Consider the following 144,179-nt stretch of genomic DNA (forward strand, 5'->3'; position numbering starts at 1 on the left):
CCAATAGGAAAGTAAGGAATTGACATGAATATGAAAACAAACCAGTAGCTCATAAAATGGGCAATCTTCCACCCAAGGCCTACGCGTGGCCCATCTGGGTTGTGAGTGTGGCCCCCACCAGACATTTTGTTGACTGTTTCCCTTGCCACATTCTGCTGATTCCAGTCCATAAAGTTTATTTCCAACTGAAGTACGTTACGCGAGGGCGAGGGAAATGAGATGTGCGCAGATCGCTCACAACACTGACTGTGAGAGAGCTGTGCACTCCCTCTGTGTCCAAAGCATCAATATTTCTGTAGTTTTTAACCAATTGACGTTGATGACAGTTCTACCAATATTTAAATGATAAAGCGTTTCCTATAACTTATTACAAAATATTCGGCATGTATTAAACGTATTTAATCATATTTGCGGGGTCACGGTTAGTGAACGAGCCCCATTTCAATCTTGCACCCTACTGAGATGGAGGAGGATCACTCATGGAGCCCAGCCTAGGTTGCAATTGTCGTCATAAGATGTTGGACCAGAGGTGGGCCATTTGGCCCATCGAGTCTGCTCCGCCATTCGATGAGATCGTGACTGATCTGATGTGATACTCGCCAACTCCACTTTCCCGTCTTATCCCCATAACCCTCGATTCCCTCACCAATTAAAAATCTCAGCCTTGGACATACTTAGTGACCCAGTGTCTACAGCCCTCTGCGGGAAAGATTCCCTTTAGCTATCCTGCTGGCTATCATCTCAAAGGTAGATGGAGCGGGCACGGTGGTTAGCACTGCTGCCTCACAATGCCAGGGACCCGGGTTCGATTCCCGGCCTTGGGTCACTGCCTGTGCGGAGCCTGCACATTCTCCTCGTGTCTGCATGGGTTTCCTCCGGGCGCTCCAGTTTCCTTCCGCTGATCGAGAGTCAGCTGAATGGGCAGTAATTGGTTGGGTTTGCCCAGCTTTTTGTGTAGAGGACAATTTTCCACATTGTTGGGTAGATGCCAACTGTGCTGGAAGAGCTTGGCTAGGGGGAGCTGCGAGTTCTGGTGCACAAGTCTTCCATACTAAAAGTAGGGAGGTCTTGCTGCAACTGTGCAGGGTACTGGTGAGGCCGCAGCTGGAGTACTGTGTGCAGTTTTGGTCACTGCATTTGCGAAAGGATATATTGGCCTCGGAGGGAGTGCAGAGGAGGTTCACTAGGCTGATATCGGAGATGAAGGGGTTGGCCTATGAGGAGAGATTGAATAGACTGGGTCTGTACTCACTGGAGTTTAGAAGGATGAGGGGGGATCTTATAGAGACGTATAAGATAATGAAGGGGATGGATAGGGTAGAGGTAGAGAGATTCTTCCCGCTTAGGATCTAGATAGGCTGGGCGAATGGACCAGGAAATGGCAAATGGAATTTAATGTTGGCAAGTGCGAGGTGGTCCACTTTGGTAGGAATAATGGTAGGAAGGACTATTACTTACGTGGAGAAAAACTGCAGCAGGCGACGGTGCAGAGGGACCTTGGGGTCCTTGTGCATGAGTCGCAAAAACCCAGCTTGCAGGTGCAGCAGGTGGTCAGGAAGGCGAATGGGATGCTGGCCTTCATAGCGAGGGGGATTGAATATAAAAGTAGGGAGGTCTTGCTGCGGCTGTATAGGGCATTGGTGAGGCCGCAGCTGGAGTACTGTGTGCAGTTTTGGGCGCCGTACTTACGCAAGGATATTTTGGCCTTGGAGGGAGTGCAGAGGAGGTTTACTAGGCTGATACCGGAGTTGAGGGGGTTGAGCTATGAGGAGAGGCTGAATAAATTAGGCTTGTACTCGTTAGAGTTTAGAAGAATGAGGGGAGATCTCATTGAGACGTATAAGATGATGAATGGGATGGATAGGATAGAGGTGGAGAGACTCTTCCCGTTCAGAAAGGATAGTAGGACTAGGGGGCACAGCCTCAAGATAAAGGGGGGACGGTTTAGAACGGAGTTGAGGAGGAACTTCTTCACTCAAAGGGTGGTGAATCTCTGGAATTCTCTGCCCGTTGAAGTGGTGGAGGCTGCCTCGCTAAATATTTTTAAGACGCGGGTTGATGGGTTTTTGATAAGAGAGGGGATTAAGGGTTATGGGGAGAGGGCGGGAATGTGGAACTGAGCCACAACAGATCAGCCATGATCTTATTGAATGGCGGGGCAGGCTCGAAGGGCTAGATGGCCTACTCCTGCTCCTATTTCTTATGTTCTTATGTTCTTATGTTAGAAAGGACAGTAGGACTAGAGGGCACAGCCTCAGGATAAAGGGGGGGTGGTTTAGAACGGAGTTGAGGAGGAACTTCTTCACTCAAAGGGTGGTGAATCTCTGGAATTCTCTGCCTGTTGAAGTGGTGGAGGCTGCCTCGCTAGATATATTTAAGTCACGGGTAGATAGGTTTCTGATAGACAGGGGAATTAAGGGTTATGGGGAGAGGGCGGGAAAGTGGAACTGATCCACTTCAGATCAGCCATGATCTTATTGAATGGCAGGGCAGGCTCGAGGGGCTAGATGGCCGACTCCTGCTCCTATTTCTTATGTAGTATTGCCGGAATATCATCAGGGCCCACTGCCTTTGCGGTATCCAGTGCTCCCAACCATTCCTTGATATTACATGGAGTGGAATCGAATTGGCTGGAGACTGGCTGGAGATGCTGGGGGATACCGGAGGAGGCTGAGGTGGACCATCCACTGGGTGGCTAAAGATCGCTGCGAAGATTTCAGCCTTGTCTTTTGCACTGTGGTGCTGGAGTCCTCCAGCATTGAAGAGGGGGATACTGGTGGAGCTTCCCCCAGATATTTAATTACCTGTCTCCCTACATGGTATGGAACAATGCATGATGACAGCTGGGATCTGTAAAAAGAGTTAAAGATAACAGGGTACATGTTTAAATATAAGATGTCATTACTGAGACATCTACAGAGCTCATACTACCAGAAGCAAGTTTCAAACAGGGTCAGGTCTTGAAGAAGCTTTACTAACATTTTTCCTTTGTCAACAGGACATTAATCTGTATCTTCCACTACTGAACTGCACAATGAACAGTGGAACCACTAACATTTGCCTTGCCATCTCCTCTCATGATCCTTCCCCTAATGCAGGTGAGAAAGTGGAACTGGCTACCACACGGAGTGGTTGCGAGGAATGATCGAAATTGCATTTAACAAGCGGGGGCCTCACCAATGCCAGGGACCCCAGGTTCGATTCCCGGCTCAGGTCACAGTCTGTGCGGCTTCCGCGCGTTCGCCCAGTGTCTGCGTGGGTTTCCTCCAGGCGCCCCGGTTTCCTCCCACAGTCCAAAGATGTGCGGGTTAGGGCGGATTGGCCGTTCTAAATTGCCCCTTAGTGCCCGAAGATGAGTAGATCGTTGGGTGGCGCGTTGGCACAGTGATTAGCACTGCTGCCTCACAGCGTCAGGGGCCCCGGGTTCGATTCCCGGCTCGGGTCGCTGTCTGTGCGGCTTCCGCGCGTTCTCCCAGTGCCTGCGTGGGTTTCCTCCGGTTTCCTCCCACAGGTGCTGGTTCGGGTGCATTGGCCGTGCTAAATTCTCCCTCAGTGTTACCCGAACAGGCGCCGGGATGCGGCGGCTAGGGGATTTTCACTGTGACTTCATTGCGGTGTTAATGTAAGCTGACACGAATAAATAAAATTTTACTTTAGCTGAAGTCGTGTGAGGCAAAAAGATGGATCTGCTGATGGAGCCAGAGAACAAAGAACAGTACAGTCCTCCAAGCTGCTCACGATCCCCTAAGTAAACTAAAAATAAAACCTTCTGCCCTTACTCGATCCGTATCCCTCTATTCCCCCCCTATACACGCACCCATCCGGATTCCTCTTAAGCGTTGCTAATGAGCCTCCTTCCACCACCTCCTTTGGCGACGCGCTCCAGGCACCCACCACTCTCTGCGTGAAACCACCCCCCCCACTCTCATCTCAACCCTACGCCCCCTTGGGATTGACACTTCCACCCTGAGGTCAAAAAAAAAAGCCTCTAACTATCCACCCTGTCTGTTGCCTCTCATCATTTTGTAGACCTCCATCAGGTCTCTCCCTCAGCCTTCCAGTGAGAAGAATCCTAGTTTATCCAACACCCTCCGGACCAGGCGACATCCTGGTGAACCTTCTCCGCCCTCTCTCTCCGAAACTTCCGCGTCCTTCTGGTAGCGCGGTGACCAGAACTGCACGCAATACTCCAAATGCGGCCCGACCAAGGTTTTGTATAGCTGCAGCATCGTCTCCCAACTCTTGGGGCAAAAGTTTACCAGCACGATCCCACCCGAAGCCACAGAGAGTGTAGTTCTCCGAGCCACGTCCTCTCCCGGGATCAGGGTGGGTGCGCCGGTAAAATTCCAGCCTTGCACTCAATGCCCTGGCCGGCGATGGCAAGCACGCCATAGGCCTTCCGAATCATTTTGGCCATCCGTGTTGCCACCTTTAGAGAACAGTGAATCTGCACGCCCAGATCCCTCTGCGTGTGAATGTTCTGAAGGGTTCTGCCATTTACAGTATAATTCATACGTGGTGTTAATTTATTTGGCGGGGGGGGGGGAGGGGGGATAGTTTCAAGGGAAGGATTTTCTATTCAAGACAGTGGCCGGAATTCTCCAGCCTCACCCGCAGCTGGGATTCTCCAGTCCCGCCGCTGTGAATGGAGATTTCGCTGAGCGCCAAATTTTCTATCATCGCTGGCAATGTTGCACGGGTCCGCAGCGATAGCAGGACATGGCGTATTTTCGTTCTACTTTTCACAGCCACAACTAGGAGGCCATTCGGCCTGCAGTGACAACTATCCTACCCAGGCCCCATCCCCATAGCCTCACATTTTTACCCTGCTAATCCCCCCGACACTAATTTTGCATGGTCAATCCGTCTAACCTGCACATCTTTGGAGTGTGGGAGGAACCTGGCTTCGAATCCCACCAGGGCAGATATTTAGGGTCTGAATTCGAGTTGTTTAAGAGATGCTTAGATGGGCACATGAGCGGGATGGAGATGGAGGGACATAGGAGACTGTTTTAAATAATGTTCAGGAGCCTTGGGACGTCCCTGGGAATCAATTGATTCCTATGGGCCTTCCAACATATTTTCTGGCTCACTTGTTTTACTTTTGAGCTGCTGGGATTCCCTTGAATGTTTGTATAAGGATGTGCATGGTATTGATGTTTTTCTCTTTTAATCCACAGGTAGTTCGGTCTGCCTTGCTGTCCAACGAGGGGCACACCCGCGATGGGTCGTACTGGGGCTGCTCTTGGATGTTTCGAGAGTAGCCTAGTGCTTCACGTCGTTAGTGTGTGCCTAAACTGGACCAGATACTGGGCAAGACGACAGCTCAGTGACTATCACTGATTGCTGTGCAGACACATGGATTTGGGCCGGTGTCTGTGGGAGTTTGCGCATTCTCCCCGTGTCTGCGTGGGTTTTCTCCGGGCGCTCCGGTTTCCTCCCACACCCCAAAGATGTGCTATTAGGCTGATCGGTGTAACAAATTGTCCCTAAATTAGTCTCCCCTCAATGTGGTTTCCAGTGTGGAATGCCATAAACATAGACAAGGGTCATGGGTGGAAGAGGGGACTCACAGTGTTAAAATGGTGGTGTGGGTTCGTTGGGCCGAAGGGCCTGTTTCCCAGGCTGTGTTGTTCTTTGTTCTTTGAGTGAAAAACCTGGGATTAAAATTCTAATGAAACGATTGTCATTTAACAATAAATTCATCTGGTTCACTAATGTCCCTTTAGGGAAGGAAATCTGCCGTCCTTACCCGGTCTGGCCTACATGTGACTCCAGAGCCACAGATTGAGTCTTAGACCCTTGTCAGACCCCACTTGGAGTACTGTGCGCAGTTCTGGTCGCCTCATTACAGGAAGGATGTGGAAGCTATTCAGAGGGTGCAGAGGAGATTTACAAGGATGTTGCCTGGATTAGGAGGCATGCCTTATGAAGATAGGTTGAGGGAGCTCGGTCTCTTCTCCCTGGAGAGACGAAGGTTGAGAGGCGAACCTGACAGAGGTTTATAAAACGTTGAGAGGAATAGATAGGGTGGATTCTCGGAGGGTATTTCCCAGGGCTGAAACGGTCGCTATGAGAGGACACAGGTTTAAGGTGCTGGGAAGCAAGTACAGAGGAGATGTTAGGGGTAAGTTTTTCACTCAGAGGGTGGTGAGTGAATGGAATCGGCTGCCGTCGGTGGTGGTGGAGGTGAACTTGTTGGGGTCTTTTAAAAGATTTCTGGATGAGTACATGGGATCCAATGGGATTGGGAGTTACAGATAGGTCTATGGCCTGGTAGGTATGGATATGATTGGCGCAACTTGTGGGCCGAAGGGCCTGTTTGTGCTGTAGCGTTCTAACTGCCCTCTGTAATAGCTACTCAGTTCAAGGGCAAGTAGGGAAGTGTGACATGCGTTTGTCTCATGGATACGATACTGACATAGGCCGGCACCGTGGGTTAGCACTGCTGCCTCACAGTGCCTGGGACCTGGGTTCGAGTCCGGGCTTGGGGTCACAGTCTGTGTTGCTGCCTCACAGTGCTTGGGACCTGGGTTCGATTCCCGGCTCGGATCACTGTCTGTGCGGAGTCTGGACACTCTCCCCCGCGTCTGCGTGGGTTTCCTCCCACACTCCAAGGATGTTAGGTGGATTGGCCCGTGCTAACATTGACTATGGTTTCGGGAGGGTTTAGCAGGGGAGGGGTTAAAGGGACAGGAGCTGGGCGGGGTTTTGATGGTGCAGCCTCGATGGGCCGAATGGCCTTCTTCTGCACTGTCGGGATTCTGTTTTCGACTCAGTGTTACCTTTCTGTCTCATGGTTTTTATAGGCTCCATTAGCCGACCAGGTGATGTAGCCGTGAGCATTTTCACCACCAATAACAGTTTGGAAATGAATTCGACTGACATTGACGCAGAGGCAAATCTTGGTAAATGTGCTTTTTTTCAGTGACACTTTGAGAAGATAAAATGTATTTGGAGATTGCCCTGTGTGTAGACTAGGGCATGGAATTCTTCCTGCTGCGGGACGGGGAACCCAGGTTCCAACCCAGGCAGAGTTTAATACCGAGTAAAGCTCTTACCATTTCGCCCACACCACTGACGCCACGCACTTAACCTTTCCCTTGCTCCCCCAGCAACCCTGCTGCTCCCATAGCCTCCTCCTCCCACGGTGTGCCGGTCAGGGTGCTCATTTCTCCCTCGGTCTAACCCCAACGGTGACACAGTGGGTTATAGCACTGCTGCCTCGCCGCTCCAGGGACCCGCGTTCGATTCCCGGCTCGGGGCCACTGTCTGTGTGGAGTCGGCACGTTCTCCCCCCCCCACTCCCGGTGTCTGCGCGGGTTTCCTCCGGGTGCTCCGGTTTCCTCTCACAGTCCAAAGATAGAACGTTACAGCTCAGAAACAGGCCCTTTGGCCCTTCTGGTCTGTGCTGAACCATTTTTCTGTCTATTCCCACTGACCTGCACCTGAACCATATCCCTCCACACCCCTCTCACCCATCAACCCGTCCAAGTTTATCTTAAATGTTAAAAGTGACCCCGCATTTATCCGGCAGCTCATTCCACACTCCCATCACTCTCTGCGTGAAGAATCCCCCCCCAATATTTCCTTTAAACATTTCTCCTTTCACCCTTAACCCATTCCCTTTGGTTTTGCTCCCCTAGCCTCAGTGGGAAAAGTCTGCTTGCGTTCACTCTATCGATACCCATCAAAATCTTACACACCTCTATCAAATCTCCCCTCATTCTCCAGGGAATAAAGTCCTAACCTATTCAATCTCTCTCTCTGTAACTCAGCTTCTCAAGTCCCGACAACACCCTCGTGAACCTTCTCTGCACTCTTTCAACCTTATTTACATCCTCCCTGTAATTAGGCAATCAAAACTGTACACAATACTCTAAATTCAGCCTCACCAATGCCTTATATAACCTTACCGTAACACTCCAACTTTTATACTCGATACTCCGATTTATAAAGGCCAATGTACCAAAAGCACTCCTTACGACCCTCTTTACGACGATGTGTGGGTCAGGTGGACTGGCCGTGGTAAATTGCCCCTCAGTGTCCTGAGATGTGTAGGCTAGCGAGATTAGCAGGGTAAATGTACCGGGTTAGGGCCTGGGTGGGACTGTTGTCGGTGCACACTCGACGGGCCGAATGGCCTCTTTCTGCACTGCAGGGATTCTATGGGTGTGGCAGCTCGGGGGATTTTCACAGTAACTTCATTGCCGTGTTAATGTAAGCCTTAATTGTGACCAGTTAAGTAAACTTTAAAAAGGGAACTTCAAACTTTTCCTTTGAATTCCTGACAAAAGTTGTGGGCGTGCAGAAAGGGTGGCAAAGTGGCACAATTTGATGCACTGCCTGGCACGAGCTTACAGGGCTTGACGCGGGTGTGCCCAGCTGACTGGGAGATGCCACAATCACCTCCGCTAGGGGTCTGGAAGGAGCGTAAAAGTTCAGAGCGGCCGTCAATTCGACAGTCATTGAGAGTGGTGGGCACCCCACTCCTGCTTCTAGGTGCCAGGTTGTACAATGTGGGCGGCATGGTAGGTTAGGTGGATTGGCCATGCTAAATTGCCCCTTAGCGTCCAAAGAAACAACTGTCCCTCTTGACCCTTTCATATCTTTCCCCTCTGACCTTAAGATGAAGGAGGACCACTCATGGCCTAGGTTGAGAGCCCACCCACTAGCCTAGGTTGCCCCCACGCTGCCTTAGAGCTTCATACTGGATGCTTCGCTAGACCGTGTGCGAGTGTGTATTGGGAGGGGGTGGTGGAGGGTGAGGGGATGGTGTGTGGTAGTGGAGGGGTGGGTATGGATTTTGTTTTCAATATTCCAAATCAACAGTATAACAACAAGCCTTTTTTGAGGGCGGCACAGTAGCACAGGGGGTTAGCACTGCTGCTTCACAGCTCCAGGGTCCTGGGTTCGATTCCCGGCTCGGGGTCGCTGTCTGTGTGGAGTTTGCACATTCTCCTCGTGTCTGCGTGGGTTTCATCCCACAGTCTAAAGGCGTGCGGGTTAGGTTGATTGGCCATGCTAAGAAATTGCCCCTTAGTGTCTAGGGATGTGTAGGTTAGAGGGATTAGTGGGTATGATATGTAGGGATATGGGGGGTAGGGCCTGGGTGGGATTGTGTTCGGTGCAGACTCGATGGGCCGAAGGGCCTCTTTCTGCACTGTCGGTTTCTATGATTCTACGAACAGGCAAGTTTTTTTAAACACAGAGGGTGATGGAACTGGGAGTGGAAGCAGATACGATAGTAAGTTTTTAAGGATATCCCGGACAAATACATGAATAGGATGGGAATAGAGGGATATGGTTCCCCCGGAAGGGTAGGGGGTTTTAGTTGAGTCAGGGCAGCATGGTCAGTGCAGAGGGGCTGAACGGCCTGTTCCTGTGTTGTAATTTTCTTTGTTCTTAACAAAGCTGTCATCCCTTCCACAGGTGGGATCAGTATTGCCTTCATCACTTACACCGGAGTCTCAAAGATCCAGAACATAAGCTTTGCGGGGAATGATGTCCAGTCCAGTCTGCCACTGGTCAGTAATATAGCAACAGTCATTAGCAACAGATCGCAATGTCTACTTTCTCCAAACCTCAACGTGACCTTCCGCAAGAATGAGGTTTGTGGATTTGTGTTGAATTGATTCGATTTGATCTCATAGGATCTCTACATGCAAAGGAGGCCAATCTGCACAATCTCTGACACGGTACCTTACACAACACCTCCTTCACCCTACACCCATAACCCTACACATTTCCCATGGCCAATCCCCCTAATCTGCACACCTTTAGAAATTAAGGGGCAACTTAGCATGGCCAATCCACTTAACCTACACATCTTTGGACACTAAGGGGCAATTTAGCATGGCCAATCCACTTAACCTGCACATTTTTGGACATTAAGGGGCAACTTAGCATGGCCAATCCACCTAACCTGCACATCTTTGGACACTAAAGGACAATTTAGCATGGCCAATCCACCTAACCTGCACATCTTTGGACACTAAAGGACAATTTAGCATGGCCAATCCACCTAACCTACACATCGTTGGACACTAAAGGACAATTTAGCATGACCAATCCACCTAACCTACACATCTTTGGACACTAAAGGACAATTTAGCATGGCCAATCCACCTAACCTACACATCTTTGGACACTAAAGGACAATTTAGCATGGCCAATCCACCTAACCTACACATCTTTGGACACTAAAGGACAATTTAGCATGGCCAATCCACCTAACCTACACATCTTTGGACACTAAAGGACAATTTAGCACGGCCAATCCACTTAACCTACACATCGTTGGACACTAAGGGACAATTTAGCATGGCCAATCCACCTAACCTACACATCTTTGGACACTAAAGGACAATTTAGCATGGCCAATCCACCTAACCTACACATCTTTGGACACTAAAGGACAATTTAGCATGGCCAATCCACCTAACCTACACATCGTTGGACACTAAGGGGCAATTTAGCATGGCCAATCCACTTAACCTACACATCGTTGGACACTAAGGGGCAATTTAGCATGGCCAATCCACCTAACCAACATTACTTTGGACACAATAGGAAATTTAGTATGGCCAATCTACCTAATCTTCACATCTTTGTATACTAAGGGGCAATTTAGCATGGCCAATTCATCTCACATCACATCTTCAGACAGTGGGAGAAAACCGGAGCACCCGGGGAAACCCACGCAGACACGGGGCGAATGTGCCAACACCACACAGTCACCCAAGGCTGTGATCGAACCCTGGGTCCCTGGCGGTGTGAGGCAGCAGTGCTAACCACCGTGCCACCGAGCCGCCGGTGATTGCCCCCCTTCAAGGCAACTCAGCAAAGTAAGGGACAATCAGCCCCGGTCAGCTGTAGCCCACCCATCCCTTCCCCACCCCACCCTCCCTAGTTTGAGGATAAGGAGCAAGCCTGAGGTCAGGAGAAATTCCTTTACCCAGAGGCTGGGGAATGTGTGGAATTCACTCCCACAGAAAGTAGTTGAGGCCAAAACACTGTGTGATTTCAGGAAGGAATTAGATATCGCTCTTGGGGCTAAAGGAATGAAAGGGGGAAAGGCAGGATCAGGATATTGAATTTGATATCAGCCATGATCAGGATGAATGGCGGGGCAGGCTCGAGGGGCCAAATGGCCTATCCTGTTTCGAATTTCGATGCCATCTCTCCAGATCACGTTAGTTTGCTCATTCTTTTAACTGGGACAACAGGGATAGATAGGTTCCTGATTAATAAGGGGATCAGGGATTCTGGGGAAAAGACAGGAGAACGGGGACGGGAGAAATATCAGCCGTGATTGTACGGACTCGATGGGCCGAGTGGCTGGATCCTGCTCCTGTGTCTTATTTCCTAACCCTTGTGTCGTGCCATCTCAAAGCAGAATTCAAAGGCGGAAGCTGTTCTGTGCGTTCGTCTGAACAACAAGATTTACCCAGTGGTTTGGACAAACGACGGCTGCCAGCAGTCTCACGAAAACGAGACACGTGTGATCTGCAGCTGTAACCAGCTGTCCACCTTTGCAGTGTTGGAGGACGTGAAGTCCGTAAAGGTAGAGTCATCATTTCGTTTATTGAGGGGGGAGCTGGAGGGAAAAGGGAGAACCCACTTATTCCGTTCTCTGGGATCCAAGAGCGGCGATTTCGTACAATTCTGAAGCTTCTGAAGAAAACTCTGAATTTCTCTGCTGTTCGGTCTTCTATCCTCTCCATGGGCTGCCCTTAGTATCCTTTCCTCTTCTTTTTTGTGGCTATGACTCATCTTTAATGCTGCAACTTTATAAGACCCTTGTCAGACCCCACTTGGAGTACTGTGCGCAGTTCTGGTCACCTCACTACAGGAAGGATGTGGAAGCTATTGAGAGGGTGCAGAGAAGATTTACAAGGATGTTGCCTGGATTGGGAGGCATGCCTTATGAAGATAGTTTGAAGGAGCTCGGTCTCTTCTCCCTGGAGAGACGAAGGTTGAGAGGCGAACCTGATAGAGGTTTATAAAATGTTGAGAGGAATAGATAGGGTGGATTCTCGGAGGCTATTTCCCAGGGCTGAAATGGTCGCTACGAGAGGACACAGGTTTAAGGTGCTGGGAAGCAAGTACAGAGGAGATGTTAGGGGTAAGTTTTTCACTCAGAGGGTGGTGAGTGAGTGGAATCGGCTGCCGTCGGTGGTGGTAGAGGCGAGCTCGCTGGGGTCTTTTAAAGAGACTCCTGGATGAGTACATGGGATTTAATGGGATTGAGGGTTATAGATAGGCCTGGTGGGTAGGGATATGATCAGCGCAACTTGTGGGCCAAAAGGCCTGTTTGTGCTGTAGTGTTCTACATTCTATGTCCATTCCCTCCCCCTGCAGTATAAATATTTCCCACTTTCTATGCTTTTGGTTTTGATGAAGGGTCATCAAAACATCTCTCCTTCCAGACCTGCTGAGATTTTCCAGCATTTTCTCTTTGGGTTTAAAATTCTTAGTTCATCAGTTCAAAAGTTCCTGAGATATAGGAGCAGAATTAGGCCATTCGGCCCATTGAGCCCGCTCCGCCATTCCATCATGGCTGATATGCTCCCCGTCCCCATTTTCCTGCCTTCTCCCCTTAACCCTTTACCAAATCAAAAATGTCTAACTCCTCCTTAAATTTACTCACCCATTACCAGTTAAAAATGTTTAACTTCTCCTTAAATTTACTCACTTTGGAGTCGCAAATTCCACAGATTCACAGCCCTTTGGGAGAAGTAGTTTCCCTCCAATTCTGTTTTAAATTTGCCACCCCGTATCCTAACGCTGTGGCCTCTCGTCCTAGAATGTCCCAACAGTGGAAGCATCCGCTCACTTTATCCACAGTTTTTATCACCTTCAATATTTCAATTTGATCTCCCCTCACTCTTCTAAATTCCAGAGAATATTGGCCTACACTCTACAGCCTCTCTTCACACGAGCACCGAGTCATTGGCTCCTCTGATCAAGTAAGTAGATCTCTCCCCGTCCCCTCTGTCTGGGCCCCTCACAATTTCCCTCCCCTCGATCGAGTCTCCCCTCAGCCTCCTCTGTCCCAAGGAGCATAGCCCAAGCCAACCCAATCCCTGAACGCACAGACACACACTCGCACGCTCGCACTCGCACTCGCACGCTCGCACTCGCACGCTCACACTCGCACGCGCACACTCGCACGCGCACACTCGCACGCGCACACTCGCACGCGCACACTCGCACGCGCACACTCAGAAACAGGAGAAACCCACTTGACCTCCAGAACTGCTTTTGCCAGTCAATTCGATCCCACATTGCTGCAGGTTCCCAGTTCCGGGCAGCAACATCTTCTCTGTACCCTCTCGAGTGCATTACACCCTTTGCTATCCTGCCTTAGATGTAGAAACCAAAGTTATCCACGGGTGTGGTCTCATCCAAGCCTCCCCCGCCCCCACTCCATACTATTGCTAAGACCTCCTTCCTAATATAAAGACCAGTTGCCGTCTTAAAGTTTATTTATTCATGTTAACCACTGTGCCACCCTAGTGCTGAGGCTGGGTATCCCATCTTAATATTTTGTTAGTGTCATAAGGATTACATTAACGCTGCAATGAAGTTAGGCAAAAATCCCCTAGTCGCCACACTCTGGTGCCTGTTCGGGTACACCGAGGGAGAATTTGCATCTAACCGGCAAGTCTTTTGGAAACCGGAGCACCCGGAGAAAACCCACGCAGACATGGGGAGAATGTGCAGACTCCACACAGCTCAGGAATCGAACGCGGGTCCCTGGCGCTGTGAGGCGGCAGTGCTAACCCACTGTGCCACCGCGCCGTTGAAACTGTGAGTCCTACCTCTCTGTAGCAAGGACTCACAAATCCCTCTGAAATTGAGGTTTAAAAGTTTCTCACTATTTTTTTTGTTGGCTGCAGTGGGGTAGATAGAGAGAGAGAGAACCGGTAAGGAAAGTCAAACAGTTACCTGTCAGACACCGAACGTTTCACTCATCAGGTATTTCCATTGGATGCAGACTGTTACGGAAATTCTGGAGACAAGTTCGTCCAATTTAAACACTCCTGAGAATGGAAATAAAACTAAAAAGCTCAAAGCCATCACAAATTTTCTGAAGAATGTGGAAAATGCCTCCCACTTAATGGCTGCCGATGCGCTGAGGCTAGGAGAGATGAAGATAAAAACAAACATTCTAGGTAACTTTAAGAGGATGTAACAAAAAGTTATATTTGGGTAGGATTGGTGTAAAGGATGTGAGTGGAAAAAAACGCAGGGCTAATGTTTACTGATTCCCTTTCAAACCATCCCATAGACCCCACTCAAACCATCCCATAGGCCCCACTCAGACTATCCCATAGTGCCCCACTCAAACCATCCCATAGGCCCCACTCAGACTATCCCATAGTGCCCCACTCAAACCATCCCATAGGCCCCACTCAAACCATCCCACAGTGCCCCACTCAAACTATCCCATAGTGCCCCACTCAAATCATCCCATAGTGCCCCACTCAAACCATCCCATAGTGCCCCACTCAAACTATCCCATAGTGCCCCACTCAAACCATCCCACAGTGCCCCACTCAAACCATCCCACAGTGTCCCACTCAAACCATCCCATAGTGCCCCACTCAAACTATCCCAGAGTGCCCCACTCAAACCATCCCACAGTGCCCCACTCAAACCATCCCACAGTGTCCCACTCAAACCATCCCATAGTGCCCCACTCAAACTATCCCAGAGTGCCCCACTCAAACCATCCCATAGGCCCCACTCAAACCATCCCATAGTGCCCCACTCAAACCATCCCATAGGCCCCACTCAAACCACCCCATAGGCTCCACTCAAACCATCCCATAGGCCCCACTCAAACCATCCCATAGGCCCCACTCAAACCACCCCATAGGCTCCACTCAAACCATCCCATAGGCCCCACTCAAATCATCCCATAGTGCCCCACTCAGACTATCCCATAGTGCCCCACTCAAACTATCCCATAGTGCCCCACTCAAATCATCCCATAGTGCCCCACTCAAACCATCCCATAGTGCCCCACTCAAACCATCCCATAGGCCCCACTCAAATCATCCCATAGTGCCCCACTCAGACTATCCCATAGTGCCCCACTCAAACTATCCCATAGTGCCCCACTCAAATCATCCCACAGTGCCCCACTCAAACCATCCCACAGTGCCCCACTCAAACCATCCCACAGTGCCCCACTCAAACCATCCCACAGTGCCCCACTCAAACCATCCCATAGTGCCCCACTCAAACCATCCCATAGGCCCCACTCAAACCATCCCATAGTGCCCCACTCAAACCATCCCATAGGCCCCACTCAAACCATCCCATAGTGCCCCACTCAAACCATCCCACAGTGCCCCACTCAAACCATCCCATAGTGCCCCACTCAAACCATCCCACAGTGCCCCACTCAAACCATCCCATAGTGCCCCACTCAAACCATCCCATAGGCCCCACTCAAACCATCCCATAGTGCCCCACTCAAACCATCCCATAGGCCCCACTCAAACCATCCCATAGTGCCCCACTCAAACCATCCCATAGGCCCCACTCAAACCATCCCATAGTGCCCCACTCAAACCATCCCATAGGCCCCACTCAAACCATCCCATAGGCCCCACTCAAACCATCCCATAGTGCCCCACTCAAACCATCCCATAGGCCCCACTCAAACCATCCCATAGGCCCCACTCAAATCATCCCATAGTGCCCCACTCAGACTATCCCATAGTGCCCCACTCAAACTATCCCATAGTGCCCCACTCAAATCATCCCATAGTGCCCCACTCAAACCATCCCATAGTGCCCCACTCAAACCATCCCATAGTGCCCCACTCAAATCATCCCACAGTGCCCCACTCAAACCATCCCACAGTGCCCCACTCAAACCATCCCACAGTGCCCCACTCAAACCATCCCACAGTGCCCCACTCAAACCATCCCATAGTGCCCCACTCAAACCATCCCATAGGCCCCACTCAAACCATCCCATAGTGCCCCACTCAAACCATCCCATAGGCCCCACTCAAACCATCCCATAGTGCCCCACTCAAACCATCCCATAGGCCCCACTCAAACCATCCCATAGTGTCCCACTCAAACTATCCCACAGTGCCCCACTCAAACCATCCCATAGGCCCCACTCAAACCATCCCATAGGCCCCACTCAAACCATCCCATAGTGCCCCACTCAAACCATCCCATAGGCCCCACTCAAACCATCCCATAGGCCCCACTCAAATCATCCCATAGTGCCCCACTCAGACTATCCCATAGTGCCCCACTCAAACTATCCCACAGTGCCCCACTCAAACCATCCCATAGTGCCCCACTCAAACCATCCCATAGTGCCCCACTCAAACCATCCCATAGTGCCCCACTCAAATCATCCCACAGTGCCCCACTCAAACCATCCCACAGTGCCCCACTCAAACCATCCCACAGTGCCCCACTCAAACCATCCCACAGTGCCCCACTCAAACCATCCCACAGTGCCCCACTCAAACCATCCCACAGTGCCCCACTCAAACCATCCCACAGTGCCCCACTCAAACCATCCCACAGTGCCCCACTCAAACTATCCCATAGTGCCCCACTCAAACCATCCCATAGGCCCCACTCAAACCATCCCATAGGCCCCACTCAAACCATCCCATAGTGCCCCACTCAAACCATCCCATAGGCCCCACTCAAACCATCCCATAGGCCCCACTCAAACCATCCCATAGGCCCCACTCAAACCATCCCATAGTGCCCCACTCAAACCATCCCATAGGCCCCACTCAAACCATCCCATAAGCCCCACTCAAACTATCCCATAGTGCCCCACTCAAACTATCCCATAGTGCCCCACTCAAATCATCCCATAGTGCCCCACTCAAACTATCCCATAGTGCCCCACTCAAACTATCCCAGAGTGCCGCACTCAAACTATCCCATAGTGCCTCACTCAAACTATCCCATAGTGCCCCACTCAAACTATCCCAGAGTGCCCCACTCAAACTATCCCATAGGCCCCACTCAAACTATCCCATAGTGCCCCACTCAAATCATCCCATAGTGCCCCACTCAAATCATCCCATAGTGCCCCACTCAAATCATCCCATAGTGCCCCACTCAAACTATCCCATAGTGCCCCACTCAAACTATCCCATAGTGCCCCACTCAAACTATCCCATAGTGCCCCACTCAAACTATCCCAGAGTGCCCCACTCAAACTATCCCATAGTGCCCCACTCAAACTATCCCATAGTGCCCCACTCAAATCATCCCATAGTGCCCCACTCAAATCATCCCATAGTGCCGCACTCAAACAATCCCATAGTGCCCCACTCAAACCATCCCATAATGCTACTCTCAAACCATCCCACAATGCCTTTTAACCATCCCACAATGCCTCAATCAAACCATCTCACATCTCTCTGTCAAACCATCCTATTGTGCTTCACTCAAACTATTTCATAATGCCTCACTCAATCTATCCCATAATGCCTCCCTCAAGCCCACCATAATGCCTTACTCAACAACACAAAAACAGAACAGACTGCCCATCATTGCCCTTGATGGGATTTTGCGGTGTGCAAATGGTGGTGGGTGGAGGCATTCCGACATGGCATGGGATAAGGCAGGGTGGTGGGGGTGGGGGTGTGGGTGAATGCCCTTCGGAGAGTTGGTGTAGACTCGATGGGCCGAATGCCCTCCTTCTGCACTGTAGAGGGCGCAACAATTCTATGGCAACACCTCAGAAGAACGTCACTGGCCCCAAAGCCATTATGCTGGTCATTCTGAGATCGTCAACCCAAGTTCTTTCTCAGGGATTGAAAAGATCAAATTCATGAGTCTGGGAGTGGGGAAGGTGTCTGGATAGAAGGAGACAAATATCCAAAATGAAATTAATTTTAATAGAGACCAGGAGAAAGAGAGCAATGGAGGTAATAGTGATAATGTCTCTCAACTAATAATCCAAAGGCCTAACCGCGCTGGGGACGAGGATTAAAATTCCAGCAGGGCAGCGGGTTAAATGTAAATGAAGTTAATAAATCTGGAATGTGAAGCGAGTCTCGTGAACAGTCACCATGGCAACGATCATCAAGTGTCGTAAAAAGCCATCTTGTTCACAACTAGTGCCCTGGTGGAGAAGGAAATAGGGGAGATGGCGATATATTGGTATTGTCACTGGGCTAGTAATCCCGATACCCAGGGTAATTCTCTGGGGACCCGGGGTTCGAATCCCACGGCGGCATAAATTTGAACTCAATAGAAACAAGATCTGGATTAGGACGACCGTGAAACCACGGTCAACTGTGGTAAAAATCCAACTGGTTCACTGGTGTCCTTCAGGAAAGGAAATCTGGTCTGGTCTCTGGGTGCAAAGCAACTGAACTGTTTTAGTTCCCCCAGTTCAAGGGCATTTAGGGATGGGCTGATCCAGCCTGTAACTTCCAAGGAATAATTGCTCCCCCCCTTACCTGGTCTGGCCTACACCTGACTGCCTTGTCTCTTAACTGCCCCTCTGAAATAACCCAGCAAACCGCTCAGCTCAAGGGCAATTAAAGTTGGCGAACAAATATTGGGCCCAGCCAGCCATATGCCCACATCCCCGTAAGCTGGGAACAGAAACCTGGTACGAAGAGTTGTGAGAAGGGATGCACTGAGCTATCCGGGGCTACCTGAGACAGGTTAGGTCAGAGGGACGTTTCCCCTTGAGGAGGGAGACCAATAATCATGGGGCCTGATTGAGGGACCCAGCAGTGGAAAAGGAGGTGCCCATTCTCTGCCCCCCCCCCCACTCCCCTGCCTTCTCCCTCCCCCCCACATTTCCCATTTGCTTCCAATCACCCTTCCATCTAACCCCCAGATCCCTGACCCCTTCTCTGACCCAGGCCTGCATTACCGGCAGCTGCCATACCTCCCACGGTGGCGCTGCTGGGCACCGGTCAACCGGTTGGACTCTAACCTGGTGTTGCGAGACTCCTTAATTGTGTTGACCCCAGTCCAACCGCCGGCATCTCCCCGTCAATGGACAACTGCCAGACTGGTCCATAGCTCTCAGGCGGGCAGGATTTCACCCCCCTTCCCACCTCCCCCAGGTCCCTGATCCCCGGGGGAGAGGCCATGTTACCCAGTTGAGTGCCAACCAGGCCCTCAATGTGGCCTGCGTTCCCAAAAGGAGGTTGTCTCTCCAACGGTGAGTGAGAGTCCCCTCACCTCCATCACGTGGCCTTCCATTGTTCCCCGGATAAACAACATTCCAGATTAAATTACTGATGAAGGGAATGGAGTGAGTTTCTTTTTATTCATTCATGGGCGTCGTTGGCTGGGCCAACATTTATTGCCCGTCCCTAGTTGCCCCTCAGTTGAGAGCCAAACCGTATGGAGTCAGATGTAGTCTGACAACGCCAGGTTTAAGTCCACCACTTTAACCTAGTGTTGTCAGACTTCCTACTGTGTTTACCCCAGTCCCACGCCGGCATCTCCACATCATGAGTCGCAAGTAGGCCAGACCGGGTAAGGACGGCAGATTCCCTTCCCCGAAGGGACATTAGTGAACTGGACGATTTTTATCCGATATGCTCAAGTTCTTTAAAATCGAATTCAAATTCTTCCATGGCGGGGTTCGAATCCGGGTCTCCCAGTTTCCTGGATTAGTAGTGTAGCGATGATACCACTAGGCCATCGCCTCTTTTAACGTGGAGTGGGTTAACTGGAGGGTAAACGGAGAGGTGATTATCTGGTATCATCGCTGTCTGTTATGTGTCCCATGAGTGAAGTTAAAAGAAAATGTGCTATCGTGGACAGGTTGGATATTTGTCTCAGCGTTTCCATGCTGCAGTGTGTCTCGAAACAAAGCCCCACCATTTCTGCTTGATTCTGCTTTCCAGAGCTGACTGTCCAGGCATCGCCAATAGAGATCGATGAAAAGGCGATCGCGCAGTTAACAACAGCCACGACGAAAACCATGTTGCCTTGGATTGCGGTGAAAGGAAGCCAAACATCCGGTAATGTTGACTCCTCCTGTGCATGTCAATCGTCTGCGGGTAAAGCCACGTAACTGAAGCGAGGTTGCTCCCAGTTGGCCCCACTGGGGCTTTGTAGATCCGGGTTCACCTAACGTCCCTCTGGGGAAGGAAATCTGCCGTCCTTCCCCCCGGTCTGGCCTACATGTGACTCCAGAGGCACAGCCGATGTGGTTGATTCTCAACTGCCCCTCCAAAGGACGGGCAATAAATGTGTGCCAATAAGGAGTTGGTGAATTAAGAGAGCGGTAAGGGTTCGCGGCCACAGGGAATGGCGTGAGGGGAAGTAGTTATGGAGAAGCCGGTTAAGGACGTGGGGAGAAATGGATAGAAGAGCGTGTTGATGGAGAGGAAACAGGCACAAGTGAGTAGATATACTGCCGTGGACAGTTCAGGCTATTGAGTTGGATTCATTCATGGGATATGGGTGTTACTGGCTGGGCCAGCATTTATTGCCCATCCCTAGTTGCCCCTTGAGAAGGTGGTGATGAGCCGCCTTCTTGAATTGCTGTTCTGTGGGGTTGACCCACCATGCCGTTAGGGAGGGAATTCCAGGATTTTGACCCAGCCACTGCGAAGGAACGGCCGATATATTTCCAATTCAGGATGGTGAGTGGTTTGGAGGGGGACTTGTGGGTGGTGGTTTTCCCCATGTATCTGCTGCCCTTGTCCTTCTAGATGGAAACGGTTCAACTCTGGATCTGTACAGAATCAAAATGTTCTCCCTGTGCCTGCGTGGGTTTCTTCCGGGTGCTCCGGTTTCCTCCCACACGCCAAAACTGTGCGGATTGGCCGTGCTAAATTGACCCTTAGTGCCCCAAGATATAGAGGTCAGGGTGATCAGAGGGGTAAATATGTGGTAAGCCTGGGTAAGAGTTGGTGCGGACCTATTGGGCCGAATGGCCTCCTTCTGCCCTGTAGGGATTCTATGAATGATGATTAGGGTGGCACAGTGGGTTGGCACTGCTGCCTCACAGCACTAGGGCTCTGGGTTCGATTCCTGGCCTTGGCTCACTGTCTGTGGGGAGTCTGCACATTCTCCCCGTGTCTGCATGGGTTTCCTCCAGTTCCCCCCACCTCCCCGCAGCACTCCAGCGGGTTAGGTGGATTGGCTGTGATAAATTGCCCCTTAGTGTGGGACTAGGTGGGATAGGGCCTGGGTGGGATTGTGGTCAGTGCAGACTCGATGGGCCGAATGGCCTCCTTCTGCGCTGTAGGGGTTCGATGAATGATCGTCCACCTGTTAAGATTTCACCTGGGGAGAAACTGGGGTCAACTGAAGCTTGATCTGCCTTTCTGAATTAACCCTGTCGATGTGCGCCCAACTTGCAGGAATAGTTTCGATTGCTACCATCGTGTTGAATGGTACGGTGTCGGGGATGGATGTGGGGCTCGAAGGTAATAAGGAGGCAATCAAAGCAAGTTTATCAACTGACATTTTAACAGTGACAATCAGCAGTCTGAAGAGAGGTGCTCTCAAAAAACCAGTCATGTTAACCTTCATACTGCAGCAGGTAGGTCACCCTATTCCCTCCATTGAGAAAGAATAGTTATATTCTGCTGGTGTGACCGTTGGCCCATCTATTACTGTGAGGTATCAAACTCAGGACATGGATAGGAATGCATAGGGTTAGATACAGAGTAAATCTCCCTCTACACTGTCCCCCCATCAAACACTCCCAGGACAGGTACAGCATAGGGTTAGATACAGAGTAAAGCTCCCTCTACACTGTCCCCCATCAAACACTCCCAGGACAGGTACAGCATAGGGTTAGATACAGAGTAAAGCTCCCTCTACACTGTCCCCCATCAAACACTCCCAGGACAGGTACAGCATGGGGTTAGATACAGAGTAAAGCTTCCTCTACACTATCCCCCCATCAAACACTCCCAGGACAGGTACAGCACAGGGTTAGATACAGAGTAAAGCTCCCTCTACACTGTCCCCCCATCAAACACTCCCAGGACAGGTACAGCACGGGGTTAGATACAGAGTAAAGCTCCCTCTACACTGTCCCCCATCAAACACTCCCAGGACAGGTACAGCATGGGGTTAGATACAGAGTAAAGCTCCCTCTACACTGTCCCCCCATCAAACACTCCCAGGACAGGTACAGCACGGGGTTAGATACAGAGTAAATCTCCCTCTACACTGTGCCCCATCAAACACTCCCAGGACAGGTACAGCATGGGGTTAGATACAGAGTAAAGCTCCCTCTACACTGTCCCCCCATCAAACACTTCCAGGACAGGTACAGCACGGGGTTAGATACAGAGTAAATCTCCCTCTACACTGTCCCCCCATCAAACACTTCCAGGACAGGTACAGCACGGGGTTAGATACAGAGTAAATCTCCCTCTACACTGTCCCCCATCAAACACTCCCAGGACAGGTACAGCATGGGGTTAGATACAGAGTAAATCTCCCTCTACACTGTCCCCATCAAACACTCCCAGGACAGGTACAGCACGGGGTTAGATACAGAGCAAGTCTCCCTCTACACTGTTCCCCCATCAAACACTCCCAGGACAGGTACAGCACGGGGTTAGATTTAGACCATCTTTACACTGTCCCCTCCCAAGAGGTTAGATGGACTAGCCATGATAATATGTGAGGTAAACACAGTAAGAAGTGAGTGAGGCGTTCCCACTCACGTGACAAAGGGGCAGAGCCCCGAAAGCTAGCGGCTTTTGCTACCAAATAAGCCAGCTGGACTTAACCTGTTGTTGTGAGACTTCTTACTGTCTTTACCCCAGTCCAACGCCGGCATCTCCACAAACATGTGAAGTGAGAGGGATAGGACAGGGTGTGTTGGGTCTCGGTGGAGAGTTGGTGCAGACTCGATGGGCTGAATGGCCTTCGTCCTCATCGTGGGGATTCTATGGATTAGACTGGGTAGTTCTTTCTGGATGGCACAGAAGCAATGGGCCAAATGGCCTCTTTCTGTGTTCGAAAAGGCAATGATTTATCTACAGTTAACAATGCGAGGGAGGACGGGGTAGAAACTTGCTGTCTGGGGCAGACGAAGGTGGGTTTGGAAAGAAGTAAGAAAGACAGAGAGTAATGATGGGATCTGCGACTCTGATATTCTCCATCTGCAGCAGCTAATCCTCACCGCAGTGTTGCTTTCTCTTGTTTTTGTGCAGACCAGGTTCTCGGATCAGCTGCCAGTGTGTGTCTACTGGGAAAGCAATGAGAACGGGACGGGCTGGCAGACTGAGGGATGCTTTTTGAAGAGTGTGAACGGGAGTCTGGTAGTTTGCCAGTGCGAGCACCTGACCAGCTTTGCCGTGCTCCTCGCCACCACTCCGATCCCGGTACGACCTATCGCTCTCTGGTGTTACGCTAAAACAGTAAAATCTGCCTCAGCTTGGAGGGGAATAAAACCAAGGCCATTGTGCTTTCCTATTTGCCGTCCTTTGGAGTGGCACAGTGGGTTAGCACTGCTGCCTCGCAGCGCCAGGGTCCCGGGTTCGGTTCCCGGCTTGGGTCACTGAGAGTGCGGAGTCTGTACATTCTCCCCGTGTCTGCGTGGGTTTCCTCGGGGTGCTCTGGTTTCCTCCCACAAAGACTTGTTGGTTAGATGGATTGGCCGTGCTAAATTCTCCCAGGCCCCGGAGTGTGGCGACTAGGGGATTTTCACATTCACTTCATTACAGTGTTAATGTAAAGCCACTTGTGACTAATGAGTAAACTTAATTTGCAAAAAACACTGCCAAAACATTGAATGTATTCAAGAGGCGGCTGGATATAGCACTTGGGGTGAATGGGATCAAAGGTTACGGGGAGAAAGCAGGATTAGGCTATTGAGTTGGACAATTAGCCATGATCGTGGTGAATAGCAGAGCAGGCTCGAGAGGCTGAATGGCCTCCTCCTGCTCCTACCTTCTAGGTTTCTATGTTGTCTGGGGAAGGATGGCCTTGCTATAGAGGGAGAGCAGCAAAGGCTTACCAGGCTGATTCCTGCATGTTTGCAATGCTTTTTGTCAATCGTTGCTCAGTGACAGCTCACTGATATCAGATGCATCTACTGCGGTACAGAAGTATGTAAAATGGGCAGCACGGTAGCACAGTGGGTTAGCACTGCTGTTTCACAGCTCCAGGGTCCGGGGTTCGATTCCCGGCTCGGGTCACTGTCTGTGTGGAGTTTGCACATTCTCCCCATGTTTGCGTGGGTTTCCTCCGGGTGCTCCGGTTTCCTCCCACAGTCCAAAGATGTGCGGGTTAGGTTGATTGGCCATGCTAAGAAATTGCCCCTTAGTGTCCAGGGATGTGTAGGTTAGAGGGATTAGTGGGTATAGTATGGGGGTAGGGCCTGGGTGGGATTGTGTTCGGTGCAGACTCGATGGGCCGAAGGGCCTCTTTCTGCACTGTAGGGTTTATATGATTCCTGGGATAGCAGGCCAGTCAGATGGGGAGAGATTAAGTTGGGTAGGATTGTCTTCATTGGAGTTTTAAAGGAAAGTTCAAGTTTATTTATTAGTCATAAATAAGGCTTACATTAACACTGCAATGAAGTTACTGTGAAATTCCCCTAGTCACCACCACCCAGCGCCTGTCTGGATCAATGCACCCTGAGTGAGAGGGGAATCTCATAGAAATTTATAAAATTCTAACAAGGTTAGACAGGATAGATTCAGAAAGATGGTGGGGAGAGTCCAGAACTAGGGGGTCACAGTTTGAGGATAAGGGATAAACCTTTTAGAACTGAGGTGAGGAGAAATTTCTTCACCCAGAGGGTGGTAAATGTGTGGAATTCACCCCTACAGAAAGTAGCTGAGGCACAAGCCTTTGGAGCACTGCTCCTTCATCACTCATCTTATGAAGGGGCAATGCTCTGAAAGCTTGTGCTACCAAATAAACCTGTTGGACTTTAACCTGGTGTTGTGAGACTTCTTACTGTGTTTCCCCCAGTCCAACGCCGGCATCTCCACATCATGCTTTCTATGGAAGAGGATGGGAGGGTGTGGTCAGTAGGATAATTGTGGACAGTTAATTCCCACAGTTGGGAATGGGGCAGCTGAGGGAAGGAAGGCAAGAGTGAAAGATGGATCGTGTGGAGGTGGCGGAAGCAGAATACTGGAATAAGTCTAACAAAAATTGTTCCCGGTTTAGAGCAGGAAACAGTATCGGAAAGTCATCAACTTGGCGGAATTGGTGAGGGAAGAGTGGGAGGGCGCTTCCTGAGAGCTGAAGCGAAGAAAGTTCCTCAGGCCCCAGCAAATCATAGAATCCTACAGTGCAGAAGGAGGCCATTTGGCCCATCGGGTCTGCACCGCCCACCCAGGCCACATCCCCACAACTCCACACATTTATCCTGCTGGTTCATAGCATGGCCAATCCACCTAACCTGTACATCTTTGGACACTAAGGGGCAATTTAGCATGGCCAATCCACCTAACCTGTACATCTTTGGACACTAAGGGGCAATTTAGCATGGCCAATCCACCTAACCTGCACGTCTTTGGACACTAAGGGGCAATTTAGTATGGCCAATCCACCTAACCTGCACATCTTTGGACACTAAGGGGCAATTTAGCATGGCCAATCCACCTAACCTACACATCTTTGGACACTGAAGGGCAATTTAGCATGGCCAATCCACCTAACCTGCACATCTTTGGACACTGAAGGGCAATTTAGCATGGCCAATCCACCTAATCTGCACATCTTTGGACACTGAAGGGCAATTTAGCATGGCCAATCCACCTAACCTGCACATCTTTGGACACTGAAGGGCAATTTAGCATGGCCAATCCACCTAATCTGCACATCTTTGGACACTGAAGGGCAATTTAGCATGGCCAATCCACCTAACCTGCACATCTTTGGACACTGAAGGGCAATTTAGCATGGCCAATCCACCTAACCTGCACATCTTTGGACACTAAAGGGCAATTTAGCATGGCCAATCCACCTAACCTGCACATCTTTGGACACTAAAGGGCAATTTAGCATGGCCAATCCACCTAACCTGCACATCTTTGGACACTAAAGGGCAATTTAGCATGGCCAATCCACCTAACCTGCACATCTGTTGGAGGAAACTGGAGCACCCGGAGGAAACCCACGCAGGCACGGGGAGAGTGTGCAGACTCCGCTCACACAGTGACCCGAGCTGGGAATTGATCCTGGCGCTGTGAGGCAGCAGTGCTAACTGGGAAGTGGGAGCGTTGCAGACAGAGGGTGGGAAGACACTGGAAAAGGCAGGGGGAGGGGGGGTGAAATTTGCAGTTTATATTGGAAGAAACCAGTCTGGTGGGACAGAAATGGGTGGAATCGGTTAGTGGGATTTTACAGTATCTCTGCCACAATAGCTGTTCCCAGCTCCATTCTGGTTAGGGGGCCTGGAAAGAAAGGCGGGTTAAAATTCTGGAAAGAAATTCCCCTCGGTGTACCCGAACAGGCGCCAGAGTGCGGCGACTAGGGGATTTTCACAGTACCTTCATTGCAGTGTTAATGTAAGCCTACTTGTAACGCTAATAAACAAACTTCAAACTTGTGAACCATAAGTTAGGAGACCCTGAAGGGAATATCTCTGGATAGCAATTAAAATGTTCCTTTAGACAATGAAGAAAGACAGACGGGTTTGCTTGGCAGTAAGAAAGGCGATTTGCCACTTTCCAGGAAGGATGTGGAGGCTCTGGAGAGGTGCAGAAGAGGTTTAACAAGATGCTACCTAGTTTGGAGGATAGGAGTTATGAGGGGAGTCTGGACAAACTAGGATGAAGGCAAAATACTGCTGGAATCGGAATCAAAAACGGAAAATGTGGGAAAAACTCAGCAGGTCTGACAGGATCTATAGAGAGAGAACAGAACCAACGTTTTGAGTCTAGATGCCCCTGTGTCAGAGCTTTGACTTGTTGAGTTTCTCCAGCCTTTTCGGGATAAACTAGGATTGTTTTCTCTGGAACGTCGGAGGCTGATAGAGTCATAGAGGTTTACAGCATGGAAACAGGCCCTTCGGCCCAACTTGTCCATGCCTCCCTTTGTTTAAACCTCTGAGCTAGTCCCAATTGCATTTGGCCCATATCCCTCTATACCCATTGTACCCACGTAAGTGTCTAAATGTTTTTTTAAAAGACAAAATTGTACCCGCCTCTATTATTGCCTCTGGCAGCTCATTCCAGACACTCACCACCCTCTGTGTGAAAAAAATTGCCCCTCTGGGCCCTTTCGTATTTCTCCTCTCTCACCTTAAACCTGTGCCCTCTAGATTTAGACTCCCCTGCCTTTGGGAAAAGACATTGACTATCTATCTGATCTGTGCCCCTCATTATCTTATAGACCTCTATAAGATCACCCCTCAGCTTCCTACGCTCCAGGGAAAAAAGTCCCAGTCTATCCAGCCACTCCTTAACCATCAAGTCCCAGTAACATCCTAGTAAATCTTTTCTGCACTCTTTCTAGTTTAATAATGTCCTCTCTATAATAGGGTGACCAGATTGGTATACGGTATTCCAAGTGATAGAAGTCTATAAAATTATGAGTGGCATAGATAGGTTGGCAGTCAGAATCTTTATTCCCAGAGTCTAATACTGGGGGAACACACTTCAGGTGTTCAAAGGGTAAGTTTTTTGACACAGAGAGTGGTAGGATTCTGGAACTCACTGCCAGGGGTGGTGGAGGCAGACACGATAGGGGTGTTTAAGGAGCTTTTAGATAAGGTAAAAAGTCTGACAACACCAGGTTTTAGTCCAACCTATTTATTTGATAATATACTCACAAGCTTTCGAGGGACACCCTCTTCGTCAGGTGAATGGAGAGTTCGAGAGTTCTCTCCATTCACCTGACGAAGAGGGTGTCCCTCGAAAGCTTGTGAGTATATTATCAAATAAATAGGTTGGACTAAAACCTGGTGTTGTCAGACTTTTTACTGTGTTTACGCCAGTCCAACGCCAGCATACCCACATCATGACTTTTAGATAAGCACATGAATATGCAGTGTACAGAGGGATATAGATCAAGGGCAGGCAGAAGGGATTAGTGCGTCATGTTCGACGCAACATCGTGGGTCAAAGGACCTGTTCCTGTGCTGTACTGTTCCATGTTCTATTAGGGAAGGGGTGGAGGGGGGGATGAACAGAGAATGTCAGGGGACCCCTGTGTCCATGCGAGGGGGGTCCTGAGAAGCCTTGCGGTCAGTAACAGTTTTCATAATGCTGATTTTTGTGTCAGTGATGGGGAATTCAAGAGGTGGGAAGACTGGGGAGGCTCGTACTGTTCCATCTCGGCAAGGTATTTCCTACGTTTCAATTTCACTCCCACGGAAAGCAGTTGAGGCCAAAACCTTGTGTGATTTCGAGGAGGAATTAGAACATAGAACATTCCAGTGCAGTACAGGCCCTTCGGCCCTCGATGTTGCGCCAACCAGTGGAACCAATCTAATGACCCTCTAACCTAAACTATTCCAATGTTATCCATACGCCTATCCACTGACCATCTGAACGCCCTTAAAGTTGGCGAGTCCACAACTGCTGCAGGCAGGGCATTCCACGCCCTTACTACCCCCTGAGTAAAGAACCTACCTCTGACATCCGTCCTATCGCCCCTCAATTTAAAGCTACGTCCCCCCGTGTTAGCCATCACCATCCGAGGAAAAAGGCTCTCACTGTCCACCCTATCTAATCCTCTGATCATCTTGTATGCCTCAATTAGGTCACCTCTTAACCTTCTTCTCTCTAACGAAACTAATCCTTTCCTCATAAGACCTTCCCACCATACCGGGCAACATCCTGGTAAACCTCCTCTGCACCCTTTCCAATGCCTCCACATCTTTCTTATAATGCGGCGACCAGAACTGTACGCAATACTCCAAGTGCGGCCGCACCAGAGTTTTGTACAGTTGTAACATGACCTCACGGCTCCGAAATTCAATCCCTCTACCAATAAAAGCTAACACACCGTACGCCTTCTTAACAACCTTCTCAACCTGGGTGCCAACTTTCAGGGATCTATGCACACGTACCCCGAGATCTCTCTGCTCGTCAACACTACCAAGAGTGTTTCCATTAGCCCTATATTCTGTACTCCTGTTACTCTTACCAAAGTGAATCACCTCACACTTTTCCGCATTAAACTCCATTTGCCACCTCGTAGGTATGGCTGTTGGGCCTAAAGGGATGAAGAGATATGAGGGGAAGAAGGTGGGATCAGGATATTGAATTTGATGATATATATAAATTATATAGATTTATATAGATGATCTGGAGGAGGGAACCGAGTGTAGGGTGTCGAAATTTGCTGATGACACCAAAATTGGTGGAAAGGCAAATTGTGTGGAGGGTGTGGAGAGTCTGCAGAAGGATCTAGATAGGCTGGGCGAATGGGCCAGGAAATGGCAAATGGAATTTAATGTTGGCAAGTGTGAGGTGGTCCACTTTGGTAGGAATAATGGTAGGAAGGATTATTACTTACGTGGCAAAAAACTGCAGCAGGCGGCGGTGCAGAGGGACCTCGGGGTCCTTGTGCATGAGTCGCAAAAACCCAGCTTGCAGGTGCAGCAGGTGGTCAGGAAGGCGAATGGGATGCTGGCCTTCATCGCGAGGGGGATTGAATATAAAAGTAGGGAGGTCTTGCTGCGGCTGTATAGGGCATTGGTGAGGCCGCAGCTGGAGTACTGTGTGCAGTTTTGGGCGCCGTACTTACACAAGGATATTTTGGCCTTGGAGGGAGTGCAGAGGAGGTTTACTAGGCTGATACCGGAGTTGAGGGGGTTGAGCTATGAGGAGAGGCTGAATAAACTGGGCTTGTACTTGTTAGAGTTTAGAAGAATGAGGGGAGATCTCATTGAGACGTATAAGATGATGAATGGGATGGATAGGATAGAGGTGGAGAGACTCTTCCCGCTCAGAAAGGACAGTAGGACTAGAGGGCACAGCCTCAAGATAAAGGGGGGGCGGTTTAGAACGGAGTTGAGGAGGAACTTCTTCACTCAAAGGGTGGTGAATCTCTGGAATTCTCTGCCCGTTGAGGTGGTGGAGGCTACCTCGCTAAATATTTTTAAGACGCGGGTTGATGGGTTTTTGATAAGAGAGGGGATTAAGGGTTATGGGGAGAGGGCGGGAAAGTGGAACTGAGCAGCGACAGATCAGCCATGATCTTATTGAATGGCGGGGCAGGCTCGAAGGGCTAGATGGCCTACTCCTGCTCCTATTTCTTATGTTCTTATGATGATCAAAATGAATGGTGGAGCAGGCTCAAAGGGCTGGATGGCCTCCTCACGCTTCCGGGTTTCCATGTTTAAAATCTTCGGCTGTCAATCTTCCCACTGAGCTCAGACTAGGAATACAACCTGGGAGTTTCAGTTGCTTGCCGGGGGTAAGATGTGGCTCGATCTCTGGGTCACCGCCACTGTCTGTGCGGACTCTGCACCTTCTCCCCGGGGTTTCCTCCGGGTGCTCCTGTTTCCTCCCGAAAGACGTGCCGGTGAGGGTGGGTCGGCCGTGCTAATTCCTCCCTCAGTGTACCCGAACAGGAGTGCGGGCGACTCGGGGATTTTCACAGTAACTTCACTGCGGTGTTAATGTAAGCCTTACTTGTGACAAGTGCTAAATGTTAAACCCTGTCTGCCTCTCTGCCACATTAATCTCTGCTCTCTCTCTCCCTCTCCCTCCTCCAGCCTGCCGATGAAAAGAACCTGGAAAAAATCACCTACGTCGGAACGGCGCTGTCGTTGGTCTGCCTCCTGCTCTCTCTCATCGCCTTCTTCTTCTGCCGTTCGACAGACAACGTTCGAATCACCATCCACACGCACCTGAGCCTGACCCTCTTCCTGGCTGAAATCTTGTTCATCATCGACTTTGATAAACGCGCCCATTGGGTATGCCCTTTGACACTTTACCGTGAGCTGTATCTCCCCCCAGAACAGTCTGTGTTGGTGTTCTCCCAGTGCAGCGCGGGGCTGGGGTTTGGGTGGGGGGAGGGTGCTGCTTTGTCTCACTGTTAAGATCGTGGGTGAGACTCTCCAGCCTCCCGTAGAAACACAGAACCCTTCCAAGTGCAGAAGGAGGCCATTCGGCCCGTCGGGTCTGCACCGACAACAATCCCACGCAAGCTCTATCCCCGCCCGGATACCCTGCCTCTACTGCTGGGAGCCTAGACCTCTATAAGATCACCGCTCCAGAGGAAAGAAGTCCCCAGTCTCTCCAGCCTCTCCTTATTAACTCAAGTCTCAGTAACATCCTAGTAAATCTTTACGACGCTCTTTCTAGTTTAGTAATTGATCTCATTTATCCGGCTTGGATCAACGTCTGTGGGAGTTTGCGCATTCTCCCCGTGCTTGCGTGGGTTTTCTCCGGGTGCTCCGGTTCCCCCCCACAACCCAAAAACGTGCTTTTTAGGCTGATTGGTGTCAATACATTGTCCCTGAATTGGATCTCCCTTAATCTGGCGTTCATATAATTCCCTAAATTCCCACCCCCTTTATTGCAGAGTTCCACTACAGGAAGACAAAACTTGTTGACGATCGAAGAAAGGCTTGAATAAGGCACTCACTGAGTGTTAAAATGGGCGGCACGGGCTTGGAAGGCCGAGTGGCCTGTTTCCTGTGCTGTGTTGTTCTTTGTTCTATAATAGGGTAACCGGAATGATCCATTTGAGCAGGTGGTCAGGAAGGCGAATGGGATGCTGGCCTTCATAGCGAGGGGGATTGAATATAAAAGTAGGGAGGTCTTGCTGCAGCTGTATAGGGCATTGGTGAGGCCGCAGCTGGAGTACTGTGTGCAGTTTTGGGCGCCGCACCTGCGCAAGGATATTTTGGCCTTGGAGGGAGTGCAGAGGAGGTTTACTAGGCTGATACCGGAGTTGAGGGGGTTGAGCTATGAGGAGAGGCTGAATAAACTAGGCTTGTACTCGTTAGAGTTTAGAAGAATGAGGGGAGATCTCATTGAGACGTATAAGATGATGAATAGGATGGATAGGATAGAGGTGGAGAGACTCTTCCCGCTCAAAAAAGACAGGAGGACTAGGGGGCACAACCTCAAGATAAAGGGGAGGCGGTTTAGAACGGAGTTGAGGAGGAACTTCTTCACTCAAAGGGTGGTGAATCTCTGGAATTCTCTGCCCGTTGAAGTGGTGGAGGCTGCCTCGCTAAATATTTTTAAGAAGCGGGTTGATGGGTTTTTGATAAGAGAGGGGATTAAGGGTTATGGGGAGAGGGCGGGAATGTGGAACTGAGCCACGACAGATCAGCCATGATCTTATTGAATGGCGGGGCAGGCTCGAAGGGCCAGATGGCCTACTCCTGCTCCTATTTCTTATGTTCTTATGTTCTTATTTTATTCCAAGTGATAGAAGTCTATAAAATTATAGATAGCGTTGGCAGTCAGAATCTTTTTATCCCTGATCCCACCTTCCCCCCTCCCCACCATGTCCCTCGATCCCTTTAACCTCAAGAGCGATATCTAATTGCTCCCCGAAATCACACAACGTTTTGGCCTCAACTGCTTTCCGCAGGAGTGAAATCGAAACATCCGGAAATGCCTTGCCCATTCTCCCCACCTCCCAGTGCCTCATGCTCGGCACGACCTCACGGGCCACGCTCCGGCGCCTGTTCGGGTACTCTGAGGGAGAATTTAGTACGGCCTTTGACCTCACACATCCCGGACACCAGACGCCAATTTAGCGCGTCGCGTCAACCTAACCGGCAACCAAAAGAGAAAATGCTGGAAGATCTCGGCAGGTCTGGCAGGAGAGAGAAGAGCTGACGTTTCGAGTCCAGGGCGACCCTTGCTGAGTTTCGACAAAGGGTTCAAAATGTGGGCTTCTTGTTTTTGGTGCTGCCAGACCTGCTGGGATTTTCCAGCACTTCCTCTTTCGAAACTCACTGACTCAGGAGGAACTTGCTTCCTTTGTGTGAAGCGCAGGTGCTCGCTGACATGTTGTCCTAACCCCATCCTGTGGAATGTATGACTCTTTCAGGATTTGTGTAAAGCCGTTGCCATTATTCTCCATTACCTGTTCCTGGCGTGTTTCGTCTGGATGTTTCTAGAAGGAGTCCAGCTTTACCTCATGGTCGTGAAGGTCTTTCATTCCAGAAGCCTCCGGCGGAAGTATTTGTACCTGTGTGGCTATGCTGCACCTCTGGTCATCGTTGCAGTTACTGCAGCAGTCAACCTTCAAGCTTATGGAACAGAAAATCAGTAAGTACGACACTGTCCTCTTTGAGCTATGTATTTAAGACAGCCATCTCTCACAGTTGCGCTCCTTCCTGTTACTATTTGAAGATAGAACGTCACAAATGTTGAATCAAATTGGTCCTACCCTTCCTCCTGTCTGGGGGGCACTCGTCCAATCACATCGCTGGGATTTGACCATTGACTGTTGGCAACTGGTACATCAAGGTGTTATCACAGAATCCCTGTAGTTCAGGACAGGCCATTCAGCCCATCGGTCTGCACCAGTTTTCTGGCAGAGTACCTTCTCCAGGCCCTCTTCCCTCCTATCCCCATAACCCCACACATGGCCAATCCACCTAACCTGCATATCTTTGGACACTAAGGGGCAATTTAACATGGCCAATCCACCTAACCTGCATATCTTTGGACATTAAGGGACAATTTAACATGGCCAATCCACCTAACCTGCACATCTTTGGATACTAAAGGACAATTTAGCATGGCCAATCCACCTAACCTGCACATCTTTGGACACTAAGGGACAATTTAGCATGGCCAATCCACCTAACCTGCATATCTTTGGACATTAAGGGACAATTTAACATGGCCAATCCACCTAACCTGCACATCTTTGGATACTAAAGGACAATTTAGCATGGCCAATCCACCTAACCTGCACATCTTTGGACACTAAGAGACAATTTAGCATGGTCAATCCACCTAACCCGCACACCTTTGGACACTAGGGGGCAATTTAGCATGGCCAATCCACCAAACCTACACATTGTTGGACATTAAGGGGCAATTTTGCATGGCCAATCCACCTAACCTGCACATCTTTGGACACTAAGGAGAAATTTAGCGTGATCAATCCACTTAACCTGCACATTATGGGACACTAAGCGGGGATTTAGCATGGTCAAGCCACTTAACCTGCATGTCTTTGGACTGCGGGAGGAAACCGGAGCACCTGGAGGAAACCCATGCAGACACAGGGAGAATGTGCAGACTCTGCACGGACAGTGACCCGAGGCTGGAATTGAACCCAGGACCCTGGCGCTGTGAGGCAGCAATGCTAACCCACTGTGTCACCATGCTGTGCTCTTTTTGCTTACTGAAGTAAGGGAAGCAAGATGGTGAGTGAGAATATTTGGGGTTTGGCCATGGTGTCAGTACTGATTTGCTGGTTTGTATTGGGTTACTGAAAGATGGAATGGAGAGTTGGAATGCTTGCGCTATCATCTGAAAGGACCTTGGCATTTAGTAACATGGGGTATTGACATGATTGGTCGAAAAATATGGATTGATTATTAAAAGTTTCCTGATTATAGCAATAAAAAGCAAGAACTGCCCAAGTACCAATAAAGACCACATCCTATCCATATATCACACAGTCTAGACATGGTCCATATGTCACACAGTCTAGACATTGTCCATATATCATACAGTCTAGACATTGTCCATATGTCACACAGTCTAGACATTGTCCATATATCACACAGTCTAGACATTGTCCATATGTCACACAGTCTAGACATTGTCCATATATCATACAGTCTAGACATTGTCCATATGTCACACAGTCTAGTCATTGTCCCTATATCACACAGGCTAGACATTGTCCATATATCATGAATCTCAACACCATCCATATATCACACAGACGTGACACTGTACATCTATAATACACAGATTAGGTACTGTCCGTATATCTATGTATGGACACTCACATAGATCCTGTCCGTATATCACACTCACATAGATCTATCGCTTTATCACACACAGATTACATAGTTTCAGCTTTATCCCTTGGACTACACTCTTGCTAGGATTAGTTGTGTTGTCCTCATAGAATTGTAGAATCCCTACAGTGTGGAAGGAGGCCATTCGGCCCATTGAATCTGCACTGATCACAAGCCAACCCACGCACTATCCCTGTAACCCCACATATTTACTCACTAATGATCTGAGGGTCAATTTAGCAAGGCCAATCAACCTAATCCGGACACCTTTCAGACTGTGGGGAGAAATGGGGAATCCGGAGGAAACCCACGCAGACACGGGGAGAACGTGCAGGCTCCGCGCAGACAGTGACCCAAGGCCAGAATCGAACCCGGGTCCCTGGCAGCAGTGCTAACCACCCTGTGCCGCTCCGTGTCCTCATTTGCCATCTCCGTCCAAAGGTGGAAAGAGGGGATGCTGGCATGAACTATCCAGGGGTGGCTCCGAAAATCTGTCCTCGTAATCATAGCCAAAACATCATCCTGGACCTCAGGGTGGTGGTGAAATCCAGTTAAATCGTGCTGTCGGGAGCAGTGTTCAGGAATTGTGAGCGTGTGTTTGGTTGCATGGAACAGTTGAACGAGAAGTTTTATACTGTAACTAAAATTGTCAATGACTATCCAACTAGAACATGATTTGTAATGTCTCTTTCACCCCCCAGCTGCTGGTTGAGCCTGGAATCTGGATACATCTGGGCTTTCCTTGGTCCAGTCTGTGTAATCCTTGGGGTAAGATCCACGTCGTAAATCCCAAACATCTCGTACACTTGTGGTCCAGCAAATGGGAGCCTTCTGCTGGCAAGCAAAGTCCAACTGCCGCATCCGGGAGACTCTTTCTCACAGCCTTCCAGAAGGCTGGAAAAGTTGAGGGTGGTTCTCCCAGTGCCTTGGGTTAATATTTCTCCCTCGTTCAACATCTGTTGATCTTGTAACATAAGCCCCTTGAACCTGCTCCGCCACTCATTGGATTGTCAGAAGCTTTCTCCCAGGGTGGAAGAGTCAATTACTGGGGGGGGTGGGGGGGACACAGGTTTACGGTGCGTGGGCCAAAGTTTAAAGGGGATGTACGAGGCAAGTTTTTTGACGCAGAGGGTGGTGGGTGCCTGGAAGTCACCGCTGGGAGAAGCAGATACCATCATGAATCTTAAGGGGCGTCTGGACAAATACATGAATAGGAGGGGGATGGAGGGATTAAGGATAGGATAGGGGGTTTTTCATTCAGTCGGGTACCATGGTCAGTACAGGCTCGGAGGACCGAAAGGCCTGTTCCTGTGCTGTAATTTTCTTTGTCCTTTTGTTCATGGCTGATCTTCTTGTGGACTCAGCTCCACTTACCCGCCCGCTCACCATAACCCTTAATTCCTCTACTGTTCAAAAACGCATCTATCCTTGCCCTAAAAAACACTCAGTGAGTTAGCCTCATTTACTAGGCAGGGAATTCCACAGATTCACAACTCTTTGTGTGAAGAAGTTCCTCCTCAACTCAATCCTAAATCTGCTCCCCCTTATTTTGAGGCCATGCCCCCCCCCTAGTTCTAGTTTCACCCTCCACATCTCTGGAGGTTTGGCTTCACACCCCTGCACCTGAATATTTAGGGGGCAATGAAGTGGTATTATCACTGAACTAGAAATCCAGGGCAACGCTGTGGGGACCAGGGTTCAAATCCCGTTGTGGCAGATGGCAACATTTGAGTTCAATAAAAGAAAATTGCTCTTAAAAGTCTAACGGTGACCGTGAAATGTTTGTTGTAAAAACCCATCTGGTTCACTGCCGTCCTTACCCAGTCTGGCCTACACGTGACTCCAGATCCACAGCAATGTGGTTGACTCTTTAACCGCCCCTCTGAAATGGCCAATTCAAGGGGCAATTAGAGATGGGCAACAAATGCTGGCCTTGCCAGCAATGCCCACATCCCATGAAAGAATAACAGAAACAAACCCTAATGGTCTCCTCCTGTTCCCATTTCTCACGTTCTGTTTTCTTATTTACAGATGAACATGTGTTTCTTCCTGATTACTCTGTGGAAGTTGATTGGTAAATTCTCCATGCTGAGTACCGATGTCCCACACTTTCGGAAAGTGAGGTAAAATCCTGTTTCTTTATAAATTTTATTTATCTTCATCCTCCAGCTTGTCTCTTCCTTATTTCAGTTCCCCGAGTTTCCCCACTGAGTGAAAAAGGCAGCCTGAATGTCATTCATTCATCCACCAACCTGCCTTAGCTCCTGGGCCACTTTATATCCAGAGCTTTTATCATCTTGTGTACCTCAATTTGATCTCCCCTCATTCTCCTAAATTCCAGAGAGTATCGGCCTAATCTCTCTTCACACGACAAACCCCTCATAAGAACTCAAGAAATAGGAGCAGGAGTAGGCCATCGAGCCCTCCGAGCCTGCCCCGCCATTCAATAAGATCATGGCTGATCTGAAGTGGATCAGTTCCACTTTCCCGCTTTCTCCCCATAACCCTTAATTCCCCTGTCTATCAGAAACCTATCTACCCGTGGCTTAAATATATTCAGCGAGGCAGCCTCCACCACTTCAACAGGCAGAGAATTCCAGAGATTCACCACCCTTTGAGTGAAGAAGTTCCTCCTCAACTCCGATCTAAACTGTCCCCCCCTTATCTTGAGGCTGTGCCCTCTAGTCCTGCTATCCTTTCTAAGCAGGAAGAATCTCTCTACCTCTACCCTATCCAAACCCTTCATTATCTTATATGCCTCTATAAGATCCCCCCTTAGCCTTCTAAACTCCAACAAGTACAGACCCAGTCTATTCAATCTCTCTCCATATGACAAACCCCTCATCTCTGGGATCAATCTAGTGAACCTCCTGTGAACTGCCTCTAATGTCACTATATCTTTACTCAAATAAGGGGACCAAAACTGTGCACAATACTCCAGGTGCGGCCTCACCAACGCCCTGTATAGTTACAACAACACTTCCTTACCTTTATATTCTATCCCTTTAGCTATAAATGCAAAAATTCCATTCACTTTTCTTTATTATCTGCTGTATCTGCATGCTAGTTTTCTGTGGCTTATGAACAAGGACACCCAGATCCCTCTGCACCAGAGCACCCCAAAGTCTGTCTCCGTTTAGATAATAAGTCTCCTTCCCACTTTTCGGACCAAAATGTATGACCTCACGCTTATCCCCGTTAAACTCCATCTGGCCCACTCTCCTGACCTTTCGATATCCATTTGTAAGGTTCTTATATTTCACAGCTTGATGGCTCTCCAGACCTCGTCAGCCTATTTAAGTGCATTTATAACTACACTAAAAGTTGTACCTCCCACAGTGTGGATTAAACCACTTACAACTGTCAATGGGGGGGGTCTGTCTAAACTGAGTTCAAATGGCTTTGCTGCTTTTATGGCTCCCACCAAGTTTGTTCCCAATAGCCACATTGAGATCGCTCTTCCAGCTGTTGACTATTTATTTTGACCTCTGCATTCCTGCCATTGCGTCTTCCGATATTTGTAACTTTCATCCTATTTTTACGTTCATTTTCATTCTGTAGATTGTCACCACTTCATTCATTCTATCGATTGGCATCTGTGTTAGCCAATGACGTGGTTCGCTGTCAAATAGCTCCACTGTGCATTTAAAAGTATGTTAAGGGGGCCATATAAATGCAAGTTGTTGTTGGTAGGGAAGGCATCCTCCTGTTTTTATTTTGCATGGGACCCTATCCGACTCCAGTTCCACATCAATATGTCTGACTCCTATTAACGTGGCTGTTGCCACCATTATCACTCACCATTATCTCAGTAGGGGGTCCAAAGTTTATGGTTTGATTGACAGCGCAATTGGGTTTTTGAAGGATTAGCTGTTGGTTATGTAGGATTATGAATACAACTGTTTGTTTCATAAGGGATTAAGTACTCGAGGGAGTTTAAGTGTTTTGAATGAGCATTTACGAATGGAATTTTTTTATATATAGTGAAGGCTACAATGGATATTACAAATGTTATTTTTTAAATCTCAACATGGCTCCTGAGGTCTGCCCATGGGCGAGTTGGCACGGAGAGTTTAAGGGAAAAAGGTAGTGGGTGAATTTGACATGTGTTGGCATGGGGCCGAAAGAGACAATAGGGTAGGTGGTTTGGCATGAGCTGGCATTGGGTTGGGATGGGGACGGTGGGAATGTGGGGGGATGATGGGATGTGAGAGTTGCAATCACCAAATGTTAACAACAACAACTGGGACAAAGTTCCAGAGAACTGAGGGAGATCTTTCAAAAAGCCCCCGTGGCTCTGTGAACTGTTTCCTGGGCTGGCAGGTATGACCCTATCCCACACCCACCACAACTCTCCCACCCTCACCCCCAAGATGAAGACCCTGCCAATTTATTTCTATTCGTTCGAGCGATGTGGTTTATTTGGACTTTCAGAAGCCTTTCAACAAAGTTCCACATAAGAGATTTTGATTTTGATTTGATTTATTGTTGTCGCATGTATTGGAATACAGTGAAAAGTATGGTTTCTTGCGCGCTATACAGATAAAGCATACTGTTCATAGAGAAAGAAAAGATAGGGAGTTTTAGTTCAGTTGGACAGCATGGTCAGTGCAGACTCGGAGGGCCGAAGGGCCTGTTCCTGTGCTGTAATTTTCTTTGTTCTTTGAGAGGGTGCAGAATGTAGTGTTACAGTCATAGCTAGGGTGTAGAGAAAGATCAACTTAACGTGAGGTAGGTCCATTCAAAAGTCTGACAGCAGCAGGGAAGAAGCTGTTCTTGAGTCGGTTGGTATGGGACCTCAGACTTTTGTATCTTTTTACTGATGGAAGAAGGTGGAAGAGAGAATGTCCGGGATGCGTGGGGTCCTTAATTATGCCGGCTGCTTTGCCGAGGCAGCGGGAAGTGTAGACAGAGTCAGTGGGTGGTTTGCGTGATGGATTGGGCTACGTTCATGACCTTTTGTATTTCCTTGCGGTCTTGGGCAGAGCAGGAGCCCAGACCAAGCTGTGACACAACCAGAAAGAATGCTTTCTATGATGCATCTGTAAAAGTTGGTGAGAGTCGTAACTGACATGCCAAATTTCCTTAGCCTTCTGAGAAAGTGGAGGCGTTGGTGGGGCTTTCTTAACTATAGTGTCGGCATGGGGGGGGACCAGGACAGGTTGTTGGTGATCTGGACACCTAAAAACTTGAAGCTCTCGACCCTTTCTAGTTCATCCCCGTTGATGTAGACAGGGTCACTTTCTCCTTTACTGAAGTCGATGACAATCCCCTTTGCTTTGTTGACATTGAGAGAGAGATTATTGTTGCCGCACCAGATTAGAGAGTAAAATTAAAGTAATGGGATGGGGGGCAGTGTATTGAGATGGATAGAAAACTGGCTGTCACTCAGGAAACAAAGAGTAGGAATAAAGGAGTTTTTTTTCCCCCGAATGGTAAGCAGTGACTAGCGGGTTACCCACAGGGATCGGTGCTAAGACCCCAAACTATTCACAATATATAGAATAATGATTCTGATGTGGGAGGGTGGGCTGTGAGAAGGGTACAGAAATGCCTCAGTGTGATCTAGACAAGTTGAGAGAATGGTACATGCAGTATAATGTGGAGAAATGAGAGCTTATCCACTTTGGTAGCAATAATAGAAAGACAGGTTATTATCTAAATGTCTATAAACTGAGAAAGGGGAATTCGCAATGGGACCTGGGTGTCCTTGTACACCAGTCATTGAAGTTAAGTAAGCAAGTGCAACAGGCAGTGAAGAAGGCAGCCGCTATACTTAAAGTTTCAAAGTTTAAAAAGTTTAAAGTTTATTCATTAGTGTCACAAGTAGGCTGACATTAACACTGCAATGAAGTTACTGTGAAAATCCCCTAGTCACCACACTCCAGTGCCTGTTTGGGTACACTGAGGGAGAATGTAGCACGGCCAATGCACCCTAACCAGCATTGTGGGAGGAAACCGGAGGAAACCCACGCAGACACGGGGAGAATGTGCAGACACCGCACAGGCAGTGACCCGAGCCGGGAATCGAACCCGGGTCCCTGGTGCTGTGAGGCAGCAGTGTTATTGACCTTCACAGTGAGGGGATTTGAGTGCAGGGATGTGTTGCTGCAATTATACCGGGCCTTGGTGTGGTCACACTTGGAATGTTGTGTGTAGTTTTAGTCTCCTTGTCTGAGGAAGGATTCTCTTGGTCTGGAGGGAGGGCAGAGGGGGTTTACCAGGCTGGTTCCTGGCATGGCGGGACTGACGTATGAGGAGAGATTGGGTTGGTTGGGATTACATTCACTGGGGTGCGACGGGGAGAATGTGTAAACTCCACACAGACGGTGACCTGAGGCTGGAATTGAACCCGGGTCCCTGTGAGGCAGCAGTGCTAAGCCAGTAGGTGTGCAGCAATGAGGTAGGAGAGACACTGGCAATGTTGATTATTTTGAACGGTGTTCACTTTTTCCGCAGATCGTTCACTTGTACAGCGATCGCTCAGCTGGTTGTCTTGGGTGGTACCTGGGTGTTTGGCTTCTTCCACTTCACCGGCAGCACCATCTACATGTCCTACATATTTACCGTGACCAATAGCCTGCAAGGGGTTTTCATTTTTGTCCTGCACTGCCTCATGTCCAAACAGGTAGGCGGCATCGAAAGGCCAATCGGCCACGATTCAGCGAAGAGAACTGTCCCAAACACAACTACTACGGCTGGGACTGAACCATCGACCTATCCTGCCCACTGCTCATAGCAGGGCAGGGGACAGTGGGTGGGTGGTGGTGTTGTGGGGGGGTGGTGTTGATTTGATTTATTATTGTCACATGTATTGGGATGCACTGAAAAGTATTGTTTCTTGAGCGCGTACCGTTCATAGAGAAGGAAAGGAGAGAGTGCGCAGAATGCCGTGTTACAGTCATAGCGAGGGTGTAGAGAACATTACAGCGCAGTACAGGCCCTTCAGCCCTCGATGTTGTGCCAACCTGTGAAACCAATCTAAAGCCTATCTAACCTACACTATTCCAACATCATCCATATGTTCATCCAATGACCATTTAAGCGCCCTTAATGTTGGCAAGTCCACTCTTGTCGTGGGCAGGGCATTCCACACCATGAAAGATCAACTTAATGCGAGGTAGGTCCATTCAAAAGTCTGACAGCAGCAGGGAAGAAGCTGTTCTTGAGTCGGTCGGTACGTGATCTCAGACTTTTGTATCTTTTTCCTGATGGAAGAAGGTGGAAGAGAGAATGTGTGGGGTGTGTGGGGTCCTTAATTACGCTGGCTGCTTTGCCCAGGCAGTGGGAAGTGTAGACAGAGTCAATGGATGGGAGGCTGGTTTGCCTGATGGATTGGGCTATGTTCATGACCTTTTGTAGTTCCTTGTGGTCTTGGGCAGAACAGGAGCCCAGACCAAGCTGTGATACAACCAGAAAGAATGCTTTCTATGGTGCATCTGTAAAAGTTGGTGAGAGTCATAGCGGACATGCCATCACCCTTTTAGAGCTGAGATGAATAGGAATTGAAGGGGCTGTCGTATGAGGAGAGGTTGAGTGGATTGGGCTTGTCCTCGCTGGAGTACAGAAGAATGAGGAGGATTTGATTGAGGTTATAAAATACTCAACGGGATTGATGAGTAAATGCTAACCAAGTGTTCTCCCTTCTAGAACAGTCTCGGACAAGGGGTCATAGTTGTAGAGCCAGCGGTGGGGTGGTGGGAAAGTTCAATTCAGAGATAAGGACAAGCTATTTCCCACAGAGGGTTGTGAATCTATGGAACTCACTGCCTCAGAGTGCAGTGGATGCTGAATCAATCAATGGATTCAAGAAGGAGATCGATATATATCTGCTCAAAAGCGGGATAAAGGGCAACGGGGGAGAGTAGAATTAGGATGAGATGGAGATCAGCCATGATCATATAGAATGGCAGAGCAGGTTCGAAGGGCTGAATGGCCCACTCTCACCCCTAATTCAGCGGACGGTGATGGCCTAGTGGTATTACCGCTTGACTATTAATCCAGAAACTTAGTTAGTATCCTGGGGACCCAGGTTCAAAATCCCACCACGGCAGAATTTGAATTCAATTTTAAAAAATTTGGAATTAAGAATCTACAAAGAACAAAAACGAGCCTGTGCCGCCATTTTAACATTACCCGTCCCCCCCTCCACCCATGTCCCTTATCTATACTTATGACCATCCAGATTGAGGGAAACTGATTTAGGGACAATTTATTCCTGCCAATCAGCCTAACAGCACATCTTTGGGGTGTGGGAGGAAACCGGAGCACCCGGAGAAAACCCACGCAAGCACGGGGAGAATGCGCAAACTCCCACAGACACCGGCCCAAATCCATGTGTCTGCACAGCCAACAGTGATAGTCACTGAGCTGTCGTCTTGCCCAGTATCTGGTCCAGTTTAAGCACACACTAACGACATGAAGCACTAGGCCAATCTCGAACAACCAAGAGCAGCCCCAGTACGACCCATTGCGTGTTTGCCCCTCGTTGGACAACAAGGCGGACCGACTTAAAACCTGTGAATTAAAAGAGAAAAACATTAGTATCATTCCACATCCTTACACCTTACCAGGGACGTCCCAATGCTAATGAACCTTATTTAAAACAGTCTCCTATATCCTCCCATCTCCAACCCACTCATGTACCTGTCTAAGTTACTCTTAAACAACTCCAGCGTGCCTGCCTCCACCACCTTACTTGGTAGAGCATTCCATACCCCCACTACCCTCTGTGTGAAAAACCTCCCTCTAATACCCGTGTTATACCTCTCCCCCCTCACCCTAAGTCCATGGCCCCTTGTACTGAGCGTTTCTAACATAGGAAATAGCTTACCACTGTTTACTCTATCTATACCCTAATGGTTACTGATGAAACCACTGTCGGAAAAACCCATCTGGGTCACTAATGTTCCTTTGGGGAAGTAAATCCTTACCCGGTCTGGCCTACATGCAACTCCAGAGACACAGCAATGTGGTTGACTCTCAACTGCCCTCCAAGGGCAGTTAGCGATGGGCAATAAATGCTAGCCAGCCTAAGTCCCACAAATAAGGAAAATAAGAAAATAATTCCCATGTTCCTATGAACTTCTTCAGCCAGAGAGTGGGGAACCTGTGGAACTCTTTGCCACAGAAGGCTGTGGAGGCCAGGTCATTGAGTGTCTTTAAGACAAAGATAGATAGGTTCCTGATTAATAAGGGGATCAGGGGTTATGGGGAAAAGGCAGGAGAATGGGATTGAGAAACTTATCAGCCTTGATTGAATGGCAGGACAAACTCAATGGGTCAAATGGCCTAATTCTGCTTCTATCTCTTATGATCTTCTGTATTTATTAAGATGTTGGTGTTTACTCTTCCTACATTCTTTCACGGAGAGTGGGACTGCGGAACGAACCTCTCATGGTCACGGTCTCTCTTCCCACAGGTGCGCAACGAGTTTCTGAATGGAATGTCGAGGATCATCGGGAACACGAGCTCAGGATCATCCTTAACTGTAAGGACCTGTCATGCATGGGTCAAGGGTTACCAATAGCGAGTGAGTCAGCGGGTGAAGGAGGGGGCAGCGTATGTTTAAGGAGGGGCAGCGTTTTGAGGGTGGTACAATCTGTGTGGGGGAGGCAGTGTGTGCTGATGGGGGTCCATTGCCAGGAACAAGGGTGGCACGGTGAGTGGCACTGCTGCCTCACAGCCCCAGGGACCTGGGTTCGATTCCCAGCTCGGGTCACTGCCTGTGTGGAATCTGCACGTTCTCCCCGTGTCTGCGTGGGTTTCTTCCGGGTGCTCCGGTTTCCTCCCCCAGTCTGAAAGATGTGCTGGTTAGGTACATTGGCCATGTTAAATTCTCCCTCAGCGTGCTTGAACAGGCATCAGAGTGTGGCAACTAGGGTATTTTCACAGTAACTTCATTGCAGTGTTAAGGTAAGCCTTACTTGTGACTAATAAATAAACTTTACTTTAAGGTTAGATGGATTGGCCATGCTAAATTGTCCCTTAGTGTCCAGAGATGTGCACGTTGGGTGGATTGACCATGCTAAATTGCCCCTTAGTGTCCAGAGATATGCGGGTTAGATGGATTGGCCATGCTAAATTGCCCCTTAGTGTCCAGAGATGTGCACGTTGGGTGGATTGACCGTACTAAATTGTCCCTTAGTGTCCAGAGATGTGCGGGTTAGGTGGATTGGCCGTACTAAATTGTCCCTTAGTGTCCAGAGATGTGCGGGTTAGGTGGATTGACCATGCTAAATCGCCTCTTAGTGTCCAGAGATGTGCACGTTGGGTGGATTGACCATGATAAATGCGCAGGGTTACCGGGACAGGGGTGGAGGAGAGGCCCTGGGTGGGATGCTCCTTCAGAGAGCCACTGCAGACTCGATGGGCTGAATGGCCTCTTTCTGCCCCGTCAGGATTCTACGAATGCCTTACAACGCGAGAAATATAAATGGTGAAAAACTAACAGAGGATTAATCTCATTTAATGATACCTATTCCTGTCCGTTTGATTGCAGAAATCAATGGGAAACCGGAAATCCGAATCATCCACCAATATTTACAGCTGAGGGGCAGCCACAGATCCGCTACTTTGCCTCAATGTGCCCTTCACATTGATCAGGAGCTGGTACAATCTCACTGCACGTGTATCATGGTCTTTCACCTTACTCTCCCACAATGCTGCCAGTGTGTAGCACCTGACTGTTGACCCTTGACCCTTTAACATGTGTCTTTTTTTTGCTGTGTCACACCACCCCCCCCTCCCCCACCCACCACTCCCTACCACGGTCGCCTCCCCCCCCCGATTCAATGCCCGCTTCTCTACCCATCATCCAAACCTATGCATTTCCTTCATCATCGAGCGTAAGTTCAAATTCGGACAGTCACGTGAAATGTGCCATCTCACGTTGCCCATCCACTCCTCCACCCCCCCCCATAATCCTTCCTGAGTGGCTTCAACAGAGAGCACTATTTGGATGAGGTGTGTAACTGCAGGGCTTTAAGCTCATCGCCATCTTCTCAAAGACAATTAGGGATGAACAATAAACGCTGGCCGAGCCAGTGACACCCCACATCCCACGAATGTGGTGCGCTGCCTCACAGTGCCAGGGATCCAGGTTCGATTCCGGCCTTGGGTGACTGTCTCTCTGTGCGGAGTTCTCCCCGTGTCTGCGTGGTTTTCCTCCAGGTGCTCCGGTTTCCTCCCACACTCCAAAGATGTGTAGGTAGGTTGGATTGGCCATGCTAAATTGCCCCTTAGTGTCCAAAAATGTGTAGGTTGGGTAAATAAGCTATGCTAAATTTCAATTTAGCATCCAATGTGTGGGTTAGGTGCATTGGCCATGCTAAATTGCCCCTTAGTGTCCAAAGATGCGTGGATTAGATGGATTGGCCATGATAAATTGTCCTTAGTGTCCAAAGAAGTTAGGCGGATTGGCCATGTTAAATTGCCTCTTCGTGTCTAAAGATGTGCAGGTTAGGTGGGTTGCCCATGCTAAGTTACTTCTTAGTGTCCAAAGATGTGTAGGTTAGATAAATTGGCCATGTTAAATTGCCCCTTAGTGTCCAAAGATGGGCAGGTTAGGTGGATTGGCCATGCTAAATTGCCCCTTAGTGTCCAAAGATGGGCAGGTTAGGTGGATTGGCCATGCTAAATTGCCCCTTAGTGTCCAAAGATGTACAGGTTAGGTGGATTAGTGGGATAAATACGTGGGTTATGGGTGAGGGTCTGGATGAGTGTAAAAAAATGCTGGTTTGCTGTATACGAGATGGGCTGAATGGCCTCCTCTGCGCTGTCAGAATTGCATGATTGATGTAGCACTTTGTAGTGACAAAGCATTGTGACACTGGAGAGGAAGGTGTAATCACCGGACGTGTGCAATCATTAATGATATAAAATGTAAATGCATCAGTCACTTTTCAGGAATTGTTATATTTGCGGGTTTTATTTCTCAACACTTGATGGGGCTAATTAACCTCTTTGTCCGTTTAGTAATTTGGTTAATATTTTAACGTGTATCTTTGCGCTCATCTTTCCAGTTGCGATGTGGTTGTGGCTATTCAGATTATATTTTTATGACCTTCCGAATTGAGATGGTGGCCACTTCTGGTCACCGATGTGTAAATCGCCTTGTTCATGTCTCGCTTGCTGTGAGGTTCCGTGAAACTCGAAATAATAAAAAAAACGATCTTGTCTTTGCTGATTTTCGTCGCACTTTTACCTCAGGTCCTTCTTGTTTTTGGGCCCCAGTTTCTTCACCTCCCCCCCCCCCCAACCCCCCCCACAACAACCCCCCCCACCCCCCCCCCACCCCCCCCCCCCACCGATTGGCTTCTGCGTTTCGATACCAAGAAGGCTGGACGCATTTGAATGGATGGTGCAAAAGGTCGCAAAAGCCCCGGGGTGGCTAACAATTGGCATCTGGTGGGCCGGGGGGGGGTATTGGATTCAGAGGATGAGTCGCACTTTCAGTGCATGGCACGGTGGCACGGTGGTTAACACCGCTGCCTCTCAGCGCCAGGGACCCGGGTTCGATTCCCAGCTTGGGTCACCGTCTTGTATGGATTTTGCCTGCGTGGTTTTCCTCCGGAATGCTCCGGATTTCCTCCCGCAGTCCAAAGATGTGATGTGGACTTGCCGGCGTTGGACTAATGTCGACACAGTGAGTAAGTCCCACAACACCAGGTTAAAGTCCAACAGGTTTATTTCGGCAACATGAGCTTTAGGAGCATTGCCCCTTCATCAGGTCCTTTTTTTTGTTTCTACGCGCCCTCCTAGTAGGCCTGTTTCAGGGCCTAGCACTCTGTCCACGTCCTTATCAGGTGATGAAGGGGCAATGCTCCAAAAGCTCGTGCTGCCAAGTAAACCTGTTGGACTTTAACCTGGTGTTGTGAGTCCAAAGATGTGTGGGTTAGGTGGATTGGCCATGCTAAATTAACCCCAGTGTTAGCGAGGGTAAAAAACAGGTTTACGAGAATAGGACTGGTTGGTATTGTGGTCGGTGCAGACGCAATGGGCCGAATGGCCTGTTCCACACTACGGAGATTCTACGATTTCATTAAGAAGTGAAAAAGAGTCCAGGATTATCCAAACTACTGGTGTTTTAAGGAGTAGTTTTGCCTTGTAAGGACTGATTTAAATTTGGCCTCTGAATTAACACTGAGATATCATAGTTTGCCATGAATAGCCAGTTGCCTGACTCATTGCCCAGGCAACCATTGCTCCTGGAGTTAGCAGTCCCACTTGGTTTTGCAACCCTGGAAATTAAATTAACTCAAAATTTCTGCAAGCCTCTTTAATTATCTCAAGGGACTACTCTGTCCCGCAGCTTTTTTGCCTGGTTTCTGTTAGCAGGGAGGGTAACGGGGGAACGCCCTTCAAGTAGGCCTGCTTCAGGGCCTAGTGCTCTGTCCACAGCCTTATCTGTGTCTGGGTGCAGACTGATTTCCCCCCTGGGAGCAGAGTGCCGAATAGACCCATCTGCTCTAAAATGTTGGCTCTCTCCTCTCTCCACAGACACTGCCAGCACGGGTGGCACAGCGGGTTAGCACTGCTGCCTCACAGCGCCAGGGACCCGGGGTTCGATTCCGGCCTCGGGTCACTGTCTGTGTGGAGTCTGCACATTCTCCCCGTGTCTGTGTGGGTTTCCTCCCACAGTCCCAAGATGTGCGGGATAGGTTGATTGACCGTGCGAAATTGTCCCTTAGCGGCTAGGGGGAGTTAGTAGGTTGATATGCGGGGTTACAGGGTCTGGGTGGGCTGAATGGCCTCCTCTGTAGGGATTCTATGAGCTGCTGGGGAATTTTCACAGTAACTTCATTGCAGTGTTAATATAAACCTCACTTGTGACGAAGAAATAAATTAACTTTATCAGACCTGCTGAGTTTTTCCAGCATTTTCTAAGTTTGAGGGGGTTTTTTTTGGGTTGGTTCGAATTGCGTATTAGGTCATTCCTTTATTTTATTGGACGTCTTTTAGGTTGGACTCAAAATATAAAAGAACAATTTATTTTTCCTGATGTTTGTGATATTTGACCTCAGATCCTTTTTTTTGGAAGGGCCCAAAGTTACCTCACCCTCATTGGCTTCTGTCTTTTGATGCTGAGGTTTTGATGTTGACGCTGACACTTCTTGTCACTTGGTACCCGTGGCAAATTCCTTGCCCTCTCCCTGCAACCCCCCCCCCCTCCCGCAATCCCTGCCCCAAGGGTGGTCTCAGTGTTCTCGGTCAGTCAGAGATCCCAAGGGAGCGATCGTCAACTGGGTCCTCTCCCAAAATGGCTGACGGTCAGCCCCCGTGATTTTCGTACCAACGTCACCACCACTGGCTCGTCACCTCTTTCTGGAGGGCAATTAGGGATGGCAAATAGGTCTGTCCTCTTGAAGATACCCTGCGAAAATGATGACAGGGAGGGCATGATGGTTGGCACTGTTGCCTCATGGCGCCAGGGACCCGGGTTCTGCACCGACCACCGTGCCACCCAAGTCCTATTCCCGTAAATTCACATATTTGCCCTAGCTAATCCCCTAGGGTTAATTTAGCATGGCCAATCCGCCTAACCCGCACATCTTTGGACTCACAGGTTAAAGTCTAACAGGTTCATTTGGCAGCATGAGCTTTTGGAGCATTGCTCCTTCATCACCTGATAAAGCCGTGGACAGGGTGCCAGACCCTGAAACAGGCCTACTAGGAGGGCGTGTAGAAACAAAAAAGGACCCGATGAAGGGGCAGTGCTCCGGAAGCTCGTGCTACCAAAATAAACCTGTTGGACTTTAAGCTGGTGTTGTGGGACTTACTTACTGTGTCTATTCTAGCTACTTGGTGCATATCTTGGGAGTGTGGGAGGAAACCAGAGCACCCGGAGGAAACCCCACGCAGACATGGGGAGAACATGCAGGCTCCACGCAGACAGTGAGCCGGAGGCCGGAACTGAACCCGGGTCCCTGGAGCTGAGAGGCAGCAGTGCTAACCAGTGTGCCACTCAAAATTAGACAAGTCCACACAGTCTCCCAGTTATCATTTTGCATACAAAGACTTACCTTCCAGTCCTGTTCAACAGCCCTGTGCAAGACAGAAGCACGGAGGTGATGGCCTAGTGGTATTATTGCTAGACTATTAATCCAGAAACTCAACTCAAGTTCTGGGGACCCGGGGTTCGAATCCCACCACGGGAGGTAGTAGCATTTGAATTCAATAAAAAAAAATCTGAAATTAAGAACCTACTGATGACCATGAAACCAATGTCGGAAAAACCCATCTGGTTTGTTAATTTGGGGGAGGAAATCTGCCGTCCTTACCTGGTCTGGCCTACATGTGACTCCAGAGTCACAGCAACGTGGTTGACTCTCAACTGCCCTCCAAGGGGCAACTAAAGACGGGCAATAAATGCTGGCCCAGCCAGCGGCACCCATGTCCCGTGAATTAATTTTAAACAAACAAGGGCTTCCGTTAAACACGCTGAGGCCTCGCTAACACCTCTGTCACTCCAGCACGTCCCAGTGTAAAATCGCCTCTCTTGTTCAATGAGAGTGCGCGGAGTATTCAGACACGATACCGTGGCGATTGCGACCAGCACAATAAAGGAGAGAGTCTGGGAATCTTGTCTCGCTTTTATTTAAAAAGGGAACTGCTGCTAAGATGAAACCGCAAGAGTCAAGGTGGAAAAGAGTTGCGGAGGGTGCAAAACGCAGCAGTCAAAAAAATATATACATTCATGTACTTTCATCGAAAAATCAACAGTAAACGCGCCTTAATACACAGTTATCCCAACACCCGGACCGCAAATAAAGTCTCCTTTAACATTTCTCAGAAAGCAAACGTTACTCAACGTGAAAGGAAAGTGCTAAAACTCACAAGGAAGTATTTACACGGAGGAAGCGGGGAGAACAGGGTGGGGTGGGGTGGGGAGGGGGGGGTTATCGCGGGGACCAGGGGCCGTGAAGCGACGAGATCGTGTGCGCTTAATGGTGACGGATTCAGCGGCGAGCCACGCTGGAATGGTGGGGCCGAGGCAGCCTCTGCGGGACGGCTCCAGCTCGATGCCAACCGGCGCGAGCGGCAGTGGGAAGTCAGGGCGGGGGTGGGGAGGGCGGGGGGAGCAGGGGCAACCGTGAAAAGGGCGCTCGGTCGTGCCCTCGCCCTGCTGACGTGCTCCGAGGAGGCAGCCCTCAAGTGGCCAATCCACCCTCCTCCGTGGCCTCTCCTGTCTTGAGAATGGGTTGCCTCTTAAAGACTCGGGTATCAAATAGGGTGGATACAGGCCCGGTGCCCACACCTCACAGAATCCCTACAGGGCAGGAGAAGGCCATTCGGCCCATTGAGTCTTTCACTGGCCCTCCGAAAGAACAATCCGCCTCTGTCCATTCAATCAACCTATTCTTATAACTGTGCACATTTAGTATGGCCAATCCCCTTAATCTACACATCTTTGGACACTAAGGGGTAATTTAGCATGGCCAATCCACCTAACCTACACATTTTTGGACACTAAGGGACAATTTAGCATGGCCAATCCACCTAACCTGCACATCTTTGGACACTAAGGGGCAATTTAGCATGGCCAATCCACCTAACCTGCACATCTTTGGACACTAAGGGGCAATTTAGCATGGCCAATCCACCTAACCCGCACATCTTTGGATACTAAGGGACAACTTAGCATGGCCAATCCACCTAACCTGCACATCTTTGGATACTAAGGGACAACTTAGCATGGCCAATCCACCTAACCTGCACATCTTTGGACACTAAGGGGCAATTTAGCATGGCCAATCCACCTAACCTGCACATCTTTGGACACTAAGGGACAATTTAGCATGGCCAATCCACCTAACCTGCACATCTTTGGACACTAAGGGACAATTTAGCATGGCCAATCCACCTAACCTGCACATCTTGCAGGCTGTAGGAGGAAACCGGAACATCCGGAGGAAACCCACGCAGACGCAGGGAAGAATGTGCCCGTTCCACACAGTCACCCGAGGTTGGAATCGAACCCGGGTTCCCTGGCGCTGTGAGGCTGCAGCGCCAGCCACTGTGCCACCCCTGGGCAGGATGTCCAAGCGCGGGTCCAACTCAAAGCCGCTCTGACCCACCCCACCCCGGTGGGGAGTTAAGTTAAGCGGAAACAATCCCTCTCGCTTTCTAAAACAGAACTCAAAAAGTTGTGAACATTTACAACCATTTACAAACAGCAGAATATAAATATATAACCAGGAAAAAAAAAACTAAACAGCAGTTGCTAATCGATGGGATTTGGTTCCATAAATAGCATTACAGTTTTTGAAAAAAATATTTTAATATATTAGCACAGTGCAACAACATTTCCAGCAGTTCCACTGACAGACCTCCACACAGTTAACCCACTTCTTGCCAATATCATGTTGGGTTATTTTAGTTCCAATAGTTGCCCGAAAAACTGCAGTGGAGAGCGTTTTGACACTCGGGGGGGCCTGTTCGGGTACACTGAGGGAGAATTTAGCATACATCTAACCATCCCGTCTTTCAGACTGTGGGAGGAAACCGGAGGAAACCCACACAGACACGAGGAGAAGGTCCAACAGATGTACAGGTTGGGTTGATTGGCCATGATACGTTGGCCCTTAGTGGCAGTGGTTGGGTGGGCTGACGGGGATAGGGGGGATAGTTGTTGGTGCGGGTTCGATGGGACGAATGGCCTCCCTCTGCCCTGTACAATACGTGACTCGGCGCAGGCAGTGACCTGAGGCCGAGAATCGAGCCGGGGTCCCTGGTGCTGTGAGGCAGCAGTGCCAACCATTGTGCCACCGTGCCGCCCTCATCACAGGCTCAACGGTAAACCCTCTGCTGCAGAACTTGCTCATCATGGCTCTTGGCATCCCGGTCAAGCCAACTTAGACTCTTGCTCCATGCCAAGGGGGCAGGATAAGCTTCCCCTTGCTTGTTGACAGTGACAATATGGCCGCCATTATGGGGTACATTAACAATGAAAGGCCAATGGACTCTTTGCTGTCTCGACCAATTAGAATCTGTGGTTGTCAGTGGAATTTGCAAGTCTCCTTCTTATTGGCTCCCCAACAGCCCGAATGGTGATTGGCCACAACAGGGAAAGGGTGGTGGTCTTTGTATCTCCTCTTGCTCCATCTTGACCCAATGATAAGCAGAATTCCAAGCCAATCCTTCTCCTATCTGCCGCTCCAATCCAGCTTAGTCCCTCACGGAGACAGCAGCCACCAATCCCATGCTCAAATTTTAGGAAAATGTCCTAAAATATAGATCTATATTTAGATCATGAGTTTGATTGTACGTCCTCCCTCACACTCTCTTCATCAGCCACATTTCCTTCTCTACATGCCAACCCCTCCTAAAACTCTTTGGGCCTCATACCCTGCGAGACTTAGATACGGCTCATAACTCAGGTACGTGACTCCAGTGCCCTCTCCGGGTCCAATTCTGTACAGCGGCTACGTGTGAACGAAATGCACATTTGCAATTCAAAACACTACAGCGCTAAAAAAAAGCCCAGCCTTAACCTCATCGGCTTCCCAGCCAGTCTCCAAATCTCCGACTTTCAGATCCTCAGTTTTAATTCCTTCACCATCTCGATCCCTCCTCTCCTGCACTCAAGACCCTCTCAATACTCTCTGAGACCCTCGTCACCTCTCGCTCTCTCCATCCCAGGTATTGGTCACACTGCTCCGTATTCTCCAGAATTCCAAACCTCTCTGCCTGACCCTTCCCATTTGCACCCAGCCCCCTGGCCAAAAGAAAGACTTTTGTATTTCTATTGGGTCACTCACGTCCTCGGGACGTCCCGTTCACGGCAAGGGGAAGCGCTCTGATTATGAAAAAACGTTTCTCCTTCGGTTAGGCGGGCCCGTCACTGAGATCCTTGTCTTGTGTAGAATGTTACCCTCCGTTAAGCGTGGAATGAGCTACAATGTTATTGCTCGCCCCTTTCTCGGAGAATCATAGATTCCCGACAGTGCAGAAGGAGGCCATTCAGTCCACTGAGTTCTCACCAACAATTCCACCTATCCCCGTCACCCCCATGAACTTATCCTGCTAACCACCCTAACACCAAGGAGCAATTTAGCATGGCCAATCCACCTAACCTACACATCTTTGGACACTAAGGGGCAATTTAGCATGGCCAATCCACCTAACCTACACATCTTTGGACACTAAGGGGCAATTTAGCATGGCCAATCCACCTAACCTACACATCTTTGGACACTAAGGGGCAATTTAACATGGCCAATCCACCTAACCTACACATCTTTGGACACTAAGGGGCAATTTAGCATGGCCAATCCACCTAACCTACACATCTTTGGACACTAAGGGGCAATTTAGCATGGCCAATCCGCCTAACCTACACATCTTTGGACACTAAGGGACAATTTAGCATGGCCAATCCACCTAACCTACACATCTTTGGACACTAAGGGACAATTTAGCATGGCCAATCCACCTAACCTGCACATCTTTGGACTGTGGGAGGAAACCGGAGCACCCCGAGGAAACCCACGCAGACACGGGGAGAATGTGCAGACTCCACACAGACAGTGACACAGAGCCGGGAATCGAACCCGGGTTCCCTGGCACTGTGAGGTGGTAGCGCTAACAACTGTGCCACCATGCCATCCAGTCCTGTGAACACCCCCACCTCTCCACGTGCTGGGTTTGCCAATCTCCCCGTACATTAACCCGAACTGTGTGGAGGTCGTTGATCCCATTACAGAGGGGCCGAGTGCCACGGTCGGAATCGCTGTATCATTGCACACGAACAAATGATTTCTTACATGCACGGTCATGCACAAGCATGTACACTTGATATCTACCTGACATATAGACACACACACACACACACACACACACAATCTGTCAGCTTACACTGGTTTCTTTGATTCAATAAAATACTCAACACAAGCTGGTTCTGTCCTCGCGTCAACCACGACTCATCGTAACAGTGCCCGGCAAGTGAGGGGGGGCGGGCAGCAGGGTGAGGAGAGGGTGGAGGGGCAGAGAGGGTGCATGTGCCACCCATCGTGGCGAGGGGGTAACGGGCTGGTCTCAGCGGCTGACTGCCCCGTCGCGATGCCCGATGGGCAGAGCCGAGGATCGGGAGCTTGGCTCTCGGTCACCCTGTCCAGTTTGGGATGGGGGGGCAGCCCAGGTGTCGAATATTTGGGGGGGGGAGGAAGAAAACTCCAGGAAGCAAATAAAAAGCATCAAAAGCAATTTTTGCTTTGTAAATACCTTCATGAAAAATCAAACTAAATTAGCTTCCTCTGCCAGAAGGGTACGAAATAATCGCTTTTTAAAACAGGAGCAAAGCAATCCACAGAACCGCAGATGCCACCGTAACCCCCCCCCCCCCACTTTGTATCGTACCTGGCTGGTCTGGGAGTTACCAGTGGCACTGTTGGCACAGACTTGCCCACCCACCACCTTCTCCACCCTGGCTTCTCAGACCAAATTCCAAAGCGCTTTTGGAGATAGGGAATATTGGGAGACTGGAGGGATATGGGTGAACGTTGACTTGTTTTTGGGGGGGGGGGGGGGCCAGGGTCCCCTCGCTCCGGTGTGGGGAGCAGCCCCCATTTCAGAGACACATACCAGGGTCCAGGGTAAAAAGCCCCCCCTCCACCACCCCCCCACCCCCACCCCACTGCGCAACAGGTCCCCACCGCGCACTGACCCATCGCGCCAGACCTCCCCGGCGGGGGTCTTTGGCGCGTTGTTTGCCGGTGGCGGGATTCGGGGAAACCGGAGAATCCCACTGGGCGGTCAATTCCGGACGTGGGAATACCGAGCTGGTCCAATGGTTGGGAAGACCCACACTGCGCTCGGGATTGTCATTCCCTGCACCGTCCGGTATCCCCCCCACCCCCACCCCCACCCCCACCACCTCCTGCCAACGCCATCACCCACCCAACCTTAGCATCGCGTAAGCTTACGAGACGCGACAAGCGGACGCGTGCCCCAGCGGGTCAGAACATTCCTGAATTTCCGAATGGCAAAACGTTCGCCCTCTCCTCCAAAAAAGACTCGTACCGCGTTTACACAGAGAGACCGAAGCGGGAAGACTGAGCGACAGAGTGCAGGGGCGAGTAGGCCGCTACCAGTCACAAGCAGAGTGAGTCAGTGTCATTCCGTCTCTCTCACACAATTGCACATACTCCAGCAGCTTTCCGGACAGCCCCGTACGGGCTCCGTGTCTCGCTCTCACATTCCCGTCTCGTGCGTACTTTTCAGCCCCTGGGGAGGAAAAGGGGTAAAAAAAAAATAGAGGAGGGTAAATGTATCGTTTGGAAGGGCTGAGCAGTTTCTCTTCGCCAAGCTCTGGGGGACCCGGCTTCCAATCCTGCCACTGATGGAATTTGAATTCCATGTTTATTTTTTTTAAAAAAGAAAATCTGGAATTAAGAATCGGCAGATTGTCGGAAAGTCCCAGCTGGGTTCACTAACGCCTCTTCAGGGGAAGGAAATCTGCTGTCCTTACCCCGGTCTGGCCTACGTGTGAGTCCAGAGCCACCGCAACGCGGTTAACTCTCAACTGCCCTCCAAGGGCAACTGGGGATGGGCAATAAACGCCGACCCAGCCAGCGACACCCATGTCCCATGAATAAATGCTGGAAAGGTTGGTTGGATCTGATCACACACGTACCTGGGTAGAAACAGTTGAGAACTCCGAATACTTTGAGGTTTTCTTCATGTGGCAGGCAATGATGAACATCTTGGCGTATTCATCCCGGACCTGCAAGGGAACAGATGGGTGGAGTTTGTACGGATTCACTGGCACTGTGATATATGAGGGGCCAGACAAGTGCTCCACCGCGTTTACAACCCACGGTGCCCTCCAACCCGCTCACCACTGCCCACTGTGGTGGAAGGAGGGTGACCGGAACTGAGCTCTTTGCCACTGTCTCTGCCAAACCATGGGTGGCAGCGTGGCACAGCACTGCTGCCTCATAGGGAACCAGATTCCATTCTGGCCTTGGGTCACTGCACGTTCTCCCCGTGTCTGCGTGGGTTTCCTCTGGGTGCTCCAGTTTCCTCCCACAGTCCAAAGATGTGCGGGTTAGGTGGATTGACCATGGTAAATTACCCCTTAGTATCCAAAGATGTGTAGGTTAGGTGGATTGGCCATGCCAAATTGCCCCTTAGTGTCCAAAGATGTGCAGGTTAGGTGGATTGGCCATGCTAAATTGCCCCTTAGTGTCCAAAGATGTGCAGGTTAGGTGGATTGGCCATGCTAAATTGCCCCTTAGTGTCCAAAGATGTGTGGGTTAGGGGGATTGGCCATGCTAAATTGCCCCTTAATGTCCAAAGATGTGCAGGTTAGGTGGATTGGCCATGCTAAATTGCCCCTTAGTGTCCAAAGATGTGTAGGTTAGGTGGATTGGCCATGCTAAATTATTCCTTAATGTCCAAAGATGTGCAGGTTAGGTGGATTGGCCATGCTAAATTGCCCCTTAGTGTCCAAAGATGTGCAGGTTAGGTGGATTGGCCATGATAAATTGCCCCTTAGTGTCCAAAGATGTGTGGGTTAGGGGGATTGGCCATGCTAAATTGCCCCTTAGTGTCCAAAGATATGCGGGTTAGGTGGATTGGCCATGCTAAATTGCCCCTTAGTGTCCAAAGATGTGCGGGTTAGGTGGATTGGCCATGCTAAATTGCCCCTTAGTGTCCAAAGATGTGCGGGTTAGGTGGATTGGCCATGCTAAATTGCCCCTTGGTGTCCAAAGGTTTGTAGGTTTGATGGATTGGCCAATCTAAATGCAGAGGTTTACGGGGACAGGATAAAGGGGTGGGCCTGGGTCAGAGACCCCTTTGGATAGTCGATGCAGAATCAGCGTGCTCTCGGGTTTTTATGGTTCTAAAGGGTGGGGGGAGAAAAGTCACAACTTGGATCTTATGCACCTTAAAACAGAAGCCCAACTGGTGGCGGCAGTGCTGATTGTTAATGGATCTGACGGTTTGGAAGTGTTTCTGTTCCGAGTTTGGTCTCTGCGCACTCACACCGAGCTAACCTGGAGGAGTGAATTCAGACTCTCACCTGTTTGTTGAGCAGGCAGTGCAGGATGAAGATGAACGCCCCCTGCAGGCTGTTGATGATGGTGAAGATGTAGGCCATGGCGATGGTTCCCTCCTGGAAATGTAACATTCCGAATATCCACGTGCATCCCAGGAGACAGAGCTGGGCAATGGCAGTGAAGGTGAAAGTCCTGACGAAAGGCATGAGGTTACCATGACGTTACCATGTCCCACTCATGTTACATCAATAGCATTGTGAAACTTTCCCTGGTAGTTCTCAGAGATCATAGAAACCCTACAGTACAGAGAGAGAGGCCATTCGGCCCATCGAGTCTGCACCGACCACAGGCCCTACACCCATATCCCTACATGTTTTACCCACAGATCCCTCTAACCTACGCATCTCACAACACTAAGGGGCAATTTAGCATGGCCAATCAACCTAATCTTTGGACTGTGGGAGGAAACCCGAGCACCGGGAGGAAACCCAGGCAGACACGAGGAGAATGTGCAAACTCCACACAGACAGTGACCCGAGCCGGGAATCGAACCCAGGTCCCTGGAGCTGTGAAGCAGCAGTGCTAACCACTGTGCTACTGTGTCGCCCAAAGCTTACAACAGTGAATGCGGGGTGGGGGGCTTTAATTGTTCATGGTCCCGAGTTCAAAATCCTATGTTTCTCTTTATCTTTTTATAAAAAAGTATAAATATATTCACAAGATCAGGGTGTCATTGGGAAAGCCAATATTTATTGCCCATATCCCTAAATGTCCCTTGAGAAGGTTTGGCTAGTATCTTGATGGTTAATTCACTCACTTGGCCATTTCACAGGACGTTTACAGGCTATATGGGAGCAGAGGTAGGCCATGCTCCACCATTCAACTAGTCACAATAAATCAATCATAATGAATTATTAATGAGAATGAACTGGGCGGCATCGTGGCACAGTGGTTAGCACTGCTGGCTCACAGCGTCAGGGACCCGGGTTTGATTCCCAGCTTGGGTTACTGTCTGTGTGGAGTCTGCACATTCTCCCCGTGTCTGCCTGGGTTTCCTCCGGGCGCTCCGGTTTCCTCCCACACTTCGAAAGACGTGCTGGTTAGGGTGCATAGGCTGCGCTACATTCTCCCTTAGTGTACCCGAACGGGAGTGTGGCGACTAGGGGATTTTCACAGTTACTTCATTGCAGTGTTAATGTAAGCCTACTGTGGCACTAATAAATAAACTTTAATATGTTATTAATAAATTATACGTAATGTTTACATATATACTGGACAATAATAAAATACTGAAATATTATTATGTACAATTTCTCTACATGCATACAGGACAATTATAAATTCATTTTAACAGATTAATCTATTACAATATAATGCTTACATATATATATGCAAAACCTCTAATTTTTCATATGCTTTATTTGTTTAAAGATGACCTCACTAACCTTTGACCTTGGGGGGGTCACCTCTTCTCTAAGGCCTTGTTGTTAGGCTTTGAGGCCTAGTTAATTACGAAATGGAGTGGAGATGAGCTGGCCTAGGCCTCAAGGGCCTAACTACAAGGCCTTAAGTTAGAAAGGTCATCTTTAAATGAATAACAGCATATGAAAAATTAGGGATGTGAATTATATATGTAAACACGATATAAAATAACCTGTTGTAAAAATTTATTCAGTGCTCGCCCTCTTTTGAGTCTGACTCATTGGTGAAGAGATCTGAAATCATAACAGCGAGATCTGTGTGGGATTGGGTGCATCTAACAAATTATTAAGAAGAGGGAGTTGGGGAAAACCTACTTCCCTCCAACTCTCGCACCGTCGTAACTCGGAAACATATCGGTCTTTCCTTCACTGGGTCAAAATCCTGGAACTCCCTCCCTAACAGCGCTGTGGGTGTACCTACACCCTTGGGGACGGCAGTGGCTCAAGAAGGCAACTCACCTTCTCCAGGGGCAATAAATGTGGATCTCGCCACATCGCGTGAAGAAAAAGCATTGGGTTCAGTCCCTTGTGGCTGAGAATGAAGACAATAGCGCAGGAACCGCGATTTACAGGAACGTAGAACGGACAGAAGAATTCCAGCACAAGAGCAGGCCCTTTGGCCCTCCGGCCCTCCGAGCCTGCAGCCACCGGGCTGTCCAATGGAAGTAAAACGCCCTACCCTTCCAGGGACCATACCCCTCTATCCCCATCCTCTTCATGCACCAAATCTTCTCACCTGATTTTCTTCAACTCGTTCATATCAGGATTGAGGCTTGTAAATTTTTCGACTAACCGCCACACAGTAATGATAAAGAAACACGCGTTGACCTGCGATGGAAGAGAGAAAAGAAGAAAATGTATTTGAGATAGAGACTGTTTGTCAGTTAACCCTTCCACAATCTTGCATCTCCTAACTCCTGTCTGCTTTGTTTGAGGATCTGATCAAATCATTTAGTGACGGACAGGGGAGGAGATGGGCTAGCGGTATTGCCGCTAGACTGTTAATCCAGAACAACGCTCTGGGGACCTGGGTTCAAATCCCACCACGGAAGGTGGTGGAATTTGAATTCATCAAGGGGAAAAAGAAAATCTGGAATTAAAAATCTCATGATGACCATGAAACCATTGTCTGTTGTTGGAAAAACCCATCTGGTTCACCATGGGCGACACAGTGGTTAGCGCTGCTGCCTCACAGCGCCAGGGATAAGGGTTCGCTTCCCAGCTGGGGTCACTGTCTGTGGGGAGTCTGCACGGTCTCCCCGTGTCTGCGTGGGTTTCCTCCGGGTGCTCCCGGTTTCCTCCCACGTTCCAAAAATGTGTGGGTTAGGTTTACCAGGATGTTGCCTGGTATGGAGAATATTAGCTATGAGGAGAGGTTGGAGAAACTTGGCGTGTTCTCACTGGAACGACGGAGGTTGAGGGGTGACCTGATAGAAGTCTACAAGATTATGAGAGGCATGGACAGAGTGGATAGTCAGAAGCTTTATCCCAGGGTGGAAGAGTCAATTACTGGGGGGGGGGGGGGGGGGGGCACAGGTTTAAGGTGCGAGGGGCAAGGTTTAAAGGAGATGTACGAGGCAGGTTTTGTTTACACGGAGGGTGGTGGGTGCCTGGAACTCGCTGCCGGGGGAGGTAATGGAAGCAGATAGTGACTTATAAGGGGCGTCTGGACAAATATATGGATAGGATGGGAATGGAGAGATATGGTCCCCGGAAGGGTAGTTCAGTCGGGGTAGCATGGTCGGTGAAGAGGGCCGAAGGGCCTGGTTCCTGTGCTGTAATTTTCTTTGATCTTTATTGGCCATGCTAAGTTGCTCCTTAGTGTGAGTGGGGGGGCGGGTTAGCAGGGTGTATACATGGGGGTCACAGGAATGGGGCCTGGGTGGGATTGTTGTCGGTGCAAGTTCGATGGGCCGAATGGCCTCCTTCTGCACTGTAGGTATTCTAACCCTGTCTGGGAACTGGGCTCCCGCGATGGGGAGGGGGTGGGGGGGCGGTTTGACTGTGCGGGAATGGCTGTTATGTATCTAAGATGTGTGACGCAGGTGGAGAAGGTGCTGGCCTCGTCCTCCTCGCTGTTAGTTGGGGGGGGGTGGTCACAAGATTGAGAGGGGTGGGGATGGGGGACCATGAACACAGACAGATGGCTTTATACATTCACTCTGACTAAAAAACTTACCAGAATTATGATACAGACTGGAAGCAGGAAAGCCCACACAAATCCCGATTTCAGATCTAACCAACAACTGGGGGAAAACAGAGACAGGAATGAAGCAAAACCACAACATTTTTGCCCTCATTTTTTCCCCCTCCCTTCCCCGTCCATACCCACAACTGTCTCTCCCCCAGTCCCAATCCTACAGATGCTGTACACCCACCCCCCACCCCCCCAAAATCCACAGGGCGATACAAGACATTTGATTTGTGTCCCTAGGCCGGAAGGCCTGACCATTAGGCCGGAATCTGACCGCCATTCGCGCCGGCGGGATTTTGCCATCCCGGACGGAGAGTTGGCTGGCCGCCAAAATCCCTCGCTGCAGCGGGAACGCGGTGTGGACACTCGGTAAGATCCCCCTCTCCCTGGGGTTTGAAGGCCCCGATGGACCTTTGGCCTGCGTCTCCCCGGGTTCAAAGGGCAGGTGCCGAGGCCCGGCCCCCTGCGGTGGCCGACAGCATTGTCAAGGCAGACGGCGTAAAGAGGGAGGAGGATTGGAGTGGGGGAGGGAGAAGAGAACTTGAACAAGATGAAAGACCACAGCAGGAGGCCTGAGAGGATCCACTGGATGGGTAGGGCCCAGAAGGAGGCTGTTTGGTGCATCATCTCCCTGCATCAACCAATCCTTCTCTTCACTGACTTATCCAAGAAGAATAATCCCATCTCCCGCACGAGCTCAAACACAGCGTTGCAACACTTGGAATCGGAAGTTAAGAGAAAAGCCACACTTACTAATTCTGCGTGCCGTAGCCTTGAGGGTACGCCACTGCCGAGATCCCAACAACCAGCAGCGGAAAGCCGTAACCAAACAGGAGCATGTACTTCGACTGGAGGCTCTTGGCCTTGAAGACTTTCACCAGCATGAGGTAGAGCTGGACACCTTCTAGAAGCATCCAGGCGAAGCAGGCCAGGAACAGGTAATGCAGGAACCCGGCAATGATGGCGCAGCCAATCTGAAAGGGGGAAAACGAGTGGCCTTGTTAATCCCGTGAGCCAACTGTAGAGCGGAGGGCGGAGAGAGAGAGAGGTAGGAACGGCCGACATAACCCCAACACGAAACAAAACCGGGGAGGGGCAGGATTTTCCCCTCGCCTCAAGTCCTGCCCCAGGATTTTGCACGCTCTGCGCCCTGGGAGAATTTACATCCCAAACCCCCTCCCCGCTTTGTGTTTTGGGGTCACTGATCCTCAGCCAGGGAGATTTTTTTCATTCATTCCGGGGACATTTACTGCCCACCCCTAGTTGCCCTCGAACGGGGTGGCTCGCTCGGTCTCGGAGGGCAGTTAAGAGTCAATCTTTTGGAGGCCAGACCGGGTGAGGGTGGCAGAGTTCCTTCCCTAAAAGGACATCAGTGAAGTAGGTGGGGGTTTTTTTCCGACCATGGTTTCTGTAGATTCTCAATCCCAGGGGGTGAGTTCTCCCGTCCGCCACGGGAATCGGAGCGGGAGAGGCACGAACCGAGTCTGTTGACCTCGGCTGGGGGCGGGGGAGGATTTTCCGGGGCTAGCGTGACCAGAAAATCCCACCCCCCCCCCAATTTTTTTTTTATTGAATTCAAATTCCACCATCTCCCGCGACGGGATTCGAACCCAGAACATTAGCTGAGTTTCTGGGTTAATAGTCTGGCAATAACGCCACTCGGCCATTGATTTCCCCAAGAAAGGGGGCAATAAGTTTAGGGCAGTTAACCCCACCATCCAGTTCTGGAAGTTTCATTCCAAGGGGATTAAGTTGAGGCAGGAAGCATGGATGAGGTTGGATTGCCGGGTGATCATCCCCACACCCCCCACTTCTCCCCACGTCCCTTGGTCCCTTTAGCCCAAGCGCGATATCTAATTTCTTCTTGGCAATCGCACAACATTTTGGCCTCAACTCCTTCCTATGGAAGCGAGTGCCACACACACTCACCACCCCCTCTGGGTGAAGAAATCTCTCCTCCACCTCAGTCCTGAAAGATTTATTTATTGGTGACACAAGGAAGGCTCACATTAACACCGCAATGAAGTCACTGCGAAGATCGCCTCGCTCACCTAACCGGCACGTCTTTCACATCGCGGGAGGGAACCGGAGCACCCGGAGGGAACCCACGCAGTCACAGGGAGAACGTGCAGTGACAGTGACCCTGAGCCGGGAATCGAACCCGGGTCCCTGGCGCTGTGAGGCAGCGGCGCTAACCCACTGTGCCACCCTCTGGGTAACTTCATTGCGACGCGGAGGTAAGCCGAACTTTGACACTAATAAATAAACTAAACTTGAATAGAATCCCTACAGTGCAGAAAGAGGCCCTTCGGCCCATCGAGTCTGCACCGAACACAATCCCACCCAGGCCCTACCCCCCCCATATCCCACTAATCCCTCTAACCTATGCATCCCAGGACACTAAGGGGCAATTTCTTAGCATGGCCAATCAACCTAACCTGCACATCTTTGGACTGTGGGAGGAAACCTGGAGGAAACCCACGCAGACACGAGGAGAATGTGCAAACTCCACACAGACAGTGACCCCGAGCCGGGGATCGAACCCAGGACCCTGGAGCTGTGAAGCAGCAGTGCTAACCCACTGTGCCACCCACAGTAGATGGGGGGGGTCTGATCAAACGATGGCGGGGGTCTGACCAAAAGTGACCGACATTCACCATCCTTACCTTGTTTTGCACCCTTGATATTCCGGTGAGGAAAAGTAACTCTGCCAAGAACAGGCTGATGCAGAGGTAAGTGTGAATGGTGGTCCGGATGCTTTTGATGGAACGGCACAGCATGAAGGTGAGGATGGACAGGAAGAGACACACCAGCGATAGAATAACACCAATGTTGGTGATCAGGCCTAAGTTGTAAATGTGAGAAGGGTCCTGAGAACAAAGAGAAAGAGATCAGTCTTAAAGCCTATTGACAAGGCCATCTGAAGACCCTCACCCTCCACCGTAGGGTAACACTTAGGGCAGGACACTCCACCCTCCCTCCTCACCCTACCCCCTCCATTTTCTAGAGGCAGTTTGCCATTGGTTGATTTTCCAGCCTGCCCATGTCTACAGCATTTGGAGTTGGCTCACCCCACCCGTAACCATCTACAAAAGTCCTACCATCAACTCCCTCAGGAGGCTAAGGACATCATTGAATCATACAGCGTAGAAGGAGGCCATTTGGCCCATCGCGTCTGCGCCAACCGCAATCCAACCCAGACCCTATCCCCCATGCATTTACCCGAGCTAATACCACTCACACTAAGAGATAATTTAGTACGGCCAATCCACCTAACCGGCACACCTTTATGGGAGAACATGCAAACTCCACACAGACAGTGACCCAAGCTGGGAATCGAACCCGCGTCCCTAGCGCTGTGAGGCAGTAGTCTAACCACTTGGCATGTCCGCTATGACTCTCACCAACTTTTACAGATGCACCATAGAAAGCATTCTTCCTGTATCACAGCTTGGTATGGGCTCCTGCTCTGCCCAAGATCGCAAGGAACTACAAAAGGTTGTGAATGTAGCCCAATCCATCACACAAACCAGCCTCCCATCCATTGACTGTCTAAAATTCCCACTGCCTCGGCAAAGCAGCCAGCATAATTAAGGACCCCACACATCCCGGACATTCTCTCTTCCACCTTCTTCCATCGGGAAAAAGACACAAAAGTCTGAGGTCACGCACCAACCGTCTCAAGAACAGCTTCTTCCCTGCTGCTGTCAGACTTATGAATGGGCCTACCTCACATTAAGTTGATCTTTCTCTACACCCTAGCTGTGACTGTAACACCTCATTGTGCACTCTTGTTTCCTTCTCCTCTATGTACTCTACAAAAGTTATGCTTTGTCTCTATAGCGCGCAAGAAACAATACTTTCCCAATACATGTGGCAATAATGACTCAAATCAAATCCTTTGCGGCCTTGGGCAAAAATATTAGCAGGGGCAGGAGGATGGCAAACGGAGCAAGGCGACTCCATGTAACCTACCTTCTAATTCTATATTGTTCTAATTCTTTTAAAATCCCCAGCTATGACCGTAACACTACATTCTGTACTCTCTCCTTCCCTTCTCTATGAAGAGTACGTTTTGTCTCTATAGCGCACAAGAAACAATACTTTTCCCCATATATGAATACATGATGAATCAAATCAAATTAAATTGCCATCCCTAGGGTTTGGGGTCCTGAGGTAGGTTCGAGTGAATGTCGACCTCACTGAGGTCAACTTACATAGAATCATATAAGCCTACCGTGTAGAAAGAGGCCCTTCAGCCCATCGAGTCTGCACCGACCACAGTCCCATCCAGGCCCTACCCCCGTATCCCTACATATTATACCCACTAATTCCTCTAATCTACACATCCCTGGACACTAAGGGGCAATTTTAGCATGGCCAATCAACCTAACTCGCACATCTTACGGACTGTGGGGGGAAACCGGAGCACCCAGAGGAAACGCACGCAGACACGAGGAGAATGTTCACAGTCCACACAGACAGTGACCCGAGCCGGGAATCGAACCCAGGTCCCTGGAGCTGTGAAGCAGCACTGCTAACCCAGCACAATCTGGAGCCTTCCAGTTTGTATAGTCACTGGACATGATGTGGAGATGCCAGCGTTGGACTGGGGTTCTCACAAAACCAGGTTAAAATCCAACAGAGACCTGGATGATCAGGGAGCCGCACTTGATTTGAGGGATGGGACAGGTCTTGTTTGAGCCATACTGTTAGCACTGAGAATGGGAGGTAAGCCTGTCCTGTTTGGAGAGATATGGGGGTGAGGTGGGGGGGGACATGTGTAGATACGCAGCCTAGATATTTATCGCTCTACAGTTGTGCCTTCAGATGCTCATTCCTAAACTCCGCAACTCCCTCCATAAACCGCTCCACATCTCTGCCCCCCCCAATCAGTTACACCATAAAACTGACCTCTGTCCTCATGCTTTCAGCCTCCCCTTCATTAAAAAAAAGTAATTCAATCCCAATTCAATCAGCTGTGATCAAGGTACAATTAAATCATAGAATCCCTACAGCGCAGAAGAGGCCATTAAGCCCATTGAGTCTGTGCTGACTCTCTGACAGAGTGTGTTACCCACGGCCTTCAACCCCACCCTATCCCACACAGGATCCTTACCATGGCCAATCCACCTAACCTGCACATCTTTGGACACTAAGGGGCAATTTGGCATGGTCAATCCACCTAACCTGCACATCTTTGGACACTAAGGGGCAATTTAGCATGGCCAATCCACCTAACCTGCACATCTTTGGACACTAAGGGACAATTTAGCATGGCCAATCCACCTAACCTGCACATCTTTGGACACTAAGGGGCAATTTAGCATGGCCAATCCACCTAACCTGCACATCTTTGGACACTAAGGGACAATTTAGCATGGCCAATCCACCTAACCTGCACATCTTTGGACACTAAGGGGCAATTTAGCATGGCCAATCCACCTAACCTGCACATCTTTGGACACTAAGGGGCAATTTAGCATGGCCAATCCACCTAACCTGCACATCTTTGGACACTGAGGGGCAATTTAGCATGGCCAATCCACCGAACCTGCACATCTTTGGGTACTAAGGGGCAAATTAGCATGGCCAATCCACCTAACCTACACATCTTTGTACACTAGGGGACAATTTAGCATGGCCAATCCACTAACCTGCACATCTTTGGACACTAAGGGACAATTTACCATGGCCAATCCACCTAACCCGCACATCTTTGGTCACCAGGAAGCAACCAGAGCAACTGGGGGAAACCCATGCAGTCATGGGGAGAATGTGCAGTCTCCACACAGTCACCCGAGGCTGGAATTGAACCCGGGTCCCTGGTGCTGCGAGGCAGTAATGCTAACCACTGCAAATTCTTGTTGTTGGACTGAGGCTAAGTGATGCATACTGTTGGACGTAAGGAACGAGGGAGCTAAGGAACTGTTGGGATGTGGTAAAATTCAGGATAAACACCCCGTCCACGTCGTCCACAGACACCAGATACGGGGACAGCAGCAATGTCTGGGTGTGAAGTGTCATATTTCTCACTCAAAGTGAGATTGCTGATGCTATTGGACAACACCGGACCACAGCAGGTCGGAAAGGACTTTCAGGATTGTCTCACCTCGGATGGATCAAGGGCAGCTTGTAGGCCTGATGAACAATCGCTGATTATCAATGAACCAGGAATCCAGAGACCCAGGGTAATGGTCTGTGAACCCGCGCTCAAATCCCACCAAGGCAGATGGCGAAATTTGAATTTCCACTGATGACCATGAAACCATTGTGGATTGTCTTATCCGGGTCACTAACGTCCCTTTAGGGAAGGAAATCTGCCGTCCTTACCCAGTCTGGCCTACACGTGACTCCAGAGCCACAGCAATGTGGTTGACTCTCAACTGCCCTCCAAGGGCAACTAGGGATGGGCAATAAATGCTGGCCCAGCCAGTCACACCCACCTCCCGTAAAAATTCATTGAAAAACAGATCTCCCCCACTCTCCCTCGTGCACCACAGTGGCACAGTGTTTAGCACTGCTGCCTCACAGCGTCACTGCACTGGGTTCGATTCCCGGCTCGGGTCACTGTCTGTGTGGAGTCTGCACGTTCTCCCCGTGTCTGCGTGGGTTTCCTCTGGGTGCTCCGGTTTCCTCCCACGGTCCGAAAGACATGCTGGATAAATACATTGGCCGTGCTAAATTCTCCCTCAGTGTACCCGAACAGGTGCCGGAGTGCGGCGGCTGGGGAATTTTCACAGTAGCTTCATTGCAGTGTTAATGTAAGCCGACTTGTGACACTAGTAAATAAACTTTTTTTCTGTCCCTTTCTCTCTCCTTCCTCCCCTTCCCCCACCCTCACTCCCTCCACTCTCTCTCTCCTTCCACTCTCTCTCTCCTCTCTCCCTCCCTCCTTCTCTCTCTGTCCCCCCTCCTTTCTCTTTCTCTCCTCCCTCCTCTCTCCCTCCCTCCGTCCAGACGTACTGTAATGTCGTGGAGTGCCATGAGGACAGCGAAGCTGGACAGATGTGTGCAGCTGCACCTGGTGAAATTGATGTTGGAAGTGTCGATCGTACAACCAGCAGAAGACCAAGTATTCACTGAATTCTCCCAGTAGACACATTTTGCCGTTCTGTTTCTGACCTGGAGAAAGAGAAAGGTGATATTTGTCATCGACTCTGACCGTGGAATGTTACAATATTATAGTTTGCATTGATAGAGCACCTTTCTCATCCCTCCGATGCCCCAAAATGCTGAATTTCAGCCAGGAGATACTTCCTGAGGTAGGATCTCTGAGTCAGCACAGTGGCACAGGGCCTGCTGCCTCACAGCGCCAGGGACCTGGGTTCAATTCCTGGCTCGGGTCACTGACTGTGTGGAGTCCACACATTCTCCCCATGTCTGCGTGGGTTTCCCCCGGGTGCTCCGGTTTCCTCCCACAGTCCAAAGATGTGCAGGTTAGGTGGATTGGCCATGCTAAATTGTCCCTTAGTGTCCAAAGATGTGTAGGTTAGGTGGATTGGCCATGCTAAATTGCCCCTTAGTGTCCAAAGATGTGCAGGTTAGGTGGATTGGCCATGGTAAATTGCCCCTTAGTGTCCAAAGATGTGCAGGTTAGGTGGATTGGCCATGCTAAATTGCCCCTTAGTGTCCAATGATGTGCACATCTTTGGACATTAAGGGGCAATTTAGCATGGCCAATCCATCTAATCTACACATCTTTGGACACTAAAGCACAATTTAGCATGGCCAATCCACCTAACCTGCACATCTTTGGAGTGTAGGAGGAAACCGGAGCACCCAGAGGAAACCCACGCAGACATGGGGAGAATGTACGGTCTCCACACAGTCAGTGACCCGAGCCGGGAATTGAACCCAGGTCCCTGGCGCTGTGAGGCAGCAGTGCTAACCAGTGTGCCACCCAGAGATGTGCAGGTTAAGTTGACTGGCCATGCTAAATTGACCCTGGTGTCAGGGGGATTAGCAGGGTGGGGTTTGAGGAATAAGGCTTGGTGGTGCAGACTCGATGGGCCGAATAGCCTCCTCCTGCACTATAGGGATTCGGTGATTCTAAGAAGGATTCTATGAACCGATGTTAACCCTTTGCTCAGCAGTGGTTAACTCAGTATGTGAGGTTATGGGGAGCAGGGCCTGGGTGGGATTGTTGTCGGTACAGACGCGATGGGCCGAACAGCCTGCTTCTGCACTGTGGGGATTCTGCGATTCTCTGATTCTACTGCAGCTCCCGCCCAGAGACATAAATCCTCAGAGCATTCAGCCCAAGGCCCCCAGAACTTTAGCGCAAAAGGCGAACGAACCTTTGTGTTCTCAAAGGTTAAGTTGATGTGGTGCCCGTGGTTCTCCTTGACCGGGTTGGACACTGCGGCCGTGACGATTTCGGAGATGAATTTGTACTCGGTTCCCGTGCTGTCGTCGTCCAGGAGGGTGGTGTTCATCAGCGAGTCCAGCTGCTTGTAGGAGATGAGGGCGGCGGCAGCAACATCTGCACAAAGGAAGGGTGAAGGGTCAAAGTGGGGTTACACCTCGCCGGGTGACCTTTACAAATGCCGCGATGCCCGTGCTAAGGTTGGCATCGCGAACCCCACCAGGGCTGTCCCCGAAAGCTTCTACAAGGAACGATTAATCAACAGGACACCTCTGTCAACAGATAGGGAAACAGAATCGAGAGTATGTTGGGCTTGTTGGAAGAACGAGAGGCAACCTTCTTGAGGCGCGTAGGGTGGAATTTTACTACCTCACTTGTCGTAAAATCCCACCTGAGGTCAACAGACGCTGCCCCTCGCCCACTCCGATTCCTGTTGTGGACAGGACGGTAAAATTTTGGCTACAGTATTCTCAAGACAGGCCCTGCTCGCAGCGCCAAGTGTTGTAGTGGAGAATTTCTTGTTTTCCGAACTGTGATAGTAGAACTAAACCAAGTTTGCTTTGCAACCAGCTTTTATTATCACAAAACCTCATGCAGCATATGGCAGAGTCTTGGAGACAGAGAGCCGTCCCTACAAACTGCTGATCCTATCCCAAGACCACGCCAGCTTACAAGAATCAGTTCCATAGTTGTACCTTTCTCTTATCAGTGTACACGTTCAATTAGTAATACAAACAGTGAGACATCATCAATTGTATTAGGATCCGGTGACCTCCGAGACCCCTCTGTCTCATCAATAATATCATTATCTTGTCCTTTGAAGGAACAGAAAGGTTCCATGATCTCTGACCATATCTTGTTTTCTGACGTAATTGTAGGTTCTGTGACTCTGACCTTCTCTCGCCTCACTCCTCCGGCCCTAAGTTACGTGGTGTCTTATCAGGTCTTGATGTTCCTCATGTCTTAGGTTATTCAGAGTCAGTTTTACAGGGGTCTGGCAATTTGGAATAGCTTGGTCAGCTCTCCTTTATATCAATTACTTGACCATTTTCCCCATCATGCCACTGCTTCATCCGTACACTATCACATTGGTAGGTATTGAGAGGTGGGGTTTTTTTCCCCCCCCCCGTTCTGGGAGAGGTGAGGACCAAAGGGTGCAATCTCAGAGTGAGGGGTCACCCAGAGGTACGTAGCTTCTTCACTCAGAGGGTGGTGAATCTGTGGAGTTCTTCATTGCAGAGGGCTGGAGAGGCTGGGTCGTTAAGTATGTTCAAGGTTGAGATAGATGTTTGAGCAGTTAAGGGGAGCGAGGGGATAAGGCGGGAAAGTGGATCAGATCAGTCACGATCCCACTGAATGGCAAAGCGGACAGGATGGGCCGAATGGCCTGCTTCTGCTCCTCGGCTTTGTAGCAGTGATTAAGCTCCAAGATCGCCTTCATCAATCGAGGAATTGGGTTGGGAGATAATGCTGCAGCTGTATAAGACCCTGGTCAGACCCCACTTGTGCTCAGTTCTGGTCACCTCATTACAGGAAGAATGTGGAAGCCATAGAAAGGGTGCAGAGGAGAGTTACAAGGATGTTGCCTGGATTGGGGGGCATGCCTTATGAGGATAGGTTGAGGGAGCTCGGTCTTATCTCCTTGGAGAGACGAAGGGTGAGGGGTGACCTGATAGAGGTGTGTAAGATGATGAGAAGTATAGATCGAGTGGATTCTCAGAGGCTATTTCCCCAGGGCTGAAATGGCTGCCACAAGAGGACACAGGTTTAGGGTGCCGGGGAGTAGGAGGTGTCAGGGGTAAGTTTTTCACTCAGTGGGTGGGTGGACTGGGCTGCCGGCGGGGGTGGAGGAGGCAGATTCGATAGGGTCTTTGAAGAGACTTTTGGATAAGTACATGGGACTTAGTAAGATAGAGGGTTATAGATAAGCCGAGTAGGTAGGGAGACGCTCGGCGCAAGTTGTGGGCCGAAGGGCCTGTTTGTGCTGTAGTTTTTCTAAGACTTACCAAAGTCCTCCTTTCCAGCTACAGTGTTCCAATCGATACTCATGCGGTTCCTAGCCGTGGCTAACTTTGCCTTTCCATCTTTTGGGATTGTGCTGTTCCGAATGGCTTGGATGGACATTTCTGCGGAGCACAAAGGAACCAGCCAGGTAAGTATCAACAGTGTTAGGGGAAGCAGGAGAAACAGATCAATGGACCCACTTTCGGGGAAGAACCTCACCTACCCACTTTCGCTATATTCCTCATTCCCTCCCTACACACCCAACTATTGTCAAATGTCTCCCAAGTCAGATGAGGTTCCAAGCCAGTGCAGTAAGACAACACTCTTTTTCTGCATCGCTGGTTTATTTACAGGATGCAATATTAAATATAGAATGCTTACTGTACAGACAGAGATCATTCAGCCCATCGAGTCTACACCTACCCCATAACCCCACATATTTACCATGGCCAGTCCCCTAAACCTGGACATTTTTGGGCAATAAGGAGCAATTTATTTTTGCTAATTCCCCTTACCTTTGGACACTAAGGGCAATTTAGCACGGCCAATCCACCCAACCTACACATCTATGGACACTAAGGGCAATTTAGCACGGCCAATCCACCCAACCTACACATCTATGGACACTAAGGGCAATTTAGCACGGCCAATCCACCCAACCTACACATCTATGGACACTAAGGGCAATTTAGCACGGCCAATCCACCCAACCTACACATCTATGGACACTAAGGGCAATTTAGCACGGCCAATCCACCCAATCTACACATCTTTGGACACTACGAGGCAATTCAGCATGGCCAATCCACCAAACCTACACATCTATGGACACTAAGGAGTAATTTAGCATGGCCAATCCACCTAACCTGCACATCTTTGGAGTGTGGGAGGAAACCGGAGCACCCGGAGGAAACCCACGCAGACACGGGGAGAATGTGCAAACTCCATACAGGCAGTGACCCAAGGCCGAAATCAAACCTGGGTCCCAAGCACTGAGAGTTATCAAATCCCAACAGCGCACAATGAGGCCATTCAGCCCATCAAGTCTGCACCAACTCTCTGAAAGAGCACCTTACCCAGGCCTTATCCCTGTAACGCTACATATTTTCCCTGTAGCCTTGACACCCAGGGACACTAAGGGGCAATTTAGCTTGGCCAAACCACACAACCTACTCATCTTGGGATACTAAGGGGCAATTCAGCACGGCTAATCCACCTAACCTGTGCATCTTTGGATTGTGGGAGGAAACCGGAGCACCCGGAGGAAACCCACGCAGACACGGGGAGAACGTGCAAACTCCACACAGAGCCAAGCTGGGAATTGAACCCGGGTCCCTGGCGCTGTGGGGCAGCAATGCTAAGCACTGTGCCATCGTGCTGGACTACACCAGCTGATATATTTCCAAATGAGGATGGTGAGTGGCTTGGAGGGGAATCTCCAGGCGGTGGTTTCCCATGTATCCTTCTAGATGGTAGAGGTCATGAGTTTGGAAAGTGCTGTTGAAGGAACCTGGTAGATACGGCTGCCACTGAGCGTTGGTGGTGGAGGGAGTGAATGTTTATGGATGGGGTGCCAATGAAACGGGGCTGCTTTGTCCTGGATGGTGTCGGGCTTCTTAAGTGTTGTTGGAGCTGCTCCCATCCAGGGAAGTGGGGAGTATTCCATCCTGACTTGTGCCTTGTAGATGGTGGACAGGCTTTGGGGAGTCAGGAGGTGGGTTACTCACCTTAAAAAAAATCTCAGCCTCTGGGGTGCAGTCTGAAAGCCGTGTTGGTTAGATGCATTGGCCGTGCTAAATTCTCCCTCAGTGTACCCGAACAGGCGCAGGCGGCTAGGGGATTTTCACTGCAACTTGATTGCAGCGTTAATCCAAGCCAAGTAATAAGCTTCAAAACTTCAGAAAAGACCCCAGTGTCTGTTACGTTACCAAACTGGCTGGCTGAAAAATTCTTTTTCTCTTCATGACGTAAGCTTTGAGCCACCAGGATTGCGTGTTTTTCCATCACGTTCAGGAAATTGGATATCAGATCCTTCGATTTGCCATTCCCCAGCTTTGAAATGCTCCTTAAAGAGAGTTCCGCAAATGCGTTGATGTCCTACGCAAGACAACAGAAGCCAACAATTGAGGAAGCATTCACTTTAAGAACATAAGAAATAGGAGCAGGAGTCGGCCATCTAGCCCCTCGAGCCTGCCCCACCATTCAATAAGATCATGGCTGATCTGAAGTGGATCAGTTCCACTTTCCCGCTTTCTCCCCATAACCCTTAATTCCCTTGTCTATCAGAAACCTATCTACCCGTGACTTAAATATATTTAGCGAGGCAGCCACCACCACTTCAACGGGCAGAGAATTCCAGAGGTTCACCACCCTTTGAGTGAAGAAGTTCCTCCTCAACTCCGTTCTAAACTGCCCCCCCCCCACCCCTTTATCTTGAGGCTGTGCCCCCTAGTTCTGGTTTCCTTTCTAAGCGGGAAGAATCTCTCTACCTCTACCCTAACCATCCATTTCACTTTGGAGAGATCCTTGTACTAAGATCAAATCGAGGTGAGAGTGTTTAAGAAGACTAATTCTCGACAGCAACAGCACACGCTTCAGATATGGAGAGGGAAGACACAGAGTTCTGGGAAGAGGGATCAGTTTTGGATTTTTCCCAAAGGGAGTCAGCCATGATGGGATGAACCGTGCCGACCCCTATTGTTTTAGACCATAAGATATAGATGGCACGGTGGTTCACACTGCTGCCTCACAGCTCTAGGAACCTGGGTTCAATTCCAGCTTTGGACGTGTGTGTGTGTGTGTGTGTGTGTGTGTGTGTGTGTGCGCGTGGACTGTGCACGTTCTCCCCATGTCTGCGTGGGTTTCTTACACGCACCAAAGATTAGGTGAATTGGCCAAGGTAAATTGCACTTTAGTGCCCAAGAGGTGTGTGGTTAGGTGGATTGGCCATGCTAAATTGCTCCTTAGTGTCCAAAGATGTGCAGGTTAGGTGGATTGGCCATGCTAAATTGCTCCTTAGTGTCCAAAGATGTGCAGGTTAGGTGGATTGGCCATGCTAAATTGTCCCTTAGTGTCCAAAGATGTGCAGGTTAGGTGGATTGGCCATGGTAAATTGCCCCTTAGTGTCCATGGATGTGCAGGTTAGGTGGATTGGCCATGCTAAGTTGCCCCTTAGTGTCCATGGATGTGCAGGTTAGGTGGATTGGCCATGATAGTGCATGATGTTCAGGGGTGGGTTGGGGAAGAGGGGCTGGGTAAGATACTCTGTCACAGAGTTGGTGCAGACTCGATGGGCTGAAATGCCTTATCTGCAATGTAGGGAATCTACGATTCTACGTCTGAAGGTTCTCACCCACTAAGATATCAGCTAGAGTCATTCAGCTGACAGGAAGGCTTCGAGATTAGTAAATGTTACAAATAAGGAAAGGATTAGGCCATTCAGCCCAAGCCTGCTCCACCATTCAATCAAGGCTGATAAGCTTTCTCAGCCCCACTCTCCCTCCTTCTCGCCATGACCTTTGATCCCCTTATTAATCAAGAACCTATCTATCTCTGCCTTAAAGACACTCAGTGACCTCCACAGCCTTCTGCGGCAGAGTTCCACAGATTCACCACTCTCTGGCTGAAGAAATCCCTCCACATCCCTGTTCTAAAGGGTTGTCCCTTTACTCTGAGGCTCTGCCCTCGGATCCGAGTCTCTCCGATTTATAGAAACATCTTCCCCACGTCCACTCTATTGGGCTTTTCAATATTCTATAAGTTTCAATGAGATTTCCCCCCTCATCCTTCTAAATTCTATCAAGCACAGACCCAGAATCCTCAAACGCTCCTTGTATATTAAGCTTTTCATTCCCGGGATCATTCTTGTGAACCTCCTCTGGACCCTCTCCAAGGCCAGCGCATCCTTCCTTGGAAACTAGGTCCAAAATTGCTCACAATGTTCCAGACATGGTCTCTCGGAGCCTTGTAAAACACCAACGTCCCTGTTTTTGTATTCTGGAGTATTTTCTTATTTAAGGTTAGGCGTAGAGTGAAGGGTGGGGAAGGGTTAGAATTCATGGTCTCAATGTCCTTGTATATAAAGTGATAACACAGTCAAAATTTGCACTCCCAGCCTAAATCTGTGAAAGTCTTGAGACAGAAACAGTTAGCTGTTGAGCGAGACACATTTAGTATTCAAATGTCATGAGCTATTAATCACGGATCCTTTATTATCCCTTCCCACTTCCCCTGCTGGTATATGTTTATGGTAGTCGCAAGTAGACAAAATGCACATTGCAGTTTTCAATACACTACATCTTCCAACACCTCTCGCTGTTTAAGTACCTGCAGTGAGCACTGAGTGAAGAACAAACTCAACTTCCCCTGTGGCTTCTGAACTGCCAACCCCTGATCTTGAGACAGGCACAGGAAGAATGGTCTCTTGGGTCAGTCAGGGCTGGAGACCATCTATCGTCTTGGAGCCTGTTCTTCAACAATGGTCCGTTGCTGGGTCCAGGATAAATGGATATCAGGGGAAACCGGAGAAAGGGAATTGGACAAAATCCTGCCACCACAAAGTGCACTTACCAACTGAGTCATCGTGAATCTAAGTTTAAGTTTATTTATTAGTGTCATGAGTAAGCTTACATTAACACTGCAATGAAGTTACTGTGAAAATCCCCCAGTCGCTACACTCCAGTGTCTGTTCAGGTACACTGAGGGAGAATTTAGCACGGCCAATCCATCTAACCTGCACATCTTTGGACACTAAGGGGCAAATTAGCATGGCCAATTAACCTAACCGACACATCTTTGGACACTAAGGGGCAATTTAGCATGGCCAATCCACCTAACCTACACATCTTTGGACACTAAGGGGCAAATTTAGCATGGCCAATCCATCTAACCTGCACATCTTTGGACACTAAGGGGCAAATTTAGCATGGCCAATCCACCTAACCTGCACATCTTTGGACACTAAGGGGCAAATTTAGCATGGCCAATCCACCTAACCTGCACATCTTTGGGTACTAAGGGGCAATTTAGCATGGCCAATCCACCTAACCTGCACATCTTTGGACACTAAGGGGCAAATTAGCATGGCCAATCCACCTAACCTGCACATCTTTGGGTACTAAGGGGCAAATTAGCATGGCCAATCCACCTAACCTGCACATCTTTGGGTACTAAGGGGCAAATTAGCATGGCCAATCCACCTAACCTGCACATCTTTGGGTACTAAGGGGCAAATTAGCATGGCCAATCCACCTAACCTGCACATCTTTGGACACTGAGGTGCAATTTAGCATGGCCAATCCACCTAACCTGCACATCTTTGGACACTGAGGTGCAATTTAGCATGGCCAATCCATCTAACCTGCACATCTTTGGGTACTAAGGGGCAAATTAGCATGGCCAATCCACCTAACCTGCACATCTTTGGACACTGAGGTGCAATTTAGCATGGCCAATCCACCTAACCTGCACATCTTTGGACACTGAGGTGCAATTTAGCATGGCCAATCCATCTAACCTGCACATCTTTGGACACTGAGGTGCAATTTAGCATGGCCAATCCACCGAACCTGCACATCTTTGGACACTAAGGGGCAATTTAGTATGGCCAATCCACCTAACCTACACATTTTTTGGGTACTAAGGGGCAATTTAGTATAGCCAATCCACCTAACATACACACCTTTGGACACTAAGGGGCAATTTAGCATGGCCAATCCACCTAATCTACACATCCTTGAGTACTAAGGGGCAATTTAGCATGGCCAATCCACCTAACATACGCATCTTTCCGACTGTGGGAGGAAACCGGAGCACCCGGAGGAAACCCATGCAGACACGGGGAGAACATGCAAACTCCGCACAGACAGTGACCCGAGCCGGGAATCGAACCCAGGTCCCTGGAGCTTTGAAGCAGCAGTGCTAACCACTGTGCCACCCTAAAGATAAAGTTTGACTTAATAGATATTCCTTGTAACTTACCTCAGGGGATGAAGACTTCGGTCGAAGGAGTTTCAGATCTGTAGAAAGAAGAAAAAGGAAAATCTCAGTACTGGAGAAGTGATATTATTCAGACAAAATAGACAACCAAAGGCAAAAGAGAAAATGCTGGAAAATCTCAGCGGGTCTGGCAGCATCTGAGAGCTGGCAATTCCAGTTCAGATGACCTTTTGTCAAAGCTAAAAGGAAAGTGGGAGATATTGATACTGCAGGGGGAGGGAATGAAAGATGAGTCATAGCCACAGAAACCAGGGGAAAGGCTGCTGATGGCAGCCCAGAGAGAGAACAGAAGGTGTGAATGGCCAAAGAGCAGAGAAGCTGGAATCAGAGGGTGAGCTGTGGCCGATGAAGATATGGGAGGAGAGGGGAAGGGTGGGAGAGAGGGAAAACGGGGAAAAGGGGAAGCACGGGGGGGGAGTAAAGGTAAGGAAAAGGGGAATGGAATGGGTTAGAAAACCGAAGACCCATTGTTGCAAATACGAAGGTTGTAAAATTGTTACTTTCTTGATTCCTACAGGACAAAATGTAGGGATAGGAAGGAGGGGTTCATGTTACCTTTCTGAATTCTGCCTGATGTCAAGTTTGGGTGATTTGGTTGTTAAAATTAGAGTTGGTCTTCCTGGGGGGGTGGGGGGTAACCTGTGAGAAATTAACTGATTATCACGTCCTTTGCAGGACCTTGCTGTGTGCCAATTGGCTCTGATGTTTACTATTTTGCTCCAGTGGTTACATTTGCAGAAGTACTGAATTGGTTACAAAATAGTTGGAGACAAGTGCCCTCTATAAACCCAAATCTTCCTTTGCTCACAGTGCAGGGGATGTGTTTTTGCTACTCATTCATGAGCTGCCTTCCACCCTCCCTCTGCTGGTACATGTGTATGTTTGCCGCAAGTAGACAAAATGCGCATTTTTCAATACACTACATGATCCAACACTCCTCATTGTTTAAGTATCTGCCATGAGCATGGAATAAGCAAAGCCAACAGTTAATGTCTATTTCTAATGACCCTCGAACATTATTTACCCATGGTTATTTTGCCAGCACGATCCGGCAGTTGTCATTCAGAAACCTGGCCCAGTGAGGTCAAGTCAAGCCCAAAACGACATGGCAGGTACATCATAGAATTGTGCAATACACAAGAGGCCATTCAGCCCATCGAGTCTGCACCGGCCCATGAGAAACACCTGACCTCCCACCTAATCCCATCTTCCAGCATTTGGCCCATGGCCCTGAATGTGATCCAGGTACTTTTTAAAGGCTGTGAGGCCTCTACCACCCTCCAAGGGAAGCACATTCCAGACCCTCACCACCCTCTGGGTCAAAAAAGGTCTTTCTTCACATCCTCCTGTCCCAACACCTGTGTCCCATCATAACTGAACCTTCAACTCAGGGCAACAGCTCCTTATCCGCACTGTCCGTGTCCCTCATAATCTTGTACAGCTCAATCAGGTCACCCCCACCTCTGCTCCAGAGAAAACAACCCAAGCCTCTCTCCATAACTTCAACGTTCCATCCCAGGCAGGGTCCTGGTGAATCTCCTCTGCACCCCCGCTTCCAGTGCGTTCCGGACCTTCCTAGGAACCGGAACTGCACCCGGTACTCCAGCTCACCAAAGTTCTCTACGACGCCCATCAAGACCTCTCTGTTTTTGTAACACCCCGAGCGGTGAAGGCGAGCGTTCCATAGGCCTTTCTCACCACCCTGCTAACGTGCCTTTCTGCTTTCAGAGATCCGTAGACAAACATGCCAAGGGGCAGCGTGGGAAAGGAAACAAAGCTCTCTCTCGTCCTGATACTTATCGCGGGGGTGGGGGTGGTGGTGGTGGTAATATAATTGTTACCTGCACAGTGAGCCTCCGTTTTACTGGTAAAGTGAGGTTCACCATTACTTGACACAAAGCCTCCATCGCAGATACAATGGTAAGTTCCCGGTTCGTTGACACAGCTGGCATTGTAACCACAAACGTCGGGTTCATCTGTGCACTCGTCAATATCTGTAATAAATTAGAAAACGATTTCAGCGACCGGCTGTCGGGAAATGGGTCAAACTCGCTTCCGCTCTTGCAGGGGGGAGTGGAGGAATATTCGGCTTGAGGGCGTGAAGGGAATTGTGAAGGAAGAAGTGCCACACAGCAGTAAAGGTGATCCTGATTGGCTCGATTTTGGAACCTCGCCTCCCCTCCCCCCCCTCCCCCCACCCCAATATCCAACCCCTATCAGCTCCTGCCTACCACTCATAGAGTCATGGAGGTTTACAGCATGGAAACAGGCCCTTCGGCCCAACTTGTCCATGCCGCCCCCTTTTTTCTTAAACTAGTCCCAATTGCCCCCATTGGCACAAATCCCTCTATACCCATCTTACCCACGTAACTACCTAAAGGCTTTCTAAAATTGTACCTGCCTCTACTACTGCCTCTGGCAGCTTGTTCCAGACACTCACCACCCTCTGAGTGGAAAAAATTGTCCCTCTGGACCCTTTTGTATCTCTCCCTTCTCACCTTAAACCTACGCCCTCTAGTTTTAGACTCCCCAATCTTTGGGAAAAGATATTGACTATCTAGCTGATCTGTGCCCCTCATTATTTTTACACAGACCTCTATAAGTTCGCCCCTCAATTTTCTACGCTCTAGAGAAAAAAGTCCCAGTCTCTCCTTATAACACAAACCATTCTAGCATCCTAGTAAATTTCTTCTGCACTCTTTCTAGTTTAATAATATCCTTTCTAATAATAGGGTGACCAGAACTGCACACAGTATTCCAAGTGTGGCCTTACCAATGTCTTGTACAACTTCAACAAGACGTCCCAACTCCTGTATTCAATGTTCTGACTGATGAAACCAAGCATACCGAATGCCTTCTTCACCACTCTGTCCACCTGTGACTCCACTTTCAAGGAGCTATGAACCTGTACCCCTAGATCTCTTTGTTCTGTAACTCTCCCCAACGCCCTACCATTAACTGAGTAAGTCCTGCCATGGTTCAATCTGCCAAAATGCATCACTTCGCATTTATCTAAATTAAACTCCATCTGCCATTCATCACCCCAACGGATCAAGATCCCAATGCAATCCTAGATAACCTACTATGCCGAAATCGGCCACCTCCTGATGGTGTAGCCTCGATGGGCTGAATGGCCCCCTTCTACACTCTAACCATTGTACGAACCCTCTAATTTATGGCCAAGAATTTTGGTGTCCCGCCTGCCACAGGAATCGGAGCAGGCGAGGGGCGGACAACGGGAAGGTCCATCAGCCTCAGGCGGGACGTTACGGTTTCGGGACTGGGGCTGCGTAATCCCACCCAAAATCTTCCATTCGTCACCGAGGGCCTGTAAACGAAACGAACTAAATTCTACACCAGGCCCAGTGATCCAGTAAGTCCCACGTTCTCAGGCGTGCTCAGGCTAAGTGGGATAGCTTCAGAACCAACATAGCATCTCAAAGGCTGAGCAAGCAAGCTTAAGGTGCCGTGTGAGCTACAGGGTGATCGTGGCGCTGCGTACTCCTTGCTGCTCCCCCAGTGTTCTTACCGACGCAGGGGGCTCTCTTAGTCACTCTACTGCCCCCGGAGGCGGAGGAAAATCCTTTGGTGCACTCACAGTAGAACCTTCCTGCTCTATGGCGACAGACTGTATTGGGTCCACAGATGTGGAGCAGACACAGATTGGCTGCAATGAATGTTAAAGAAACATGTATAGGTTCAAAGAGATCGGGAGAGACAGGCAAGAGAGAAAAACAAAACACCAGAAAGAATGCCAAACAACTCGCACCCCATCAGTCCAACAATTAGCCATCGTTACATTCTGCCGTGGCTCAGAGGGCAGCCTTCTCACCTCTGAGTCAGGCAGTTGTGGGTTCAAGTCCCACTCCAGCCACAATAAATAGGGACTCCAGAATTACAATGCTCTCGTCCTGGGACTCATCATGAGGAAAAGTAAACTTTTTTACCTTTGCATTGAGTCTGGGTTTTATTGACGAAGGTAAGGTTTCCACTGGTTGCGACAAAGCCTCGATTGCAGGTACAGCGGAACCCTCCTTGAGTATTCTCACAGCTGGCATTGTGGCCACAAAGTCGCTTCTCTTTCGAACACTCGTCAACGTCTGGAATAAGCCAACAAAGCCGCTTAACCAACCTGGCCGCGGGAGAGGTTTGTTTCCCGACGTCGGAGCAGCGACCGAGGCACGCATCGGTGGGAAGGAAGTTGGCGTTTCGAGTGCTTGGCCCGGCTTGAAACCGTGGTGTCCCAAGATGGCTCCCGCTTTGTGTGCGCGGAGGCAGGGCCCCCTTAACGGGGGGGGGGGGTCATGTGACCTCAGGCTTGGGCTGCTGGGAGCCGCCCAGAGGTCAACGTTTTGGGGCGTGGAGTGACTGGGCCTAGTGAGGCGCTGTGCTCTCTGAGGCCTGGCTGGGGAGTAGCTCTTTGAGGAGACAGCACGATGGAGCAGGAGTTCACAACTCCCCGTCCGCAATAGGCCCGAGGCCCAAAGCTGATTGGCCAGCAAAAGAAATCCAGTCGGAACCGTGGGCCGGGCCTGGACAAATCCAACAACAGCAAGGAGCGATGGTGCTGGCGACGTACCCCGAATGGGCCAGATATCAAATGGCAATTAGTAGAGCAACTCACAAAGTAACGGGCGGCACAGTGGTTAGCACTGCTGCCTCACAGCGCCAGGGGCCACGGATCACTGTGGGAGTTTGCACATTCTCCCCGTGTCTGCGTGGGTTTCCTCTGGGTGCTCCAGTTTCCTCCCACAACCCAAAGATGTGTGGGTTGGGTGGATTGGCCGTGCTAAATTGCCCCCTTACTACCGGGGGTGGGGGGGGAAGGGGGAGGAATCAGCAGGATAAATGCACAGGGTTATGGGGATAGGTGGGATTGTTGTTGGTCCAGGTTCGATGGGCCGAATGGCCTCTTTCTGCACTACAGGATTCTATGATTTCTATGTAAGCTATAAACTAAGGGCGCTCATTGCACTATTTTTCCGGCTTTGGTCAGAATCGCTCCGTCAGTTAACTCCTGTCCTCAACTTCAGGAGAAGTTGGGCTGTAAACGGAAAGGACAAAACTGGGTCTGAGCAACACGCACACACACACACACACAGACACACACACACACAGACACACACAGACACACACACACACACACACACACACACACACACACACACAGACACACACACACACACACACACACACAGACACACACACACACACACACACACACACACACACAGACACACACACACACACACACACACACAGACACACACACACACACACACACACAGACACACACACACACAGACACACACAGACACACACACACAGACACACACACAGACACACACACACACACACACACACACAGACACACACACACACACACACACACACAGACACACACACACACACACACACACACACAGACACACACACACACAGACACACACAGACACACACAGACACACACACACAGACACACACACAGACACACACACACAGACACACACACAGACACACACAGACACACACACACAGACGCAGAGTGGAGTCTGAAGGCCGTGGTTCGAGACTTGTTTGGGGAACCTGAGCACAATCCTGGGCTGACAGCTGAGTGCAGCGGGGAGAGGCAGCCGGACCGAGCCTGATTTGCCAGGCGATTGCCGACATTCCCGTTCATTCCTGGATATCTTGGCCAACATTTATACTTCAATCTAACACGGCTAAAACCCATCAGCTGACCATTGGCATCTTGCTGTGCATAAATTAACTGCTGTGCTGTTACCTTACAGCAGTGGGTACACTTCAGTGGCTGTCAACATCTGAGAGATGCTAGATCAGAGAGAACCATTTGTTTAAATGTTTCATTTCAAAGGCAAGTATTGCCTTACCTTGGCACTGAGTCTGTGTTATATCGGTAAATTCACGTTCACCAGTGTTTGTGGTAAATCCTTCCTTACAGCTGCAGATGAAAGACCCATAAGTATTGGTGCATGTGGCATTCGGACCACACCAATCTTCATTAACACACTCATCGACATCTGAAATGAAAAACAACCTCATTATCTCCCTGAACACCTTCATATGCTGACTGCCCAGGGCGCCAGGGACACGGGCTCGATTCCCGGCTTGGGTCAGTGTGTGTGTGTGTGTGTGTGTGTGTGTGTGTGTGTGTGTGTGTGTGTGTGTGTGTGTGTGGAGTTGGCATGTTCTCCCTGTGTCTACGTGGGTTTCTTCTCATAGATGTGCAGGTAAGATGGATTGGCCATACTAAATTGTCCCTTAGTGCCCAAAGATGTGTAGGTTAGGCGGATTGGCCATGCTAAATTGTCCCTTAGTGTCCAAAGATGTGCAGGTTAGGTGGATTGGCCATGCTAAATTGCCCCTTAGTGTTTAAAGATGTGCCCAAACAGGCACCAGAGTGTGGCGATTAAGGGATTTCCATCAACTTTCATTAACTTCATTGCAGCGTTAATGAAAGCCTACTTGGGGCACGGATAAATAAACTTTAAATTGTTACTTTTTATTTTTGTCTCTCAGCCCCCTTTAGCTCCTGCCTAAAGTGACATTCTATTGACATTGACTTCATTTTCTGGAGAAGTCGAACACTGGACTTTAACATCCTTCAGGATCACGCCATGAGCAATGTGAACAGGGGTTCTTCAGGCCTGCTCTGGCTGTCAGTGGGCTCATTGCTGACCCTTCACCCCACTTTCCTGCCCGACCCCCAAATCTCTCCATTCCCCCCCGCAAGGGTCCAAAAATCTATCATAGCATCACAGAACCCCTACAGTGCACTAGGAGGCCATTCAGCCCATCTAACCTGCACCGACCACAATCCCACCCAGACCCTATCCCCTTGCTCATCCCCCCCCGATACTTAGCATGGCCAATCAAACTGACCCACGTTAGTCTTTCGGACTGCGGGAGGAAACCCAAGCAGGCACGGGGAGAATGTGCAGACTCCGCGCAGACAGAGACCCGAGGCCAGAATTGAACCTGGGTTCCTGGCGTTGTGAGGCAGCAATGCCACCGTGACATCCCAATCTCAATCTCAGTGACCAAGAGCCATACACCCTCCCTGCACCCCACCCCCCCAACCAGAGTGCAGAACTCCAAAGATTTGCGACCCTCATCGTGATAATGCCAAGAACACGTGCAAGTGGGTTCTTTGTGTATTCTTAAGTCAAAGGAGGTGGGCATCGCTGGTAATGCCACTATTTATTGCCCATCCCTAATTGCCCCCTTGGAGGACAGTTGGAAGTCAGCCACATTGCTGTAGCTCTGGAGTCACATGTTCTTCTTCATCGATGACATGTTGAAGGTTACGGAGAGAAGACAAACATCTCGCCAAGGCATATCTCCACACCCCCACTTCTTGCCTTCAAACAGCCGCACAACCTCAAACAAACCATTGTCCGCAGCAAAGTACCCAGCTTTCAGGAGAACAGTGACCACGGCACAACCCTACCACAGCAACCTCTGCAAGACATGCCTGATCATCGACACGGATGCCATCATCACACGAGAGAACACCATCCACCAGGTACACGGTACATACTCTTGCAACTCGGCCAACGTTGTCTACCTGATACGCTGCTGGAAAGGATATCCTGAGGTATGGTACATTGGGGAGACCATGCAGACGCTACGACAACGGATGAATGAACATCGCTCGACAATCACCAGGCAAGACTGTTCCCTTCCTGTTGGGGAACATTTCAATGGTCACGGGCACTCGGCCTCTGATCTTCGGGTAAGCATTCTCCAAGGCGGCCTTCATGACACACGACAGCACAGAGTCGCTGAGCAGAGACTGATAGCCAAGTTCCACACACACGAGGATGGCCTCAACTGGGATCTTGGGTTCATGTCACACAACCTGTAACCCCCATGACTTGTCTGGGCTTGCAAAATCTCACCAACTGTCCTGTCTGGAGACAGTACACATCTCTTCGACCAGAGCTTAAAGCTCTCTCCGCTCACATAGTCTGTACCTTTGAGACTTGATTACCTATATAGACTCTCATTCCAATCATTATTTTGTAAATTGAGTTTGTGCCTTTATATGCCCTGTTTGTGAACACAACTCCCACTCACCTGATGAAGGAGCAGCGTGTGCTCTGAAAGCTAGTGGCTTTTGCTACCAAATAAACCTGTTGGACTTTAACCTGGTGTTGTGAGACTTCTTATTGTGTTTGCTCCAGTCCAACGCCGGCATCTCCACATCACGACTGCTCTTGTAGCCGCGTGAATATGTGGCGAGTCCAGTTGAGTTTCGAGAGAAGTCAAATCTTTGAGAATTTTGAAGGGATGTGTCGTGCAGGAAGGAGGTATGGATGGGAGGTGCATGGGGAGGAGGGGTGGAGAGGCAGGGATGGTGGATTCTTTTACTGGGCCTCCCCTTCTGAACGAGGTGGCTCTCATTCAGGGCTGTCTGTCTATCTCCTGGTCTCCGAAGATGCACCTTTTCCCTGGGTAAAACCAGTCGGTGAGAGTTGGAGGATTGTGGGCAGAGATCCAGCCATTAAACCCTGGAATGTGAGGAAAGTTCAATCCTGGGGCACCTCTGAGGTACTTGAAAATTCATAATGTTCCCAATCTTTCCGGTAATAACGATTAACGGGATTCACTCATCCTCTGGGTTCATGACCTTCCAATGATGTTCTCTATCCCCGAAACCTATCACATTTAATTTTTTTCTATCTCCCAGTGTGAATGCCATTTTGCTACACTGACTAAATGGTTGTGGGATCTTGCAGCACCAAAGAAGGCCATTCGGGCCATCATGCTGGCTGTTTGACGGAGCGATCCCATTTGTTCCATTCCACCGTTCTTTCTGTATAACCCTGTCAACCTTTCTACTGAAGAGGGGGCAATTTTTATTCATAACCCCAATCAAAAGTCTATTCTGTGCAAATGCTCTGTCCTTCAGGTCTTGCATCTCCAGCAGAATAGTTTTTACCTCTGCACTGAGTCTTTGTTTTATCAGTAAATATGCGTTCTCCAGTGGTTGAGAAAAATCCATCCTTACATCTGCACTCAAACCCTTCGGCCTTTTTGGTACATTCTGCATTCAAACCACATGTGTCTGTTGTACACACATCGATACCTGGAACAAAAATCAATTCTTTAAACCCGGACACCAAAATGGACAAGTTGCCGAAGTTTTTTGTCCTGCACTCATCAGGACAAAGGCAAGAATGCCAAATTTCAAATGATCGCAACAATTTACACTGCAGGGGAACAAAAGAAATCGCTGATTGGCTGGCAAGTCCAATTTGATTGGCCCAGGCATCGCAATGGAGAAAGCTGAGGGGAAGCACAGACTCTCCTAGCTCCCCAGGGGCCACTCTGAACCACGCGTCACTTTTGAGTCTTTACTGAAATACAGAGGAATGTTCTGGATGTTGTTCCTCCAGGCTTTACCTCGGCACTGGTATAGATGTGGCTGAGACAAATCCTTGATCACAAGGGCAAAGCAGAAAGCTTGATCATATTCCTTTAGTTGGCAGAGAATGAGTCCCTGCTTATGAATGTATGTCACATCCTGCAACAGTAGATGAGCCACGTCCCAAGTTCGACCAATTTTCTTAAAATGATCATTAGAGTAGCTATTGGCGCACTCAGGATTATTCAAGAAGAGCTGCCCAATCGTGGAATCACATCATAATAGACGTTTTGTGTTGGATTTTGCAATGAGCCAGTTGCACTCTGTACTCTGTCTCGTACAAACAACATTTTGTGTAGGTTTTGCACCATTTTTGAATTACCCAGGAGTTGGGGGAGCTTACATTACAATTCACTTTTTCCATGACATCACCTCAACTAATCAGAGTCGACTTGCCAACCAATCAGCACCCTTCTCTCCCCTGGCATAAATTGTCGTGAGCGTTTGAAATTTGGTACGCTTGCATTCGACCTGATGAGTACAAGGAGAGAAGCTTCGGCAACCCGTCTCTTTTATCAGCAACCTGTGTGTTCTCTACAACAATCCTGAACACCTTCAAACACCCATCGCCTCTGTTCTGAATTCTGACTGGAGAGGGGATACTGTCACATGTTTACCTCCCCCGGGGGTCACGGCTCAATTGGTGAGCGGTTAACGGTGAGCGAACCTCAGCCCAATTCAGCTCTGCGTGCAGCAAGTGGCATTGCTGGGACCAGCTACCAACAACAGCTTGTTGCACCTCCAGTGTTATAAAACATCCCAGCATACTTCACAGGAGTTTTATCAAACAACATTTGACACCAAACTTTTAATCTGGATCCAATGCTTCTTTGGGCGCATCTGTGGAAAAAAAAAGGTGGGTCTTTAGGATGTTTTTTCCAAAGTCTTTACCTCCACACTGCTGCATTAGTTTACCTTGGATTCAGATCAATTTTCCCAGTGTTTGAAGTAAGTCCCCTTTCGCAAGTGCAGTTGAAGTTCAGGCACCTTGCAGTCGACCCAAATGGGCTTGACTTGCAGATACTTTTGATAGCTGGAAAGAAAAATGTGCTCACAATCTACCCCAGGCGTTCCGGTTTATTGACCACCTCTCAGTCCAGTCCTGGCATCAGATACATATCATCCAACATCACAACAGTGAGGTACTGTCTTGGCTCTGAATGGCTCCCCACCTTCCTCCAGTTCACCAGCAGCAGAAAAATATACGTCAACACTTACCACTTATAAAACCTCTGGACAATAATCCCACACACACACACAGTCCCGCCAAGAACACAATATGTACCCCACAATTATATAACTTGTACCGATTGTCTAACCTCACTGCTAGCTATGAAGATTTATTGCAAGGATTCAACTCTTCAGACTGGGTTCCACACCCTCTCCTCTCTAAAGCTGATATTTGATCAAATTCTCCAGGAACCATAGAATGGCAAGGTGGCACAATGGTTAGCACCACTGCCTCACAGCGCCAGGGAGCCAGGCTCGATTCCCAGCTGGGTGACTGTCGGTGCGGAGTCTGCATGTTCTCCCAGTATCAGCATGGGTTTCCTCCGGCGCGGTCCGGTTTCCTCCCACAGACACAAAAGATGTCCTGGTTAGGTGCATTGACCATGCTAAATTCTCCCTCAGGCGCTAGGAGATTTTCACAGTAAACTTCATTGCAGTGTGAATGTAAGCCGATTGTGACACTCATAAACATCTCCATTGAAGCTTCTAATTCCTCACTTGCTTTGCTCTTTGGCTTCGATGATCGCGTGGCGATATTTCTCATTCTGTTTATACTATGTCACATTGAAAATCCTGCCACATTGTAAATCCTTTTGCTGCATCATATACTCACAACGTAATTTCGAACAAACTTTCCATCTCCAAATTCCAAGGTCAGAAGTTCTTGTTATCGGAAATACCCATTTGTGCCACCATAAAAGTTGCCCATTCTGTTGTAAAACCCCTGAACGGAAAATTTCCTCAAGGCATCCATTGGTTTTTGATTTTGACAAATTTCCCTAACTAATTTGGACTTGAGGGAGGGCCAGATGTCATGGGAATGAGGTGTTTCATTCTCCAAGCTTACAGGTCTTGAGGTTACATAGTCTAGTAGTGATGGTTCTGAGAGGTGGAGAGTTCACATCCCAATCGTGGCTGCTGGTGAAAAAAATTCAACTTCCCTCCCAAAAAAGTAGGTTCACATAATTGGTTCACTCATGAACTTTTGGCTTGGACAGTTTGCCATCTCTGTGAGTTCAATACAACTTTAGCCCAGTTCAATATGGTTGATGCTAATGCACTCAAGGAGGGTAACTAGAGACAGGAACATTTAAAAATCAATTGTATAACTCCTTTAGATAGTAGGTTATCATCAAGAAAAAAAGCCAGCATAAACAAGGACTCCATGCACCCCGGATACTCTCTCTTCCACTTTCTTCGGTCTGGAAAAAGATACAAAAGTCTGAGGTCATGTACCAACTGATTTAAGAACAGCTTCTTCCCTGCTGCTGTCAGGCTTTTGAATGGACCTACCTTGCATTAAGTTGATCTTTCTTTACACCTTAGCTATAACTGTAACACTACATTCTGCACCCTCTCCTTTCCTTCTCTGTGCCCGGTATGCTTTGTCTGTATAGCGCGCAAGAAACAATACTTTTCATTGTATACATGTAACACTAATAAATCAACAAGGAAACATTGGTGAGCTAAAATCTTAGCACTCAACATTCATCCAATAAACCTTCAAATTACCATTCCCTTTGTAATGCCGTGGTTGTGTTCGTTCAGTTGGCAAGGCATTTGGCTCAAAACTGCAAAAGAAATTAGACTTCCTACTATCCTTGTGTCCTCGTAATGCTGACATGAGAAACAGAACAAGGCCCACACAGGGGGTCACTGGGCACGTTATCACGGAAACTAGCCAAAAGCAGCCAAATCCAAAACAAACAGAATATATCGACCGTTCCTTTCAACCGAACAGCACATTGACAATCATAAATGCTTTTGGAGAGTACCAACGTGTGAATATAAAAGGGGTTTTTCTCTTCACTCATCTATAACATTCACTCAAGAACTATGTTTTATGAATTTGTCAATGGAAAAGGTCGCTGTACAAAAGAAAGATGAACACCAAGTTAAAAATCAATTATTTTTAGTTACAGATCGACCATCTAACCATCATAGCAGTACAAGAATGACACTAAATGATCTTGACATCACCATGGTTTCATGGTCATTAAATATTGTTGAACATTTGTGTTCCTTCCTTTTTTTTGAACGATGGTTTTGTCTGCTGGTTCTCCCCGGTAATTCTTCCTGAATTTGGGTCCACAGACTGTTTGTATCACCCAAAGCAGTTTGACTGACACCCCATCCAGCACCACGATCATTCACTCCCTCCACCTACCACACAGCAGTCTGTCCCATCCCTACAGTGACCCCGACCAAGGCTCCTTCCACAGAACCTGCGACCTCCACCTCCACCCCCCCTCCCTTGAAGGGCAAGGGCAGCGGACACGTCAGAACACTTGGAAGTTCCCCCCTCGGTCACTCGCCACCCTGGCTTGGGGATCTACAGTCGCCGTTCCGTCACTGGGTTCAAATCCTGGTGCTCCCTCACTAACCGTGGGTCAACCTTCCCCACCCTTCTACACTACCTGCGCCGGGGCAATCAGGAACGGATAATAATTGTCAATTTTCCAGTGAAAAATGTACCTTGGAACGAGAGCCCTTCCATCTCTGTCACATCGCCCATCTGCTCCTGAAACCCTACCACATTCCTTTGCTACGCCCAGACGTGTTCGTTCTATCTTGTACCCTCCATAAAGTTCCACAGAGTTCATCCAAAGCTCTGCCTCTCCCTCTGTTAACTCTCACCAAATCCCATTCACCTTTGAACCACGTTGGCTCCCAGATTAAAATTCTCGCCTGTGTTTTAACATCCTTCAGCTCTGACGAAGGGTCATCCAGATTGGAAATGTTGCCCCTGTTTCTCTCTCCACAGAGGCTGTCAGACCTGCCGAGATTTTCCTGCTCCTTCTGTCTTTTTTATTTCGGATTCCAGCTTCCGCATTATTTCGCCTCTATCCCAGCTTCCACCATCGGGAGCTATGCCGTGCGCTGCTTAGGCTCCTGGGATTCCCTCTGTCTCCCTCTGGAAGACCCTCCTTGAGACTGACTTCGCTCTCCAAGCTTTTGGGCCTAATCTCTCCGAGTGTCACGGTGTCAGACTTTAAGCTGACAAGAACATTACAGCACAGTACAGGCCCTTCGGCCCTCGAGGTTGCGCTGACCAGTGGAACCAATCTAATGACCCTCTAACCTAAACTATTCCAATGTTATCCATATGCCTATCTACTGGCCATTTGAACACCCTTAAAGTTGGCGTGTCCACAACTGCTGCAGGCAGGGCATTCCACGCCCTTACTACCCTCTGAGTAAAGAACCTACCTCTGACATCCATCCTAACACCCCTCAATTTAAAGCTTTGTCCCCCGTGTTAGCCATCACCATCCGAGGAAAAAGGCTCTCACTGTCCACCCTATCTAATCCTCTGATCATCTTGTATGCCTCAATTAGGTCACCTCTTAACCTTCTTCTCTCTAACGAAAACAGCCTCAAGTCCCTCAGCCTTTCCTCATAAGACCTTCCCACCATACCAGGCAACATCCTGGTAAACCTCCTCTGCACCCTTTCCAATGCCTCCACATCCTTCCTATAATGCGGCGACCAGAACTGTACGCAATACTCCGAGTGCGGCTGCACCAGAGTTTTGTACAACTTGATCTCAGGGCTCCAAAACTCAATCCCTCTACCAATAAAAGTTAACACACCGTACGCCTTCTTAACAACCCTATCAACCTGGGTGCCAACTTTCAGGGACCTATGCACTAGGAGACACAAGACTTCTGGGAAGCAGTTTGGGAGATTTTAAGAGCTTTGAAAGGTGCAAAATGAAGACGTTGGCCGGACTTTTGTGGTCTCGCTCGCCCCTGGCAAGAACTTGGTGCTCCATTCACAGCAGCGGGACTGGAAAATCCCAGCCACAGGCGAGGTTGGAGAATCCCGGCCCATTGTCATCGCTTTGCTGCGCACCATTTTGCTGAGTGGGTAATGAAGTGCTCTTTCTGCATCTTTGGGTTGTCTGCACTCCCAACCTCGGGTATATCTTGATGGGCCTGGGGGAGGCAATGGTGCAGTGATATTGTTACTGGGCTAGCAATCCACAAACCCAGGGTTCGAATCCCACCCAAGATGGAAGGGGAAAAAAATAGCAGTAGGAAACAAGAGAACTAGTCTTGCATAGGTCAAAATGATTTAAAAACTAAACCAGGAAGAAAGAATACTGGTCCAATTTTTCCTTCTGTAAGATGGTGAAACTTGAATGCAAGAAAAATACAGTGTTTAAAAGTCCAATGGTGACCATTGCTATAAAGACCCTACCTGGTTCACCCATGTCCTTTAAGGAAGGAAATCTTGCGTCCTTATCCAGTCTGGTCCACATGTGATCCCAGAGCCACAGCAAATGTGATTGGCTCTTAACTGCCCCTCTGAAATGGCCAAGTGTGACACTCAGGTCAAAGGGCAGAGATGGGGAAGTGAGGGGTGGGCAACAAAAGCTGGGCCCAGCCAGCGACCATTCCGTGAACAGAAAATAGTCAGATTATTTGCCTTGACTATCAGGTACTGTTGGAGTTCCCCCTCTGACTGTTGACCCTCTTGAATGGCAAGTCCGTTTAGTTAGCGACGATCGAGGATAATTTCTGATCTCTCTCTCCCGCAGAGGTCAGACCATCCAAATTTACCTCCTTTTGTGAACTAGTTCCTGATACCTGAGCGGACTTACTTCCACCGGGTATACTCAGCAATACATAAGAACTAGGAGGCCATCTGGCCCCTCGAGCCTGCTCCACCATTCAATAAGATCTTTTTGTGGACTCAGCTCCATTTACCCACTCACCGTAACCTTCAATTCCTTCACTGTTCAAAAATCTATCTATCCTTGCCTTAAAAACATTCCATGAGGTAGCCTCAACTGGGCAGGAAATTCCACAGATTCACAACTCTTTGTGTGAAGAAGTTCCTCCTCATCTCAGTCCTAAATCTGCTTCTCCTTATTTTGAGGCCATGCCCCCTAGTTCTAGTTTCACCTGCCAATGGAAACAACCTCCCTGCTTCTATCTTATCTATTCCCTTCATAATCTTACATGTTTCTATAAGATCTCCCCCTCATTCTTGTGAATTCCAATGAGTATAGCCCCAGTCTCCCCTTATAAGCCAGCCTATAAAAACCAATACAAGGCCTAAATCTCTCTCGGCTTAGGATAGGGACATCATGCTTTGAAAGGACCCAGTAACATTCTTACCTATACACCCTGTATTCTCATCTGTAAAGTTAGTTAGTCCTGAACGTGTGATGAATCCTTTGGCGCAGAGGCAGTAGTAACTCCCCATTGTGTTATAACATATTGTATTTGGTCCACACACTGGTGGCATTTGGAAACATTCATTATTTTCTGTAACAGATATGAAATGATCACGTCATTATCTACATTGTGTTACAGGAGCTCCACTGCATTCCCCACCCCCCCCCAACCCCCCAAATCACAGACACTCATTTCTATTTGACATTCAAGATGCCAAGTGCTGATAGCGTGTGAGCAGCAGGGTGGCACAATGGTTAGCACCTCTGCCTCACTGCGCCAGGGACCCGGGTTCGATTCCAGCCTCGGGTCACTGTCTGTATGCAGTTTGCACATTCTCCCCGTGTCTGCGTGGGTTTCCTCCTAGAGCTCCGGTTTCCTCCCACAGTCCAAAGATGTGCAGGTTAGGTGGATTGGCCATGCTAAATTACTCCTTAGTGTCCAAAGATGTGCAGGTTAGGTGGATTAGCCATGCTAAATTGCTCCTTAGTGTCCAAAGATGTGCAGGTTAGGTGGATTAGCCATGCTAAATTGCTCCTTAGTGTCCAAAGATGTGCAGGTTAGGTGGATCAACCATGCTAAATTGCTCCTTAGTGTCCACAGATGCGCAGGTTAGGTGGATTGGCCATGCTAAATTGTCCCTTAGTGACCAAAGTTAGGCAGATCAGGTAGATTGGCCAGGTTAAATTGTCCCTTACTATCCAAAGATGTGTAGGTTAGGTGGATTGGCCATGCTAAATTATCCCTTAAATGTCAGGGCGATTAGCAGGATAAATATGTGGGTTGAAGGGGTTAGGGCCTGGTGGGATTGTTGTCGGTGCAGGCCCGATGGGCCGAATGGTCTCCTTCTGTGCTGCAGGAATCCTACAATTCTGTGAATCTAATTTGTTTGCAAGCCTATTAGTGAGTTGAATGTGTACAGCGTAACCACAAGCCAAAAATGATGGATCTCCGAGGGAGATTTAAGTTTGAATCACTGATGAAGAGGAACGTTTGATAATCCTGTAATTGCCAACTGTAACACAACAGAACTCCTCTCAGCTGCTAGTCGGACCAACAATGGTCAACAAACATCTAGTTGAGCATCAAACTCAAATAAGGATTTGAACCGAAGAATTTAAGAAGTTGGAGCAGGAGTTGGCCATCGAGCCATTGAACACGACCATGGCCGATCTTGATCTTCAACCCCATTTTCCCCCCTTTCCCCATATCCCAGAATTCCCCAAGAGGCCAAAAATCTATCTATTCCGGCCTTAAATGTGTTCAATGATGGAGTGTCTGCAATACTCCGAGGTACAGAACTCCGAAGATTCACAATCCTGAGTGAAGAACTTTCTCCAGCATCTCCACATCCAAGATTGGATCTCTGGTGGACCGGATATTCCCTGGATAACAGTACGGAGCTGCCCACTGGCCATTCCAGTTGGGATACTCCCACTGTTAACAATGGTGGTCGGGGACTGGGGGGGTGCTGAGTAAGGCAAGGAAGGGGGAACTACACTACACGTCCAGCAACTCCTCAGATCTCAGCCAGAGCTCCAAACGTAACTTCACCAATCTCAGATGGTTAAGTATTTTCCTCGGATACGTCCTTGTCCGAAGTTGGCATCGTTCCTAATATCGTTTATGCTTCAGTTGTTTGTTCATTTGCACTTCTTTCCTTGCCCGGAAACCGTGTGGGTCAATCCGCAAAGGTGCGAGGGGAGGGGATTGTTTGCCCAGAGAGCAGAGACAAGGCCCAGAGTGTGAGGCTGAAACAGAGTGAAAATGAAGGCTGAAGGAAGTGTACGGTAAGTGATAAGGTGAAGGCAAGGTGTGAGGGGGGGCGGGTAAGGTGTTTTGAGGTCGGGGGAACTAAATTATCAGTCAGACCTTTTAACTCCTTATAACTTATGCTAGAAGTGCCATGGGGGGTCGTGGCGCAGTGGGTTAGCATCCCTGCCTCTGAGCCAGAAGCTCTGAGGGTTCGAGTCCCAGCCCAGGACTTGACAGCCAAGGAAGGCCAAAGAGGTTGAGTGTCAAAATCCTTCCAAAGGCTGGCGGTGAGAATGAGAGAGACTCCTACACTTGATGTGGAGTGGTGGCCCTCAAGTTATAAACAACAGATAGTGACCTGTTCCAGGAACGATTAGCTATGGAAATCCACAGGATGACAATTGGAATACAACGACCATAGAAGGGAACTCACTGCCAATGGAATTCTGCCTTCACATCATTAGATAATGGATGTGTCTGCACCCATTGCAAAAACACTTAGCCCACAGGAGTTCTGTCCTAGGACCTCACTGTTCCAGTATGTCTGGTTCAGAATATACGAAGGAACTTGGCAAAATGAAATGGGAGAAGAACAGGCATTGATTTAGGACTCTGTCATGTCAGTGCGAAACGTTCCAAAGTGCTTCAAACATTACGACTTGTGTAGCTAAGCGTTGGCATGTAGGCAAAGTGTTGTTATGCTATTTGGCAAGAAATAATTCTTGCAGAATGTTGGGAACATCTAGTTCACAAGGTGAGAACAGACTTTGAGGTTATTTAATAGATCAAGATTATGATAGAATTTGCCGAACGCAAGCCAGAAACTTATTTTTTTGTTAAGTTCACTCATGGGATGTGTGGGCTAGGTCATTACCCATCTCTAAATGCCCCCTGAGAAGGTGGTGGTGAGCCATTTTCTCGAACCTGCTGCACTCCATGTGGCGTAGGTACACCCACAGTGCTGTTAGGGAGAGAGTTGCAGGAGTTTGACCCAGCGACAGTGAAGGAACGGCCGATATATCTCCAAGTCAGGATGGGGAGGCAGCATGGCGGCACAGTGGTTAGCGCTGCTGCCTCACGGCACCGGGGACCCGGGTTCGGTTCCGGCCTCGGGTCACCGTCTGCGCGGAGTTTGCACGTTCTCCCCATGTCTGCGTGGGTTACCTCCGGGTGCTCCGGTTTCCTCCCACACCCCAAAGATGTGCAGGTTAGGTGGATTGGCCATGCCCCTTAGTATCAGGGGATTAGCAGAGTAAATATGTGGGGTTACAGTGGATAGGACCTGGGTGGGATTGGTGCAGGCTTGATGGGCCGAATGGTCTCCTTCTGCACTGTGGAGATTTCTATGAGGGGAACTTGTAGGTGATGGTGTTCCCATGTATCTGCTGCCCTTGTCCTTCTAGATGGTAGAGATTATGGCTTTGGAAGGTGCTTTGGATCTTTGGTGAGTTTGTGCAGCGTATCTTGTAGATGGTACACACGGCTGTTACTGAGCAGTGGAGGGAGTGAATGTTCGTGGATGTGATGCTAATCAAGTGGGGCTGCTTTGTCCTGGATGGTGTCGAGCTTCTTGAGTGTTGTTGGAGCTGCTCCCATCCAGGCAAGTGGGGAGTATTCCATCACACTCCTGACTTGTACCTTGTAGATGGTGGACAGGCTCTGGGGAGTCGGGAGGTGAGTTACTCACCGCAGGATTCCCAGCCTCTGAGCCGCACTGGTAGCCGCAGTATCGACGTGGTAACTTGCGCAGTGGAAGAGCAGGTTGAGGAGACGTTTGGCCGAGTTTTCAAACTTGTGAGGCTTCCCTGGACAGGGGAGAAACTATTCCCATTGGTTTATTAGAGGAAAGGCCATTTAAGGGTGAGCGTGTGAGGAACTACAAACAGCCTGGGGAAAAACCGCAGCAGGCGGATGGGACATGGAGCACGCCCACTTTTGACGCAACGTCAATCCAAGCTTTCAAAAGAGAACGGGATAAAATTGTACGAAGGGGGATAATTTTCCGGGTTATTTGGGAAAAAAATGTGGAGGGGTTTGACCAGCTGAGGTATAAATACAGAGGGGGGGGTGACCATGGAAACGGCAAGCAAAATGTCCACCTTCTGGGCTGTAACTGTTCCAAAAATGTTCCAGTACCAGGAACGTCAAGATTGGCAAGGAATGTCGGAGGCACAGGTTCCAACTGTGAGGTGACCCATAGAATCCCTACAGTGCAGGAGGAGGCCATTCAGCCCATCGAGCCTGCACCAGCAACAACCCCACCCATAGAATCCCTACAGTGCAGGAGGAGGCCATTCGGCCCATCGAGCCTGTACCAGCAACAACCCCACCCATAGAATCCCTACAGTGCAGGAGGAGGCCATTCGGCCCATCGAGCCTGCACCAGCAACAACCCCACCCATAGAATCCCTACAGTGCAGAAGGAGGCCATTCGGGACATCGAGTCTGCACCGACCACAATCCCGCCCGGGCCCTGTCCCCTTAACATTTACGCTGCTAGATCCTGACACGAATATAACATGGCCAGCCCACCTGACCCGCACATCTTTGCGGTGTGAGGGGTAACCGCAGCACCCGAAGGAAGCGGGGGGAGGGCGTGCTGACTCAGCACAGTCACCCGGAACTGAACCCGGGTCCCTGGCGCTGTGAGGCAACAGTGTTAACCACCCTGGTCAATGATGGTGCGTAGATTTAAGACCAGGGTCAGGAGATTGAGGAGTGGGGGGTGGGGGGGGATGGAATTTGAGGAAATATTATTTTCACCCAGAATCTGGAACTCGCTGCCTGAAAGGGTGGTGGAGGTGGGAACCCCCATAACATTTAAGATGAGCACTTAAAATGCCCAGAGCACACAAAATTATAGACCCGAGTGCTGGGAAATAGGATTAGAATACAAAAGGTGCTTGATGGATAGCACATACACGATGGGCTGAAGGGCCACCTTTCTGTGCTGCAAAGTTCTTTGACTCTAGTGACAACGCTGGTATGGATGTTAGGAGTTAAGAATGAGCGAAAGAGAAAAGCGACAAAAGGGAAAGGAGCTGGATTAAGGGATTATTAATAGGCAAGGCATTCTCGCATCAGCTTATACAGTCATGCTGCTAAGTTCAGACTTGCCACAGTGTGGCTGCCCTCTTATCATGGGCTCAATGTAGAATAACCTCAAAATCAACTCAATAAAGTCCGTGAAGAGGAAGGGTGTTTTATAAAAGGACCGTATCATGTCGTGACGTGTCAGATGATTCCCGCAGGGGGTTTCGGAAGGGCATCTCCAATTCTGTGTTTTGGGTACGGTAACTCATAATAAAACTGCTAGAAAATTTACTCGTGTCACGAGTAGGCTGACATTAACACTTCAGTGAAGTTACTGTGAACTTCTCCTCGTCGCCACACTCCTGTCCGGGTACACTCAGGGAGAGTTTAGCGCGGCCAATGCGCCCTAACCTTTCTTTTGGACTGTGGAAGGAAACCCACGCAGACACGGGGAGAACGTGCAGGCTCCGCACAGACAGTGACCCGAATTGAACCCGGGCCCCTGGCACTGTGAGGCTGCAGTGTGAACCACTGCGTCGCCCCATGATGTCGGATGATGTGTCCCTTGCTCAAGAAGAAACCCACACAGAGACAGGAAGAACATGCAGACTCTGCACAGCGACACTGCAGTATCGGCGAGCTCCGAATATGTTTACGCCCAGTTGCAAATCCAACAGTTCTCCTCCCCCTTGGCGCTGGTCACTCCAGACCAAGGGCAGCACGGTGGCACAGCGATTAGCACCTCTGCCTCATAGCGCCAGGGTTCGATTCCCCAGACTCGGGTCACTGTCTTCATGTGGTCTGCACATTCTCCCCGTGTCTGCGTGGGTTTCCTCCGGGGGCTCCAGTTTCCTCCCACGTGTGGGTAGTTGGATTGGCCGTGCTAAATTGCCCCTTAGTGTCATGGGGGCTAGTTAGGGTAAATGCATGGGGCTATGGGGGTAGGGCGTGGGTGGGGATTGTGGTTGGGTGCAGACTCGATGGGCTGAATGGCCTCCTTCTGCACTGTAGGGATTCTATGATTTCTCAGAGTTGCGCACAGATTTGACCTAATGGCACTGTATCATCATAATACAGAGCACTCGGTAAATTCTGAAGATCTATGTCACTTTAACCTCTCTGGAGAGACCGTCTGAAGGCCAAGGATAATTTTAGAGGTGGGTTTGGAGTGTTTGCTATAAGATTCACTCCAAATCAGGTCCAATGCCAGAGGAATTCTCTGTGAATGCCCAGTTCCTGGGCAACCTTTGCTTCAGAACTGTTTGATACGGCTAATGTTTATTCTAGGACACAAATGGTTGTTCTGCCAGAGAATAATCTGGACTCGTAAACAAAGGATCTTACCCTGCAGTTCAGGAGGTGGCGATTCAGCCCATCGAGTCTGGATCGACTCTCTCCTGGAGAATCTTACCCAGGCCCTATCCCCATAAACCCATGTATTTATCCTGTTAATCCCCCTAACCAACACATCTTTAGACACTAAGGGACAATTTAGCATGGCCAATCCACCTAAAATACACATCTTTGGACACTAAGGGGCAATTTAGCATGGCCAATCCACCTAAACTACACATCTTTGGACACTAAGGGGCAATTTAGCATGGCCAATCCACCTAAACTACACATTTTTTGGACTGTGGGTGGAAACCGGAGCGTCCAGGGGAAACCCACGCAGACGCGGGGGGGAACGTGGAAACGGCACACAGGCAGACAGTCACCCAAGCCACCCGCAATCGAACCTTGGCGCTGTGAGGCAGCAGTGCTAACCACTGTGCACCGCCGTTAGATATCTTGCCCGACTGGACTTGGGGTCACAACTGGGAGAGAGAAGATTTTATTCTCTAATCCGTGTGTGTTCACCTGTCCGCCAAGCTAAACGTCAACCGTGTCATCAAACTCAGACACCTGGGAAGAGCCATGCGTGGTTGAAAGAGTCAAGAGTTCAGTAAGCGCCATGCCCAAAGTACGTCTACCAGCCGCAGAGGATGCCACTCATGCTGACTACTCATACCATGACTCGCTAAGTCAGCCACAGCAGCCACTACCTTCAGCCATGCACCTCGACCAACATCTTGCCCACGGCGCCGTCTCTCAAGCCTACAGTATTAAGATTACATCACTGCCAGCCATGCCAACTGAACCAACCGTACCAGGTTACACGTGTTAATGGGAGATCTGCCGCCCCACCACCCTCCCCTTGCCAACCATGCAACCAACGTAAGCCATCCACGCCAGGCACGCCCCATGCCCGCCATTCCGGCCAGCTTGCCAAGACCGTCCAAGCCGCCAGTGGTGCCATGGGTAGCTACAAAACAGGTCGGACAACTCCACCAAAGCCAGGCACGTGGGCGCAAGACCGCAATCCAAAATTTCGGCACCGCGCGTGAGGTCATTTCCTGCTGAACGTCAAGTGGGTGTGGGCGGGGGGAGATTTGGCCAGTGGGTGAGGAGGGTGGGTGGGATCTTGTTGAGGGAGAGGATGGGGGTGGTGGTTGGGAGAGGGGCGAGGGTGGAGAGTGGGTAGGGGACCGGGGGCTGGAGAGTGGTTTATGGGGAGTGGGTAGGGGAAGGGGGGTTAGAGAGTGAATGAAGGAGGCGGGGGTTGGAGAGCGGGTTGGGGAGGGGGGGTTGGAGAGCGGGTGGGGGAGGGGGGGTTGGAGAGCGGGTTGGGGAGGGGGGGTTGGAGAGCGGATGGGGGAGGGGGGGGTTGGAGAGCGGATGGGGGAATCTGGGGGTTGGAGAGCGGGCGGGGGGGGTTGGAGAGCGGGTGGGGGAGGGGGGGTTGGAGAGCGGGTGGGGGAGGGGGGGTTGGAGAGGGGGTGGGGGAGGGGGGGTTGGAGAGCGGGTGGGGGGGGGTAGGGGGGAGGGTTGGATGTTTGCCTGCCCATTCAGTGCTCCCAGTTCAGGCCACGAATGACCCATAACCTTTAACCCTTTGACTGGTGCTAAGTGCACTGAAAAGAATGCATGAACTCCCCTATCACGCCACAAAGTAAAGCATTGAAAGAATCAATATAAAATTATGCTCACCGTAACAGTTCGCCCTTGTGGTAAAATTATATTTTCTTGATGGGTTGGAATATCCTTTCTTACAGGTACAGTAGAAACTCCCAGGTGTATTGTAACACTCCGTGTTTACACCGCACATTGCTGATGCAGTATTGTCATCATCACCGCACTCATTGTCATCTGAAATGAAGAGAAAGGTTACAGGCTTTAATAGAGATCGAAGAAAATAAGAAATATGTGTGGTAAGATTTGTACCTGATGAGTCATTTAATATAATCATAGCTGCTCTTCCAACTCAAATCCACTTTCCATACATACGGATAGGGAACAAGAGTAGATCATTCGGAACTTAGTGCAATCCCTACACTTCTTAAGGAAGCCATTTGGCCCATTGGATGTTCTCCGCCATTCAATCAAGGCTGATAAGTTTCTCATCCCCATTCTCCTGCCTTTTCCCTACAACCTTTGATCCCCTCACCAACCAAGAACCTATCTCTCTCTGTCTCAAAGACACAATGACCTGGCCCCCACAGCCTTCTGTGGCAATGAATTCCACAGATTCACCGTCATCTGGCTGAAGAAATTCCTCCTCATCTCGGTTCTAAAGGGTTGTCCCTTTACCCTGAGGCTGTGCCCTCGGATCCGAGTCTCTCCGACTAATGGAAACATCTTCCCCACGTCCACTCTATCCGGGCCTCGCAGTATCCTGTGCGTTTCAATAAGATTGATTGTTGGCAGTTCCAGGGTGTAGATGTTTTAGTAAGAGTAGGGCAGGCGGTAAAAGAGGTGGAGGAGTGGCATTGTTAATCAAGGGTAGTTTAACAGCTGCTGAAAGGCATTTTTGAGGGCGATCTGCCTACTGAGGTAATATGGGCTGAAGTTAGAAATAGGAAAGGATCAGTCACATTGTTAGGAGTTTTCTATAAGCCACCAAATAGTAATAGAGATGCGGAGGAGGAAATGGGCAAAGCAGATTATGGATAGGTGTGGAGGTCACAGGGTAGTTACCATGGGTGACTTTAACCTTCCAAATATTGATTGGAACCTTTATAGGTCGAATTGTTCGGATGGGACACTCTTTGTACAGTGTGTCTAGGAGGGTTTCCTGACTCAATATGTGGGTAAGCCGACAAGAGGTGGGGCCACATTGGACTTGGTACTGGGCAATGAACCAGGCCAAGTGTTAGGTTTGTTTGTGGGTGAGTACTTTGGGGAGATAGTGACCACAATTCGGTGTCCTTCATTATTGCAATGGAGAGGGATAGGGTCACACAGCAGGGCAAGGTTTATAATTGGAGCAGGGGGTAATTACGATGCGATTAGGCAAGAATTAGGGAGCATAAGATGGGAACGGAAACTGTCAGGTATGGACACAAACGAAAAGCGGAGCTTTTTCAAGGAACAAATACTGTGTGTCCTTGATAGGTATGTCCCTGTCAGGCGGGGAGGAAATGGCCAAGTGAGGGAATCATGGTTCACAAAGGAGATTGAATGTCTTGTCAAGAGGAAAAAGGAAGTGTATGTAAAGATGAAAAAACAAGGTTCAGTTGGGTTGCTTGAAGGTTACAAGGTAGCTCGGAATGGGTTAAAAAAAAGGGCTTAGGAGAGCTAGGAGGGAGCATGAGAAGTTCTTGGCGGGTCGGATAAAGGAAAACCCCAAGGCTTTTTACTCTTATGTGAGAAATAAAAGAATGTCCAGGGTGAGGTTAGGGCCAGTCAAGGATAGTAGTGGGAACTTGTGCATGGAATCAGAAGGGATAGGTGAGGTGTTGAATGAATATTTTTCTTCAGTGTTCACTAAGGAGAGAGACCATGTTTTTGAGGAGGAGTGCTTGATACATGCTGATAGCATGGAGGAGGTGGATGTTCTGAGGGATGATGTATTAGCAATTTTGAAAAACCTGAGGGTGGATAAATCCCCTGGACCAGGTGGGATACATCCTAGGATACTTTGGGAGGCAAGGGATGAGTTTGCGGAGTCTTTAGCTTTGATCTTTGGGTCCTCATTGTTACGGGGATTGTGCCAGAGGACTGGAGAGTGGCGAATGTTGTTCCTCTCTTCAAGAAAGGAAATAGGAATGACCCTGGTAATTATAGGCCAGTTAGTCTTACTTCAGTGGTCAGTAAGTTAATGGAAAGGGTCCAGAGGGATAGAACTTATGACCATTTGGAAAGATTCAGTTTAATCCGGGCTAGTCAGCATGGTTTCATGAGGGGTAAGTCCTGCCTCACAAATTTGATTGAATTTTTTGAGGAAGTAACTAAGCGTCTGGATGAAGGTAGAGCAGTTGATGTTGTATACATGGATTTTAGTAAGGCGTTTGATAAGGTTCCCCATGGTAGGCTCATGAAGAAGATAAGGAGGTGTGGGATAGAAGGAAATTTGGCCAATTGGATAAGTAACTGGCTGTATCATAAAAGCCAGAGGGTGGTGGTGGAGGGAAAATTTTCAGACTGGAGGCCAGTTACCAGCGGTGTACCACAGGGGTCAGTATGAGTCCTTCCAGGGCCAGCACATTCTCCCTTAGATACTGCCCAAAATTACTCACAATATTCCAAATGTGGTCTGACCAGAGCCTTGTAAAGCTGCAGCCATATAATATATATATAAACCATATATACAAAATCAATACCCTGATATTATCAGGCCTAATTATTTGAAGCTCTAGTCAGGGTGACTGTGCCTCAGTTTCTGCCCTGCTCAAACGGGCAGCACAGTGGGTTAGCACTGCTGCCTCACAGCACCAGGGACCTGGGTTTGATTCCCAGCTTGGGTCACTGTCTGTGTGAAGTTTGCACATTCTCCCCGTGTCTGCGTGGGTTTCCTCCGGGTGCCCCGGTTTCCTCCCATAGAACATAGAACATAGAACAATACAGCGCAGAACAGGCCCTTTGGCCCACGATGTTGCGCTGACCAATTAAAAAAGCAATGACCCTCTAACCTAAACTAATCCCTTTCCATCCATTAACCTATCCACGGACCTCTTAAACGTCCCCAAACTAGGCGCATCTACAACTGCAGCAGGCAGGGCATTCCAATCCCCCACCACCCTCTGGGTAAAGAAGCTACCTCTGACATCTGTCCTATAACTACCACCCCTTAATTTAAAGCTATGTCCCCTCGTGATCAAAACTTGTGTGGGTTAGGTTGATTGGACAAGCTAAATTGGTGTCAAGGGAATGAACGTGAGGAGTCACGGAAATAGTGCCTGGCTGGGATTGTGGCCGGTGCAGACTCAATGGGCCGAATGGCCTCCTTCTGCACTGTAGGGATTTTATGATTCTATTCTATCAAGACTCAAGAAGCCCGACACCAGCCAGGACAAAGCAGCCCAGTTGGTTGGCATCACATCCACAAACATTCACTCCCATCACCACCAACGCTCAGTAACAGCCGTGTGTACCACCTACAGCAATTCACCAGAGATCCTTAGGCAGCACCTTCCAAATCTGAGACCTCTACTGTCTAGAAGGACAAGGGCAGCAGATACATGGGGAACACCACCCCCTGGGAGTTCCCCTCCAAGCCACTCACCATCCTGACTCGGGAATATATCGGCCGTTTCTTCACTGTCGCTGGGTCAAAATCCTGGAACTCCCTCCCTAACAGCACCGTGGATATACCTACACCAACAGGGACAGGAGCGGCTCAAGAAGGCTGCTCACCTCCACCTTCTCAAGGAGCAATTAGGGATGGGCAATAAATACTGGTGTAACCAGTGACACCCACATCCCAAAAGATTAATCTTTTGATAGTCTACAGCATGAGATTAGTGCTGGGCCTTTTTTTGTTCACAATGAAATGTGTAACCCAATAGAAATGCCCCCCTGGGCATTGACACTTTGCCCCTTGGGCAATGCCAGGGGGCACAGGCTGGCAATGCCTAGGCGATGCCCCCTTTATCCCCGACCTCCTGGGGGCCCTCCATGGCCTCCCTTCGCTGGGGAGCTGTTGATTTGTTTTACTATTGTCACATCTATTAGCATTCAGTGAGAAGTATTGTCTCTTGCGCGCTCTACGGCAGAGCATACCACTCATAGAGAAGTAAAACGCAGAACGCACAGAGCAGAATGTAGTCTTATGATAATGAGTCGGTTGGTACGTGTTCTCAGACTTTAGAATCTTTTTCCCGATGGAAGAAGGTGGAAGAGAGAATGCCCGGGGTGTGTGGGGTCCTGGATTATGCTGGCTGTTTTTTCCCGAGGCAGCGGGAAGTGTAGACAGAGTCAATGGACGGGAGACTGGTGTTTGTGTGACGGACTGGGCTACATTTGCGACCTTTTGTAGTTTCTTGCAGTCTTGGGCAGAGCAGGAGCCCATACCAAGCTGTGATACAACCAGAAAGAATGCATTCTGTGGTACATCTGGAGGATTGATAGTAGTCATGATGTGGAGATACCAGCGTTGGACTGGGGTGAACACAGTAAGAACCTGGTGTTGTGAGACCTCTTACTGCATCTGGAGGTATCAGTGAGAGTTGTAGCGGACAGGTCAGATTTCCTTATACTTCTGAGAAAGTAGAGGCATTGGTGGGCGAATAGTAATAAATTCAGCCACTTTGCTTTGAACATAGGAACCTTTAGCACAGCTCAGTGCTGGCTGGCCTCCAAGGACACACGCTCCACTCCAGAGACTGGACAACGTTATTCAAGCTGGCCCCTTTCTGGAACGATCTGAAGGAACCACTCTATTGTGGGGGATGGTGAATTCCAACTCAGTGGATGCTGAAGATGAAACAACCTCCCGTGTTGAGAGATCCATCAAACAGACAAAAAGACTCGTGTCTAACCTGCAGATCTTCCAAACACGAAGGGGCAATTTGGCACGGCCAGCGTCGCCTGCCCCTTCCTAATGGTTGACGGGTGAAGCGGGTTGGATCGCTACACGTTGGCGTCTCGAAGACTTTATTGAAGATGCTGAAGAAGAGTGTTCCCCTCCTTGGGGGAGCCTCGAGATCTAAAGGACAATGTGTCAAAATAAGTGGCTTCAGAGTTAACGTGGAGCTGTGTAGAAATTCCTTCTCCCAGAGCGAGGGCTGTTAGTGTTGAGTGAACAGTAAAGTCCAACCGTTCAACGATCGAGTTCGACAGAATCCTGATCGACGAGGGAATCAAGGGTCATGGAGTTCGAGCATATTGTGGCAGTGATGGTTTAATGGGCCGAATGGCCACCTCCTATTTCTTGTGGGTTTACTGTCAAATAAACTGGTTGGACTTTAACCTGGTGCTGTGAGACTTCTTACTCTGCGGAGAGAGACCAGTGGCAGACGGAGCTAAGGAGCTGATCAGCGTTGACCATGGTGGAGAGGGGGGGTGGAGGAGGAGGGTGCGGCGTCGGGGCTGGCCCAGAGACGTCTGGGAGGCCAGCGAACTGGGCGGATCGGAGGGGGCAGTGCTGTGGGGTCGCGGGGCTGGCCAGTGATCGGGAGGCTGGCGGTGCAGGGTTACTGTGTGTGCGCCGATCTCTGCTAATGACAGATCGACGTGGGGGGGGGGGGGGGGGGGGCCTGCTCGGTGCTTTGCTGCTGGCCTCTCCAGTGGGAATAGGCCCTGCCCCTGGATTTTAAAGAACAAAGAACAGTACAGGAAACAGGCCCTTCGGCCCTCCAAACCTGCGCTGCTCATTGGTCCAACTAGACCATTTGTTTGTATCCCTCCATTCCCAGTCTGTTCATGTGACTATCCAGATAATTCTTAAACGTTCCCAGTGTGTCCGCCTCCACCACCCTATTTGGCAACGCATTCCAGGCCCCCACCGCCCTCTGTGTAAAAAACGTCCCTCTGATATCGGAGTTATACCTCACCCCTCTCACCTTCAGCCTGTGACCCCTCGTGATCGTCACCTCCAACCTGGGATAAAGCTTCCCACTATTCACCCTATCTATAGCCCTCATAATTTTGTACACCTCTATTAGGTCTCCCCTCATTCTCCAACTTTCCAGGGAGAAGAACCCTAGTCTACCCACTCTCTCCTCATAGCTAAGACCCTCCATACCAGACAGCATCCTGGTAAACCTTCTCTGCACTCTCTCTAAAGCCTCCACGTCCTTCTGGCAGTGCGGTGACCAGAATTGGACGCAGTACTCAAAATGTGGCCTAACCAGCGTTCTATACAGCTGCACCATCAGACTCCAGCTTTTATACTCTACATCCCGTCCTATAAAGGCAAGCATACCATATGCCTTCTTCACCACCTTCTCCACCTGTGCTGCCACCTTCAGGGATTTGTGGACTTGTTTCTATACTCTTGATGGCCCTGCCATTTACTGCATACTCCCCCCCTACATTCGTTCTTCCAAAACGCATCACCTCACATTTATCTGGATTAAATTCCATCTGCCATTTCTCCGCCCAATTTTCCAGCCTATCTATATCCTGCTGTATTGTTCAACAATGCTCATAATTATCCGCAAATCCAGCCATCAACGCGTCATCCGCAAACTTGCTGATAACACCAATTACACCTTCTTCCATATCATTTATATATATTACAAATAGCAAAGGTCCCAGTACAGAGCCCTGCGGAACACCACCGGTCACAGGCCTCCAGCCGGAAAAAGATCCTTCGACTGCTACCCTGTCTCCTGTGGCCAAGCCAGTTCTCTACCCATCTAGCCACCTCTCCTTGTATCCCATGAGCCTTAACCTTCTTAACCAACCTGCCATGAGGGACTTTGTCAAAAGCCTTACTGAAATCCATACAGACGACACCCTTCCTTCGTCAACCGTTTTTGTCATCTCCTCAAAAAACTCCACCAAATTTGTAAGGCATGACCTCCCTCTTACAAAGCCACGCTGTCTGCCACTAATGAGATTGTTCCGTTCTAAATGCGCAAACATCCTATCTTTAAGAATCCTCTCCAACAGCTTCCCTACCATGGACATCAAGCTCACCGGCCTATAATTACCTTGTTATCCCTGCTACCCTTCTTAAATAACGGTACCACACTCGCTATCCTCCAATCCTCAGGGACCTCACCTGTGTCCAGTGAAGAGACAAGGATTTGCATCAGAAAATGGTCAGCAATTTCATCTCTTGTCTCCCTGAGCAGTCTAGGATAGATGGCATTAGGCCCTGGGGATTTGTCCGCTTTAATGTTCCCTAAAAACACCCTTTCAGCCTGAATCTCACTGAGTGCTCAGAGTGTGAGAGATTCATTTTGAAATTCCCACAGGAGTTACTCCAGTTTCTACGCGAATTCAGCACGGAGAATCTTTTCGGGGAGAAAACCCAGCCTACATTCTGTCCCCTCTCCTTTCTTTCTCCCCTACGCACTCTATGAACGGTATGCATTGTTTGTATACGCACAAGAAACAATACTTTTCACTGCATCCCCATACATGTGGCAATAATAAATAAAATCAAAATATTTCTTTTGAATTAATCATTTAAAACCAGAAGGTGTAAGCTTCTATACTCTGACTCACCGACACAGGTTTTGTTTGATGAACGGTAGAATCCAGAGGGACATGGTTTTGCTCCAATGAAACATGGAATTATTACAATGTAAAAGTAAAGTGCTGTAAAAAATCAGAACAACAGGAGTTAGACACTGCGGGTAATGGTTTTTAACACAGATAAGTGTGGTGGAAGCAGAGAAGCTGGTGGTCACGTCACTGGGCTAGTAATCCAGAGACCCCCCCCGGTCTAATGCTCGGGGGGGGGGGGACATGGGCAGCTGGCGGAATTTAAATTCTCAATCGAGAATTGAACGCAGCGTGGGTGACACCATCTGGTTCACTAACGCCCCTTCAGGGACGGAAATCTGCCCTCCGTTCTGGCTGACACGAGGTATGAGTGCTGCCCATTGAGGAGGCTAGGTTGAGTGCGCAGGAACGGTGGCTGCTGGCATTGTGGCATAACATTGCCACCGGACTACAGACAATGCTCGTGAGAGCAGGCGTCGGACCCACCGTGGCCGATGGTGAAATCTGAATTCAGCGCAAACCTGAAGTCAAACGTCTCGAAGCTCGGCTCACGTTCTGGGGGACCAGGGTCGAATCCCCCACACGGCAGATGGTGGAATCCGAATTCAATTTTAAAATCTCTGGAATTAAGAATCTACAGATGACCGTGAAACCATTGTCGGAAAAACCCATCTGGTTCTTTTTTTTATTACTCATTCGTGGGGCATGGTCAGTATTTATTGCCCATCCCTAGTTGCCCTTGGAGGGCAGTTGAGAGTCAACCACATTGCTGTGGCTCTGGAGTCACATGTAGGCCAGACCGGGGTAAGGACGGCAGATTTCCTTCCCTAAAGGGGCATTGTTGAACCAGATGGGTTTTTCCGACAATGGTTCCATCAGTAGATTCTTAATTCCAAATATTTTTTATTGAATTTAAATTCCACCCTCTGCCGTGGCGGGATTCGAACCCGGGTCCCCCAGAACATTAGCTGAGTTTCTAGCGATAATACTACTAGGCCATCGATTCCCCATCCTTTAGGGAAGGAAGTCTGCAGTCCTCATCCGGTCTGGCCTACATGTGACTCCAGACACAACAGCAATGTGGTTGACTCTCAACTGCCCACAGAAATGGTCCATCAAGGGCAATTAGGGATGGGCAATAAATGTGGTGTCCAAATTCAATGAAAGAATTTTTTTTTAAATCCCCAGAACAATGGAAGTACACAAATATGTGCCTAACAATGACCGTAAGAACAGGAGTAGGCCATTCAGCCCTTCGAGCCACTGAATAGAGTGATGACCCTAACCAACATCCCTCATATCCAATTTCCTGCCCTTTCACCGTAATCCTCAATTTAATCAGAAATAGGGTGGCACAGTGCTTAGCATTGCTGCCTCACAGCGCCAGGGACCCGGGCTCGGTTCCCAGCTCGGGTCACTGTCTGTACGGGGACTGCACATTCTCCCCGTATCTGCGTGGGTTTCCTCCGGGTGCTCCGGGGTTTCCTCCCACCGTCTGAAAGACGCGCTGGTGAGGGTGCATTGGCCGCGCTAAGTTCGACCGGAGTGTACCCGAATAAGAGTGTGACGACTAGGGGAATTTCACAGTAACTTCATTGCGGTGTTAATGTAAGCCGACTTGCGTCACTAATGAATAAGTATATCTCAGAAGGACATAGAAGATTCTACGGATGAATAAAGAGTGACGCACAATGTGTTAGGACAAATCCATTGGCCTGGGGTCGAGCTGTAACCTTCACCCAGTCCACCAGGTGGCAGGCTATCCCATTAGTTTGACGCACAGAGTCCGAACAGGCCTCTTGTGGAGGACTTTGCTTGTCATCGTTCAGTGAGTTACAACAATGTGCGAGGAACCCGGCCTGAGGGGGGGATTGTGGTCGGAGCAGACTCGATGGGCTGAATGGCCTTCTTCTGCATTGTAGGAATCCTATGAAGGAGCAGCGCTCCGAAAGCTTGTGATTCCAAATAAACCTGTGGACTTTAACCTGGTGTTTCGTGAGACTTCTTACTGTGCCCACCCCAGTCCCCAAAGCTGGCATCTCCACACCATTGCTACCACAGAAACTCAGGGCAATGTTCTGGGCTGGTGAAAACTTGAATTCAATTTTTTTTAAATCTGGAATTAAGACCATGAAACCATTGTCCATTATCATAAAAACCCATCTGGCTCACTAAAGTTTATTTATTGGTCACAAGTAGGCTTACATTAACACTGCAATGAAGTTACTGTGAAAATCCTCTCGTCGCCACACTCCTGTTCGGGTACACTGAGGGAGAACTTAGCACGGCCAGTTCACCCTGGGAGGAAACCGGAGCACCCGGAGGAAAACCCATGCAGACACGGGGAGGACATGCAGACTCTGCAGAGACAATGACCCAAACCGGGAATCGAACACGGGTCCCTGGTGCTGTGAGACAGCAGTGCTAAACACTGTGCCAGTTCACAGTTCTCCCTAACCAGCACGTCTTTCAGACTGTGGGAAGAAAGCGGAACGCCCGGAGGAGAACCCACGCAGACACGGGGAGAATGTGCAGACTCCGCACAGACAGTGACCCAAGGCTGGGAATCGAACCCGGGCGGCAGCAATGCTAACCACTGTGCCACCCCCTTTTTAATGTCGCTTCACAGAAGGAAATCTGCCTTCCTTACCCGGTCTGGCCTACATGTGACTCCAGAGCCACAGCAATGTGGTTGACTCTCAACTGCCCTCCAAGGGCAACTAGGGATGGGCAATAAATACTGGCCCAGCCAGCGACAGCCACGCACAGTGTCCGTCCAGGAGTTAAACATCTACAATCTGTCTTGCAGGTTCCAGGTCCAATCTCTCAAGTTTATTTTTGCTGTGCAAGAGGGCTGATCTCTATCGCTGAATTCTCAGAAGTCAGGAAGTCTGTGCTGTGGCTTTTGATGCTTGGTCATGCCCAATAAACAAACTAATAGGGTGTTCTGTTTCTCTTAGTCAGTTTAACCCTCCACTCTGCATGGTCAAAACATAAAAACAGAGAACGCTGGATAAACTCAGCAGGTCTGGCAGTGTCTGGGGAGAGAGGGACAGAGTCAAACCCTCACTCATCCCAATGTGTAAAATATGCTTCCCTTCGTAGGCCACTGAACAGATTGTGGGACCTGCCTTGACCTGCTTCCTTTGTGCTCTGCGTAACCCTGACAAAGAACAGGCTCCAGCACTGGGAAGCTGCAAGGTAGGTTATTGCGGCCAGAGATAATAATCTCTACCTCAACGTCAACTAAACAAAGGAGATAGTCATCGGCTTCAGGAAGCATAAAAGAGAACATATCCCTGTTTACATCAACAGGGACAAAGTAGAAAGGGTCGAGAGCTTCAAGTTTTTAGGTGTCCAGATCACCAACCACCTGCCCTGGTCCCTCCATGCTGACACTATAGTTAAGAAAACCCCTCTACTTTCTCAGAAGGCTAAGGAAATTTGGCACGTCCGCTACGACTCCCGTCAACTTCTACAGATGCAGCCTAGAAAGCATTCTTTCTGGTTCTATCACAGCTTGGTCTGGGCTCCTGCTCTGCCCAAAACCGCAACAAACTACAAAAAAAGTCGTGAATGTAGCCCAATCCATCACACAAACCAGCCTCCCATCCATTGTCTCTGTCTACACTTCCTGCTGCCTTGGAAAAGCAGCCAGCATAATTAAGGACCCCGTGCACCCCGGACATTCTCTCTTCCACCTTCTTCCATTGGGAAAAAGGTACAAAAGTCTGAGGTCACGTATCAACCGACTCAAGAACAGCTTCTTCCCTGCTGCCGTCAGACTTTTGAATGGACCTACCTCGCGTTAAGTTGATCTTTCTCTACACCCTAGCTGTGACTGTAACACTACATTCTGCACTCTCTCCTTTCCTTCTCTATGAACGGTATGCTTTGTCTGTATGGCACGCAAGAAACAATACTTCTCACTATAGATTAATACATGTGACAATAATAAAACAAATTCAAATCAAATCAAAATCAATCAAATGTTCTGAACTGCTGCCTCACAGCGACAAGGACCCAGGTTCGATTCCCGACTTGGATCACTGTTTGTGCGGAGTTTGTACGTTCTCCCCGTATGTGCGTGGGTTTCTTCTGGGTGCTCCAGATTCCTATCTCGGTCCGAAAGACGTGCGGATTAGGTTGATTGGCCATGTTAAAATTGAACCTAGTGTCAGGGGGCTTATAAATGTGTGAGGTTATAGAAATGGGTGGGATTGTGGTCGGAACAGACTGAATGGGCCGAATGGTCTCTATCTGTACTGTAGAGATTCTATGATTCTGTGACAAATGGATAGATCTCACCAAACCTTGGTACATGACAGAGTAAGGCCCATGGAAGACATGATTCATCTTTGGTTAAGAAGGGGATCCAGATCTGTCTATGGTCCACCTCCCCTCGCCTGCTCTGATTCCCATTACGGGCAGGGTGGGGTAAAATTCCAGCCAGTGTTTGGGATTTAAATGATCTTTCGACAGAACTGAAGCAACGTAGAATTATACAGTGGGAAATCAGGGCGAGTAGGAGATTAAGGATGGGTCAGGGCAAAGGAAAAAGGAACAAATATGGGTCATGGAGTCAGCACATTCTCCCCGTGTCTGCGTGGGTTTCCTCCGGGTGTTCCCACACTGTGCGGATTAGGTGGATTGGCCAGGTTAAATTGCCCCATAGTATCAAGGGGAACTAGTTGGGGTAAATGCATGGGGTTATGGGGATAGGTTGGGATTGTGGTTGGTGCAGATGCAATGGTCCGAATGGCCTCCTTCTGCACTGTAAGGTTCTCGGAATTTTTTCCTGGAAAAAGAGTGGCAAAAGGTGTGGTGGGAAATACTGTTAGTCCCTTTATCAGGATGGTTTGGTGCCTAGAAGCCTACGGTGCAGAAGGAGGCCATTTGGCCCATCGAGTCTGGGCCGACCACAATCCCACCCAGGCCTTATTCCCATAACCCCATGCATTTACCCTGCTAATGCCCCGACACTAAAGGGACAATTTAGCACGGCCAATCCACCTGACCCACACATCTTTGGACTGCGGGAGGAAACTGGAGCACCCGGAGGAAACCCACGCAGGCACGGGGAGAATGTGCTGGAATCGAACCCGGGTCACGAGGCAGCGGTGTCAACCACTGTGCCACCCCACCCCAATCTCAGTTGGGTCATTGATGAGAGTGGTTCCAAACTGATGGAGCTGCCACTGGATGGGGGTGAGCCTTTTGTATTTGCCGTAGGTACACTCGACAAAGCAGCTGCTCAATGAAAAGAGTCTAAGCAGCTCGAGCCTGCCCGCATTGGACCTCAGAAGAACGTGAGGTTCAGTTTTATTTAAACGTTAATTTACGGGCCCTGGCAGCGCTGGAATTTACTCCCAGTCCCAAACTGGGATTGGGAATATCTCAGAGGGCATTTGAGAGTCAGCCAGGTTGCTGTGGGCCTGGAGTCAGAACCACAGAGTTGAGGAGGAACTTCTGTTGACCATGCTGTTGACCAGGAATTTCAGGCCTTGGGGTGCATCTAGCTGGAAAATCCCAAATTCGGGTAGCGCAGTTGGCAGGCTCACGGTGCAGAACCAACATCGCGGGTTCAATTCCTGTTATCGGATGATGCCTTCCCAACCTTGTGCCCCTCACCCGGAGTGTGGTGACCCTCAGGGGTTAAGTCACCACCAGTTCATTCCTCCACCCCCCTCCCTCAAACTGGGAGAGCAACCTCAGGTGACATCTCAGCTGTGGATCTGGAGACAAAAGACTCATAATTCCAATTTTTTTTTAATTATTGAAATCAAATTTCGATATCTGCCATTGTGGGATTCGAATCTGGGTCCCCATATCTCATCCTGGGTACCTGGATTACTAGTCCAGTCACTATAACCACTGAGCCATCGCCTCCCCATATGGTTAAAGTGAGCTTATTGAAATAAGTAAGATTCCATGAGGCCTTGTCAAGCTGATTCCTGTTAGTGTAAACCCTGATCATACAAACCAGCCTCCCACCCATTGACTCTGTCGACACTTCCCGCTGCCTCGGCAAAGCAGCCAGCATAATTAAGGACCCCACGCACCCCGGACATTCCCTCTTCCACCTTCTTCCATCAGGAAAAAGATACAAAAGTCTGAGGTCACGTACCGACCGACTCAAGAACAGCTTCTTCCCTGCTGCTGTCAGACTTTTGAATGGACCTACCTCGCATTAAGTTGATCTTTCTCTACACCCTAGCTATGACACTACATTCTGCACTCTCTCCTTTCCTTCTCTATGAATGGTATGCTTTGTCTGTATAGCGCGCAAGAAACAATACGCATCACAGTATGTTAATAGATGTGACAATAATCGATCAAATCAAATCCTCTGAGGTATCGGGGGAGTCCAGAATGGGGGGGGAGGGGGGAGCAGTTTAAAGACAAGGACCGGAATTCTCCGGTCTCCCATACCCCACTAACGCTGCAAGCAAGGACCAAGAGTTTGGTGCTCTGCTGTACCTGTCCTGGGAGTGTTTGATGGGGGGACAGTGTAGAGGGAGCTTTACTCTGTATCTAACCCCATGCTGTACCTGTCCTGGGAGTGTTTGATGGGGACAGTGCAGAGAGAGCTTTACTCTGTATCTAACCCCGTGGTGTACCTGTCCTGGGAGTGTTTGATGGGGACAGTGTAGAGGGAGCTTTACTCTGTATCTATCCCCGTGCTGTACCTGTCCTGGGAGTGTTTGATGGGGACAGTGTAGAGGGAGCTTTACTCTGTATCTAACCTCGTGCTGTACCTGTCCTGGGAGTGTTTGATGGGGGACAGTGCAGAGAGAGCTTTACTCTGTATCTAACCCCGTGCTGTACCTGTCCTGGGAGTGTTTGATGGGGGACAGTGTAGAGGGAGCTTTACTCTGTATCTAACCCCATGCTGTATCTGTCCTGGGAGTGTTTGATGGGGGACAGTGGAGACAGAGCTTTACTCTGTATCTAACCCCGTGCTGTACCTGTCCTGGGAGAGTTTGATGGGGACAGTATAGCAGGAGCTTTACTCTGTATCTAACCCCGTGCTGTACCTGTCCTGGGAGTGTTTGATGGGGACAGTGTAGAGGGAGATTTACTCTGTATCTAACCCCGTGCTGTCCCTGTCCTGGGAGCTGTTGATGGGGATAGTGTAGAGGGAGCTTTACTCTGTATCTAACCCCGTGCTGTACCTGTCCTGGGAGTGTTTGATGGGGATAGTGTAGAGGGAGCTTTACTCTGTATCTAACCCCGTGCTGTCCCTGTCCTGGGAGTGTTTGATGGGGACAGTGTAGAGGGAGATTTACTCTGTATCTAACCCCGTGCTGTCCCTGTCCTGGGAGTTGTTGATGGGGATAGTGTAGAGGGAGCTTTACTCTGTGTCTAACCCCGTGCTGTCCCTGTCCTGGGAGTGTTTGATGGGGACAGTGTAGAGGGAGATTTACTCTGTATCTAACCCCGTGCTGTCCCTGTCCTGGGAGTTGTTGATGGGGATAGTGTAGAGGGAGCTTTACTCTGTATCTAACCCCGTGCTGTACCTGTCCTGGGAGTGTTTGATGGGGATAGTGTAGAGGGAGCTTTACTCTGTATCTAACCCCGTGCTGCCTTAATGACTCAGGCGTGAACATTACTTTAGATTCTGCTGAAATCACACTTTCCTGATGTGCTTATTGCAGTCTCATCCTTCTTGTGACATCTCAGTATTTGGTGTTAGTTGTGGCTGAATGTGCGCCCTTCACCCTCACAGACACCCTTGGGTGTAAGATCACTGAGACTTCAATGCAGCTTTGGATGCGCTGCACTGTCGGAGCTATTGTCTTTCATAGATAGTAAAGAGTTGTGATGGGCCGAAGGGCCTCTTTCCATGCTGGGTGACTCTATGGCCCAGGCTGCATTTAAAATAATCCCACAGCACTACTGGAAAAAGAGCAGGAGAGTTAACCCATCGTGTACTGGTCAACATTGACCTAAATTGACCGATGGAGTTTATCTGTCCATTTAGCCCATTGTCGTTTGTGGGATCTTGCTGTGTTTCTCAAACTACATGGCCAATCCGCCTAACCTACACATCTTTGGACACTAAGGGACAATTTAGCATGGCCAATCCACCTAACCTACACATCTTTGGACACTAAGGGACAATTTAGCATGGCCAATCCACCTAACCTGCACATCTTTGGACAGTAATAGGAAATTTAGCATGGCTAAAACAAAGCACAGTGTTGACTGAAAGGTACTCTGGCTGATTAGCAAAGGCGCTACATCAATGTAACGCCTGCCCATTCTTGTTGCTGTCACAGGGAGAGTTAATGTGTTGAGAGTGGGTTCCCACTGGGTTTGAGCCAATGATTTGAGGGCTGCTGGAAATGACAGAGAACCTGGCCACCCTGAGATACATCTGCCTTTGGAATAAATTCTCTGATATTCCTCTTTTACTGCTACACCACGATATGGTACATAAGCCCCCAGACTTTCTCCCCACTCTGAAACTGGAACAAAAAAAACTCTCTCTTGGCAATAGGACAGTATCTATTTCAATATCCTGGTGATACATCACCACTGAGTGCCACACTGGACTCAGAACAACCGTTCTTCAGATTTGAGGACGGCACAGTGGTTAGCACTGCTGCCTCAGAGCGCCGGGGACCCAGGTTCGATTCTGGTCTCAGATCACTGTCCATATGGAGTTTGGACATTCTCCCTGTGTCTATAGGTTAGGTGGATTGGCCATATTAACTTGTCCCTTAGTGTCCAAAGATGTGCGGGTTAGGTGGATTGGCCATGCTAAATTGCCCCTTAGTGTCCAAAGATGTGCAGGTTAGATGAGTTAGTGGGGTAAATGTGTGGGGTTACGGGGTTCAGAGAGGGGACACGCAAAATCGGGAAACAAATAAAGTAGCAGCAGAAGGCTTATTCTGTGAGACAGTGAGATGGGGGGGGTGAAATCAGCAGGGGGGGTGGTGAGGGTAAACACCATTGCCACACGGGACAGTAACTATTTCAACGTCTTGGTGATACATCGCCACTGTACACAGCGCACCAAACCACAATCACAGTCTTCAGAGTTAAAAGTGGCGCAGTGGCACAGTGGTTAGCGCTGCTGCCTCACAACCACAGGGACCCAGGTTCGATTCCCAGCTTGGGTCACCGTCTGTGTGGAGTCTGCATGTTCTCTCCATGTCTGCGTGGGTTTTCCTCTCACAGTCCAAAAGATGTTGGCTGTGCTACATTGTCCCCTCAGCGTAACCAAACAGGCGCCGGAGGGTGGCGACTGGGGGATTTTCACAGTAACTTCGCTGCAGTGTTAATGTAAGCCTATTTATGACGCTAATAAATAAACTTTAACTATCCCAGCAAGACGTGTCAAATTCATTTACAAATGTCTACTGATCTGATTTCTTATTGCCACATGTATTAGCCCACAGTGAAAAGTACTGTTTCTTGTGCGCTGTACAGATAGAGAAGGAAAGGAGAGAGAGCAGAATATAGTGTTACAGTCATAGCTAGGGTGTAGAGAAAGATCAACTTAACAACCTACTGCTTAGGTAGAGTCCCAATAAAATAACGGACCCGCACACTGCAATCGCCTTAATTTCAATACTACTGAAGACACAGCACCATAATTCTCTCCTCATCTATAACCTGCAGATTGCACTCATCAAAGGGAGTTTGCCGCCACTTCGAGCTGACTCAGTACAAAGCCACAATTCATCTGCGACTCAAGCAATCAAAGCCTTTCGCAGAACCAATTTTCCAACCCGGCTTGGGTCAACATTCATTGTTCTTTCACTGCCCTCCCCTGTGCTCAGCTCACACATGAGAAAGTCGGCTATTTTTAAACCCTCAGGGCTGGTTCGACAACCGCCTGGAATTATTCACAAGTCAGACCGGGTGGCAAGGGGAGAGGTGGGAACAAGAGGCAGAGAGAGAGAGAGAGAGAGAGAGAGGATTTACATGGAAGTGATTCCCAAACACGAGAAGAAAGGTAAGAGGTGAAGGAATGCAAGTTGGGGAGAGAGGGCACAGAAAGAGAGAGAGATAGAAAGCAAAAGCAGGAAAATTAGTTCGGAAGAAAATGAGAGAGAGACACGGAGACAGAGAGACACAGAGAGACAGAGAGAGAAAGAGGGAGAGACACAGACAGAGAGAGAGGCAGAGAGACAGAGGGACAGAGAGATAGGGACACACAGAGAGCAAGAGACAGAAAGAGAGAGACACAGAGAGCAAGAGACAGAGAGAGACACAGAGACAGAGAGAGACACAGAGACAGAGAGAGAGAGAGACACAGAGACAGAGAGACACAGAGACAGAGACAGACAGAGAGAGACAGACAGAGACAGACAGAGAGAGACAGACAGACACAGAGAGACACAGAGAGAGACACAGATAGAGAGAGACACAGAGAGAGACACAGACAGAGAGACAGAGACAGAGAGAGGGAGAGACAGAGAGAGGGAGAGACAGAGAGAGGGAGAGGGAGTATAATAAGTCATAAATCATATACCTCAAGAGAATAATAAGAATTATGGGGAAAAGAGTAAAAATCCAGAGAAATTGTGAGAAAGGTATGAAATATTGAAGAGAAGTAAATTGTTAGACAGAGAAAGAGAGAACCTAATATTGTAATCTTCAAAAAAGGGAACACAATATTTCACAGTATGAAAATTAACAGTCATCAAAGCTCAATAATCTCCCAAACACCGATCGTCTGTTACATACCGACTCGAAGTTGGGAGCTGTCTCGGATCTGCATGGTTTCTTCACTAAGGTTTAACAGTACCCAGTTAGTCCAGTTGTGCTGCCTCGCTAGCACTGCACTCTCACTCTCTCCCTGCCAGTTCACTATACTGAAATCATCTGGCAAACTTTCAGTAGTTTGTCATCTCAGACACACCCTGAAGGGGAGGAGGGGCCATCGCTCCTCGGGTCTGCCACTGAGACTGTTTTGTGTAGTTAAGGGAACAGCCTTTGCAATAGGTATCAGGAAATCGCGCTGATTTTTATTACTTTTTTTATTTATTAGTGTCGCAAGTAAGGCTTACATTAACACTGCAATGAAGTTACTGTGAAAATCCCCTAGTCGCCACACTCATGTTTGGGTACACTGAGGGAGAATTTAGCACGGCCAACGCACCCTAACCAGCATGTCTTACGGACGGTGGGAGGAAACCAGAGCACCCGGAGGAAACCCACACAGACACGGGGAGAATGTGCAGACTTCGTACAGACAGCGACCCGAGCCGGGAATCGAACCCAAGTCCCTGGCGCTGTGAGGCAGCAGTGCTAACCACGGTGCCACCCTGCATTTTCTACTTCCTACACCCCACCCCGTCTCCCCAGGTCTTTGGTGTCACACCAGCTCGAAAGCACTAGAAGGCAGCTGGGGGAAAGATTAACTTCCCAATTCGGGGGAAACGTGTTATTTCCCAGTAGAGTTCAGAAGAAGGAGAAGCAAGTGATTAAAACATATCAGATCCTGAGGATGTCCCCTCCCAGCGCCCTTTCACACCCCCATTCCCCCCCTCACACTCCCGACCCCCCCCTCACACCCCCAACCCCCCCCTCACACCCCCAACCCCCCCCTCACACCCCCAACCCCCCCCACACACCCTCAACCCCCCTCACACCCCCGACCCCCCCCTCACACCCCCATTTCCCCCCCTCACACCCCCAACCCCCCCTCACACCCCCATTTCCCCCCCTCACACTCCCAACCCCCCCCCTCACACCCCCATTCCCCCCCTCACACTCCCGACCCCCCCTCACACCCCCAACCCCCCCCCACACCCCCAACCCCCCCCTCACACCCCAAACCCCCCCTCACACCCCCGACCCCCCCTCACACCCCCATTCCCCCCTCACACCCCAAACCCCCCCTCACACCCCCGACCCCCCCTCACACCCCCAACCCCCCCCTCACACCCCCAACCCCCCCTCACACCCCCAACCCCCCCTCACACCCCCAACCCCCCCCTCACACCCCCAACCCCCCCTCACACCCCCAACCCCCCCTCACACCCCCAACCCCCCCTCACACCCCCGACCCCCCCTCACACCCCCATTTCCCCCCTCACACCCCAAACCCCCCCTCACACCCCCGACCCCCCCTCACACCCCCAACCCCCCCCTCACACCCCCAACCCCCCCTCACACCCCCAACCCCCCCTCACACCCCCAACCCCCCCTCACACCCCCATTTCCCCCCCTCACACCCCCATTTCCCCCCCTCACACCCCCATTTCCCCCCCTCACACCCCCGACCCCCCCTCACACCCCCGACCCCCCCTCACACCCCCGACCCCCCCTCACACCCCCATTTCCCCCCTCACACCCCCAAACCCCCCCTCACACCCCCAACCCCCCCCACACCCCCAACCCCCCCCTCACACCCCCGACCCCCCCTCACACCCCCATTCCCCCCCTCACACTCCCGACCCCCCCTCACACCCCCGACCCCCCCTCACACCCCCGACCCCCCCTCACACCCCCATTTCCCCCCCTCACACCCCCAACCCCCCCCTCACACCCCCAACCCCCCCTCACACCCCCAACCCCCCCCTCACACCCCAAACCCCCCCTCACACCCCCGACCCCCCCTCACACCCCCAACCCCCCCTCACACCCCCATTTCCCCCCCTCACACCCCCATTTCCCCCCCTCACACCCCAAACCCCCCCTCACACCCCCGACCCCCCCTCACACCCCCAACCCCCCCTCACACCCCCATTCCCCCCCTCACACCCCCAAACCCCCCCTCACACCCCCATTCCCCCCTTCACACCCCCCGACCCCCCCCTCACACCCCCCGACCCCCCCCTCACACCCCCATTCCCCCCCTCACACCCCCAACCCCCCCTCACACCCCCATTTCCCCCCCTCACACCCCCATTTCCCCCCTTCACCCCCCAAACCCCCCCTCACACCCCCATTTCCCCCCCTCACACCCCCAAACCCCCCCTTTCACACCCCCCGACCCCCCCTCACACCCCCCGACCCCCCCTCACACCCCCCGACCCCCCCTCACACCCCCCGACCCCCCCTTCACACCCCCCGACCCCCCCTCACACCCCCCGACCCCCCCCTCACACCCCCAACCCCCCCCCACACCCCCAACCCCCCCCTCACACCCCCAACCCCCCCTCACACCCCCATTCCCCCCCTCACACTCCCGACCCCCCCTCACACCCCCGACCCCCCCCTCACACCCCCGACCCCCCCTCACACCCCCATTTCCCCCCTCACACCCCCAACCCCCCCTCACACCCCCATTCCCCCCCTCACACTCCCGACCCCCCCTCACACCCCCCGACCCCCCCTCACACCCCCATTTCCCCCCCTCAACCCCCAACCCCCCCCTCACACCCCCAACCCCCCCTCACACCCCCAACCCCCCCTCACACCCCCCGACCCCCCCTCACACCCCCGACCCCCCCCCACACCCCCATTTCCCCCCCTCACACCCCCAACCCCCCCCCCAACCCCCCCTCACACCCCCATTTCCCCCCCTCACACCCCCATTCTCCCCTCACACCCCCAACCCCCCCTCACACCCCCATTTCCCCCCCTCACACCCCCATTCCCCCCTCACACCCCCATTCCCCCCTCACACCCCCGACCCCCCCTCACACCCCCATTCCCCCCTCACACCCCCGACCCCCCTCACACCCCCATTCCCCCCTCACACCCCCATTCCCCCCTCACACCCCCAACCCCCCCTCACACCCCCAACCCCCCCTCACACCCCCAACCCCCCCTCACACCCCCAACCCCCCCTCACACCCCCATTCCCCCCCTCACACCCCCATTTCCCCCCCTCACACCCCCAACCCCCCCTCACACCCCCAACCCCCCCTCACACCCCCATTTCCCCCCCTCACACCCCAAACCCCCCCTCACACCCCCAACCCCCCCTCACACCCCCAACCCCCCCCTCACATCCCCGACCCCCCCCCACACCCCCATTCCCCCCCTCACACCCCCATTCCCCCCCACCCCCCCGACCCCCCTTCATATCCCCGACCCCCCCCTCATATCCCCGACCCCCCCCTCACACCCCCGACCCCCCCCTCACACCCCCGATCCCCCCCTCACATGCCCGACCCCCCCCACACCCCCGATCCCCCCCACCCACACACCCAAACCCCCCCACACCCCTATTCCCCAACCTCCCAACCCCCCACATCCCTCAAACCCCCCACCACCCACCCACGCCCCTAGCACCTCCCCACCACCCTCTCTACCCTCCCCAACCCCCATCCTCCCACCCCACCCCCCCAACCTCCCCACCCCCCCCACCCCCATCCCCCAACCTCCCCACCCCTAGCACCTCCCCACCATCCCCCAGCCCCCCACACCCTCCCCAACACCCCCACCACCGCCCCCCCCAACTCCCACCACCCCCGAACCCCCCAATCCCCCCATCACCACCACCCCCCCACATCCCCCAAACCCCCTACCACTCCCCCATGCCCCTCACACCTCCCCACCACCCTCTACCCTCCCCAACCCCCGGAACTCCCTAAACGCCCCACAGCTCCACCCTCCCCACCCCCCCCACCACACCTCCATCTTCCCCACCCCCCAATCACACCCCCACGCCTCCACCCTCCCCAACCCCCAACGCCATCCCCCCACCCCCACACTGCACCCCCCCCCCCCCCGCCCCCACTCCCCACTCCCCCTCCTGTTGTGTGGGACAGTCTACATTGAGATCTGTGGGACACAGTTTAAATATTAGCGTTCTCCTGTTTGGGAATTCTCTCAGTTGGTTGTTTGTCGGTGGGGTTTTCTAGTCCAGTGAACAGTGGAGGTTGTCCTTGTCATATATTCAAGACTGCGTTAGTCAGACTTTAGTCAACAAGGGAGAATTCAGGAATTGGAGGTTAAGGCTACACTCAGAGCAGCCATGGTTTTATTGATAGAATCATAGAAACCTCACAGTGCAGAAGGAGGTCATTCGGCCCATCGAGCCCGTGGCAATCCCACCCAGCCCCCATCCCCATAACCACACACATTACCATGGCCAATCCACCTCACCTCAACATCTTTGTATCCTAGTGTCCAGAGATGTGCGGGTTAGGTGGATTGGCCATGCTAAATTGTTATGGACAGCACGATGGCACAGTGGTTAGCACTGCTGCCTCGCAGCGCCAGGGACCTGGGTTCGATTCCTAGCTTGGGTCACTGTCTGTACGGAGTCTGCCCATTCTCCCCATGTCTGCGTGGGTTTCCTCCGGGTGCTCCAGTTTCCTCCCACAGTCCAAAAGACGTGCTGGTTAGGGTGCATTGACCCGAACAGGCGCCACAGTGTGGCGACCAGGGGAATTTCACAGTAACTTCATTGCAGTGTTAATGTAAACCTATTTGTGGTGCTACTAAACTTTTAAAAAAAACTTTTAAAAATCTTAGTGTCCAAGGATGTGCAGGTTTAGTGGATTGGTCACGCCCCTTAGTTTCTAAAAATATGTGGGTCACAGGGGTTAACTCATTGGGTTGTGGGGATAGGGCGAGATTGGATGCTCTGTTAGGACAGTAGGTGCAGACTCGACAGGCCAAATGGCCTCCTTCTGCACTGTAAGGAGCCTTTGATTCTACGTCCAGTTCTGCGAGAGTTTGCGACTCCCTTGTGAGGGTTCTTTGTTTGCGATGCAGTGATGAAAGTTGGATCCATTTCCTTGCGATTTTTTTTGTCTGGCTGCTAACTCTGAGATCTCCCAGTGAGAGTGTTCTAAAAACCACCTCACCGCCAACCATCAGTCTAGCTTAACTGTCAGAGCACTAGCAAAATGTGGCATTGAGTGCAACAGGAGTAATAAGGAATAGGTTTCATTCTACGATTGACTTGCGCTGAAAAAAAAATCCACCTGGCGCAGATGGAGCGGGGAATTTCTCGAGAAAAAGGGAGATGGATATCAGGAACCCATGATTGAAGGATCGTACCTTAGTGTAGGAGGATCTGAAAGGGTTAACAGCTCAATGTTAACAATAGCAGCCCAGGCGAGCAGTGTTATTCCGTAATGAGAGAAGAAGGAGGACAATGCAAGTGCCATTGGCACAGGAAATGAGAGACAAAAACAAGAAGCGAGAAATGAAAAGAAACCAGGGGGAAAAGTAAAAATAAATCTCATCGATTCGGGAACAGAAAAACAAGAATTTTTAATAACAGGATCAGAGGAGCCAGAAGACCAATTCTTACCAAGGAATGTGATCACATTGTTCCTCAATCTCAACCGTCTCTTCACTCTAACCCCCTCAATCTCGACCGTCCCCTCAATCTAACCCCCTCAATCTCAACCGTCTCCCCAGTCTAACCCCCTCAATCTCAACCGTCTCCCCAGTCTAACCCCCTCAAAACCCCCTCAATCTCAACCGTCTCCTCAGTTTAACCCCCTCAATCTCGACCGTCTCCTCAGTCTAACCCCCTCAATCTCAACCGGTCTCCCCACTCTAACCCCCTCACCGTCTCCCACTCTAACCCCCTCAATCTCGACCGTCTCCTCAGTCTAACCCCCTCAATCTCGACCGTCTCCTCAGTCTAACCCCCTCAATCTCGACCGTCTCCTCAGTCTAACCCCTCAATCTCGACCGTCTCCCCAGTCTAACCCCCTCAATCTCGACCGTCTCCCCACTCTAACCCCCTCAATCTCAACCGTCTCCCCAGTCTAACCCCTCAATCTCGACCGTCTCCCCAGTCTAACCCCCTCAATCTCGACCGTCTCCCCAGTCTAACCCCTCAATCTCGACCGTCTCCCCACTCTAACCCCCTCAATCTCGACCGTCTCCCCACTCTAACCCCCTCAATCTCGACCGTCTCCCCACTCTAACCCCCCTCAATCTCGACCGTCTCCTCAGTCTAACCCCCTCAATCTCGGCCGTCTCCTCAGTCTAACCCCTCAATCTCGGCCGTCTCCTCAGTCTAACCCCCTCAATCTCGACCGTCTCCCCAGTCTAACCCCCTCAATCTCGACCGTCTCCCAGTCTAACCCCCTCAATCTCGACCGTCTCCCCACTCTAACCCCCTCAATCTCAACCGTCTCCCCACTCTAACCCCTCAATCTCGACCGTCTCCTCAGTCTAACCCCCTCAATCTCGACCGTCTCCTCAGTCTAACCCCCTCAATCTCGGCCGTCTCCTCAGTCTAACCCCCTCAATCTCGACCGTCTCCCCAGTCTAACCCCCTCAATCTCGACCATCTCCCCAGTCTAACCCCCTCAATCTCGACCGTCTCCTCAGTCTAACCCCCTCAATCTCGACCGTCTCCCCAGTCTAACCCCCTCAATCTCGACCGTCTCCCCAGTCTAACCCCCTCAATCTCGACCGTCTCCCCACTCTAACCCCCTCAATCTCGACCGTCTCCCCACTCTAACCCCCTCAATCTCGACCGTCTCCTCAGTCTAACCCCCTCAATCTCGGCCGTCTCCTCAGTCTAACCCCCTCAATCTCGACCGTCTCCCCAGTCTAACCCCCTCAATCTCGACCGTCTCCCCACTCTAACCCCCTCAATCTCGACCGTCTCCTCAGTCTAACCCCCTCAATCTCGACCGTCTCCTCAATCTAACCCCCTCAATCTCGACCGTCTCCTCAATCTAACCTCCTCAATCTCGACCGTCTCCCCAGTCTAACCCCCTCAATCTCGACCGTCTCCTCACTCTAACCCCCTCAATCTCAACCGTCTCCCCAGTCTAACTCCCTCCCCCTGACCATCTCCTCAATCTAACCCCCCTCCCCCCCCTGACCATCTCCTCAATCTAACCCCCTCCCCCCCGACCATCTCCTCAATCTAACCTCAGTAGAACTGGTGCAGGAAACGGGACAGGTAAAGTGAACCGTGGCCTTTCCAGTTTAAATCCAGTGTCACTGGTGGACGGAGTGGTGAAGAAGGCCTTTGGCACACTGGACTCTGTCAGGCGGGGCATTGAGTATATGAGTTGGTACATTTGGCGGGACTTTACAGCCTCGCTCATCCCGAAACAGTAAAATTCTATCCGTGGTCAACGCACACTGCCACGGTGTCCCCCCCCCCCCACCCTCTCGGATGCCGGTGGCGGGGCAGGGAGAGGAAAATTCCAGCCAATATGTCACAGTTGTGTCAGTTGTTGGTGAGGTCGCACTTCGAATATTGCGTACAGTTTTAGTCAGCCTGTTATAGGAAAGACACAAAATAAACTGGGAAGAGGAGATTTACCAGGACCAGTGGGTTTGAGTTATAGGGAGAGGTTGGCCAAGCTTGGCTCAGTTCCCAAGGAGGGGTGACCTTATTGAGGTCTACAAAATCACCAGGGGCACAGATAGGGTGAACACACCACGGAATTGATGTGGTTGACGATCCGACAACTCTGACCTTGGCCAGGGATTTCCAGTCCCGCCCAAGCGAGGCCGTAAAACCTCTTTTTACCCCCCCGGGAAAAGTAGAGGGCGTAGGTTTAAGGTGAGACCTGACGCAGAGGACGGTGCGGATATAGAATGGGCTGCCAGAGAAAGTGGTGGAGGTGGGTACAGTAGCAGCATTTAAAAAGCATTTGGGTAAGTACATGGATGGGGAAGGATGAGAGGGATAGGGACCAAACTCAGGCAACTGGGACTAGCTGGGAGGGCATCACGGTTGGTATTGGACTGGTATTCAGTGCTGTATTGGATGCAGTGACCAATTTCACTTTAATTAGCTCAGACCATTTTGTTTTTGGACCCTGTTAATCCATTATAATCCAGCAGAACTTTCCTCTTTCACTAAGAAGTCCTCAACTTTGCGTGGAGGTCTCTCCTGGGGTATTTCTGTCCAATCAACGTGGTAGTGAATAGATATGGAAAGCTACATTTGGCAAGCGCCTATGGAACTAAAACAGGCCTCCTGGAGCTCTGGGTTTCGAAACAATCCCACTCCACCTATTCAAGGGAAAGTATTTTGACAATCAGCCATGACCATAACGAATGGGGGGGGAGCAGGTTTGAAGGGCTGAATGGCCTACCCCGCTTCTAGTTTCCATGAAAATGGAGGACAGTTAGGTGATTGTCAAAATACTTTCCCTTGAATAGGTGGAGTGGATTGTTTCGAAAACCCAGAGCTCCAGGAGGCCTGTTTAGTTCCATAGGCGCTTGCCCAAATGTAGCTTTCCATATCTAATTACACTACACGTTAGGGATGGACAGAAATACCCCAGGAGAGACCTCCACGCAAAGTTGAGGACTTTTAGTGAAAGAAAGTTCTGCTGGATTATAATGAAACAGGGTCCAAAAAAATGGCTGAGTTAGTGATTGGTCCTGCAAACCCAGTACAGTAAACTTCCCGATTGCCCTCCCAGCTCTCAATCATTCATCATCCGCAATGCCTGGAGTCAACATCAATTGATGGAAGTGGCTTGGCTCCAGTTTCCAGAGGTGGCTCTGCCTTCTCAAGAGTCTCGCAGTCAGAATCAGCGGCATGCTCACCAGAAAAACACAAATCGCAGTCACGATACACAATAAATCCATTCGCACCTCGACCCAAAGGACTCCACATTGGGCTTTCAGTTTAACTGCTTCCTCGCACTTTCTCTATTCTTCAGTTTCTCTTTATTCATTTGTAGGACATGGACGTCGCTGGCTGGGCCAGCATTTATTGCCCATCCCCTAGTTGCCCTTGAACTGAGTGGCTCCCTAGGCCATTTGAGAGTCAACTACATTGCTGAGGCTCCGGAGTTGTGTGTAGGCCGCACCAGGTAAGGACACTTCCTTCCCAAAAGGACGTTAGTGAACCAGATGGGTTTTTACAGCAATGGTTTCCTGGTCATCTACGTTCTCAATCCCAGATTTTTTTAAAATTGAATTCAAATTCCACCATCTGCCATGGCAGGATTTAAACCCGGGTCCCCAGAACATTAGCTGAGTTTCTGGATGAATAATCTAGCAATAGTACAACTAGGCCATCACCCCATCGTCCCCCACTAGTTCTCCCTGATACTTAACTCGAGAAGGGTGAGTCCAGGCAGTGATGATCATCTGGTGAAATCAATTGTGGAGACACAACTGTTGATCCAAAATGAGGTGGACAATTGGCTCCAGTTTCTAGAATATTTCAGACCTTGTTGGACTGCAAAGATCATCACAACAGCTCACCAGAGAACTAAATGAGAGGACATGTTTGGTATTGGCATGGTGACAATGAGGGGACATCTTTGATATTGGCATAGTGACAATGAGGGAACCTGTTTGATATTGGCATGGTGACAATGAGGGGACATCTTTGATATTGGCATAGTGACAATGGGGGAACCTGTTTGATATTGGCATGGTGACAATGAGGGGACATCTTTGATATTGGCATAGTGACAATGAGGGAACCTGTTTGATATTGGCATGGTGACAATGAGAGCACCTGTTTGATATTGGCATAGTGACAATGAGAGGACATGTTTGATACTGGCATGATCCAAATGACCACCTTGCTTGTAGGATTTACTTTAAAGTTGAGTCTGTTCTGGGGAGGGGGGCTTCCAGTGGGTCCTTGACCAGGGTTAGGAGACAACCAATTGGTCCTAATCTTCAAGTGAGTGGGTCTCACTTTATCCCGTTGCCCCATTAATCAATTGGTAAGATTTTTTGATAGATTTGTAATTAGGAGGGGGTGAAATAAACTTTAACATTATGACCTCAGGGCACCCCAAAGTGCCTTACAGCCAGTGAGCTATGTTCAAAGTGTTATTTGTTCATTTATTTATTCAGGCGCAAGTAGGCTTATATTAACACAGCAATGAAGTTACTGTGAAAATTCCCTAGTTGCCACACTCCGGCGCCTGTTTGGGTACACTGAGGGAGAATTCAGCTTGGCCAATGCACCCTAATCTGCATGTCTTTTGAACTGTGAACATAGAACATTACAGCACAGTCCAGGCCCTTCGGCCCTCAATGTTGTGCCGAGCTATGTCCAATCCCAAGATCAAGCTATCCCCTCTCTATTCTCCTGTGGGAAGAAACCCACACAGACATTGGGAGAATGCGCAGATTCCACACAGACAGCGACCCAAGCTGGGAATCGAACCCAAGTCCCTGGTGCTCTGAGGCAGCAGTGCTAACCACTGTGCCACTGTGCCGCTCCAATGCGGAACTGATTCATGCACAGTAAGCTCCCACAGATGACAACGTGACAATGACAGATACATTAGTGGAAGTGCCCAGGCCACCAGCTCTGAGAGACACACAAGCCCCAACTCGAAACAGTCAGATTGTTTTCGTCCATCTGAGATGTCCCATCTGAAATAAAACACAAGGCCTCAGTCCCTTGGCTGGTGTTCTCCAGAATGGAGTTGTCCTGATGGTCCTCGAAACCAAAACCTTGTGGCTCAGGGGACAAGTGAACCAATCACAGTGTGACAGTCGATTGGCCATCCAGCAGAGGAAGAAGGCGATCCATCTCACCTTTCACCCCGTGTTAGCCGTTGAGAGGAATGGAACAGAGAGCAGTGTGGCTTCATCACACACAACTGAGACTTGAGTTAAGAAGTGACTTCCTCAAAAGCACCATGTGTACGATTGTTCATTTCCTACTCAGCAACCTCACTGAGCAACTGATGTTCCTGCTTTTGAGAGATGTTCATACTTTCTTCCCCCCGAACTGGAGTAACCTCAAGCTGAAATACATTTCGTAGAAAAATTCGAAGATAGGAGCAGGAGGAGGCCGTTTGGCCCTTCGAGCCTGCTCCACCATTCATCACAATCATGGCTGATTGTCCAACTCAATAGCCTAATCCTGCTTTCTCCCCATAGCCTTTAATCCCATTCACCAAACTTCAAGATCCAACCACCTCTTGAATACATTACATTTGCAACACAGAAACAGGCCATTCGGCCCAACTCATCCCTGCTGGGGTCAAAGCACCTCATTAACTTTCTACCCCACTCCTTCATTTCACCCCATCAGCAATCATTCTAATCCTTCACACTCCTTAAACTCATCTGTAGTTCACCTCAACATCTCCATCCTCCTTAAGTACATCTGTATTATTCACCCGCCATGTGTGGACAGCACGGTGTCGCAGTGGTTGGCACTGCTGCCTCACAGCACCAGGGACCCAGGTTCATTTCCGGTGACTGGGTGGAGTTTGTACCTTCACCCCGTGTCTGTGTGGGTTTCCTCCGGGTGCTCCGGTTTCCTCCCATACTCCAAAGATGAGTAGGTTAGATGGATTGGCCATGCTAAATTACCCCTTAGTGTCCAAAGATGAGTAGGTTAGATGGATTGGTCATGCTAAATTACCCCTTAGTGTCCAAAGATGTGCAGGTTAGGTGGATTGGTCATGCTAAATTGCCCCTTAGTGTCCAAAGATGTGCAGGTTAGGTGGATTGGCCATGCTAAATTGGCCCTTAGTCATAGAGCCATGGAGTTATAGAGGTTTACAGCATGGAAACAGGCCCTTTGGCTCAAAGCACCCTTTGCTTTTTAAAACCCCTAAGCTAGTCCCAATTGCCCACATTTGGCCCATATCCCTCTATACCCATCTTGCCCATGTAACCGTCTAAACGCTTTTTAAAAGACAAAAGCGACACAGTGGCGCAGTGGTTAGTACTGCTGCTTCACAGTTCCAGGGTCCCGGGTTCGATTCCCGGCTCGGGTCACTGTCTGTGTGGAGTTTGCACATTCTCCTCGTGTCTGCGTGGGTTTCCTCCCACAGCCCAAAGATGTGCGGGTTAGGTGGATTGGCCGTGCTAAATTGCCCCTTAGTGTCCAAATGTTGTTGCTCCCTCTAGCTGGGGGGAGGGTCCAGAACGAGGGGATCGCAGTCTCAGGGTACAGAGGAGGCCGTTTAGGGTTGAGCGGAGGAGACATTTTTTCACTCCGGGGGTGGCGAACCGATAGAATTCTCGAAGCCAAGCGACTGAATATTTAAGAAGGAAACGGATGGATTTCTAAAGGGGTCGAGGGGAGGGAGCGGGGATTGAGAGAGTGGACCGGGCATGACCAAATTGAATGGCAGGGCAGGCTGAAGGGGCCGAATGGCCTGCTCCTGCTACTGGGATCTTCCTGTGCGCGGATTTGCTTCTGCGTTTTCTACTTTCCAGCAAAGTGTTTTCTTTTCCCCCGGCAGAGCAGCGAGGTAGGGATGCCCACACAGTAAGATCTTTCTGCGCACCTTCCTTTCGAGCCGTAACCATGACGATCGGCAAGATATCACTGCGGTGGCAGTTTTTGAGTGTGGTTTCGAAATGCCCAGCAAACGCTCACGTCACCTTTCCTGAATCTCAAAATAGCGCCGTATATAAAGTCTTTGTAGGCAGGCTCAGAGCGGGCCAGTTCAGAAAGCGGGCAGGGGGTGCAGGCAGGGGGAACCGCGAGAGACACAGGAGGAAGACAAGTTCCTTTCCGTTCCAGCTGCTCACACCAACGTTGGTTTGGCAACTCTTTCACAGTGAGTGCCGCAAGCTTTCGGAAGCGCTGTCCCTTCGTCAGGTGAGTGGAAAGTTTCTGATCAGAACTTTCCACGCACCTGACGAAGCGACAGCGTTTCCGAAATCTTGCGGCGTTTACCATCAAACAAACCTCTTGGACTTTAACCTGGTGCGGTCAGACTTCTTACTGTCTTTACCCCAGTCCAACGCCGGCATCTCCACATCTTGGCACTTTTCCCCCAGGGCTTATGTCACATTTTATGTTGCGACAAAAGAAGGGAAGTGGTGGCACACTGGGTTCGCCCTGCTGCCTCACGGCGCCAGGGACCTGGGTTCGATTCTCGGGTCACTGTCTGTGCAGAGTCTGCACATTCTCCCCATGTCTGTGTGGGTTTCCTCCGGGTGCTCCAGTTTCCTCCCACAGTCCAAAGATGTGCAGGTTAGGTGGATTGGCCATGCTAAATTGCCCCTTAGCGTCCAAAGGTGTGTAGGTTAGATGGATTGGCCATGCTAAATTGCCCCTTAGTGTCCAAAGATGTGCAGGTTAGGTGGATTGGCCATGCTAAATTGCCCCTTAGTGTCCAAAGGTGTGTAGGTTAGATGGATTGGCTGTGCTAAGTTGCCCCATCGTGTCCAAACATGTGCACGTTAGGTGAATTGGCCACGCTAAATTGTCCTTTAATGTCCAAAGGTGTGCAGATTAGGAGGGATTGTCCATTGGAAATGTCTGAGGTTATGGGGAAAGGCAGGGTTAAGGTACTGGGTAACATACACTACCAGGGAGTCAGTGCAGAGTTGATGGGCCAAACAGCCTCTGTGGGGGTTCTCTGATTGTGTGCGACTCAGTGACTGGTTTGGATTTGGAATGCGTTGGCCAATCCATTGAAATGGGTTCAGTGTAGACTTTCTAAAGGGCCCCGTCTATAACCCTCAGCCATTGGCCCTGAATCTTTGTACCAAGGATTAAAGGTTCGAGAGTCGCAGGTATTTAAGGTCGGGAGTCGATTATTTGCTGCAATTTTTGGGTGGTTTAGAAAGCGGCAACAGTTTAGACGCCATTCATTAATTGGACAGAACCACCCCTGAACATTGAGAGCTATTTGCCAATTCCAGGCACAGATTGTTCCTCTGCTCTCCACTCAAAGGGTTGGGTAACCCTTCTCTCGGCACCCCCCCCCTTCCACCCACCCCCTGTGGCCCACCTTCCGTCTGCAGGTGGGAGCTCCTTGACGCGGTCTGCCACCTCAACAAGCAATGCCTCCCTGCCCACCAGCACTTAAAATCATAGAATCCCTACAGTGCAGAAAGAGGCCATTCAGCCCACTGAGTCTGCACCTCCCACCCAGGCCCTATCCCCATGCGTTTACCCTAGCCAGACCCCTGATACTCAGGGGCAACTTAGCATGGCCTAACCCACACGTCTTTGGACTACGGCGGGAAATCGGAGGAAACCCACGCAGACACGGGGAGAACGTGCAGACTCTGTACAGTTACCCAAGCCGGGAATCGAACTGGCACTGTGAAGACTGTAGTGTTAACCCTTCTGGGGGGATTAACATGTAGATCGTTACCCAGGAAATTGGGATTCCCCAGCGCATCTTTGGGCTAACACCCTCCTAACTAAATCCAACAGTGGGGAGCCAGGACATTACAAGCCTTATTTCTATGAGAATGTTTGTCTGATTAGATATCGTCCTGTTTGTGTTATCTTGACACGTCAGTATAGTGGAAAGAATGAAAGTTCAAACCTCATAGATATGTCACAGCAAAGTAGGGAAATAACTGTGTTGTTCTGTATCTGATAGTGGGCCAGAGATTTTACAGGCGATTAATTTTGAAACACAAAAGGCGCGCTGTCAATATCAGAGGAAGTGTGGAGGACTTGTTTCAGATGCACTGTGAAAGATTAAAGCAGGGGAGTGTAAAGTAAAAGTAGTGCTTCTTAGTGTCACAAGTAAGGCTGACATTAACGCTGCAATGTAGTTGCTGTGAAAATCCCCCAAGTCGCCACGCTCCCGTTCGGGTACACTGAGAGAGAATTTAGCACCTAACCAGCACATCTCTCGGAGGAGACCGGAGGAACCAACAGGGCTAGAGGGCACAGCCTCAAAATAAGGGGGGGGGTGGTGCAGTTTAGATCAGAGTTGAGGAAGAACTTCTTCACTCAAAGGGTGGTGAATCTCTGGAATCCTCTGCCTGTTGAAGTGGTGGAGGCTGCCTCGCTAAATATATTTAAGTCACGGGTAGATAGGTTTCTGATAGACAAGGGGAATTAAGGGTTATGGGGAGAAAGCGGGAAAGTGGAACTGATCCACTTCCGATCAGCCGTGATCTTATTGAATGGCGGGGCAGGCTCGAAGGGCTACTCCTGCTCCTATTCCTTATGTTTTTAACCTCATGCAAACAAGGAGCAGACTCCATGCAGACAGTGACCCAAGCTGGGAATCGAACCCCGGTCCCTGGCACTGTAAGGCAGCAGTGCTAACCATTGTGCCAGCATGCCACCCTTTCAGCCCCTCCAACCAACCCTGGCCCTACAACTAGCCCTAGCCCTAGAATGCACAGAATCGTACAGAGCAGGAGGCCATTCAGCCCTTTGAGTCTGCACCGACCGCAATCCCTGCCAGGCCCTATCCCCATGTATTTACCCTAGCTAGTGCCCCCCCTGACACTAAGGGACAATTTAGCACAGTCAATCGAACTAACCCGAGTGTGGGATCCGCCGCACATCTTTGGGCTGTGGGAGGAAACCGGAGCACGAAATCCCTGGTTGCGACTGATCCCATCGGGCCACTCCCGGAAGGAATCCGGAGCGCTCAGGGAGTTGGCGGGATGGTGTCTCATCTGCCCAGATGTTTGCAAAGGGTCAGGGAAGGACCCCGGAGCGTGTTTGAAACCAAAAATCTGAGCAAGTCACTTGGCTGGAAGCTTTCTCCGGGAACCTGCAGCCCCGAGCTGTCTGGATAAGCTCCGGTCTTCCAGCATTCTTGCCAGCATTTCTGGAACTCTGTCCTTGTGCGTGCCTCTGGCTGGATTCTGACTCTGACCCCACCCCCCCCACCCGACCCATCACCCACTTCCCTCTTCGCCCACCTCCCCTTCACCACCATCGCCCTGGCATCAGCAACACCCCCCCCCCTCCAAACTTCCCTCCTTTTACCGTCTCCTCCACTAACTGTAAGGAGTTATAGAGAAAGGCGGAATGGGTGGCACAGCGGGTTAGCACTGCTGCCTCACAGTGCCAGGGACCCGGGTTCGATTCCCGGTTTCGGCCGTGGTAAATTCTCCCTCCCCGAACAGGCCCCGGAGCGTGGAATTTTCACGGTGACTTCATTGGCTGCTGGCGGTGGAGACGGATTCAGTAGGGTCCTTTAAGACACTTCTGGATGAGTATGTGGGACTTAGTAAGATTGAAGGTTATAGGTAAGCCTAGTCAGTAGAGATATGTTCAGCGCAACCAGTAGCACAGTGGGTTAGCACTGCTGCTTCACAGCTCCAAGGTCCCGGGTTCGATTCCCGGCTCGGGGTCACTGTCTGTGTGGAGTTTGCACATTCTCCCCGTGTCTGCGTGGGTTTGGTCCGGTTTCCCCCCACAATCCAAAGATGTGTGGTTTAGGTGGATTGGCCGTGCTAAAAAATTGCCCCTTAGTGTCCAGGGATGTGGAGGTTAGTGGGCAAATGGGTAGGGATATGGGGATAGGGCCTGGGTGGGATTGTTGCCAGTGCAGACTTGATGGGCTGAAGGGTCTCTTTCTGCACTGTAGGCTTCTATGATTAACTTGTAGGCCGAAGGGCCTGTTTGTGCTGTAGTTTTTCTATGTTTCATCGCAGTGTTGACGTAAGCCTACTTGTGACGCTAGTAAAAATTAAACTTGAACGAATAAACTTTAAAGAAAGATGGCTGGAATTTTACTGGAATTGGAACAGGCGAAGGCGGGGGGGTGGGGGGGGCCATTGGAAAGGCCAGGTGGGATTTTACAGTCTCGGGGTGAGCAAGGCTGGAAAATCCCAGCCGATATCTCCGGCTCCGACCTGCGCAACGGTTTAAAGTTTTACTGTCGTCCCCCGATACGCACCGGGGTCCGAACCCATCTGATTGACAGCTGGTTTGGTGACGAGGCTTATTTTGCCTGCGGATTCACCGTCACAATGGAAATGTTCCTCCCAGTCATTCCCATCTGGCAACACGGCCCCTCGGGGAACCCCAGGCCCGGGATCGTGAGGGAATCACTCAGCGAATATCTCTCAGCATCTTGTAGCGGGGCTTCCTCTTTGTGGCTTCCAGTATCGTGGGCTTTCCTGGAACTTAGTGCTGACAGGATAGAGGCCAGGATGACAGATTTATATCAGCCAAACAGGCGCTCATGAATGATGGCGACCCTGAACGAGGAACATACATAGAAACTAGAAACAGCAGGAGGCAGTTCGGCCCTTCGAGCCTGCTCCACCATTCGTCTTGACCAAGACTGATCATCAAATCCAATATCCTGACTCCCCCCCCCCCCATGTCCCCCTTTAGCCCCAAAAGCTAAATCTCATTCCTTCTTGAAATCACACAATGTTTTGGCCTCAACGACTTTCTGTGGGAGTGAATTCTACAGCAGAAGTGTTTTAATTTTTGTATTTTCCAAAACCCTTCCTTTACGGGCTCGATTTCTACTCGCTCACAGTAAACATTCTTTAACATTAGGTCAACAAAGTACGAAGAACAAAGAAAATTTCCCTTCTTCCGTGGGGAAAGAGATACAGAAGTCTGAGGTCGCGTGCCAACCGACTCAAGAACAGCTTCTTCCCTGCTGCCATCAGAACATAAGAAATAGGAGCAGGAGTAGGCCATCTAGCCCTTCGAGCCTGCCCCACCATTCAATAAGATCATGGCTGATCTGTCGCGGCTCAGTTCCACATTCCCGCCCCCTCCCCATAACCCTTAATCCCCTCGCTTATCAAAAACCCATCAACCCGCGTCTTAAAAATATTTAGCGAGGCAGCCTCCACCACCTCCACCACCCCAGCTTTTTAATATTGTATTTATGGAATAGAAACCGGCCAATTAAATCAGTGGGCCTACAATGAGATTTATTTTCTGAGTCTCACCAACATCCTATTTTAAATGTCAACAATGTCCCTTTTCACTCCTCTCTCTCTCTCTCTCTCTCACACGCCTCTCTATTTTTCCCTTAAGTTCATCTATACTCGTTTTTCCAACCAGTCCATATAGCAATAGAAGCAAATTCCTGCGGATACTGGAATCTGAAACCAAAAGAGGAAACACTGGAAAATCTCAGCAGGTCTGGCAGCACCTGTAAGCAGACAAAAGAGCTGACGTTTTGAGTCCAGGCCACCCCTTGTCAAAGCTAAAAGGCGTCGAATGTGGGAGATATTTGTACTGCAGGGGGATGAAAGGTGAGTTATAGCCACAGAAACGGGGGGGAGAAAGACTTCTAATAGCTGTCCACAGAGAGATTAAAGAGTGTGAACGGCAGAGAAGCTGTAAGTTGTGACAGATGGAAATGTCAGAGGAGGGAAGGATGGGATAGAGGTAGGATGTAGAAAAGGGGAAGCGGGGGTGGAGAAAAGGTAAGGGAAAGGGGGATGAAGTCAGGGGAAAGAGTGGGGTTATATAGCGAGTATAGCATAATATAGCGAGTTCTATATTCTCACCCCTCTCTGGGTAAAGAAGATTTTCCAGAATTTGTTATTGGATTCATCGATAATGACCTTAGATTTATGGCCTTGTATCTTGGTCTCCGCACAAGTGAGGTACATCTACTCGCGATGGATTTCATTCTGATGTCTCCAGGTAGATTTTCAAGCCCATGACATTCTGAATCAGAAGTGAAAGGTTTCTTTTTATTCATTCATGGGCATCGCTGGCTAGGCCAGCATTCATTGCCCGTTCCCCAGTTGCCCCTTGAGAAGGTGGTGGGATGATGCTTAGATCCTCACTTGTTGGAGATGGTCATTGCCTGGCACTAGTGTGGCGCGTATGTTACTTACCACCTGTCAGCCCAAACCTGGATATTGCCCAGATCTTGTTACATTTGGACATGGACTGCTTCAGTATCTGAGGAGTTGCGAATGGTGCTGAACATTGTGCAATCATCGGCGAACATCCCCACTTCTGACCTTATGATGGAGGGAAGGTCATTGATGAAGCAGCTGGAGATTGTTGGCCCTCGGACACGACCCTGAGGGACTCCTGCAGAGATGTCCTGGGACTGAGATGGCTGAACCTCCACAACCATCTTCCTTTGTGCCAGGTGCTACTGTTTGAGCTCAAACAAGAGTGAGGCCAGCAACTGCCTCATGGAGCCCAGTGAGATCCAACAGTGTGGATTGGAGGAGCTGCAGCCCAGCTGGGTTCAGCTAGCAGACAGGGGAGTTGCAGAATTTCTATAAGGTTGATGGGACCACAGCGAAATGAGACTGGTATCCTTGTTCTGCAGGCAGTCGCAGGAGTTTTCCAGCGAAACAGGCTCCAAGACCCTCAGTTTGATAGCAGGATACTGGTCAACCTGGAGTCCTGGGTGGCACAGTGGGTTAGCACCGCTGCTTCACAGCTCCAGGGTCCCGGGTTCGATTCCCGGCTAGGGTCACTGTCTGTGTGGAGTTTGCACATTCTCCTCGTGTCTGCGTGGGTTTGCTTCGGTTTCCTCCCAAAGATGTGCGGGTTAGGTTGATTGGCCATGTTAAGAAATTGCCCCTTAGTGTCCAGGGATGTGTAGGTTAGAGGGATTAGTGGGTATAATATGTAGGGAAATGGGGGTAGGGCCTGGGTGGGATTGTGTTCGGTGCAGACTCGATGGGCCGAAGGGCCTCTTTCTGCACTGTAGGGTTCTATGATTCCTGCCTTAATGTTTGCAAGCGGGAGATTAGAACAGCAGACTGAGCGATGGGTCTAGACTTCATAGAAATCATAGAAACCATACAATGCAGAAGAAGGCCACTCAGCCCATCAAGCTTACACCGACAACAATCCCACCCATGCCAAATCTCTGTAACCCCACATATTTACTCTGCTAATCCCTCTAACATACACACCCCGGGACTATAAGGGGCAATTTAGCACGGCCAATCAACCTAACCTGCCCGTCTTTGGACTGTGGGAGGAAACCGGAGCACCCGGAGGAAACCCACACAGACACGGGGAGAACATGCAGACCCTGCACAGGCAGTGACCCAAGCTGGGAATCAAACAGGTCCCTGGGGCTGTGAGGCAGCAGTGCTAACCACTGTGCTAACATTAAAAACTCCCCAAACGGGGTGAGGTGGAGAAATTTGGAAATTCATCAGCAGAAAATGGAATATTTAGATGTCCCTGACTGCGGGAACCCATTACATTGAAGAGGCCAGTGTTGGAGAAATCTATTGCTGACACTTAGACACTCACAGTTAACTGACAGTACGTAATGCATAATTCACTGTTTTATTGGAGGACTGAGATTTCAGACAGTAGTGACCTTTGATTCAGTCTTTCTGATTCCACTATATTTTTCAGTTTGGACGAGTTTCCTGTTACAGTCCAATCTCTGCCACTGTGCATTGTGGAGGATTTTACAGCATGGCAAATGCCCTTCATCCAACAATCTCACCGCACATTCGCAGAAAGAGGAGTTTTAGTAAAATCGATCCAATCTCCAATGAATTGAAATGAGATAGAATCACTACAATGGCACAGTGGTCAGCGCTGCTGCCTCACAGCGCCAGGGATCCGGGGTTCGATTCCCGGCTCGGGTCACTGTCTGTGTGGAGTTTGCACATCCTCCCCGTGTCTGCGTGGGTTTCCTCCAGGCACTCCAGTTTCCTCCCACAGCCTGAAAGACGTGCAGGTTAGGTTGATTGGCCGTGCTAAATTGCCCCGGGCTGTGTATGTTAGAGGGATTAGCATGCTAGAGGTCTCAGGGATAGAGCCTGAGTGGGATTCTTCCTGGTACAGACTCTAAATTCTCCCTCAGTGTACCCAAACAGGTACCGGAATGTGGCAACTAGGGGATTTTCAAAGTAACTTCATTGCAGTGTTAATGTAAGCCTACTTGTGACACTAATCACTAAACTGTAAGGAGGCCATTCAGCCCATTGAGCCTGCACCGACAACAATCCGGGCCTCACCCCAGTAACCCCATGTATTTACCCTGCTAACCCCCTGACGCAAAGGGCCAATTTAGCACGGCCAATCCGCCTAACCCGCACATCTTTGGAGCATGGGAGGAAACCGGAGCACCCGGAGGGAGACCCACACAGACATGGGGAGAATGTGCAGTCTCTGCACAGGCAGTCACTCAAGGCCGGAATTGAACCCGGGTCCCTAGCGCTGTGAAGTAGCAGTGCTAACCCACTGTGACGATGATATAGGACTGGAGGAGCCATTTTACATCATGTCATGGACATGGGAACAAAAATTTTGGTTGCTGGGAACAAAGAGCATCTATTGATAGTGAGCCTTTCGTAGCACAAAGGCAATGGTGTGATGGTATTGTTGCTGGGACTAGTAATCCAGAGACCCGGGGTTATGCTCTGAGGACCCGGGTTCGAATCCCCCCATCGGCAGATGGCGAAATGTGAATTCAATAAAAAATATCTGGAATTAAGAATCTACTGATGACCATGAAACCATTGTCGGAAAAACCCATATGGTTCGCTAATGTCCTTTCCGGGAAGGAAATCTGCCGTCCTTACCCCGGTCTGGCCTACACGTGACTCCAGATGGGATTGACTCGTAAGAAGTAATGGAAATGGCTGAGCGAACCACTCAAGGGGCAATTAGGGATGGGTAATAAATGCTGGCCCAGCCAGCGACGCTCATGAATGAACTGAAGAAAAGATGCTACACCACCCAAAGGGATGCATTCTAAATGTACCCACTGTTGGGGTGAGGGGCAGCCTAGGTTGGTGAGTGGGCCTTGTGAGTGGCCCCACCCCTTCATCTCAATGGGTCACAAGATTGGAATGGGGCTTGTTCGCGAACCCTGACCCCGTGAATAAGATTAAATACATTTAGTACACGCCCAACATTACATAACCCGTTATAGAAAATGCTTCACCATTTATATATTAATAGAATTGTCATCAACTTGAACTGGAAAAAACTGAAGAAATGTTTGGACACAGAGTGAGAAACCAGCACACACCTCACTTCATAGAATCCCTACAGAAGGAGGCCATTCAGCCCATCGAGACTGCACCGACCACAATCCCACCCAGGCCCTATTCCCGTAACGTTCACCCCACTAATCCCCTGACACTAAGGGGCAATTTCTTAGCACGGCCAATCAACCTAACCCGCACATCTTTCTGACTGTGGGGGGAAACTGGAGCACCCGGAGGAAACCCACGCAGACACGGGGAGAATGTGCAAACTCCGCACAGACATTGACCCCAGGCCGGAACTGAATGTGGATCCCTTGGCGCTGTGAGGCAACGGTGCTAACCACCACGCCACCCCAAGAGTGGAGATAAAGGGACACTTTAGAGGGTGCTGCTGCCTCACAGGGTTCGGTGGATTGGCCATGCTAAATTGCCCCTTAGTGTGAGGGGGATTAGCAGGGTAAATGCCCTGGGGTTAAGGGGGTAGGGCCTGGGTGGGATTTGGTCAGTGCAGGCTAAATTGCCCCTTAGTCTAAAGACGTGTAGGTTGGGGGATTAGTGAGATTAATGTGTGGGGAGAAGGGAATAGGACAGGGGGTGGGCTTGGGTTAAATGCTGTGTTGGAGAGTCAGTGCTGACTTGATGGGCCGAATGGCCTCCTTCTGGGACTCTATATTCTCCATTAACCAGAATTTCTGATGTTCCCAATAATCACATTACCAATTTGAAGAGTGGCATAGTGGTTAACACTGCTGCCTCACAGCTCCAAGGAACTGGGTTCAATTCCCGGCTTGGGTCACTGTCTATGTGGGGTATGCACGTTCTCCCCATGCCTGCGTGGGTTTACTCCGGGTTCTCTGGTTTCCTCCCACCTTCTGAAGGTATGTGGGTTAAGTGGATTGGTCATACTAAGTTGCCCCTTAGTGTCCAAAGATGTGCAGGTTAGGTGGATTGGCCATGCTAAATTGCCCCTTAGTGTCCAAAGATGTGCAGGTTAGGTGGATTGGCCGTGCTAAATTGCCCCTTAGTGTCTAAAGATGCGCAGGTTAGGTGGATTGGCCATGCTAAATTGCCCCTTAGTGTCTAAAGATGCGCAGGTTAGGTGGATTGGCCATGCTAAATTGCCCCTTAGTGTCTAAAGATGCGCAGGTTAGGTGGATTGGCCATGCTAAATTGCCCCTTAGTGTCTAAAGATGCGCAGGTTAGGTGGATTGGCCATGCTAAATTGCCCCTTAGTGTCCAAAGATGCGCAGGTTAGGTGGATTGGCCATGGTAAATTGCCCTGAAGTGTCAGGGGAATTAGCAGGGTAAATATGTGGAGTTACAGGGATAGGAGCTGGATGGGAGTGTGGGCGATACAGACTTGATGGGCAGAATGGCCTTCTTCTGCACTATCGGGGATTCTTTGATGATGCAGTTTCACCGTACACGATAAAGGACTTAAGTTACAGGAAGTGATAAAATCGAATTAGCAAGGGAGCTGTTCAGGATATCATCAGACTGACAAATTTACATCCGACTGGAATTTAGTAACTGCAGGAAGATCAGACCGTCTCCATTAACAACAAGGTCAAAACAGGGCAGTAACTGGGGCTATCACAGCAAAAGTGGAAGGAATGGCAAACAAGTTGACCTGAGGGTGTCCTTGTTAAATCTCCTGATTCCTTGGTGACCCGCAGCTCCAAACTCCTTCATCCCATCACTGAACCAGCGAGTTGTCAAGTCATTTCTCATTAGTACTTTTGACCTCCTGGCCAAATAATTATTTCAAATTTAATCATGTCCCACTGCTTCTTGTTTCTGTAGCCTCCAGCCCTGCCCCCCAATTCATTAAGCTTCTTCCTCATTGAGTTGACGTCAAGACATATTTCCACATCTTTCAAACAAATAGCTGGTTGCTTCAGACCTTGAAACTTTGGAGTTCCTCAACTCCCACAATCCTCTCACTGCCCCCACTCCCTGCTACGATCGAAGCTTGGAGTTACCTGTTCCTGAGAACCATGGAGTCCCTGCAGTGCAGAAGAGACCCTTCAGCCAATCGAGCCTGCACCAACTCTCTCTCAGGGTATCTTACCCAGATCCTACCCCATAGCCCCACACATTTAGCATGGCCAATCCACCTAACCTACTCATCTTTGGACACTAAGGAGCAATTTAGCACGGCCAATCTACCAAACCCGCACATCTTTGGACACTAAGGGGCAATTTAGCATGGCCAATCCACCTAACCTACACATCTTTGGACACTAAGGAGCAATTTAGCACGGCCAATCTACCAAACCCGCACATCTTTGGGCACTAAGGGACAATTTAGCATGGCCAATCCACCTAACCTGTGCATCTCGGGACACGTGCGAGCCCCAAGACTGGAAAATCCCGCCCTTTATGTCTAAGTATGTGTAGGTTAGCGGGATTAGTGGGGTAAATATGTGGGGTTGTGGGCCTGAGTAAGATGTTCTGTCAGAGAGTTGGTGCATTCGATGGGCTGAATGGCTTCCTTCTGCACTGCAGAGCTTCTACGAATCCGCACAGATTCTGATCGACTTGTGGTGCACCTTCACCATTCTCTGGTATTACATTTCGGAACAGCTTGACGTTGCAGTCCCTTCCTCCCTCCCCCGACCGGTTCAAACCAATATCTCCGGCCAGTTCCTTCCTGACTGCTGAGTGGGATCCGTGCAGCTGCGCTCCCCATTCCTCTCTTCAAAGCGACTCACTCCCCGAGGCTTGTGTT

The 144,179-nt window shown here is 49.9% G+C and overlaps 3 protein-coding genes across 4 annotated transcripts; 2 read left to right on the forward strand and 1 right to left on the reverse strand.

Moving 5' to 3' along the window:
* Positions 1-6,391: 6,391 nt before the first annotated feature.
* LOC145360901 (adhesion G protein-coupled receptor L3-like) lies at positions 6,392-35,767 on the forward strand. Its single transcript, XM_080216404.1, has 12 exons — positions 6,392-6,434; positions 6,810-6,908; positions 9,433-9,611; positions 11,399-11,566; positions 14,003-14,180; positions 19,890-20,006; positions 21,357-21,538; positions 23,172-23,342; positions 25,141-25,182; positions 30,647-30,847; positions 32,947-33,167; positions 35,587-35,767. The coding sequence occupies exons 1-12, from the start codon at positions 6,392-6,394 to the stop codon at positions 35,669-35,671; spliced, it is 1,686 nt and encodes a 561-aa protein (XP_080072530.1). The 3' UTR covers positions 35,672-35,767.
* Positions 35,768-35,986: 219 nt separating this feature from the next.
* Positions 35,987-45,615, forward strand: LOC145360902 (adhesion G protein-coupled receptor E5-like). The gene is made up of 5 exons (XM_080216405.1): positions 35,987-35,995; positions 36,917-37,008; positions 41,345-41,513; positions 44,307-44,375; positions 45,387-45,615. The coding sequence occupies exons 1-5, from the start codon at positions 35,987-35,989 to the stop codon at positions 45,435-45,437; spliced, it is 390 nt and encodes a 129-aa protein (XP_080072531.1). The 3' UTR covers positions 45,438-45,615.
* A 10,172-nt stretch (positions 45,616-55,787) lies between these two features.
* LOC145360917 (adhesion G protein-coupled receptor E5-like) lies at positions 55,788-119,827 on the reverse strand. Of its 2 annotated transcripts, XM_080216421.1 has the most exons (18): positions 119,723-119,827; positions 109,022-109,114; positions 101,615-101,773; positions 83,824-83,973; positions 81,880-82,032; positions 79,774-79,926; positions 77,915-77,952; positions 73,864-74,032; positions 71,938-72,057; positions 69,864-70,048; positions 68,530-68,688; positions 64,230-64,433; positions 62,317-62,537; positions 61,549-61,615; positions 60,106-60,197; positions 57,912-58,080; positions 56,520-56,609; positions 55,788-56,110 (listed from the first exon to the last, which is right to left on the reverse strand). In XM_080216421.1, the coding sequence occupies exons 1-18, from the start codon at positions 119,754-119,756 to the stop codon at positions 56,078-56,080; spliced, it is 2,289 nt and encodes a 762-aa protein (XP_080072547.1). In that variant the 5' UTR covers positions 119,757-119,827; the 3' UTR covers positions 55,788-56,077. The 2 variants fall into 2 exon arrangements, with proteins under 2 accessions (XP_080072547.1, XP_080072548.1); XM_080216422.1 differs by lacking the exon at positions 81,880-82,032.
* Between the last annotated feature and the right edge of the window lie 24,352 nt (positions 119,828-144,179).

The sequence above is a fragment of the Carcharhinus amblyrhynchos genome, chromosome 33 (assembly GCF_965287045.1).
Source record: "Carcharhinus amblyrhynchos chromosome 33, sCarAmb.v2.hapA, whole genome shotgun sequence".
NCBI lineage: Eukaryota > Metazoa > Chordata > Chondrichthyes > Carcharhiniformes > Carcharhinidae > Carcharhinus > Carcharhinus amblyrhynchos.

Excerpts from the sequence above, each read along its gene's own strand:
- LOC145360902 (XM_080216405.1), top strand. Across the intron at positions 41,514-44,306 it reads ACTGCCTCATGTCCAAACAG|GTGCGCAACGAGTTTCTGAA; the intron begins GTAGGCGGCATC and ends CTCTTCCCACAG. Across the intron at positions 44,376-45,386 it reads GCTCAGGATCATCCTTAACT|AAATCAATGGGAAACCGGAA; the intron begins GTAAGGACCTGT and ends GTTTGATTGCAG.
- LOC145360901 (XM_080216404.1), top strand. The coding sequence starts at position 6,392 with ATGCGTTTGTCTCATGGATACGATACTGACATAGGCCGGCACC. Across the intron at positions 14,181-19,889 it reads GATAAAAACAAACATTCTAG|AGCTGACTGTCCAGGCATCG; the intron begins GTAACTTTAAGA and ends TCTGCTTTCCAG. Across the intron at positions 21,539-23,171 it reads TAACCTTCATACTGCAGCAG|ACCAGGTTCTCGGATCAGCT; the intron begins GTAGGTCACCCT and ends GTTTTTGTGCAG.
- LOC145360917 (XM_080216421.1), bottom strand. The coding sequence starts at position 119,756 with ATGCAGATCCGAGACAGCTCCCAACTTCGAGTCG. Across the intron at positions 79,927-81,879 it reads AACCCAGACTCAATGCAAAG|ATATTGACGAGTGCACAGAT; the intron begins GTAAAAAAGTTT and ends AATTTATTACAG. Across the intron at positions 68,689-69,863 it reads TAACCTTTGAGAACACAAAG|GTCAGAAACAGAACGGCAAA; the intron begins GTTCGTTCGCCT and ends CTCTTTCTCCAG.